This window comes from Sylvia atricapilla, chromosome 7, assembly GCF_009819655.1.
Source record: "Sylvia atricapilla isolate bSylAtr1 chromosome 7, bSylAtr1.pri, whole genome shotgun sequence".
NCBI classification, from domain to species: Eukaryota; Metazoa; Chordata; class Aves; order Passeriformes; family Sylviidae; genus Sylvia; species Sylvia atricapilla.
In genome coordinates this window covers 19,610,242-19,754,420 of record NC_089146.1, presented here as the reverse complement: position 1 = coordinate 19,754,420, position 144,179 = coordinate 19,610,242, and the positions used below count along the sequence as shown (strand labels likewise).

Here is a 144,179-nt window from a genome sequence, read left to right as displayed (position 1 = left end):
GAAGTATAAAATGCCTCAGCATCCAAGTGTTCCTTTTGTCGCTTACTCACAGGCCTCATTCTCTCCTGAAAATGCCTCTCAAGGAACTCAGAAAAGATACTCTTAAAGAGGAATTCAGTTCCCAATGCTGAGAACACAGCTCTTCCAGAGGGGGGAAGAGGCAAAGATGGGCAGGTCTTTCTTTGACTGACAGACTGCAGATACGTTGGTGGAAGAGATCAGCTTTCCCCAGCACAACCAGGAGAAAGGAAGGATGAACAAGAGTCTTGGGCCTGTTTGTAGCTACTGTTAATACAGAGATGAATCAAGGTGTGATAATGAATGAATTATACATCTCAATTACAAGACACCCCTCTTCTTGTATCACTACCTAAAATGTAAAATTGCCAGGTATTGCACGTGTAGTGGGGAGTAGACACTTTTTAACCCTCTTGCATTCTGATTTTTGTAACTCTCAATTCAAATTCCCAAACTAGTGGGAATAATCTAGATATATACAATAATTGCTCATCAAAACTACTTTAGTATTCCCTCAAGGATTAAAATGTGAAATTTAATGCATATATAAGAATATAATTTAATGTATCACTACAAATATTTATGAAATACATGACTACGCATCTTTTGCATCTAAATAAGTTACCAAATACCAGTGAGAGAGCTAATGGTGAAGAGTGCAGTGAACGAAAAGAATGCTACGTAACTGAGATCTTGTGAGAATACTGTTGAGCTACATTTATTCATTTCTGTGGAGTGTTGCCAGCATACCTTTTCCCTTTGCAGGTGTTCTATATTATCAGTGGTCTCAAAATATTGCAATTATAATATGCCTATTTCATGTATAAACAGTTCCTGTAGAGAAAGGCAGAAAACACCTGATAGATACTGGCTTTTGCATTCTATTTTTTAACCAGCAGGCTTTAACTCTTACAATCTTTTGAGGCTTACTTTAATAAAAATGTGAATGACTTATATGGCTAACCTTGCTTCCCTTTGAGCAGTTCTGCAGCTCAGCTCTTTGAGGGGCTGATGTTTGTTTCTTTTGTCCCTCAGCAGGTGACTATAGTTTCACTGAAACAGCTGATCTTGCTGTGGAACAACATCTGTGGCTTTTTGGGGTCATGCTGCCTGGAGTAATACAAATATTTCCTCCTGGGTCTGACCTTTATTTTTGTTTAAAGATACAGCACTAATTTATTGCTTGGCATAGGACATTGTGTTGGAATTTATACTGAAGGACTGTACCTCCATCTTTCACAGCTGCTAAGAAGCAGGATTTTTCAGAGCTCAGTAGAAGACAGTAAAGGCAACTGAAGTGAAGAACATTGAAAAGCTCTATTGTGTCAGACCAGTGGACCTTCATACTCAGGGTTCAGTCTCTGACAGTGACATTAAGGGGTGCTGTTTGGGACTGTACACAAACCCAGAAATTTTATGAACCTATTCTCTTGTACTCCTCTTGCATACTTGTTTGTCATATTACAGATTGTGGGTATATATATCTGCTCAGTGTTTTAGAGCCCATTTGTGGACCTGCAAACCAAGAACTTGTCTTTTTTAAACTTGCTGAAGCTTTACTATCTTCACAACCTCCCATGGCAGCAAGTTCCAGAAGATTACTATTCCCTTTGTGAAGAATCATATAATTCTTTGTAAACTAATGTTATGGTAGCTTTGTAAAAAGCCCCTTAGTTCTATTACTAAAAGATTTATCAAACAGGTTTACATTAGTTTATTTACCATCTTCATGATTTGGTTGATTGTATCTTGCTTCAGTCTTCTTTTCTAACCGAAGAGCTGCTCAAGTCTCTTTTTCTAAGGCAGGCACTCCATCCTTTTGATATTTTGTTCTCTGACTAGAGTCTGTTCTTGAGATGCAGAGACCAGAAGTGAGATGTGAATGGACTAAGGTTGTATGAATGTGCGTTATCTTCTTCTTGATGCCTTTCCTCATAATACTCAACGTTTTGCTGAGGTTTTTCGTGCTGTTGTACATAAGGATCTGTCAATAATGACTGCTGGATCTTTTCCTCCAGTTATTTGTCAGCGTAATGCATATGTGACTGAGATTATCTTCCATGAGATGTTTAAGGCTATATATATCTGCACTGATGCTCATTTGTCATCTTTTTGTCCACTCTGAGACCTGCACAGTGCTTCTGGAGCTCTTTGCCATCAAGGTGGGATTAGTTCTGTGCTCAAAGATAACTTCTTGTCTTTGTCTCAATTTTGCCAATAGTATCATCTCTTACAAGGTTTTTTGCACGTATGTCTGCAAAGAATAAAAGTGGTGTGGCATATCAGACAAGGGGATGTTTGTAGATTTAAAAAGCATTTGAATGTAACATAGGCTTTGGGTTTTTTTTTCTTTTTTTTGCACCACAGTAAACTCAGACAGGTTAATGCTGTGTCCAGAAATCCAGACCAGATAAAACAGGAAGAAAGCTCAAAAAAAAAAGCCATTCTTAGCACTTATTCCAACTGCACTGAATGGGGAAGTCAGAATGGTGGTATATGGTATTTGATCCATTTTGATTGCTGTTATAATTATTTTTAATTAAAACCAAAAAAGCTTTTAAAACTATTGGAGTACAAAGCGGTATTTACTCAAATACCTTTAATGCTTTCCTAGCCTCTCTACGGATTCAGTACACAACAGCCTTAACTCCAGTCCTATCTAATTAATTACCTTTCATTTGTGAACTACATTTCATAGTATGACGAAAATAACAACTAAAGCTTTTGTTCTCCTTCCTCCCGGTTGCATTAGAGGTTAGGCTGGAAGCCCGCCATCCATAAAGGATCTCTTCATGTTCCTTGGTCAAAGCCAGGCTAGTCATTTAGTACTCAAAGCATGTCACTTAGAAAAGCTGCTGCGTTTCCAACAGCACTGAGAGTGAGGTTTAAAGAAACATCAGAAATGTATTATTAGTGTGCTGTGTTACTACTCAGTGTTACTTAGTAGTAAATGTGGTTTCACAGCAGGGCAAGTAACTCCAGCAGCATGTCTGTGATGACCCTGTTTTCCCTTCTCCCAGCCACAGTAACATCCATCCCTTTGCAGAACTACTTCAGCACATAAGTCTGGCAGAAGACCACTCCTCTGTCCTGGCCACTGACTAAAAAAGCCAAAACAAAACAGAAATCCACTTTCTGCCAGCTGGAATCTGCTTCACAGAGGACTTTATGAAGGCTGTGCAAGGGAGGACATAGAACTATGAAGGTAAATGAAAGAGGAGAGCAAGATGGTTGAACAGCAGCAGTTACTAACTGCCTTAACCCCAGTCTGAAGTGCTGTTCTGTTTCTTGATTTATTGTTATTCAAGTACTTGGCAGAAGTACAGGACTATTTTAGTAGGTAGCCTATTGCTTTGTTGATTTAAATATTTAGCTTAAAGAATTACATTTTACTTTCTTTGAAGAAAGGCCCCAGCTGCTCTGCTACCCATTTATGAGGTCATCTGCTCTGTAAATTTGTTGTCTAAAAGACTGTTACCAGCTGTAGTTGGTTGCAGTAATAGGATTCTTCTTTCATTTTGTTTTGCACTATAATATAGTTCTTCAGAACAGATTTTTTCAAATTAGCATGTATTCAAGTACATAATAAATGTATTTCTACTACTTGATTTTTGTCATGGAGGGTTTAAAGTTATATTGAATGGATGCTGTTTGCTGGAATCTGTAGCAACCGAAACAAGGCAGTTTGCCAAAGAAAAGGGTTTTGGTGTATTCCATTTGGATGGTGTGCCTGAAACCCACCCAGAGTGACTTCATGACAAGCGTGTCCATGTGGACAAGTAGCTGCAAGGTCAAAACAGTTTCCTGTTGGCTAATGCAGCTCAAAGTTAGTTTAGTGTGGCACAGTGAGCTCATGGTAACCTGCAAGGATGTCATGGATGGACGTGAACGCTGTCAGCCTGCACAGTCTTTTTCCCCAGTACTGACAGGCCACAAGAGTGATAGTTGCTGAATCTCTGCTGAATACATTTGGCAGCAGTGATAGAACAGTGCCACTTGTGCTGCTTATCTGCCTTAAACAGACTATCATTGGAAAAAGTGGAACTTGTGTTCCATTGTTCAACTGTGACAATATCTTCTTGCATCAAAATGTGTGCAAACCATCTAACATTTTTATAAGATACTTCAGAATCATTAGCCAAATATTACTATGTTCTTCCCCAGAAAAAATACTCAGATGTAGGTATGATGGTACATATAAATGAAGCAACACCATTGTGGGCATCAAAAACTATTCTAGCAATTTAATTTCTTTTATGTATACTTTTTAAGAAGATACATTAAATCTCAATAATTCATAAGGTCTGTTTGGTAGCTAGTAAGAGTGGCATTAGTACAATGATAGCATTGTACTATAAAAATCTATTACATTAATGCTTACCTAAAGCTTTCAGCAATTGCAAGATTTTTCCGTGTAGAAGAATAATACATTTAATTTGGATTTCAGACTTTGTAGTAAAGCCACTGGTTTTTCTTTCTGTCAAGCTTTTGAGTATGCTAGACTTTTGTTAAAAGACCACAGAAAAAGCACCATAGCTCAAATATAATCATAAACCAAATTCTGTTGTATGTAGTTTATACTGTATTTGCTTAAAATAAGCTAGGCAGTAACAGAGCACTGCTAAAAGTTGGCTAAAAGATTCAAAGAGATGAGGTTTTCATCACAACTATTAAACTTCAAATGAAAGCTTCTCACCAAGTTAGTGGCAACTAGGTCATGTTGAGTCTGATGTCTCTAATTTACTTGCTCTGGATTCACCTCTACCCAGTCAGTTTGTTGAAGAGCACATTACTTCTGCTCTGAAATACTTTTACACAAATATTTTGCTGTGTTGCAGCTAATGTGAAAAAATGTTTTGTAAACCCTGACTGGCCTCCTTGCTGGAGATTTTCATGTGCAGATTTCAGATTACTGTACAAAGTCAAACATTCCCATTGCTTAATCAGACATTGAAACGGGCCAGAAAAGTATCCAGTCTGCTACTGATTCTGTAAGTTGGATCATATTAAGCATTTCACATGGAAGACATACTGCTACTGGGAAAAAGTTCTTTTATCCAGGTATTCTATCTAGTTCATGAAATTAGAAGTCAATGGGAGTAGAATTCAACACATTATGTCCTAGTTACAAGTAAGGAGGAGATACTGAATACATGTTACGGGTGTCTTATTCTGAATATTTCTCAAAATATAAACTTTTAAGAGAAAATAAAAATTCTTGATAGATGTGTGCATGAACATATAGGCATCAAACAAAATACTAGTTAAACTGTAAACAGTACGGAACTTCTACAAGTTAGCTCTTTCATAATAGTAATTATTTGTCTTTAAGATTTGGTATTGTTATCAGCTGACATCTCCTGCAAACTGACTTTGGTACTGCAGCTCACATTCTAAAATTGCTCTTTATCATCTGACACAAGCTTTAATCTTATGAACAATCATGACAAAAGCAGGTAGCAAGAGAATTTAGTAGTAAAAGCAGAGAAGCTCACCTGCAAGTTTTGTGAGAGTGAAGTCATGCATAGCATCAGCTGCCCACTTGCAGACTTTTTTTTCATTTCAGTTTTCTGAAACAAAATCCATTAATTCTTTTAAGAATGTAAAACATAAAATGACATTGCAAAACAGCTCAATAAAAATTCACAGAAAAACTGAGTCAAAAGTAATAGGCTTACCTCTGAAGGTGTTACACTTGTACTGGGTATCAGGCTATGCATCAAGTCATAGTAAAATGTGTAAATGAATGTGGATGATGCAGCAGAAGTGGTGGATCACACAACAAGCAATCTGTCACAGTAGGCTTCTGCTGGGTTTTGTTTGCCCTGCAAGGACTTGTCAGAACAAAGACAGCCCACCTGGAGATGGAAAACTTCCCTGAGCCTCTGCCTGCTGTTGCCTTTTGTCAGTGGCTTTTGACTGAGGCATCTGACTGTTGCTGGCAGGATTATTGCAGATCACTCTGGCTGGCTCTCCTGGGATCACAGGTTCACTTAGAGGCATGCACCAAGGCATAGGAGTTTGAGGCTTGGCCAGATTTTACATAATTTTATATAGCTTTAAATGATATATTACTGTAATAACCCCAAAGTCTGGGGATGTAATGTATTGGTTAACGTATCCCAGCTGTGGTCACCTGGAAATCATCTCCTTCATAATTTGAAAATGGTGAGAAAGGAAAATTTCTTTATAACCCATAAAAGTAAGCAACCTACAAGTGCTAATCAGTCTTGTAAATTACGTCCCTGTTTTCTGAGTGATCACTCAGCCAAGTTACTGCATGCTTTCCTTTCACTGCTAGAGATGACTGAGGGGATTGCTCTGTAGCGAGACCTTTGGCATGACCAAACAATTCAGTTACATCCTATGCACTTTGTATAGTCAGTGAAATGAAGACTCAGACCAGTTGTAATTTTTGTGTAAGACCTTTTGGGCTCAGGTGGTTTTGACTGCATGTGATCTAGTATTTTGGAACTATTTAGAATTATTGTTAATGCAGTTTTTTCTATCAAGATCCCAATAAAGGTTCTGTGTGTTTTTTCCGATTTTTATAGATCTACCCAAACTTCTTAAAATTAAGGGGGTTTTCCCATCTTTCAAACTATCAGTTTTTATGTTATTGGCCCAAGGTTCCACTTACACAACATGCAGTTGTTTGAAAGTAATTTTTAGTCATGGTTTTAACAACCTGACTTCAAGCAGCTATATTAAAAATACTATCTGACTTTACATTTAAAAAAGCGTCTGTAATTCTCTTATAGACAAAGCATGTGTGTCAGGTAGAACAAAGCAATTACTAAATTGTATGGTGAAAAATCCTCTGAATAAAAAGTATGATGATTACTACCAGAAATCAGGTTTGGTATCAGTTATAGTACAACTGTTTTTAGTAAAGAAACGGTCTTTGAGACTGAGTTATCTGTAGAACATGTTAAGAAGATTGTACACAGTGCAGCACACACATGGTGTCAAGTCTGGCTCGTGGATTCCCTGCTGCTGTGAACACCAGAGCAGAACACTGGCTGGATGTGGTGGATCTGTTTCAGTCACATTATGGACCTGGCCTGGCTAGAACTAGTTGGTCCCAGCCACCAGAGAAAAACTAGGAGAGCAGGATGAGATCTGCCAGGTCGGGAAGCATTTTTAGGTGCAGGGACATACATGGGTACCTGGTGCCACTTGCACTTGCCTGGGTAGGGGAAGTTCAAGGACACTGCAGCTTGGTCCCCTGGTTGAGCCTTTGCCAGTGGCACCACAGTGTGAGTGTGTGGTGTGAGGACACTACAGACTCAAGTGGCTGTTAACTGGCTTTGTGACAGCATACTCCTCTTGAAGAATGTCACACACTCAAGAGCCTGGCCTAGCAGTTCCAAAGTGATGATAAAAATGCTGATCCGAACTTTAGTTTCAGTATTTTTCAAAAATAATTAAATATGCTGTATAGATGTATTTATACATGCCTACATTGTTAATCTGTTATATTGTCTGGTGTATTACCTCACAATTCTCACAATTCTGGTGTATTACCTCACAATTCTGTAATTTCTTCCATTTTGTATATGTTGCTCTTATGCGCCATTATTCCATAACTCACTGGATGACATTTTTGCCTGATTTGTCAAAAAGGGCATGGTATTATTAATAACAGTATCTTTTTTTTTGTTATCTGATAGACTGTTTTGTTGGAGGAAAATAAATCAATTTGTTTGACTTTCATATATTTTTATTGTTGAAAAATAAAGTGTTCATCTTTTGGAGATGATGACCATGTCTTTATAAATATGTATCATATCTAAAACCATAATGATTGTTGTAATCTTAGCTTCTTTGCTATTCAGTAGCTAGATAAGAATGTTAATGTTAGATGTAGAAGTACCAGGTTATCTCATGGGATATTAAAATTTTTGAGTTGTTTTCTGTCTCAGAAGACAAAGACTGATAGTATTTTAGCAGTTCTAATAGGTGGTAATATAAAAGATAACCTAAGAGCCATGGAGATGACATGTGGAGTTTAGAAAAGAAACCCAGATTGGTTGAATTGAGGACTTAAAAATGGAAAACTGTTTCTTTCTTCACCTAGTAAAACTCAGGCTGTAAGTTTTTCAATGAAATGCAATGACATGCTTAAAGACAAATAGATTTTCTGACTCTGTAAGTAATACAGTTACACTGTAATGAAAATGCAGGAGGTGTTCCCTGCGAAGCACTGCACTAATATTTCATGTATAACCAATATGGAAGTGATTAAATTGCTTTATAAGCAAATGTTGGTAGCATGGTAACAAGAAACATTACAAGCTAAAACTGCCTCTATCTGAAGATGTATTGTTTTTGGTAATGAAATATTGTAATAACCTTGCACACCTTTAGAGAAGAACCTCAACCATAGCTCTCTGGAGTTATTCTTCAAACAGTATAATTATTCTGCTTAAATAATTTTTATGCAAAGCACAGTTACAATAAACAGAACCGTAAGAATGAAATGACCACATTAAATGTTAACAAATGCATAAAAGGTGGGCTAATATATAAGTATGCAGATAGAAAATATTTTTTTAGAAGTAAAAGCAGTTGATTGCCAAGTGGGTTTTATTAATGTCCTTATCTAAAGCCCTCTGGACTAACTAAAAGTGATCTCTAGCACCTCAGTTAAATTCAGTCAGTCTTAAGTTCCTTCCCCTCTTCCATAAGAATGTAAAGCCAGGACTTCCCTCAATTTAAGTGAATCCAGTTTTTAGGATTTAGGTAGCTTTCTGTTGAACACAGTATTGCGAAGATTTATACTTACCTTTTCCACAGAAACTGTAACCTGGGCCCTCATCAGGATAGCATCTGTACTGAATTTGCTCTTTTAGTATTTGTTTACTGTCAGGAACACCTTGCTCAGTTTTTGCACTATATTTGTTCTGGAAATAATGGGAGAGAGAAAAAAGTGAAAACTGAGTTTAGGTGAGAAATTGAAGTTGGCAATACAGTTAATATTAAAGTTGACATGCGTTTTAAGGTTTTAAAGGAGATTTGAACTAAAATGGTATGCTCTGTAGTATAAGGATGGTTTGAGCATTGCTAGAAAGCTTGTATATTATTTTTTGGTTTTCTCTAAGTGTAAAGGTTGTAAAACTTTTTTTTTTTTCCTGATCCAGCTAGATTTTGATACATAGGAATGCATGCCACATCCATATGTTCTTTGTTTCTTTAAAATACATAGCTTTTCATCATTTAGGGTGTTTGCATAACCCAGTTATTTCTTGTTATGAAGGAATTCAGAACTGAACTAAAAGCTGTTAACTACAGATTTTTGTGCCTGCTAGCTTAAAAAACAGTCTGCCCTCTCTTCTTGCTACATTGTATAGTGGTATGACAATAGTTCTTTTAATTAGGTCATTAAGACATATACAGAAGACCTGACTTGGCAGACCTAAATTACATAAATGTCACAGAAAAGTCAATAGGATGTTTGTTGATGAAATGAGAATCTCGCTAAACAAAAGACGGTACTACTACTAGTAAAACTTCACATCAAGGTTGAATTTATAACACACCACCAGCTATACTGCATTGAACTCTCTGATGGAAATTCTGTTTCAGCTCCAATGTTTACTCAATATGGAAGTGATGAATACATGGCTCTAATAGAAATGACATTTTTTGTGCAAGGTAGTTACCCAGTGACTGAAGATGGGTACTGTGGTTCAGGAATTGGGCATGTCTGTTAGCTCTATTCTAACTAGGATTTATTTCAATGGCATTTTATTAAGTATGACAATTGCTGTATGGTATTTGACTTCAAGTGGTGGTGACACAGGAGTTCTTAGAAATTGTATTTCTGCTTCACCGTGTGAGATGCTGTCCAGGGCCCTGTTCTAGGGTCATGTCAAAATTGGCATAAACTTGTATGTGAATTTTATTTACACTTTTTCAGGGTCAGTTTCACTAAACGGTACCAGGGAAGATGCTTGCAATGTAGTCACACAGCACATGCTTTGCTTTTATCAGAGCAGTATCAGTCAACAAAGCAAGGCTGGTTGTTGTCCTTCTAAACTGAAACTTCCCTTCTGAGGTCCTTAACAGTTCCCAAGACAGAATTTCCTGAAGGGAAAGGATAATGCTGTTCTGCTTTTGCTATTTTCTGTGGCTAGCTAACAGGTGCTGTTTGCTCTTCTGCCCTGGAACTGCTGTATTTAGACCACACACAGGGCTGCATGCCACTGGAGGCTGATGTACAAACCAGCAAACTAGTGTCTGCCTAAATGTGCTAACCTGACCGGCCTCATAACATCAGACTTGAAGGCTTGACTTCCACTGGGGAAGTTAACTATCTGCTGTGACACCCTTTCCCTAGCAGAGGGGAGGAAATTCCTACATGTTGGTGGAGTGTTCTGTTCATTTGTGAAGTATTATTGAGCTGTTATTATTCTGGTATTAGCTTTAAAATATTTTATAGTATGTTAAAATGAAAAACAATTTCACAGCAGCCACATCTTATTCACAAGGTGTGATGCATGAGCATGAGCATGCTTTTAAACAAGGACTAATTTCCATCTTTCCCCAGATATTAACGAAGTTCACTTAAATAGATTTTGGATGACACAAGAAGCAATAGTCTACTTAAAAGCTTGTCTTGAAAATAGTTCTTTGAAAATACTTGAAATTCCATTCAGTATGTGAGTGAAGTCCAACCAAAAGACTTTGGTGTTCCACAAAATAAATCCAGGGTCTTTACTCTTGCCAGCATGCTGGGAGTTACATTTTCCATCTAAAATGGATTTCTAGCTCATGATTATAACTCTTGTATAAATGGTTAGTTTTTATTAGGAAGATATTTCTTGGTTTGGAAAAATACTTCTTTTTCTTGGTGCTAAAATCATTGAGGTGGAAGGTTTGCAAAAGAAACTTCACTCTCAGAACCCAGATGAGGCAAAGGGCTAAAAACGCATCTTAAGGACCATTAGTCAGAACAATCTGAGGTGACAGTAGCCAAGATTGTTTTATATATGAAGTTCATCAAATAGAAAGTTGGTTTCTTTTGCTGGAAAAACTGCCTAAAGGGGTATATTTTTACTGCAGTTGCTAGGGAGCAGCTTACACTGTATCTGTGGGATGTAATGTGAGTCGTGTAAAATGCACCATGCTGATAATTTACCTCAGAGTGGTTAGAGCTGAATATTACATTCACAGAGCACATCTCACTGTACAAAAAATGAAGATGAGATGGATGTTCTTAGTAATGTTAGGTGACAGAGCCACTGTGGTGTACAAGGCACAGTACACATGTCAGTCGGCTGACAGGAGCATGTCAGTACTACATGATCCTTAGGTCTATGATTAGATGAGCAAAAAATTAATACATTGGCTAGATGGGAGGAAAGAACACAGCAGAAGAGAAGTAAAACCTGTGTTTTCATGTATTTGACAGATCTTTGGAATGAACAAAGTTCTGAGAATCCTGACTAGTGTAGTCTTTTTTTAAGACCAGCTCACTTGACTGAAGTCTGTGCTACCAGTAGTAAGTATGTTGTTTAACAAAATGAGGATGGGTAAATCAGGGGGGGATCTGAACTAGCCCTGCTCCAAAGTGAAAATGCTCCACTGCATTTGGAAACAAAACTGCTTAGCTATGAAATGTCAACATCTGTAATATAAATCTCTATAATTACTTGGTTATGGGATTTTGTAATTTTATTTCAGAATCTGTCAAATTGGAATTATTTTGGTTGAAAACACAGCTTTAACAGTTCAATATTATTAAAACTATAAATGCAGTACATAAATTATACAGCTATAACACTGGTTACTTGTTTTTATAATATTAAGCATTTCCATAAATTAGCAAAATATTGCTATAGATTTCCATTTCGATATAATAGTTAAAATCTCACCAATATTTTTCCTTACTGCATCAATGCAGTGATACTGTCTTTAAGTTAATTGCTTCACTCATTTGAACACTGGTTCAAGTTTGTCTCACATAGTGTACACAGAGATTGAGTGTGTTTTCCTCAGCAATTAGTGCATTTGTTCAAAATGTATTAGAAAATCAAAAATATTAGGAATATTCTTTAATTCGATGATTAAAGAACCCAGCAAGTACTGTGATATTCAAATAAAAAGAAAAGGTATTCTGTAGCATTTTTAGGCCATCATAGGATTCAAACACGACATGAGTTGTACTGTGCATTTAAAGTACCACAGAAAGGTGTGTCCTTTCTTGAAATACTGTATGGCATATATTTATAGTTTTTAAGCAATTTTATCTTTCCAGTCTCATCTTCCTCACCTTGAAAGACACTTTCAATAAGCAATCTCACAGTAAGCTGTCTGAAAACATGATGTTATTCCTAACAGCAATTTGAAACCCATTGGACTTGGCCTTCACAAAACTTATGTGAACAGATACTATCAAAAGGCAGCTGAAGTTAATGAAGTTATGTACATTAGCTACACTAGCCAAAGATGAAATAAAAACCCTTTCATAATCTGCTTTTGCAGATTATTGACTTGTCCAACCTTTACTAAATATTAGAGGGGTTTTTTTCCTTCTCTAATCAACCTTTAGGTATTTGACTCCTCCAACAGTTTAGCTCCTCTAAGTTTTTCATAAAGATACAACTTCTTTCCCAAAAACAACTTTTACTATTGAAGAAACATCTCAAATTGATTCCAAAGGCTCTGTTCACAGTACAGTCTTTAAGTGATAGTTACTTTTGAATAGATTTGTTCCACATGCATTGTTCTGGGAAGCCACTTGTAATTTTTGAAATGCTCCTTTTTAAATAAAATACAGGAACTTCCTTCTGTAGCTTTTATATTTTTATATAATTGATTATATTTTATAAGCTTTAGTTATTATATACATTCACATGTTATTTAGCTGTTTGAATTTGCTTTTGTGAGTGAAGAATGTAAAATTAATAATTCAAAAGAAAACAGGACAATTGTTAGATGTAATTGCCATTGTATATAGTTTTCTGCTATTCCACTTTTGTTCTACTTCACTTCTGAAATAGCATAATGCATTTCTGTAAGTAACACGAAGATATTTTTAATCAATCTATTAAAACATGAAGTACATTATTCCTTCATTCCTTCTATTCAGTTTAATTATTTGGACTTGGACAATGGGCAAGGGAAACACCAAGGCACAGTCAAATACTTTTGCTTTCCTTGGTACAGGGGAAACATTTACCTTTTCTTAAAAAAAGTCTGTTGTTCCTTATCTCCCAGAGACAATTTTTTTCAGTTGAAATGTTTGGTACTTAGAACAGGACTGTTGTGATTTTTTACCAGTAACGATCCTAATACTCATATAAACGGTTTCTAAAGTAACCTTGAAAAGTCTGTATAAAAGCTGCCTAGGACTAAGAGTTTGTTATGCATTTTTTCTGAAGCATTAGAGCACCAAGAAAATAATTAATTGTAATTGATTTTGTAGTTTGGCATTTTTCAAGTCTTTTTTCTTGCCCCGGATAATGCCTATTTTATTTGATATAGCAGATGGGAATTTGCACCTCTGCTGCAACATTTTTGTATTAGATTTATAGTTTGCTTTCCATCTAACTTAACTCTGTGGAAAGGACAGTTGTGTTGGGGATTTTTTACAAACCTGAAGCAGATTTGATGCAAAGTACTGGATCCAAATAGCTAATGTCTCATGGGAGGAAGGGGCAAAAGTTGGAAAATAAATCTAGAACTGGAATATAAATGTTTAAATGGGATGTAATTTGCCAATTCTAAAAAACAGTGCTTTCTGGATCTCTTAGCCATAAATTAAAACCTACTTTTTTCTGAAGTCCAACTCTAATTAGCACCTTTTTGTAAAACTAGACAAAATTTTGTTCTGTCTTGTTTAAAAACAACCCTTTCAATCTGCAAATGCCACCTGAGATGTCAAATATTCACAGAGACCATACTCAATCTTAAATAATCAAATAATATTTTTCTTTTATGTCTATTGTCATGGTTTAAACCCAGCCAGCAACCAAATGTCACACAGCTGCTTGCTCACCCCTTCACCAGTGGGATGGGTGAGACAATCAAAAGGGTGAAAGGGAGAGAACTCATGGGCTGAGGCAAAGGCACTTCAGTAGGTAAAGGAAAAGCAAAGCCAAACGAGGCACTCACCTGGGAACACCAGTTCCATGGGCAGTTTTCAGCCAGCTCCAGGACAGCCAGGCCTCCACCACACCTGCAGTGCCTTGGGAAGACAAATGCCATGATTCCAATTGTCTCCCCTTTCCTCCTTCCATCCCCACCTCCTATACTGGACACGATGTCAGGTGGTCTGGAATGTCCCTTTGGTCAGCTGGGGTCACCTGTCCCAGCTGTGTCCCCCAGGCACCCCCAGCCCCCTCTCTCTCCAGTGTGGCTGTACAAGGAGCTCAGAGGACCTTGGCTCAGGGTAAGCCCTGCTCAGCAATAACAAACCATCTCTGCATTATCAACCCCGTGGGCAGCACAAACCCAAACACAGCCCCCTACCAGCCACTGGGCAGAAAGTTAACTCTACCCCAGCCAAAACCAGTAGTCTCTGAAGGAAGATGTGATTTTTAAGTAAGTATCTCTCCATGAGGGTCATTCATAGAGACTGCAGCTTACTGATATTTTGCTGGAGTTACTCTTGGTAGTTCTATTCGCTGAAATCTGTAACAGCAACATAGTTCAGTTTGTGAGGCAGCCATATACTATTGCAAAATAGCATGCATTTCACTGTCATAATTCATTTTAGAGCCATTCCATCAGTATTGGTAATATTACATATAATAGTATAACCAATCATATTAATTATTATGGTATTCTTTTTTACATGTATGTAATTTGGATGCCCTTGCATAAGGCAGCATAAATATAAAAAACGACAACATCCCCTTCTCCACAGTACCTGAAGTATGCTGTTAATGATTCAGTCCACATTAGATGTATGAATTCTAGGATGTATCTGCATTTGTAATTTTTGCTGTCAAGAAAAAACATTTTTAAAGAAAGCTGTATTTTCACAGACTTTAGCTTCTAATCTGATGAGATTGTTTACAATCCTCTAATGGATTTCTTAGGTCAACTGAGAATTCAGGTTTTCATCACAAAGAAAAATTTGTAAAATCAACATGATTTATGATGTCTTGCTACTGTCTTTTCACTTTCAATACTTCTTCATTTTTAAATACCATTACAGAGGAAAACAATATAGTAATAGTAGTGAGTTGCAATTTTATCAGTCATGATACTTGTTGATTTTCTTGGAAAAAAAATTAAGTAGGCCTTGGCACTGAGCTGTTAAAGCTCAGATATTTACAGGAGGCAAAATGAACATCTGTGAACTCTCTTATTTCCAGAGCAGCAGGTGCCCAAACAGTGTAGGCTCTTATATGCAAATCCTGAGCCCTCTCAGGAAGATGTTCAGGAATTTGAGGTGTGGCATAGTGAAAATACTGGAATGCTGCTTCTGCTCCTTTAATAAATATAGATACTGTGTCTGAGCTGTCTGAATTGCTGTGTCCAAGCAGGGGCTGAATTCAGTTAGTTTGGCTGGTTTACACCACATACATACAATTCTTAAATGTCCAGAAATAGCCACTGACTAGTAGAGTAATTCAAAGCCATAATTTCAAGGTGAAATCATGACGTCTTTAGTGCCATATATTCTGTAGTCTTGATGTAACATTGTTCCTGATGAACATCTTACCTAGATAGTACCTGCATGTCTACAAAAGGCTGAATAAATTTTGGACTGCTCAAAGTTCATGGACTGTGGGAGGGACCCTCCTTCCCTGCTGTTTTATGCTGGAATTGCAAGCCAGGGCTGGAAGCTGTTTCAAGGTGACAGCACTGTAGCTACTCGAGGATGTAGCCTATGGCAGTAGACATCTACGTTGTGATTTTAGTATTTTAGGTATTTAGAGGTACATTAAAAAGTTTGTCCTTGCTGTGCAAAAGTGATCCAGAAATCCTGAACAGTAGTGAATCACCTCATTCTGTCATTACACCCTCAATTTGCACTACAGTGTTTATCCCAGCATTTCCACCCACCTCTGGGATGGCTGTAAATTGGTTATTCAAGTTGTAAGAAAAAGAAGAGGACCTAGAGCGGCGAGACAAAACAGCATGTACAGTGAATCACAGCCAAGGTCTAACAGTCCCGTTTCTCCTAATAAAGACTCCACTATTGCTGCTCAGCAAGCAAATACTAGATTTCAAACAATAGCTTTGACTCATTAAATTCCCTTAGTCCCACCCATAGCTCTATTTTCTGAAAGAAAACATGCTTCTACAGTGTAGTTCATATAAATTAGATAATCCTACCAAATGGTTTTGCAAGAGAGACCAAGTTGTCTCCAGCTGTCTGAAGATGGAGGTGAGGCTGGACAAAGCAGGTAGCTGCATTTCAGTCAATGAAGAATAATTTAAGGTGAATTGTGTTAAAGCTGACTAGTGTCAGTCTGCCCAGGTGGTTACCCCCTGTTCCTCCCTATGCACAGACCAGCTGCTCTATGTAAGAAAGCCACAGACCTATGTAAGAAGGTCTTTCAATAACTATTATACTAGGCAGACACTGACCAATAAGCAATTTCCTTCAGCTTGCTCCATTGTGGCATCAAGTTTTAAACCGTGGTTGACTCCTGTTTCCAGCTCTAAGGATTGTGAGTAAGGCAGGAATTAAGTTATGTTGCCAGGATCTCCTTAATGCAACTTTTAAATGTAAATAAAGTTGCAGGAGTTGCAGGTGAGCTTTGCTATGATACTGTCCTTTGGGAGGTGTCATGCAGTCTCCTTCTCTGGAGATACTCAAAACCTCCCTGGATGTGATCCTGTGTAACCTGCTCTAAGTGATCCTGCTTTGGCAGGGGGCTTTGACTAGGTGGACCTTCCAACCACAATGATTCTTGGATTCTGCATTCCTCTGGGAATGAAGCCGAGAACTCTGATTGGTTGGGTTTTTTAAAACTGATGAAAGTACCTAAATTAGTAACACTGTCTTCTTAATTTAGCAGTTGCTTTTAAAAGGCAAGAAGACCCACCGAGGAACTACATCTTTGGTTAGTCTTGCAGATTCTGGAGATGCTGAACAGGCCTCACATGCTCCATGTGGGTTGTGCTTGTTTAGTGCAAACTTGGTTCTGTTGTTTGTTTTTGGGGGTTTTTTAACTGCCAGCTAATCTGCAGGAAACTTGTGATCAGCATTTCCTTGATGATAAATGATGGAAGTAAACAACTAAGAGCTCCTTGTCTGCTTTTCTGAATTATGGGACCACTCAGATTGATAGCATCCACAAAACAGCAGACTCATTTGCACTTTCCTACTCTTCAGCTGCAGTGTTTGGTATCATAAGATATGGGGTTGGGATGGTATGCCAGAATTATTCATTCTTTGACGAATGAGACTTGGATGAATAGGAATGGGGGTTTTGTTCACCTTTTTTCTAAATGGAATGGGAGGCTGTACAAGGATCTTTCAATAGCACTGTATAAGGGATCTCTTCTATACCTGCATTAGAAAATCCTAAAGGTAAATGACAGATCGTTGTTCCTCTTTCCTAGAACAGAAAATTGGCATGAAATAGTGAGAGCTAGTAGTAAAAAAAAAAAAAAGCATTTGTCAGTAATGTATGGTTTGTGCCCGTGTGTCTGGCTCATTTCCCCCAAACATTACAAGGATTTTCTGTGGTCTGATCTGGTATGTTGTAGGTGTTCAAAACAAAACAGAACAATTGCCCTATGTACATATTTTGTAGTCTTTGTGAATCTGTTTGGATTCACGGCCCCCTGAAATTATGAAAAAAAGTCCATCTGATAAAGATACACCTTTCTGATAATAGCAGTTTAATTAAGCATTGTTTTCCACCAAAACTGGTGGTCCAGAAAATTACATATAATTTAAATTATAAACCAGTGTTAATACCAATTAAAATTAAGATTACTCTCTGCCACTTGCATTCTTTGTTACACATCTGATGACAGAAAAGATGGGTATGAAATACTGGTATGATGGTAAAGGCCTCCTTGGCCTTGCTGGCAATCCTTTTTTAACTCAAGTAGAAAACTTGGCAGGTGGAGTTGGGCTTCTGACCCTTTGAGAAGGGCATCTTCCTTTGACCAAAGGACCTGTTTCAAACCACAAGTCACGAAAAAGGATTAATAGGTGTGACAAGCACTGGTGTGCAGATCACAGCCAGCAGGAAAAAGGTTAAGGCAAGGTTCAGACAAACAATAAGGCAGAGAAATGAAGAAACAGCCATGGGGTATGTGGCTGTTACTATGTTTACTAGTGACCACACCTAAAACTAGTTGTCCTGTATACTGAAGGAATTAGTCATTAGGTTATTTTGGAAACCTCAAAAAAACCCCAAATCCGCAAATAACAACAACAACAACAAGCAAAACCAAACCAAAAGAAACAAACAGAAAACCAAACAAACCAAAAACCCACTAGGGAAAAGCTATTGCTTTCTACCTCTGCATTTAACATGTAAATTATTTTAATGTAAGTTTTTTTAAATTTACTCCTGAACACTGGAATACTTGGTCTAACACAGGCATCTTCATACAAAGGGCAAGAAATAGCAAGTGACACCTGGATAAATGTCTAAATTCCACTGTACAATGATATGCATTCAGGGACTGTCTGGTGTGTCCAAACCAATTTTTTGCACAGAATTTTAAGAGCCTGGTAGACAGAAACTTTAATGGCAATTGGTACCTATAAGAGTTAGAATAATGCAGGCAATAAATAATAAGAATGATCCTGTTCAAGCCAAAGGAATACTTAGCCTGACTAATTGTAGTGGGGGGAAAAGTTTCTACCATTTTCACAATTTTATTCTTCATATGTATGTCCTGGGCTATCAATCAGCTTTCTTTAACTGAAGCCAACTGGCAGGTGACACTGCAGTTTATCAACCATCAGTAAATAAAATGTTATGATCCAGAAAAATTCAATTCCCAAATCCCACCCGAAAAATCAATAAAGCTTCTCCTCCAGCTAAAGCATTTCTTATGAGCATTCATTTTTTAAATACAGCTTTTTCTTGTCACTTTTCTTTAAAGATAAGATCTAAAACCATATTGATATTAAAAGTGATGAATAATGTAGTACTAGAAAAAAAAATCTTTTTAGTTTTCATAAACACAAAATTTTTCATAAACATTTTTTATTTGGGTTAACAAATAAAGTTATTTAAAATTAGTAAGGATGAAAAGGTTTATTATATGAGTCCTTAAAAACTAAAATCATGTTTGGAATTTTGGATACTTCTACTATAATTTTACTCTCACTCTCTGAAGCTCTTGTTCCCAAGTTAATCATCACAAGACTGGCTACTCTGCTCTATGATTTTCTTGCATTAATGTATATCATAATACACCTAAATAATGTTGTGTTTGTCAGTCAGTACCCAGCTGTGGTTTAGTTCAGAATTTCAAACTATAGAGAACTAATAAAATCCAACTCAATCTTCATTAGTTTTTCATCTTTCCCTTTAAATATTTTGATGCACTCTCATTCAGGAGGTGGCAGAGAAGTATGACCAGGCCAGTCACGGAGGCACAGGGCTCTGTGTGCTTTGCAGTTGAAGTCTAATAAGCTGCCAGATTGTGCAAACACCTTTTCCACCTACCTTTGTATATCAAAGCTGTATTTAAACTTTCCTAGTGTTGTAGTTGTATAAAATTAAACCTCCTGGAATTCTTTGTGTCACCTTCAATTGCTGCCAGTGACATCTAGATTCTAGTGTGTTACAGTTTTTGCCTCAAAATAGGCTGCTGTTAACTTTTAAGATATTAACTATTTGATGCATTCCCCTTCTTCCTGATCTTTTCCAGTGGCCTCTAGAGCTCTTTACCTCAAAGAGGTTCCTACAGCTTACTCTTGGTGCAAACTGAAGTGTTCAGCCCTTCATGGAATCAGTGGAGTCTAACAATTTATCATATAAATATCCTTAAAAAGATTCTGGGGCATTCACTGATTGACACAATATGGTCAGTTGTCCATTTGCTCTGTATTCACTGTTCACTGAATCATGTTATTTCCTAATCCCATGCTCCTCTTCAGAGAAGCCTGTGCAGATCTCTGAAGAAATACCTATTTGGACCCTGTTACTTCAACCCACCTCTGTAATCAACCACCACACTTTTAAGATGAATCTGGATGGAATGTAATCAAAGTCTTACAAAAATAGAAAAATATCCATATGGAATTCTATCCATATGGAATTAATTATAATTCATATGGAATTTAGAATTCTTCTAAATTGACTTGTTAGCTTATGTTCACTAATACATGTTTTAGCTCAAAAAAAGTTATGTAATAGAAGAAGGAAAAATGGTATTTTGTTCATGATTATGCTTATTAAAAATATGCTTGAATTTGGGGGGTTGTTTGGTTTGTTTTAAACTGAGCTGTTTGCATGCTCATAGATTTCTAAATGGGAATACTTGTACTCCTACAGCTTCAAAAAGTTACAGGGCACATTTACAGTGGGAAATAATTATCATCTCCTTATCTTGAAGATAAGTCATATGGACAAATGTACTTGATCAAAAAAGAGAAATAAAAAATCTCCAAGGAAAGATTAAATTCCAAGAAACCACCATCAAATAAGACCCAGAAGTAATCTCAGATCTGTGTATTAAATTTGAGTCAATTCACTAAATTAAAAGGACTGGAATTATATTCATGTTATTTCTGACAGTTACATTTTCCATTATATACTGGTAAATTTAGTAGCATCTTATTCAATAACTAGAAATATATTGAAGCTTACATTTCTAAGAAGCATTTACAAGGAGACAGCTGCTAAAAATTCTGCCCAGTGTGTAGAACAGGCTATTTGGGGTTTTTCAGTAAGGGAAAATACAGAAAATAAGAAAGAACTTGAAAGTCAAGACAACCATTTTCCCAGTTATTTCTGCTTATCTGGCAGGAGGATTTCTTTTTCTCTCCTGAGTAAGGTTTTACAGTGACTGGGAATAAAGTACAGCATTTTTTGTGGTCCCACTCAGAAAGCCACCTTCAGTGCTGAGATAATCCAGAGTGGCCCTTTTCCCACCCAGCAGGAGTTGTGTAGCTTTGCCTTGCTCCCAGGACACAGCAGGACTCCCTGCAGCCTTTGGCTGAGTGACCTGCCCTGCCTTGAGAGCAGCAGAGACCTGTCCTTGTACACACCTGCCCATCCCCAGCCTGTCTGCTCACTATATCAGCAAATATATTTTCATGTCAAAGCCATGCCTGGTGCTGAAAGTCTTTGAATTTTAGTTGTGGTAGTTCATTGTTGGGACAATGAACTCACTGTCGGGGACAAATGATGTTCCAGCACCTCTGGAAACAACATTGTGGAACACTGCAGTGTGTTTGGGTAAATTCAGGACACCAAGCTGAAGCTCTGTCTGGTTCTAGGTAGCTTCTGATAATAAGGATTCTATAGTTCTTTAGCTTTCTAAAAAATTATTTGCCTTCATTAGAAAATAGAAAATCTACCAGGAAGACAGACGATTTTCTGGTGTGAAAGCCTATGGGAAAAGTGAAACTATTTTGTTTTGCCTTGTTATCTGGATGAAGAAATAAATCATGTCATGCCTTTAAGAAAAATAAAAATAATCACACTTCATTCTTCCCCAAATAGTAATATTGGTGTGGTGCACTGAGAAATGAGGAAAGCTGTATTGCACATGCTCTCTCCTGATACTACATTTGCTTTATCCTAATTTCCATGTAAAAGGAATTACTTGCATGTTAACAATCAGAATAAAAATCAGGACCCTTCTACCATTAGATAATCTAATGCCAAAAGCACTCCCACCACAACCTTCCTGACATTATTTATGTAGGGAAGGGAGACAGTCAACATCTATTATGTTGTTTTCCCCATCAGCCCCCACCCCGGGCATGCTGAGGTTTAGTGTCAGAGACAGGGAAGACAGTATTCACCTACATTCTTACACTGAGGTGAGAAAGTCCCGACCGAAGCCAGCACACTGAAAAAAGGGGTATTTTGTAATAAATATGAGATGGATGGTATTGACAATCTGACAGGGCAAATCCTTGTTTGCAGTGGGAATGACTTGCAGTTAGCAGATAAGGTCAGACAGAGGATGTTTTGTATCCAAGTCATCATCAGCTACAAAAAAATTTACTACTTCCCCCAGGGCAATTGGTCTTGTCATTCTCACCTGTCTTTACCATTTTTTTCCTGATACAAACCTGATTTTTTTATTCTTGAAGCCTGTATGCTAACTATACACCTGGGCAAAGAAGGTAAACGGGGAAAACACAGACTTCCATTATCTAAACCAACGTTTAAATACCTAAACAAAGCAGCCAGTTCCTTAGTTTGCTCATAAGGTATTTTGGTAATTAAATATCTTATTCTTGACTGTATTCACTGACATTCTGCCAAGGAAGGGTCTACGGTAAAATCTACAAGACTTATATATCACTCTGGAGTTTTTTCTTGGTTATTACTTTTATGCTCTTCCAGAAAATCCCATCCATCACGAATTTACTACAGGTCACTGATCCCAGGTGAAAGTCAGGCTGTGTTACACTGAGTAGGGAAGACAACTGCTTGTGTTATGCACACCCCAGGGATATTCTTCTCAGAGGAGGCATGGAAGAAGCTCACGGATTTCGTGGCAATAATTTTTAAATAAAGACATGAAGTTTTGATGCTTCTTTTCAGCTTTGAATTGTCTGGCTAAAGCAGCATGGTACTATTCAAACCTCTGTAGTATCACTTGAGATGGTCCACTCCAGATCTGCAGTAAAATGCCATAACCTCTGTGTATGTAACAACCCAGCTCTCTGTATTAATTACATAGAAATGGCAGTCTTTTTACTCTGCTCTTACCAAACCTATCACCTGATTCATGCAAAGGAAACATTTCTCTACCTTTACAGAGTTATACACTGCAGAGTGAAACATGGCAGAATTTTAATTCAGTCTACCTTTTTTCCTTTCTGAAAGCATCAATGAGCATCCAGAGAATGCAGGGAGATAGTGAAAGTTCTTACTGTACCTTTAATCTACTGTAAGAATCCTTTTTGTATTAATAATACATGTTAAAGAATGAGCTTCAATGGTTCCAGGTGCTCTAACTTTGCCTCAAATGATAACAATGAAAGCAGGGTTTTTAGAAAGAGGAGTAAGAAAAGAATGTATTTAATATGTACTTTTGGAAATAACTTTATATCCATTCATTTTATGGGCGTTAATCTAACCACACATTTTTAGTACATACTCAGTTTTTGCACTAATCTAGGATTTTGTAAAGACATACCTGTTGTGCCTTTTTCAAGCAGAATTTGAATAAAATGCATGAGTAAAATGTAGAACACACTGAGGAAAAAAATCAAACCATACAAAAACCCCAAAAAACTGCACATTATGTTGTAACAAGTATATAACCTTTTGCACCATGAACTAAAACGAAAGCTCAGTGATTTTCCAGGTACTCACTTGGCACTCAGCCTTCATCTGTGAGATCCTCATCTGTGTCACTTCCTGTAATAGTGAATTCAAATAATTAATTTTCAGTTTTCATTGTTGCTGTGCTCTCTCACCTTCTGCTTGTTTATTATTACTGTTTTTTGTGAGGAGCTCATGATTTTTGGTGAAAAACCAATGTATATTCAGCCTTCTGCTCTTTTGAAATAGGGAATAGATTACTAGAAAGAATGAGAAAATTATCAAATATAAATTGACATCACTGGAAATTAGTTCGTTCTGAGTTATTTTTGAAAAGGGCAAAATTCAAGATTTGCAAGCTGAGTCAGCATTATCACTTATTTAAATATACACTCCTAAAGATCCCCAAAATGTGGTATTAGGCTTTTAACTTTCCTGTTGTATCAATATAATCAATAACTTCAACTTTTTAGTGCCTATTTCACAATCAGCATTTCAACTGAACCAAATTGAGCCCTGCAGGCATGTAAGCAATATGGTTGACTTTCACAATACAAATGTTTTATACCTGCACACTCTTACTAATCCCTGTTTAAGGTCCTAACACTATTCATGGTAGATGTACACTTCTGGATAGTAGCTTTGTCAGCTAGAACAGATGCAACCATTGACAACCTATTCTGTCCTTTTTATGATTTGTTTCTTTAGCAAGAATATAGTAAGATCTGCTAAGGATGGAGCCTGCAGCACATTTGTCAGAGAAATAATTTGAAATGGCCGCACGGCTCTTTCAGTGGCTATATTTGCAGCACAACATAAAAACACAATTTATTATTTTGTTGGGCAGAATAAAGAACTGCAATTCAATAAATCAGAAGCTGAGCACAGGCTGAGGTAGGACACTGTACTTGTGCACTGCTGGAGAGAAGAGCAGTGGGGCCCCAAAAACATCTCCCATGCACCATGGACCTCTGAGTGATCACCAGTCCCCTCTGCCTCATGCTACCACTGCTGTATCACTGCCACACATGAGCAGGCTCTGTGCTGGTGCATTTGTGCCTTTCCCTTCTCATTCCAGGGCTGGACTATTTGCATCAGTACTGTATGAAACTTGCAAGAAATCAGTGAAGTGTACAGAACATAAAGACCTCACAACAGTGTATTAAAACAAATGACTGTATCACTAAATCCTCATTTGAGATTTTGAAGACACAGAACCCATTTATTTTTCTAAGTGTCAGGACTTTAAGAGTTAAATATATGTAATCTGACAATATGCAGCATTTGTAGAGTTGCAGCTGGCTTTTCATAGGTATTCTCCAAATAAAAACTAGTTTATGTGCTGAGAATCCTGAGATGGAGCTGTTGAAAGTAATTAGGGAAATATAACCTTCCCCAGGAGTGATATGCTTTTGGAAACAGATTTTGAATCTTTTTGTTATGAAGATAACTTACTGTTTAAAGAGAACTGTACAGTTTCTCATGTTTGCATAATTATACCTTTATCTTGCCAGCTCACTGTGGAAAGCATCATAATGGAAGATGAGAAAATGTTGTAAGGGTGATGGAAATCTTTTTATCCAGACAAATCAGAGGTCTCTGCTATTGTTTTAAAATATCTGTCAAGATGTATAGAAAAATGCTCTTGGAACTTGTAATTTTAGTTTTGTTACAGTCAGTACAATGCTTCTTTCATATTAACATAAAATTGGTACCTTAGGTGAACACTGAGGTCATGAAAGAAGGAACCACAACCATGGCAAACTTGAGTATCCTAGTAGTAGTGTTTTCCTCTATTATTCACTGATTTATCTTTGGTTCAAATGCAACATGCAGGGTTTAAAATGCATTTTCTGAACTCAGAGTTCAGAAGAATTTCCAAAGGCTTCCTGACCGCAATGTGCCTTTTTGCAGTGAAAGCAGCAAATCTGCCTACTCATTGCAAGGCTACAGAACACACAGAGATGGATGACTTTGGATCAGTGATACAAGTTTTTTTATGTTATTATTTTAGTAATGAAGCAGAGGAGGAGGAAAATCAAAATTACTTGGTGCCAACATATGACCAAATTATGCAGGCAGATTCTAAATTAATTAATTAAAAAACTGGATACATGTCAAAGGAGATTCAAGATGTTCATCCTTTAAAGATTTTAACAAGTTCACTCCTGAGAACAATCTTGAGGCAACCTATTCTCAATTACAAACCTTACTGTGGTCCATTAAAGTCATGAAAAGGACTCCCTCTGACCTGGATGATTGATCAATTAAATTTTTCTCTGCATAATGGCAGATGACTCACCTAGCAATGCTGACCTTTTTATGAGAGTCTCATGCTGGGATCGGGACAGGCTAGCCAGCAGGGAGAAACACAACAGAAGAAAAAAATAACTGGAATGTGATTCAAATTGATCATATAATTCACAGATCATAAGAGATGCTGCATCATACAGCAAACCACTAAAGGGTTGACCCATCACTCATGAGTTCTTTTTGTATCAGTGTTCTGACAGTGGAACAGTCTCATTGAGTCTCCTAACACCTTAAACCAGAATGGAAACCAATCAAGTCTGACTGAGAACTCAAATACCCACAGGAAACAGCATACAGTGCTTAATAGATTAAGATACCCATCCAGTGAAGTAAAGGTCAAGTACCACTGAGAAAAGAGAAAAAACTACTGCACACTGTGCTTGCATGAGGCTTAAATTATAACACAAACCCTTTGTCAGAAGTTTAGTCTAGTATTCTCGAAAAATAACTTAATAGTACTAAGTGTTTAGATGATTTCATTTATCATTTTAGAAATCAAAATATTTATCATACCGATCTCACTTGAAGTGAACAGATTTGGTCTAAAGATAGTTCTTTAAAGAGAGATAATATTTTATCTCTACTAGTAGTATCAGTATATGTGAAAAAGCCAAACAGTTCTGTTATGGACCGGGATGATGCTTAAGAAATGGAAAACATCTCTTCTGGCAGGTTCACTACTCATTTTTGACACCTGGCTGGTCCAGTATTAAACAGTTACATTTATAGCATGTGACAGTATGAAAAATAAGGCATTATGCTTACATACGCAAACTCTTTTGAATTCTTCACAGCTCACTTGTACAATATTTTAATTTTTACTAAACTACTTCTTCAGAAAGTTTTTTTATAAATGCTTGGTTATACAGGGATAGTCATTAATTTGTCATGTCTTTAAAAAGTGTATAAAGTCTACCTAAGAAGCCTTTGTTACAAGACTAGGTTGTTTTCGTTTTTCATTGCATTTGCTGGGTAATTTAAACTACAAATGGAAAGTTGGTTTGCTGAATGGTGTTCGTAGCAAAAAGGCTGACAATCTACTAAAGTTTTCTGGCACCGAAACTTAAAAATCAACTGTTACCAAGAAAACATTCTCCCAGGTACTGAAAGAACGGTAGAAATCTGCATTTTTCAAATGGCAGTCAGCAGATAAAACAGGTAATATCCTTCTACAACCCTACATTCATTCTCGTCTCTATATTGCAGCTGCCTTTAAAATGCTGGAAACGTACAGAATTGTTCATACAGCCCCTACTTGGAAAAAGCTTCCTTATTTACTACTTCCTTTCTCACTCACTATATAAACACACAATTGCAGAAACCCCACAACTGTGTTTGTGTCTGTTCCATAGCCTGTGTCCAGAAGTTTTGTTTTACCAGCTCTAGTGAAAACTAACCTGCATGTGTTTGTCTGTAGATTAGCAAACCTTCACCAAAATTAAATACTCAAATATTATACATAACCCATTATTTGGAAGTACGAGAGTGTTATATATGTACGTATGCATTACAAAACTGGTTGGCTTTAGTGAAATACCTTGATAATAAGAACCATACAATATTTGCATCCCCATTTAACCTTGATTCTCCTTCTAGTTGCTGAGCACTGAAAAATCAAAGCTAGTTTGTTTTTGCGTGGTTCTGTGTACCACCTTATGGGACTCACTGCAAGTTTTAGGGGGAAAAAATCTGTGTTTCAAGAAGAACTCTCACAGGAATTAAAGTAATTTGAGTAATGCCCAAGATGTTCAAAGAGATCTACAGTTCTCTAATTTCCCCTGCTTTAGAAAGGCAGAATTCACATGCTCCAGAAGCATTAATTAGCTGCTCTAATTAAGGTATTATAAAAATTTACAAATAAATCACTCTCCTTTTTTTGTATGAAGCAATCTCTTTTATACTTTGTTATGCCTACTTGTTAAAAGACCACATACACTTGCAGTGTAGGAGGATTTTAGTACCTGGTCACAGACTGAAGTGCATGACAGGCAGAAAATCTGCAGTCACATTGCAGTTTTGGCACTGGCCTCTTTTTGGTGCAGTACAGCACATGCAGCACCTTAGGGGCAAGGACTTGCTCCACTGGCAGTCCAGAAGAAAAAGTCCTGAGAAGAGTTAGAGGGGACCTTTGGCTCTTTGGGGTTCGAAATAAATGGTCAATTTAGCTGGACCATGCACTGGCTCCACTTGGTTGGATTTTTTTTCTAACAGACAAGTTTGAAAACTCTTTACAAGGTACAGGAGAACTGTACTCAATACAGTGTTCTAATGCCTGGGCAAAATTTGTAGCAATGAAGATGGGATTTGTAGATGGTCCACATTTAAGATTATTAAAAATTGTTGTGAAATCCTTCTCTTATCCATTCTGCATTTCAGATTACTCTTCAGAATGTGAAGGGAGACAATTAAAAGACAAAAAAAACGACAACTAAATTAGCTGTTTCACAAAGATTACTAAAATGTTGTAATTGCATATAATTATCTGTAACTAGATAGAAAAATATGTGCCATTGGAGATGTAACAAGAAGTTACTTCAGACAGCTGTTCTTTTCTGCCAGAACAGGCTGTGCTCAATTATGTAAAATCAGAATAATACAAAAGCATATTTTTATATTTTAAGGCTATAAATTAGTTCTTACAATTTATTGAGATATTCTCTACATGGCTACACAGTTCTGATCCCTGTGGGAGAAAGTATTTTGAAGAAACTTATAAGAACTAGATTTTTCTCAATTCCATGCTAATTCTCTCCAATCATATTTTAAGTAGGTGGTGCACAGGACCACTGCCATTTACTGTGGTGGTCTGGTGAAAATCTAGGTGGGGAGCCATGGCTGAGGAAGAAGGCAAAGCATCTCTGCTGAGACAATGGCTTAGCAGCCCATTAGCAATTTCTGCAGATGTTCCAAGGTAGTTTGTAAGAGGGTTCCTGTCTAGTTTCATTTCTTTCTCAGCTTTACATAATGTCTCTGACCTAAAGAGACCAATTGAAACCTGTAAGTCTGGACTTGACAAGGCTTGTCAGGACAGCCTGCAGGTATTTTGAACCAGTAAAACTCAAGTCTTCTTAAACACTGAGCTCACTTTTGAGAGAAAGCGTGCAAAATCTGGTTTGTTCTATGAAACCCATTGTCTCACCCTTGTTCCATATAAAATGGCAATGATGTTTCTTCCAGAGGCTTGGCATATTGACCATTGGACACTGCACTATACAGGAACATGGCATTTTTCTTTTAGAACAAGTTAAAAGTGAAATCCTAGCTCATTAATGAGGGTTTCCACATTGATTTCTGTAGCACCTGGACATTTAATAGTATGAAAAAGTTTTAAAGCCACAATAGCTACATGTTAATTACTACTGTTAGTTAATACATTCATATTTATAAAAATAGAATATGTGTAATTGATATTTTTTTTTTAAAATACTTGATGGCATTTTCTGAAGAGGAAAGCATGAATTAAGAGATAAAAGGTGAATTCAAATTAGTGCACAAGACAAGAAATACATATTTGGTACTGATGCTAAAGCTATGAGATTATCTTAAAAAACAAGTTGGAAGAATAAGGAATGAAATAAGATCTTTAACGCAAGAAGAATTAATGACAGTGAAAGGATGAAGACTTGAATATGAATCTAAACTAGGCATATGGAATGTGATAAATTTTTTATACCATGTGTGATATTTTTTCCATAGTGCCCATACAGAGCTTTCAGTAACTTGCAGTCAACCCCCATTTAAAGATCAAACATTTTGTCTCTCAAAATAAACAACCCAAAACATAGAGACTGCAGGTCTATCTTTAAGAAACACAGGTGTGAAGGTGATGTAGCCAAGTATTTTTCATACATAAAACAAATACCAAATCTCTCTAATGCAGGCAAAGAAAAAAATGTTTTTTAAAAGCTAAAACATGAGTATTCACTAGGAACCTAAATGTTGTATAAGCAAAACTTAAGGCATTTCAGAGTTTGATATCAGTCTGGTAAACTCAGGAAAGAATAATAGTAGAGAACATTTGTCTAAAATGATTCTCAGTAGCACAGAGCCACTAAGTAGTATGGCATCATTTTCAAAGATAAATGTGTTTTTCAAACAAAGTCACGATTTTCTATTATTTAATATACTTTTATGGAAAACTTTTGGGAAAAGTTCTTCATGTTTATTGTGAACTAATGATCTCATTTTGGAACTGGCAGGGTATGCACATTCAAGTGTGCTCAACATAGTACAATATAATAATATTTATAGGGTTTCCAGTAAGGGTAAATAAAAAATTCTGAAGCATTAAAATCAAGTCAAGATTCCATTATCTGTAACAAAAACAAACTAAAAGAAGCTTTCTTTCTCAGACTGAGGAGGAATTTACTGCACTGCTGAAGTTTGGTGTGCCACCTGTGTCTGTCTCCCAGGACTGCTCAGTGTGGACATTATGCAAATACATGGAGCCAGTTCAGGTGCTGCAGCTGGGTCTGCCTGACCCAGAGAGACACTTTGGAACAAGTGTGGCAGCAGGACATGAACTGGCTTCAGTTCAGCACACCACCACATAAGATTTGTCTTGATTGGCTTGTCCAGAAGCCACATTCTGGAGGACTCCAAAGCTGGTATCACCTTGCTGGACCTGAGCTGGCCTGTGCTAGCTCAATTTTTTTTTCCCTGCTCTTGGTTCCCATACCAAATGAGACTGCAGACAATGCATGGGCAATTCTTATTTACAGAGATGTTCAGCAAGTGATTTCAGGGGTATTGTCTAAAGTAAGGATTTCGTTTCTCTGAAAGGAGGCGCTTACTCGCTCATCACTGAAATAAGCTTCAGAACATGCTAAAAAAAAAAAAAAAAAAAAAAAAAAATGGAATTATGCCAGGAAGCAACACCTGAGAAAAACCACTGAGAAACTGTTGCAAAACTGAATAGCTGGAATCTTGTATCAAAAAAAGTTTAACTCCTTTGGGCCGACCTGTTAGTGTTAGGTGACACACTGAACGTGAAATAGAAAACCTTACAAAAACTAAACATACAGATAGCACCAAAAAGTCATTAAGTCGACTTAATTCTATTCTTGGTATTTTCTGGCATCACAAGGCACACACAGTTACTATTCTCTGTATTCAGGGAGGAAAAATTGTACTTAATGACATCCTTGTTAGATGAATGGAAATTTGCTACATCACTGTCTAGAGGGTAGACTAGCACTGATGTTACCTAAGAATAAATTTCTTAATTGCACAGATACTAATTTTGCTGTACTTAACATCAAGTAGCCATTTGCCTTGACTTCTGCTGGTATTTCTGATTATCACTCAAACTCAGGCTGCCTTTACAAAGCAGTTCTAGTTCTGATGTGAGTAGCATCTTTTGCAACCAGCATCATCATTTTGGATTTTTTCTTCTAACCTTCTTACTAGGTCACCATCTGTTAGAGCAGCTGCATATTTTGTGTGAAGTAGATATGCCATTCTTTTTGTGTTCAGGAGCAAGCAGCAGTGAGAACTTCATGTCTTGGCTGAGCAAGGACCTTAGGTGAGCTTGGAGCCAGGCAGGAGCCCCTGCTCCCAAACCAGTGCTCCCTGCAGCCCTGGGGTGGTTTTTGTTACTAGAAGTAATCATAAGCAATTATGAAATATTTAAAAATCAATAATTTAAACAGGCTTGTTAAACACAATGAGCATGCCAGAGTGCTTCCATTTTTGGAAGTATTAAGATTAATCAAATATGACATTTGACTCTGCATTCCTTATTAAATGCAGACTACAGATGTTTTTCCTTAAAAGTTACCATAGGATTTGTCTTGAGTCTCATAGAAGAATAAATGCATGGAATGATCTAGAAAAGTAAAAGAGTTCAGTGGCTGATGCTAATATGCAGCTTTCTGGAAAAAGCACAGGTCTAACATATTAGTTAAATACACACCCTGAAGGAATGCTTAACTTATGGAAGAATAAATTGGTGCAAAGCCTGCTGGGAAGGCAGCAGTTCTACCACTGATTCAGAATGTACTGCACATATTTTTCAGCAAGTGACTATAAGGGAGACAATAACTAATATATTCCTTGTGCAAATAAGGTGATGGGGAATTAATTGATTGCTGTTTCTTCATTATATAAAATCATGGCTTTTTTTGGAAGATAGCAGTTTGAGGTTTAATGTACAATTTAAAACTACTTTTTGCTGTCAAGGATAGCTTGTGATGCATTTAGAAGGGTTTACTTTCTTTAAATATCACAAAATTAAAACCAGCAAACCACAAAACCATCTCCTCTCCCTGTCTCTGCCCTTCTTGTAACTTGCAATGTGTGTGTAGCAGACCTCACCAGCAGTTAGCAGCCTTGATGACTTTTCTCAATGGCCTTGATCAGGTAGACACAATTACAGCTTTCTATGCTAACCATAAATATGGAGAATTAGCTATCCTTATGCAGAAGTCTGTCTCGTCTTTCTATAGACAAACAATGTGCATACATTAAATATCATATATTTTTAAAGATATATACATGAAAGTATATACTAGTATATACATTTGTATATTATGTATTACTAATAGTAGTTAACTTCTAAGCATTTCAGGAAGCCAACTCAACAACTGCAACAGATCATAATATGCCAACCTGCTTTTAATAATAGAAAAACATGTAGGCTTCCATTTGTGTACCAGTTAGGAGGACTTTGCTGCATCTGGGAGTGTTCAAGTGACCACTGTAAGGGCCATTTTCCTCGGTGTCAAACAAAGCCCATGCAGCAACAGGATTACTCCTGCTTCAGGCACCTATGGACACACTCAGTGCCCAGTCTGGACTTCCTTGTTAGCTGCATTTTTTTCATAGAAACTATCCATTCACATGAATAATTGCTTTTCATAGTGATATTCCTTTTTCCTTTTAGTAAGATCATCAGAAGAAAGCCTCTTTTTGTTTTAGCTGCTTTTTCAAATCGTTTCAATTTAGTTCATGACTCCACACAGGCTTATTTCATCTGCAGGATAACAAAAGCTTTCTTGGTCACATGAATGTAATTTTCTGTTAATGAGAACTCTTGAGATTTCTAACATTAGCAGTAAATCTACAAAAACGGTTTCTTCTTTTTAAGATTAATTTCATGGAATACTACTAAATTAGGTCAGGCATAAAACATGCAGGCTCATATCTCTAGAAAGAACATAACTGCTACCATTCACTAATAAGAATGCATTCTAATAGCACTGAGGTTAAATCTCTAGGCATCCCTATTTGCCCTATATATAACTACTACAGTATAGGTGAAATACTGACCATGTGTCTCAGATAAAACGAAGAGGGAATCCTATGATCAAACTATGCTGAATGTGATTTAAAGAAAAAAATTTCACCATGTGTTTTACAGAGCTATTAAAGAAATATAAAACAATCAATAATGAGATTTATGGTGCTTCTTAATATTATTGATTTTTTTAGTGCAAAGAGTAGGTCATATGAGACACAATATATGTTCTAGTTTAATTACTGAAAATGGCCTTTTTCTGCTTTTGAATAGTCAATGCTCCAAACAGAGAGGGAAGAAAGGGCTTTTTTTTCAAAATGTTGTTTTCCTACCACGGTTTTAATTTTCATTTAGAGTCCTGAGGAATTTGTATGATGTATCTAGTCATAAGTTTTTACATTGCACATACCTTGCTAAAATTGCAACTTTTTTCATAAAAGAAATAATAGAGGTTCATCGTTATTTGCCCACTCTGCTATGAAGATTTCAGTGCAAATGAGGTGTATATAGCAGGTCTGTTATCATAATAACTCTTCATGTTGAAGACAAGAATTATGCCTAAAAGCCCCCCAATCCTCATTTGTAATATATAACTGGTGCTAGATTGACTTTTCTCTGGTAGGATAATATTTAAAATAGGGATTACAAAATTTCATTGACCCACTGGCATTTTCTTTGCCATCCACAGGGGTGTTTCCTCCATCTTCAGGTGTAATAGAAGTGATTTTAATTAGCATTTCATTAGTATTAATAGTTTGTTCTCTATAAGATAATTGCAGGATGGCTCTTAAGATGACTGGTAAGAATTCAGATGTAAAAGTGGTGCCATTAGAGCAGAGGTGGTTTTGACTCTGCTGGAGTTTGCTGCTGCTCAGAGTGACTCTGAGCTTTCAAATTCCTCCATGGAGAAGTAGAGACTACTTTAGAAAATAAAGATTATTCTCCTGCAAGAAAGTTATTTCCCATAATTTAAAAAGCAAAGAGAAATGCCCTCCTTAGGTAGTTGTTTTTCATAAAATTTTTTAACTCTGCAATTCATTTAGACTGCTTGTAAAAAAAAGAAACAAAAACCAAACTGGGTGATGGAGAAAGGCATGTGAAAGAAAATAAGTAACAAAAGGCAAAGGTCGTGCAGAACAAATCATTAGACTTACTATGAAAAAATACTGAATTCCCTTATGCAAGTAGTTCCTCTCAAATAAACTCTCTTAAATTTGATTTTGTGGTGCTGCAGTACTGGGCTAGACTAGCCTAGAGACCACCAGGAAACCCAGTGGTAACTCTTGAAGATCACTGAGTCACAGTGTCCAACTTAAGAATACTTGGATAATATATGTCCAGTCTTTATTGTTTAAAATCCTCTGTATCAACACCAGATTTCTCAGTGCAAAAGCTGCAGCACCATTCAAGCCTAAGAAGTGGCTCTGGATTTTGTACAATTCAATTGTAAACCCTGACAGTTTAGTGCCACTTATTCAGGTTGCTGTTCTTTAGGTCTGTCCTTGTACTCATCAAAGAACATTCCAGCAGGCATTGATACAAAACAGGAAATCTCTTCCTACAGCTTTCAACTCATTAAAGGTTTTCCCAGTTGGCAATAGAGGGGTAAAAGCTCTTAGAAACGGATCGCAGGGGGATAGAAATACAAGGAGAAAACTGTTACACGGATTAATGAAGAGTTGATGAAATTAGTCAATTTTAAAGTAGTTGGCAAGCTGAATAAACTTATTTAGGTAAATATGATCTCAAGAGATAGGAGGATCAGAATACAGCACAGAACTCGTAAAACAGCTATTTAAATAATATAAATAAGGAAATGCTTGAGGAATTATAATATTAAATATATTGTCAACATTTGTGCTCCTTTTAAGACGCTAAAATAAACCATTAATGAAGTTCCTGAACATCTTGGAATTAGTTTTGTAAAAGCATGAACATAGTTCTGTGAAATATCTGAAAAATGGGGACAAAGAGAAAATGAAAGCAGCATCAACCTTTCTTCAAAATCCTAAACCTGAACAATGTAGTGCTCCCTGCCATTGTCCATACATTTGCACCAGCTGGTGGTATTATTCAGATTTGTGCTATGATTCATACACACACAAAAAACTCTGTATGACAAAGAGATTTTTCCTTCTCTTGTAGTTTCCTACTAGGAGACTCGAGGCAGGATGGCATATGTAATCAGTTAACTGTCTTTTGTCAGGGATGTCAACTGAACAAGTTGATGATTTTTTTCTGTGCTGAATTAAACAGTGTTTTTTCCACAAGTGTCTCATACATAGACAAAGGCAGAAAGTGCTGGCAACGATTTGGAACTTTGAAAATGTGATTTACAAGAAAGTTACATAGAGTGCTTTGTTGGGAAGTTCTTCATATCTTTGTTCCTCAGTCATCTGCGATAGTTATTCATTATATTTCTACTAATTCTTCTGAACTAGTTATCATCTCCTAAGAGTCCAGTGAAAGTGTGGACTTCATATCAGTAGGAAAGAACATTTGCTATTTTGGCGCTCTTTTTTTTTTATCCTTCAAGATTTTACTAGAAAATGCTTTAGATCTTTTCAGGTCAACAACAGAAAAATAATACCCCTTATTTGAATACTTCTGGCTGAGAGATGAGTAAGTGATACTTACTCCATAAAATGATCTCCACGTGGTATTCTATAATTATTAAAGCAGAGCTAAGTTCTGTGTTTATAAGCTGTAACAGGGGAGGAGAGGGAGAGGGAGAGAAGCAAGTGTCAGGGCATTAGGGTGGTTACAGACTTTCCATACCTCCAAGGAGAGTGGATTTCTTTGCTTGACCTTAGATAGAAGTATTCTCAAACTGAAAAAGGAGGTCTCACTAGACACTAAGTTGAGAATTTCAGCTCTATGTAATTTCAATTGCTTGAAACATTGTCTTATTTTAGCCTGGCTTAAAGACACTATTAACCTACAATGGCCCCAAAAGAAAGCAGTATTGTACTTCAAAGAATTCTGGAGGGTTTCATGCTGAAATCAGCTGACTTTCTATGCAAGTGGGAGACAGTAATGCTGGTTTTATTTATGTTTCCTGTAATGTATGTGAACTGATCCATCACTCAACTGTTCTCTTAAATTATTTTACATGTTAAGAACAGCATTTTAATTACATTCTTCATTTACCTAGTTTAGTTAATCACATATTAAAATATTACTATGAGTGATACTGGAAGACTATGACAGTATTAAGCATCAAATAGCACTTAATTACAAGCAAGATTTCATTTTCATACTCCTCCTGTGTCCCCCAGTAAGCAACAAAATTACTAAAGAATTAGTAACAGGAGAAGGTATTGAATCAAGTTTCATATTTTGTTTTAACATAAGGCAAATGCTACAGTTGTGCAATACCAGAAGAGGTAAAGCAAGTACAGTTTCTTCCTATTTAGATGTGGCAATCTAAATTAAATTATTTTTAGAAAAAAGTTACTTTTAGAAAGGAAATAGCATTAGAGAGAATGTCAGAAGCCTCAAGCTGACACTCACCAGCCTTTACCAGAAGGAAAGGTAATTGTAGCTTTTCTGCTTACAGTTGAAAGTTGTCAGCACCATCCAATGGCTACATGTACCATTAATACTCATAATATCCCTTAGACTCAAAAAATACCTTACTAATCTTTGCCTCTACTCTAGACTTTCAGTCTAGTAGCTGAGTTTGGGCTTTTAAGAAGTTTGGCCCCTATAATTATGTTGTTTTCATGTGAGAGTGAGTCTTGGAATCCAAATATCCCTGCCTTCTGTCTTCTGTAATGTACACGACCCAAACTGTCTCACTTCAGAAGCCTTCCTGGGGATTATTTTAGGGTCTGCCTTTACACTGCTGACACTGATTTTATATCACTGATTTGCTCTAAGAGAGCCTTAAAATACAAGTTCCTAACCCTGTAGAGATTTCTCCAGACTCTGATGATGAACAGCGTTTCTTTCATTTCCTTTACACTAGCACATAAATCTATCGAGTATAACAGTGGGAAGTTGGAATTGGCCGTCAGATTGGCTTGAGGAAGAGCAACCCTACAATACACATAGCAGTGATTTTATCAAATGCTGTATAAAAAGTAGAGCAGTGCAGTGAACACAACAGAGCAATCCATGTCAGGATGCAAATTTACTTAATTCAAAGAGAATAATTTGAAATCCATATAAAAAACCTGATGGATGTAGTAGCTCTGAAGACTTTTTTCCTGTTTCTTAACTGAGACAGCATTGGCTATCCAGACATAAAACAGCACCGTGTGTGCCAGCAAGGTACAGGATGGCTGCTAACTGAAAAATCACTCGTTCTGCAGCAAGGAAGCCAGGTGATAAGTTATATAGTATGGTATGAATTTAGCTGCTTGAAAAATGACAACTGGTTCAAGAATTTCAATGCACAGGTTTCAAGATAACCAATGAAAAAAAAATGTTGGTAGTTGCCCAGATGTCCAGTTTTAACTTGGTTTTTCTGAAAAAAAATTGTTACTGTCATAAGTGTGCCATGATTTCACTTAACAAATACAACAGAGTATTATTAAGAAATAATCTGCAGTGTTTTGGAAAAGAACAAGTCAATGAGGCCACAGAGGGAAGGATAACCCCAGGGAGAAGAGTTAATAATAGTTCCAAGTAAGTTTATACCAACCAGTCTGAAGTCTGAAATATTTGTCCATGTCATTATTCTGGGGAGAGATACAGGATGTAAAATTCAACGATTTTTTTGACATTTTGCTAACACTCAAGTATTAGATAATGTACACATAGATCTAATTGATAAATGCTGTCTTTTTGTATTGGGTTGTAGGGGTCTGAGGTTTTCTTCATGAAAATAATTGTAGAAAATCTAAAAGGCAAAAAATGGATTTAGTCTGAATTTCTTTTTGATGTAAGAGAAAGAGATGACTCATTTAAATTACACTTTCTAGAAGTAGTTCATGATAAATTGCTGTTTAGAAAACTAGCGTGCCATTTAAATATAACTGATTACTGTAATCCCTTATATTAATCCAGAGACTACATGTTTTGCAATAAACATGATACTTAAAAGTAGTGAGAATGCTAAAAAAATCTTTGCCAGTAAAATAAGAACTCATGCTCAGAATTTATCGACGGTTTTGGTGAGGTGGTAATTTTATCTAAATTTTATAGTATGTGTATTTCAGAGTGTCCTGATACATCTTAATTTTTCATGTAATTATACCTTACTTTATTTAGCACAGCCTTGCTTTGTCTGTGGACTGAAAAACAAATAAACATCACTGTAGTCCAAGATTCACCTGGCAGACATAATACTGGCAGCTTTACTACCAGTCTACTTTCCACATCTTTTATCCAAAAAATAGACTGCTGAGTATTTCTTATATGGACAAACTCCATGGTCTTAGCTGTAAAACAAGATCAAAGTCTGAAAACATTTACCTGTTCAGCTCTGTCTTTATAACAATATGCCTTCCTCTGCTTCTGTTTACTAGCAATTACTGTACTTTTGCCCCTCAAGAGAAATAATTCAAAGTCTTTATTTTTACACCCTGAGTCTTGTTTTAACCATTGGACCAGTCTCAATTCCAAAGCCAGGTGTTTATGTTCCTTTAAAATACCAAAGTTTTGTGGATTTCCATGTTTAGAGATGCTTCACAGGAGACACCAAAAATGGTACCACATCAGGCTAAAATTTCCTCAGAGGGTCAGTGCATATAGACTGCATGTCAGGATTAATTAAGGACCAAAGTAATCCTCAGTTGTGCATTGCTTGGATATGCACCAGGAGGCAGTTTGATACAGGGTGGCTCTTGGATGCCAGAGGAGGCTGTTGGAGAGCAGGTGAGAGGGGGTCACTGCCGATGGCGCTGAAGTGCACACGTGGGTACCTCTCACAGCCTCAGCACTAGAGAGGGGCTGCATTCACCAGTGTCCCTGCCAGGCTGACATCTCAAATGTTTCTGTGCCCTGCTGTCCACTAATAAATTCCTTCATGCTTGAGTATTTTGCAGAAGGAAGTTGTGAAGCTTAGGGAAATCAACCGATCTCTAATTCTGGCTTCAGCTGATATTTTGCTGTTAATGCAAAGTCCACCAGCTTCCATTTCAGAATTTCAGGTCCATTTCAGAATACTGACGCTTTCATGCCGTGGTAAGAATGTAATATGCTTGCAGATGCAAAAAAAAAAAAAAAAAAAAAAAAATTCAAGCCTCCTCAAGATTAGGCAGGGACCTAAATCCCAATTTGGGCCTAAATTATTTTTTCTAACTCCTTAACCAGTGTGATCATTGCATTAATTGAGAGGAAGCTTCTCAGCTGGTTTTTGAGAGGGTATAATACCTGTATTACACCCAGCTCAGGGGTGAATACTCAGCTGTCTTAATCCTCGGTGGAAATAGGCACTTTTCCTCAGCCTAGAATTAAGCATCAACATGCCTAGGATAGGATGGATTTAGGTCTCCATTTCCCTCCTAGAAATGCAAGAGGCTACCTGCAGACTAGTTAACTGTAGTAGTCATTTTTAAGCATCTTGCAATCCCTGTGGATACTAGAGAAAAAATTTCCTACCTATTTCAGGACTGTGATTTCCACCAGGGATAAGGTAAAAAATAAACATATGCTCTCTGAAACTTAGTCTGTTTTAGTAATACCAAAACAAGACCAAATTTAATTTCCATGTATTTTTCAGAAGATATTTCACGTGCCAGATTTTCTTTTTGTCTGTCCATCAACTCTAATACCACTATGTGAAACCGCTAAGTACAAAACAAGGAATATTTCTTGTAGACATTTAACAGGGCTGCGCAAATATTTCACACAACTAAATAATTTAATAGCTTTTAATCTCTTTCCTCGCAAAAACCTGTGAAAATAGTAATGTCCTCAAAAAATCGTTTTTATTCCTTTTTTCTACTAAGATATAGCTATACCACACAGTATAAGATGAAACTAAGGTATATTGACATTGATTTATCTGTTATATATTACCCTGTTTGATGATGAAGAGCTAAAGTAAAAAGGTTTAGGAAAAGTAATCTGCAAACGAATCAGTGGTTCAAGGTAGGAAAGTGTTCTGTGACTTTATGATATTAACAGGGCAGAAAATATCAATAACTGGAAAATAGCATTTATTTTAGTGAACATCTACTTAAGGCCTGACTGGCCAGCATGCACGTATTTGAATTATCAGGGTGAAAACCAGTACATGTGAAAAGAGCCATCCTAACTGTACAGAGTGTGGTAATGCAGGATTCCCTCTGACACAGAAACCATCCTGGAGCAGCTCACAAGGCTTGTCTCTTGTGAGAGGCAGGTAACATGGGAGATGTAGCTGAGGTCCACAGTCTGGACAGTACAGCCCGTCTTGGTGCTCAAGGTTGCAATAAGAAGTCTCTGATGGCACAGCACTACAGTGAGGATAGGGTGCCTCACAAATCATGAATTTCAGCTGGATCATGAAGTGTAAATTTCCTGCGAGCAGGAAATTCAAAAGGTAAAGACATTACAAGTGCAGTTTATGTCTGAACTATGACAGAAGTTCTGTTTAGAACTAGAAATACGCCTCAATTTTCCTTTGAATATTATCTAGGTGACAAAGGTGATGAATGAATAGCAGCATGAAGGTACACCCTCATCTCAGAATTTCCTCTTGATGGTTTCTAGGTCTGGGAATGTTTTCCTGTAATGTGAGCAGCAGGCCTGTGCATGCTGCTTGTACACACACTACAGACAAATGTAACCAAGAGGAAAAAGACAGGGAGTTGTTAACACCTGCAGCTTATACTACTTGTCAAATGCAATAGGAATTTAAATTATTTTCTAATTAATAAATGCATACTGACTCCATTAGGAGAATGTATAGGTCTTGGGTCCTAGAGAAGAATATACAGATTGTAATGACAACATAATGAACATTAAAGTCAACCTTTTGAGACTCGTTATATATAAATGAGATTGCAGTGTACTTGAGAATACCATATGTAGTTTTGACCTTTCTTTAAAATACAGAAATGGTGCTTAGCTGTGAAATTCATTATGGTCTCCAGTGTGACATAGCTATTCATTTTTAAAGTAATTAATTTTGGTTAGTATTGACTAAAGACTTCATAGGACTAAATATAGAGATACCATGGGCAAGAACACTGTATAAGCAGGAATCATCTCTCTAACTAAGCATTTACAGGTAGCCATTTTGTCAGATTTTCCATACATAAAATAACAATCACGTAGAAAGTATAAAAATTAAATTAACTCTCTAATTGCATAGATTGAACATGATTTTTAGTCTTTTTTGATGAAACATGCCTCATTAAAACACAGATATGATTGAAGAACTATAATCCTGAAGAGCAACTGGACAAATGGAATATGCAGACATCTTCAGTTTCTGAAAACTTATAAACAAAATGGCAGATATGGATTTATCTAATAAATTTCTTTTTCCTTACAAAGTTTCTTTAAAAAGTTTCCTGTAAACTTTGAAAGGCAGGGATGTCTGGGTTTGCAAAAACTGGGTCATCATTGGGAGTTACAGTCTAAATTGCAGAGTTTGGAAACTACAGGGAATGGAACAGGTTTTAATACTATAAATTAGGCATGGAATTTATATAATTTAGTGAAAACTGTGCTGTGGCTATTTTATGCCTACAGTATGAATAAATGAAGAAAAATAGTCTTTAAAGGGAACTGTATCATCACAAAGACCAAAAGTCACTACAAAATTATGCACAAAGAGAACATGTTATGGTAAGTCATTCTCTGGGCAGCAAGACTAAAATCAAATTGGATGCACTCCACTGAGAAGACACAGAGCACATTCTCACATTTGTGTGTTACTTGCTCTTGAATTTGCTGATCAATAAGGAACTGGTCTTTTTCTATACTGAGCTGTAAATCCCAAAGGATTAATGTGCATGTTGAACAGACTGGATCACCAGCATAATGACTTCTTATAGCTAATAATATCTCTAGTTCCATAGCACTATTAACTTTACTAACTGCATTTACCAAAAGATACTGAACTCTCACAAAAGCAAGTCCTGAGAGAGCTTTTCTGTCACAAACAGAAAACCACAAGAAAAAAAGAGTCTATTGTCCATTCCAGTAGGATGCTTTAAAATGATAAAGTAAAAATTACTTGCAGTTTTCTGGATGTTCTTCTTAGTTAAGTGAGATATGCAAAATATAATACATTAAAAATTTAGCTTATAATTGGTTTACCATATAGAAGAATTTAGGAACAGACAATGTGTTTATAATGTAAAACTAAGGAATAACTTCAGTTCTTAGAAAAATAATAAAAAATATTATCTCTGTAAAGTTATTACTTCATTTACACTAGGTCTCTTGGCACATCTAGAATCCAAACAGATGCCTTGAATTAATTGAATAGACAGGAGTGATAAACTTTCAAAGCTCAGCTGACCTTGCAGTAGCTATCACAAATTGCAGTACCTGAAGATCTTATTCTTTTGCTTTTATGGCTAATTTTATCTTTGACTAAAGGTCAAAATCAGTCCATTCAATAAGAAATTTAAAATTAAAAGCTCTAATACCATTTTAGTAAATTTCTATCATTCTGTTACATAAAGTGATTAAATATATGTAATTATATTATTAAATTTTCCAATTACTGGTTTTCATGTGTTAAAAGAGTCTGAAAATAGTCCTTGCCATTGTCAGAATAGTGTGTATAAGTACATTTTCTTACATAGAGTTTCTGATGCCTGTAGGTTTTGGACTGTGTTTGGTTTTAAGCAGATTATATTTCATAGACTTTACCTTAAAAAGTCTTAACTGTGATGTAATATGGTATTTGTTCTGAAAAAGAAAGATAGTTTTTAAAAATAGAAATGTTCATCTTTTCATGCATGTTGAATTCGGTTTTCTGAGTATTTCCAACAGCATAATCTACCCTACAGGGTTTATTTACAGTATACCAAGTTTATGTCATATAACCTTCCAAACACTACTTTTACAAGGTATAGATATAATATTATCAGCTCAACTGATATGTTTAAACATAAATTTACTCATAATGCTTCACAATAGGAAAGTAAAAGTAACATTTTTAAAAAGCAATTTTGTTCAGTAAGGAGAATTTTTAAAGTATGATAAGGAAATGTATCCTATTGCCAGTATGCTTGATGTATAAAACATGAAAGTAAAACCCAATTTCTGAATAGACAAAACACAAAAAATCTGCCAGATTTGTTTATATATACCTTTTCACAAGTCAAGAACAGGAATTAGAAATTACAGTTCAAAATGAATCTAATCAAATTTGATTTAAATCTAACCAGATTTGTTAGAGGACTGTGTAATGACGTTCCTTGAGTTTGAACTCATATTTGTTTCATGAGCAAACACATCCAAGTTTTACATCAGCCCAGGTTTTCCAGGGAGAGCTTAGTCCTTACTGTGTGCAGGGTCTGTGTGCAGGCAACAACTTGTGCAGAGATCCCACCACCACAACCTGGTTGTAAGGTACAAGGTAACCTGAGAGAGAAGATCAGGGAGAGTTCATGGCTTGGCTGCACTTTTACATACTCTGCCTTGTGGAGATTGTTGAATGAAGTGAATTTAGTCCTTATTTAATAAGGAATGTAATTTCCTGGGAAGTCAAATTGGAAGGAAAGCTCCATGAATCTGGACAATGGAAATTATTTTTATAAATAATGTAACACTAGAAGAAAAGGTGAACTAGAAAAACAACTCCAGGAGCAGGGAAGGGGAGGATAGAAGAAAGAAGGGTTGAGCTGTTTTATTAAAATATAGTGATAAAAGATCACAAGTAATGCTTAATGTTTTATAAGATCAGATGAATAGCTTCTTAAAACTAGAGACTTAGAGACAGTGACTGTCTCCAGTGATCCTTTATTAATACAACTGCTTAAAAAAGGAAATCTAATACATGTAAGAAAAAAAAGCCTCCTGTGTTCCCCTTTGTGGGCTTCATTTTGTGAAAAGTTACTTTCAAATCTTATGCCTAAGAGAAGGAATTACAACTCCTGCTGTACACATACAATTGCTTCAAGACCAAAGTGCCTGAATCTCCAGATTTTCTCTGTGGAATCCATTTAATCAATTGCTCAGATACAACAGACTATTGCAAGCTCGTACATGTTTAATGGTATAATATAAGCTTCTGGACAAGTTCACAGGAGACAGTGGTCCAGCCTCAAAAGAAATTGAGTTTCAGCTCTCTGTGCCTTTTCACTTGGCCTAAGCCCCTTGAAGGATTCTACAGGGAAGCACAACAGTGTATTATTACTAGAAGGGCTGAGGACACTGCTTTTGAGGCATCTGCAGTCTTCTCTAGCCCAAAGACAAGGAAGAAAACTTGGTGTTCCCTATAGTAAGCTGGAACATGAACAAAAGGGACAGCAGTACATAAAAGAAACCTTTATAACGCTGACAACATGCACAGTAAAAGCATTCAAAAGCATAATAAGGGTTAAAAAATACTGTCTGTAGGAAGCTGGGGCAAAGAAACAAAACTATCAGGCCTAAACAATGACTTCTGCCAACTCTTTTCTTTTGTTCATATATTCACTTCTGTTCAGGATTCTTTACTTTGTCCTTTACTGATGGCTGACTGCTTGGCATAAGCCCTGCCAGCACATTCAGATCTGTGAGGGAGCAACACTGAGCCTGTCAGAAATCCTGCTTCTCCAAAGCCCTAGGCAGGTCATGGGCAAGCCTGGTATCTGCCCAAGCAGGACGGGCACAGATTAATGATTACCTTCCCAAGTTTCTGGCCATTCTAGCACAGCCCTGGGCGGTTGCTGGATGCTGTCCAGTCAGCAGTTTTCCAGTTCAGAAAGCTGTGGATAGCTGAGAAGAAGCACAAATCACAACTGTCTGTCCTTGGCTAGTGCTATAATAGCCCATGGTTAAAAACCAAAGATAGAAGATACTCAGGAATTTGGCATTACTGTTTCACACTGGTGTCTGACTTCTTTGTGTTTGTAAGGGCACTTGGCTAAACTTGCTGTACATTTTGGGGATCATAGCATGGTATTTTATTCATATTAATAAGTCAGTACTATGCTGTGTGGAGATCTACTGTACAAAAAAAATTTGATCCATGTCTATTAATTAACATTATTCCAGCTACTAATTGAATGTCTGTTTTATATAATAGGCCTGAATTTTTATCTATGATTCATAATAGATCCAAACGACTTGTTATGACTGATGACATCAGAGGCTTGTTAATAGTAACAAACGAGCTGTTAGACTTGAAGCCCTCTCCTTTCATTTGCATTTTGTGGGAGGTTCTTTAAACTCAAAGTTTAAGTGGGAAAAAAAAATCTTTCCCAAAGTAATATAAAGATGGATGCAGCCAGTACAGCTCTGCACACTGTTTCCTTTTAATCTTCTTTATCACTATGCTGAATATATTTTATATATGTCAGAATATATTTAAGATCATGTAAATTCCGATCCAAGAGAATTAGATTCGTTCCATATCCAGTGAATAACTTCAGTGTTTTGGAATAGTCAAGTCCTTATCTTGTAAAATTAAGTTGCTGGCCCAGCATACCATTAGCTTCAGATTATTATTAGTGAAAAATTTAAGTACATTAGCACAATAATATAATGGAGCCTGGTCTTTTTCAAAATTCCTGGCAACTTGATAAAGAAAGCTGTCAAATAAAATGAGCCTGATAGTCACTAGTAATACTATATAGTTAAGCTTATGTGCTCCTGCACAATTTGTTCCTTATCAACTGCTGGATTGTGCAAAGTTGGTTTGAGAGAAGCAAGTTTGGCATCAGCTGCCCCAAGGAGTGCTGGCATACATCAGGATGGTAAACAAATGGCTTTGTTACCCAAACTAATAGGCTCACATTTGTGGTTTCCTATACCCTCAGAAAGGCAGGGGAGGGCACATAGGTACAAGGATTTTGTTGGGAAGAGTCTTAAGCTACTCCATCCATTTCCATTTGCTGCTCCTGCTAATGGATATTCAAGTTCCCACTGCAATGCTGTGGGGCTCACTGAGGAACTGGGAAGAAGGCCACAGAGCTTATCAGTAATGTCAGCACTGTGACAGAGCAACAGAGGATGGAAATTAAAGGAAAGGTGGCTGGGTTAAGACTTACAGTCTTCTGTGTAATTCATCTTAATCCTTACTAGTTTCCTGCCTGCTCAGCAGGAGAATTTTGGGTGTGGGGAAGAAATCTTCAAAATTTACATAAACTGCAGTTTTGAGCTGTGCCAAATACGGCATAACTTTTGCAGAGATTATTCCTAAATCTTAAAATTACTAGAGTGCTAAAACAACAAAATAAAAAATGAAAATGTTTACAGCTGATTTATATCAGATTCAAAGTGTATACCTGAAGCATGCCAGTAAAAAATATAAAAGCATCAGTTGCACAAAACTGATTTATCAGATCATTGCAGCTCAAAATTGAGAATCAAGTATGACAGACATAGGGACACATATTCTTTTTGGGGTTGTCAGGGTGAAGGAATCATTTCTAGGGTGGAGAAGTAGTATATAAACCAGTCATATAATATGCCAAGGATGCACAATCTCCAGTAGCATATTTTTCCTATATGCTGTTTTATCTGAGGTGCTAGTTGAGAGTAAAATTTAGAGATTATCCATGTTGACTAGAACTGGAACAGGATTTAGGAATTGCAAATGCTGGAAGTACAAGAGCTGAGATACTTGTACATACACATTTTTGGGACACTCAGAGCATATCTAATATCAAAATTAGTTCTGAGGTCATGCATGAGTCTGGAGATGAAGATGTTAGTGGTTTTCATGAATACAAGGTCACAATATTATAATAATCTACTACCAAGCACAGTTTGACTGCACCCAGTAATATGTAATGCACAACTCCACTGAATGCCTGTCCAATCTTGCTGACAACTTGACCAATAATACTACTATTTATAAAATGACCTGTACTAAAAGAAGTGAAATACAATAAAGCAGTTGGCTTGCTCTGACTGCTGCAATAATGCTGGACAGTTTAGATGTGATCCACATGTATCAAAAAACTGTTTTGAATTTTTTTTATCTATTCGGATTGGTGAACAGATTTATTTATATATATATATATATGCTCAATTTTCTTTTCTCACAATCCCATGTGCAGAAATAGTTGTCTCAAGTTATACTGTGCTATTGCTCAGTGTGGTGACATTTGAACAGTTTTCTCAGACAAACATACACAGCCAGGACCCAAGAGGGAGAAGATGATAGAAAAGGCAGCAGCAGCATCACACCAACCCTAACACTGAAAAGTTTGATCCTGAAGATCAATACAAAGAAGAAGAGCTTGAAAAAATATGGATACATCTCAAACATTATTCCAGATAAGGACCTAACAGTAGGTCTCCAGAGAAAAACATCTGGGTCCTGCCTTGCAATAGAGCCTCTAAATGAAGGAGCAGCTTGGTAACTTACATTAGCACTGGAGGTTTGTTATGTGTGTCAAGCACCAGACATTATAAAAGAAGTAAAAAATACTATGAATATGGAATTATTAGCAAGTTAAAGAAGACATTTATTCCCGTAAGACTCTGCAGTAACACTGCAGTCATTTAAATACCTTCCAGTCATACCTAGCAGATGTGACAGCCAGAGCACGCACTGTTCAAGAGGCATCGTAAGCTTTGGGGTGACTTTGTGTACTCTTTTTGTCCTTCATGACACAGCAAGACCCAGTAAAAGCAGCAGGTTTGATCAGAATATATGAATACAGAAGGAGAAAAATGTTTGTATTCAAAGGTGCCTTCAGCTCCAAAGTGATTTTGGGTCCTCCTAGGATCACAGTTTGATGGATACACACTCTCTGAAGGGAATCAGTTACTTACAAGACGATTCAATAGCACATGGGAAAAGAGGAAATAAAGGTATTTACTCCAACAGCAATTGTTCTTTGAGTTGGTGTGTTTAGAATGGATGCCAGAATCTGCTCCCCAATTCATTGGGATGTAGATAGTAAGGGAAACGTGGAAGATTTTGGCTTTCCAGACTCATCTTTTCATAGAAGCAGAAATTGGCATAAGGTACTTTCATATGCCGCAGTTGCTGCTCTGGGATCTCCAGGCTTGCAGAGCTAAAATGAAAACCCACAAGGACGTTTTGTGGACAACAGTAAACCCAGATTATGTCTGTCTGTTCAAAAGAAAGCTTACAGGTATGAGGTATATGAAAAATACTTTTTGAATAGTCATGAGTGCCTCTGATCTTTCATGATCAATGAAAAGATGATCAAATTCAAGATGATCAATGGACGGCTTCAGTTTCAATAAGGAGATTTAAAAGGAAAGAAGAAAAAGGAAGATGATGAACTCACTGGGGCATCTTTTAAGTGAACAGACATTTCAATATGAATTTTTTAGAGACAATTGTTAATTTTTCGTTTTATGACTACCTTCTTTCTAAAGAAGCTTACACCAGTTTTTTTACAGCTGGGAAGGATAGGATTACAGGGAAAACATTTATAGATAGAACGTTTTTTGATAGGTAACAAATTACTGCAGCATGTTATGCAAAGGTTCTTGAACTTAAATGCAAGTGCACAGACAGAACACAGGAGGACTCACAAGAACAAATCAACAAATCAAACAAAACAATAACACAGTTTAGCTTTTCTAGGTAGGATAGGCTGGATGTGCCAGCCCCCTTATATTCATGGTTAGGTATTGGATTTATTGAGGTTTGGTTCTAGATTCTCTGTCTTTTAAAGTTTTCTTTGCTCTTTTTTCTCTTTTTGGTAGGCACCTCAAAACGTTAGCATCAGCAAACAGATCAGTAAATCAGCTTTACAGAGCAAACACAGAAATACTGGAGGAAATAAACTTCAGCATAAATTCTACCCTCCTCCATTTTTCCAGTTATTACAGAAATGTGGGTTTGTGCCATATATAGATAATCTTGTTACCATGTAAGCTGCTGGAAATGGCTGTAATCATTCTGCCATTGTATAAAAGCAGGGATTTTTTTTTTTTTTTCTTTTAATTTGATGAATGGAACAGAGCTAAAATCAGGGTTTTTTTTCCACAAGATATGACTAACGCAGCTGAGGAAACAACAAGCCTTAGCCCATGAAAACTAGTATGTTTGGTTCAGAAGATGAATGACAAGACAAGGAGTCCCAAAGCTCTTCACACAGATAGCAAGAATATTTCCTAATCGCAAAACATTCTTACTTGAAGGTTTTCATTAAAAGCTCCTCTTAAGTAGTTAAAATGACCAGAATGCAATACTTCTAGGAAAACAGTGAGATCAATTCTAGACATTTTAACAAAGCACTGAAAAAGGACAAAGACCAAAAATTATTTGGATGCAATGTTTTATTCTCAGCAATATATTTAGAGAAAATACTATTATGTCAAAATTAAATACAGTATTAATTTTAACAATACAAATATATGCATAAATATACTGGCAAACAAGGGAGTCTTCTAAATTAGCTGAAGAAGTGTATCCCTTTTCAGTCACTGAGAAGAGCTCATTTCCCTACATTTCCCTGTTTTTCTAGTCTGATTGTAGGGAAATACATAATGCTACCTGCTAGTAATCTGAAAACCAAATCACATGAAATCGTTTCAATAATGGAAACTGTATGTGCATCAAACTACCAGTATGTTTAAAGGAACCTGAAAACATATTCTGAGGAGAATTTTTTATTTCTGACTATGAAAACCTGTGCAAAAAGCAAAACTGTACATAGAGCAGAAACTGTAAAATGTTCCTATGGAAGTGTTGACTTTCATTTGCTTTTCCCCCATTTATCCTAAGAAGGAGACTGCCAGGTCGAGGTGTGAAGCCAGCCCTGTCTCTTCGTGCTTTGAGAGCAGCTGGGCTTTTTCTCTTTTGTGAAATTTTAACCTGACATTTCAATCTAAATAACTTTCTCTCTAAAGTCTCTACCGTGCACAAATCCTTCAGTGTTTATAAATGACACTACATTCTGTAATAGTGGGGGAAGGGGGGGAGGGTTGCAATTATTATGGGATTTATTATATTTCTTCTATATATATTATATTTCTTTACTAGATTTCATTTTTAATATTGTATTGTCTACTATTATATTTTGCTAATACAGTATTATGTTCAAAAGATGTATGAGCAAATCCTGACATTCCCTTAATTGTAGAAGTTCTAGCAAGGATAAGTTATTGATGAATAATGTACCAAGAGTGGGAGAAAAAAATCCCCCCTATTTATAGTAGGGAATGCTTCTGAAATTTTGTCCTCAAGAAAAAATTTACACAATTTTGAATGTTTTTCTCCCCTGGAGCCTGAGCACTTGTATGGAACCTTAATCTTTGTTATGGTGAAAAATAATCCATACTGCCTAGATAATATTTGAGTTAATTTTTAACTGGCAAGAAAGCATGATGCAGTTTTATTTTCAGTGGTCCTGTTGCAACTGGGGGATCTCCATCCAGTGAACTGCATGATTCCAGCATGACTGGGAGCAGAGTCTGGCACTTGTGCTTCTGTTAATATTAATGTGTTGAAGTATTTCAATGCACACAAGAGTTTAAAAATATTAAAGAAGCATTTAATGCTTCTATTCATTATATAGGCTTGACTTACATATGTAACTAGAAAATAATACTGTAAAATATTACTAACTAACTAAAATGCTCAAATATTTTACAAGAGTAAGATTGACATCCAGAAATATTCCGTAAGATCCCACTCTGAAATTCTTTCCCCCAAACAACATTGCATTACTATTCCTTAATATTCCTCTTTTTTCCTGGTCCTTTTACCCTTCTAGTTACCTAGATATTAATCTTTTTTTCTGACTACCGATTGCTTTTTGGTTCCAAAAAACAGAATTAGTCTTTTGCTGCCGTGTCTAAGTTAAACTATTTAACCACCAGATTTAGTGTTATCTTTGCGTTTTTCTTCAAAGGAAGTGCATGATAGACTGTGTGATCCTTAGACAAGTAACCCTGTGGTATGGATGATTTAATGTCAACATTCCAAGAGGGCTAAGAAAACATCCTATCTTTGTTTGAAATGCTAATATTAGAAGTAATATAAGCCAACAGATACAAATGATGCCAAATATGCTGCAAAAGTTTCAAAGTTTCCATTGCCAAGAGTACATTTTGAACTGGCCAAGTTCAAATGGGTTGCTTTTTATTTCTGAAAGCTGAGTGTTGGAAAAGTTGTGTCCAGCTTTTTTGAAAGCATTCAGCTGAAAATCATAAAATGCTTTATTTATGATTATTTGGTTTTACTAATGCACTCCATATTGTCATCACTTAGAAGTTCTGTGGACAGTTTGGGCTACAGCAAGGATTATTTCTTGTTTGGAAGAAAATGTGTAGATAAAGTCATTGGGTATTGTGTTCTCTTTACGAACAGACTATCTAATATCAAAAGCAATGCACAGTGTACTGCTCATACTGCTGGCACGACATCCCAAGAGCCCCAGAAACAAATTAGTTTCAACCTCCAGCAGCTCATTTCCCCTCCCACGGTTTCAAGAACTCAACCAAATTCCTTCCTCCAGGTAGTTTTGCTGAAACAATTTCTTACCATGGAGTTTTGCTGAAACATTTTGTTACTGTAAGCTAAGATGAACTTAGTAGTATGTCACTTCCCGTTCTCCAACATATTAAATCTTTCAGGACAGATTTTCTTTTATATTATGCTAGAATTTCTTTGTTCACCTTAGTAAGACTGCTGAATACTTTTTTTTTAAGTGAAAAAAAAGAGCGATCTTCATAGTATTGTCTTGAAAAAGGTTTTTTGACTACTGTAATGCAAAAACCTTTTTCATGCAAGTCCAATGTTCTTGGCGCCTTCCTGATTTAACTTTGAGATACCTAAACTTGTGAAAAAGGGAGCCCTGATCTCTACCTCAAACAGTCAATAGGGTTTTTCCTTCCTATTCCCCAGGACTACTGCCTGATTGACACAATTGACACAATTGACACAATTGACACAATTCCATCGTTGCTTTACTGCAAGATATATGGGCAGCTGCTGCTAAGTGTGATTGCACTTTCTTTTCCCAGATTTGCATGGCAGTGCAGTGAGTGACTAAGCCAACTGATTTTTGCTTTTTTTTTTGATAGATTTTTTTTACCCAGATTAGTCCACGATCCAGTTCATCATCTGGCTGTACAAATGTACAAATGTGGGGTGATATAGGGTTGGCCATGAATAAGGGGAGGAGTGGGAATCACCTCCAGTGAGGGGCTGCACTCGAAACAGGTCAAGGTGACTGTTCAGCTACAGCTGTAGTACAGCCTTATGCCTTGATAGGGAAAAGGAAGAAGGGAGAATGAGATGATCTGAGGTTAACTCACCACAAAGTTAATCCCATATATTCCCCAAACACTTGGCAGTGCACAGTGAATTCAAATTATTCCTGGATGGGGTAGAATTGTAACACTATCTGTCCTGCTTCTGATGTGACAGCAACTGAATCCATTTGTTTCTTCCATTTCCCAAGTGTATGAAGTTCGATTAATGACTTGTATTAAATAAAGGAGGTAGAACAATAATGGATCAGAGTAGCAGAATTACAATGACAGAAATGCTCACATTTAGAGGAAGGCAGAAAGCAATAGTAATCTTGAGAGAGAGATAAAGGGATAGAAAATGGAAACAGCACAGCACGATCTATAAATAACTCCCAAATGAGTATGCAGTGTACGGATCATATGAAAACATCCTTACTCATGCAGGGCTCCAAACATATCCTCTAGGCAGAACAAGCACTCAGCTAACAGATACCAAATATTTCAGGTCAGGGTTTATAGTAAACTGCAGGTGACAGAGTTCTTACAATCTGTATCTCAACAGACCTTTTAAGTGGACAAAAAAAAATAAGCATCAAAAAGGAATACAGAAATCTGAAGGTATGGTTAAAAAGAACAACAAACTGATAAAAACATAATACAATCAGGCATGGACAGAAGAGCATTAAGGGAACCGTAATGGGTATAGTCCCAAAGTAAATCCATAGTATGTATGTTGTAGGATAATCTCTATTGAATTATTAATGTAAGTTATAGAGTATAACACCAATACTAAAAGGTAAAGAAAAAATACAGCACATTAAAAATACTACTTTCGCAGCCATTGAGACACAGATATTAATGTCTGTCAACAATTTTTTAACAAACTAATAATTTATTACATTTTGCATGCATATTTTAAACCCACCAGAGGATGGTTTTATCTATTTCTGTTACCTAGTAATGATTCAAAAGGCCTTATAAATATTCAGAACATTAAAAAATGTTAAATTACATTTTTAAAGTAAATATTTTTTTCATAGTGAAAGTTATTTTTTATTTTTTAATAATATATCACCAACCAGCCAAAGGAGGTGATTTTCCTGCTCTGCACTGGTGTAGCCTCATCTTGAATATTACATGCAGTTTTAGGCACCACAATATAAAAAGGACATCAGGCTATTGGAGAGCGTCCAAAGGACAACAAAGATGGTGAGGGGCCTTAAAGAGGAGCTGTATGAAGAGCAGCTGAGGTTATTTGGCCTGTTCAGCCTGGAGAACAGGAGACTGAGGGGAGACCTTATCACAGATCTACAACTTCCTTGTGATGGGAAGAGGAGGGGCAGCACTGATCTCTTCTCTGTGGTGAACAGTGACAGGACCCAAGGGAATGACCTCAGACCATGCCAGGGAAAGCTGAGGTTGGATATCAGAAAAGGTTCTTCACCCAAAGGCTGGTCATGCGCTGAAACAGGCTTCTCGTGGAAGTGGTGAACAACACCTGACAAGAGTTCAAGAAGCATTGGGACAGTGCTCTCAGGCACAGGACCAGCCCAGAGAGATGTGGTATGACTCTCTGGGTTGGTCCTGTGCAGGGCCAGGAGCTGGACTTTAATCATCCTGATGGGTCCCTTCCAACTCATCTTATTCTATGACTCAATAAATATTACTGTGTTGTAATACATGTGTTTTAGTGTAATTAATATTGATTTCATATCTCTAGCATATATCCAACACAATTTGCAGAAGTGCTGAGCATTTGTCATTCTTTTGGTAACATTTATCTTTTGAAAGGTGCAAGCCCTTGTGAGCACAGCCTATCTAACTTCACGGAATACTCCAGTGAAGATAAGCAGAAGTGAGACATGAGTAAGCCTCTAGCACTTGTCCCTTTCCTAGCTAATTCCTAACCTGGATTTGGTGCTCTTGCTAAACTGTGCTCCAGTGTGCCTTTCCAGAGTTCCTGCTATTGTCACTTCCCCATATGACAGATAAATACAAATACTAGGGTGATGTTTCTTAACTCCTCAACAAATGAAGAATGACTTAATAAGACAATAACAACAACAAAAATTAAAAGGAAGGTAATACTATTAATATTTAGAAAACTAGCAAATCTTGCTGAGCTACACAAACTTGCAGTTTTCCCATAGCCTGAAGACTCAGAGATGAGAGACATAATCTGAAGCAGTAGCAGAATCCTGCTGTTTACAGGAGACTGTTTGCTCCTTGTGCCGAGCTTATATCTTAGAACACTACTGTTTCAGTTCAACTCCCTTAAAAGCTTGAGTCTGTCTTTTATTATGATGCTGCAGCAGCAAGAACAGGGTAGAAAATATACTCTGAATTCCAGCATTACTGAAATAAGAATTTTTTCAATAAATAATATATCAAAACATGGAGGATTGGATGAAAGAGAAAACTTGAAAACATGCTGTGCAGTGTTTAAAATACCATGAGCTCATACTTGGAACACAGTTATTTTATGATTCTGTGATGGGAGGCTCTAGAGGGTGCAGCCATTCATGGAAACATGGGTCCTTCTTTGCCAATTAGTCCAACATGAAAATACTTCCCCTTTTTTAAGGGAAGAATAAATTCTAATAGGTGGCTTATTCTGTCTTCATATCAAAATAGTTTCAAGGCACTAATCACAGCAGTGTGCTGTAATTATTTGATTCAAACTACATTTAAACTATCACTATAGAGACAGAAAATGTCTAGGCAGATGCAAGTATCTCTCAGCTGGCATCATTACAGTTGTACAGAGGATTCCTGATACACTACAGACGAGTTGGTTTTCTCCTTAGCCAAACTAAGCTGTGTTTGAAGAGGCAGCTGAGAATACAGTTCAATTCTTCATTGCCTTGGTGAAGCCAAGACACAGCATTGTAAAGACACACGTGCTCAACTCTTACAGAGTTTACAATATTGCTAGGTAAATAGGAACACCAGGACATTAGGAGTATGGTGATGTTTCCTGCTATGGTAAAGTTTCCCAGAAAGTGCAACCCAGTGGTGAAACACAACCCTTCTGCCAATTCAGTACTTGAAATAAGCATTGAAAGTATACACAGCCCTTGCAGGATTTATAACTTGTTCCAAAAGTATCCAACAACTTTAATTTATTTAATTTTATTTAATTATGATAAAGTCTTGTTATTTACAGTATAAAACTGGAAAACATCATATAAATAGATAGGGTGTATTATAAATATATATATATATATATAACAGATAAAAAATTATCTATATTTGTATGTAATTCAGCAGCCTCCATTTTAAAATAAAATATCTAGTTAGGGTAAAAAACCCTCTTGTTCTGATTTTTTGTTTCCTGGAGGCAACATAAGAAAAACGGCTTCTACCAGCAGGCAGCCTGGTGTGAGCAGCCGTAAAGATGACCTGGTTAGAAGGTTGGGACACAGCCTGTCATCTCTTTGACAGTGTAACTCCAAAAAATACTTCTGATGTTGCTTTTTGGCACAGTTACTTTGCAGAGGCTGAATGGTAAAGAGATAAAGAAATGAATGATAAAGAAATTGTCCTTGTCTCAGTGAGGATGTTTTCTATCCTCTTGATAGGGACTATGAGCCTGTGACTGCTGGTCTAGCTTAGGGGTGTGTTTAGCAACATCTTAATCATTTGGGTTCTCCACAGAGCTGATTAAAGCATTGTCAACATGATTTTTCAGGAGGAAAATACATGCTCATAATAATCTGTAAAACAATAAATACTTGCAAAATACGGTTTATAAAAAACAAACTGATGCCTCGTGAGATTAGAATTTATGATTTAACTACTTCAGCTAGGAATATGCCCTAATTTGACATTTAAAAAGAAGCCAAACAAAATACTGTGCATTCTTTGTTTTGAAACAGCTTTTTGGAAAGAAATCTGTAAATAAAATATGTCATTTAAAGGGTCAAAATCCTTTTGGATTTATTGATAGAAAATGCTTTGATTAAACCAAACTGATTTTGGAAGGGATAAGGATTCATTCCATGACAAATTTCAGAACACTTTGTTTTCCACAGTGGATCTCAAAAACTCTTCATTTAAAATTTAGCTTAGTGTTAAATGCATTTAAGTTGCAGTTTAAACTGGAATTAATTACTGGCTTTAATGACTAAATATAATGCATTTGTATTGATACTTTAGACAAGAAGATAGCTGAATACATATGAAACCCACTGTTTCTGCAATTTGGGAATGAATCAGTAGGAGAACTGAACAAAGAAATATTGTACAGTGAGGTTTCACATGACAGAACAAATGGAAATTCTTATCTCTACCCGAATACTGTGCAACATGAATCATAAGAGAGAAGATAAATAAGAAAGACAAAAGAAAAGAGAGGCAGTAATACTGAGTGCTACATGTACAACTAAAGTAAAGGAAACAGAACCAAGTGTCACACCAGCGTAATGGCAGAAGACAAATTTTGCATAGAATCTGTAGAAAGATTCAAAATATACCAATAGGTTTGACTTCACTACAGAAGAAAAACCTCAGCTTTTGTTCATATTGCATAAAGTTTCCAGCACTCTGTAACATGTCTTCCACAGCCATTTGCAGACCATTGAAACTACTGTATTTTGTAATTCTAAAAATCCCCCAAATCTATGGGAATTATCAGATGTGTGTCTGTGAAAACCCAAACACAGCAATGTTTTTCTTTTCTCCCTAGTGAATTTTGTGTTCTCCAGAAGGCACTAATCTGAGAGCAGTGTGCTGTTTATAAACTGAAGGACCCAGCACACTCTACCAGCATGCTGAAAACCTGGAGCTGGAGGAATTAATTCTAATGCAAATAAGGGTAGGGTTTCCCTGCAAGAGAAGTCCTTGTTGAGTCTGCTGAGACTGACAACCTGGTTGCCATATGTCCAGCTAGAAATGTGGCAAGAGATAAGCAAGATTCAAAAAACCCCCAAACCTGTTAGCTGCCTAGCTGTTCTTCTCAATGCATTTGGAGTCTAATTACCAAGATGTGAAATGCTCTGCAGTTCAGCCAGCACAGTCATCTTTAGAAGTATGCCAGTGCTGCCTGCATTTCACTTCAGATATCAGAATGAACATGAAGAATTTTTTTTTTCAGATGAGCTTCCCAAAACATTCAATATCAGACACTTGCTGCTGCAAATGAAAGCAGTAAGAGGCTGAGCCAACAGTGCATGTGAAACTCCTGCCCCGAACATTCAGTGAGGCATAATCCCTGTTAGGGAATTTTGTGACCTTACAGACGGTTGGAATTCTCAGCTTCCTTCAATGCACTGAACTTCAGCACTGGATCTCACAACAGAATTGGGTATCTGTTAGCTTTCACCCCATGCTGGATGCAGGCATTCAGTGCCATGAATCAGAAGTGCTGTGACTGCCTTGTCACGTGAGAAAGAAGGGCTGACATCGTTAGGATTGTGCTTCTTAGCCAGGCAGCCTTTGGAGGAGTATCTGTGGCTGCAAAGTTGCACTGGCCTCTTTTCAGCCTGGAAGCTGATGTCATTGACAGAACACAAAGGAAACTGCTGACTCAGGCACGTGAGATCCTGGTGTAGGACTGGAGCTGGGCTACAACTGTATAGTCTTGGTACCTCTTCTGCAGATGGTGTGATGTAGGAATGAAAGGAGAGAGGATCATGCTCAGTCTATGAGACTTCATATAAAAAATCTCAAGAAAAGAGCAGCAATCTCTCTTTTTCTGTATTTTTTTTTATTCTTTCTCCCATTTTCTAGTTTTTTTAGGTTTTTTTCTCCTACAACCTTTTATGTTTTTTCCTGTAATATTTCTAATCTGCCATTTAACTTTCCCACAATTTTCAAAACAATAGGGATTATGAGTCAAAGAGAAGGATGCAATTAACAACTAGTTATTCTTGCTGTCCAAGAAAAATAGAATACTACACAGTTGGAACTCAGGATAATAAAAGGCCTCTCAGCTAAAATGTTTTTATTTGAAATCTAGTTGCTCTAGTGATGCATTCTTTTCCAACAGAGAAAAACGCACAGAGATGCAAAAAAATCTTTGAAAACAAAGTAACTCACCATAAGTACAATCTGAACAAAATACAATGGTTATTCTCTCACTATTGCAGTCAAAGAGACAAAAGGGAAAACTATGTGAAAAAATCAGGCAAGAGAGCTACACCAGATACTTAGGACTGAAGAGTGAGGAATTGAGTACCTGGATAACAAAATTACAATGACCTGCTCATAATCATTAGATTTCTGATATGATTCAGTATAAAGTTACATTTCAAAGGTCAAATTTGATTTCTAGTTCCAGCATTTTGTCTATTTGAGAATAGAGAGTAAAACAAAAAGGAAGACTGCAAAGGATGACCTGGATTTCATCTGGTACTGGATCAAGCTCTTAATTTTTTCCCACATTTATCAACATGAGATGGGGAATAAAAATATTGTCTATATGTGTAACTCTTCTGTGGAATTTAGGCTACTAAATGTGTTGGGGGGGGAAAGTGAATTCTCTTCTTTGCTATATTGCTTATTGGTTTTGTGGTTTTGTAGACTCCTGTAGCAGCACCCTAATCAGATTAACTTCATACTGAACTGTGGACTCTCAAGAGAGAATCCTGAAGTAAGGTTTGAAAAGATGTTAAGCTATGCTGCCACAGGAATGAAGAAAGCCACAGTGAGGTGACTGAGGTACCTGCAAAGACTACCATGGACTCAAAGCCGTGGCCAGTCTCATGACAACCTCGCATAAGAAACTCTCAGTTCTCAGTTAGCTCTTCTTTCCTATAGGGACAGCAAATAATATGGCCCTTCACAGCTGCACTTTCACATTTGGTTCTCATTTGCATTAAAGGAAATTTCTTATTCCTCTCATTGATCCATGATACAAGGATATCTTCCTATAATTAATCTTTCCTTTACTTTCAAATATAAGTTTGAGTTTTTAGCAAATATGTACTCTTAATTCAAAACATCATAGTTATCCTTACAGAAAATATTTGATGGGTCTGGTAATTCATGCTGTAAACTACCGCATTTTAAAATTAAAGTATGTGGATCTATTATGAATTATCTGTGACAAAGCAATTCCCTTGTCAGAGAGTGGTTTCATGGTAAGAAGCAAAGTGTTGAATACCATCTCAAATGTGTTGAAGGATACTTAGTACTAACAAGCTTAAAAGGAAAGGTTGTGCTGTGTAATCTCTGAGACAAATGGTGTACTTGACAGAGCGAGTTAAAAGTGCTATGTCTTACTGGCAGTGTAAAATCACAAAGAGCACTGCTTCCAAATGGATTCTTTGGCACGTGCATACAGTATTTCAAAAAGTATTATCCTTAGAACTCCTTATTCAAAATTGTGCATAAAAAAAGGCTAACTGTTCAGAGCAAAAAGTAATACCATCACATTGTTTTCACAGAATTACAGTTTACTCATGGGAAGGCATGAAATATTTTCAAAATTTTTTATGGCACTATGGAAATAGTCATTATTTATCTATGAATGGTTATTGTATTGGGGTCATTTCAATTTCCACTATTATCTTAAATACTTTCCACTACTACTTCCTACATTTTGAAGTGACATCCTTTCCAATCCTTTGAATTTTTCAAAATAGTTGTAGCACTTTCTTTAAGTTCACACAAAACTTAAAATTGAGTCTTTGTTTACAGTATATCGTAGAAACAAAATGAATGGTTTTGATAAAAATATACTGTTTCAAATGTTAAGGTAAGCAGAAATAAATAACATTTACAAAAGAGTACTTTAAGTCTCTGCCTTTGCTAGCATGAATATAGAATAGGTTTTAGTCCATCAGTAAAGAAGAGAACAGGTATTCCTTCTATTCCTGTTTGGATGTGTATACTGATAGTACAATTCTGGTTTAACTGAGTTTAGAGAGAGATGGAACTTTGTAGTGTTCCCAGGAATCAACCAGTCTTGTAGTACTTCCTTATATCAGAATAATTGTATAAATTGCTGAGGCACTGAGTCTGAAAATATTTCAGAAGTCTCATATTTTTAATTTTAGAAAGTACCCTAGGAATCAGCTAGAGATAGCAGACAAAGAAATAGCCTTTGGCAGGATGACTTAAAGTCTGAACTCTAGATAATCTGTGAATTGAACATAAAATTGAATTTTCAAAACTGAAGATCTACAGCTTGTGTTGTTTGTGCAGCTGTTAATAGCATCAAATCATGAGTTCATTACAACTTTTTGATAAATCATCTGATATATGGTACATGGAAAAAGCAGTGAAACATCATAAATAAAACTTCTTTCAACAACACAGCATGAATGGTCAATGAAGGATTACTTTCCTTCACAACTTGTGAGTAATTTGTACCTTAACAGGTTTCTGTGGGCAGGACAATATCATTCTGATAAAAAATAGAGGGGCAAAGCAGCAACTTGGCACATAATCTGATTCTGTTAGCTCCTAGATTTTGAAGTGGTAGTAAAATTTATAAGCTGCAATGAAGGTATCCGTGTCTTGGTTACCTTATTACAACTGCAGACTGCACTGATGTGGCCACACTGAATCCCATAATTTAGTGCTTCACTCTCTCTTCACAAATAGACACAACAGATTTGTGCTTTGTAAAAAAAAGGAAGTATCTGGCTGTTAAAGAAAGCTGCCACCACAACTGTTCGCTGTGTCTTTCTTGGTATACAACCACTGTCACAGAAGGAAATTTCCTTGTGGGTCACAACACTGTGGATTCAGGGAGCACAGACACAGGCAGGGGGCACAGTGGGGATGACACACAGCATGTTCCCCTTGCTTGCACTGGGTTTTTCCCGAGCCTGAGAAGTCTTGTTCAAATTTACAGGTAGAACAAAAAGAGAGAGGCAATTATGGGACAAAAGACATTGTTGAGATTATCTGCAAGAATGTCCTTGATTTTTTTCTGACTCTCTGAAATTTACAATCTCTGTGTGCTGGCAGAGAAAGGTGACACCACATAGCTTATTGATACATGTGGAATCTTAGAAAGGGCTCTTCTCTTTGTAAAATCTTCCCTTAATAAGAAAGGACTAGATCTCTGTTTTGATCTCCAAGTATTTGTATTTGTATTCCTCCAAGTAGTTATGATTATATTGTTTTAGGATTCTGAATTACCTAAAGGTGTCCTCTAAATGTTAATTTCCTTTTACTGGAATGATAGGATACATTTTGAAACAAATGATCAAAGATACAGGGTTTCTTAAGATGAACTAGCTTTGAAGATCATAACCAGACCCCTGGAAGGGAAATCTACATGGAAATTATTTAGTCAGATTAAGAGGCAGAATTTGAGATGGCTTTAATTATTTCTCGTAGGAGGATGACAAATACAGGGGCAGAGATGAGTAAGGGTTCAGAGATTTATTATATATTTATTATTTATATTCTGCATGGTTTTCCGTTTGGGTTTTTGGATTTTTTTTCACAGTAAGTTCAAAAAACTATCTTGAGTCTGATATTAAATAATACTAAATAATCTCTCACTTGGGAAAATCAGTTACACATTGCAATCTAGCTCAAATGTATTTTTTTAAAAACTAATTTCACAGAATTTTGCTTGCATTTGTCATGTTTAAATGTTTTATGTATAAATATTTAAAGGATCATTGGGAAGTGACAAAACTAAGGTAGATAATTACAGTTGAGCCTAGACATTTTCTAAACAGTTTAATCCAGGCTAAGAGAAACGCCAGGAAGCCTCTTACTTCTCTACCAGGAACTGCCGGTAACCTCTGGCAGATACAGAGTCACAGACATCCATTTTAGGCACACTTCAACACAGTTCTTTATGCAAGGCAAGTCTTAGTCTCATGAAATAAATCCTTTTGTCATTATTTCACCTGCATCCTGTCATCATAATTAAAAAAAAGGTTTTCGTAGCAATTTCAATTCAACAGTAAACAGTAGTTCCTTCCTCTTTTAAGGGGGTTCTTAGATGGTAACAAATAATACTGCTACACAGGGGAGACAGGAACTAACTCAAGTGGATGAAATCCCAGTTATTAAGAAATGAAAATTTCAAAAGTACTGAGGAAGAATGTGTTATGTACAATATTAAGGCTGACTTACTGTTTCTAACATTTTAACAGATAATTTTGACTTTTTTTTCATCTAGACAGTCCATGTTTCGAAGAATTCATTTGAAATCAAGAAAACAAATTATACCTTTGAAATTAATGGTTATAAACATTTCAATTTCATAGAGGCTTAGGAGACAAAAAAAAGTGCACAGAGGAGAAATAGTTTGGGGAAAAGAGTTGGAACTGACAAAACAATGGACAGAGAGATGAAATTGAGAATCTGAGACATGATGATAAGCAGCTTTTTAAAGATGCCCTCTGCAGCTAAAGACAGAGGCCTGGTCATCTTCCCTGCCAACCCCTTACAATGATGTGCATTATTCCTGTGCAGTTGACACCTGACTGTTGTCATCCACCTTTTTCCCCTGCAGGACTGAAGGTCTATAATATGCTTAAATCTCCACAGAAACCTAAATATCATCACTGAACATCTTAGATAATTATAAAGTGCATGCATTAAATGAGATATAAATACTTAGATTTCTGAGATAATCTGCATATGAAAGATTCTTGGAGAATTTTAAAACTAGAATTTCGACAGATTTTTTTTTTTTTTTCAGTACAGATTTGGAACATTGTCATAAAGTTAGGGCTTTTCTATCTTTCCAGACAACAAAGTTGTCTTATCATAGCAACTACAAGGTTATGAAAATGTTGGTTCACACCAAAACCTACTAATATTTTTCTCCAAATTATATCACATTCTAACGTAGAGAAATTGGTAACCACCTTTACTGCATTTTCTAACAATATTTTTAAAAGACCTACACAGTCTCTGCCAAAAAATAAGAAAGAGACTTATATCTAAACAGGTACATTATTAAAAGTAGAAAAGCAATTCAATTTCTGCTTTACTGTCAAAAATCCCACTTGGTTTCCTCTAGGAGCAACACATCATGCACTATTACCCAAGTGAGGTCTCTCCAGAGTAATACAGGGAGCTATTCTCTCTTTTAAAGGAAGAATGCCACAGAAGAAATGCAAATTATTTTAAGTTCCCTCTGCACAGGCAAAGGGAAAGAAACTGGAGAAGGGCTAGGAAAATCTAATTTGGTGCTGTATTTCTGTTCGTAGGAGGGACTGTTATATTTTCCAGTTTTCAAGAGAAGCTGAAGTAGCAAAATGTGATGAAGAAGAGGTTTCTAGAGGTGGTGGATTTGCTGCACTGGGCAAGTTGCAGCCTTTTTTATTGTAATTGCAGTCACAGAAGTGTTCTGGCTTCCCTTTTACCAAGATTTGTTTTGGTCATTCCACAGCAGTCTATTGCAAAACCACTGGTTGGTGGTGCACTGGTGCCAAGATTTGATAACTTATTTCAAACCTCTGGCTTACTTGGCTGTGTACTAGCAGCAGGATTTGATAACTCATTTCAAAGTAGCATGAAATAGTTCCATCTGGCCCTCAGCATTTCCAAGGCAAGCACAGCACATTAAGCCTGGGGAAAGCTGTAGGTCACCAATGTGCTTTACTCTTGACAAATCTTCATGGGCTGTTTTTCTGAGATTGAATTTGTACTTTTATTTCCTCCTGCAGAAGCCTACTTATTTTTCATTGATTTCCATTAAAGTAAGGAGAGCACTGATCTAGAAACAGTTCATGAATTGCATTATCCAGTTTAATTAGAGGGAACAGAAGTTTCTTCACAGACGGAATAGTCAGCATTCAGCCTAAAATGCAACTCTGGACAGTAATGGCTGCAGCTAGCAATGATCTGAAGTCACAGCCAATGCCAATTACCCCTTCCACTCATTATGCAGTACATTAAGAATGATACTATAGCATGTTCTCTGTTTTAGTATTTATTTAGTACTATATAGCAAATATGTATGTTTGAATTTCTTTTTCAATTCAAACCTATGTCAGAAACAGTTCAATAGCAAGTTTGTTTGAATTATGTATTAAATCAAATTCTTGTTTTGCTTTTTCTAGCTGTCTGTAAATCTTTCGCAACCAAGCCAATTAAATATTTGTAGTAACAAAAAGTCATGAATCTGTATACACTGTTGTTACTTTGCTGCTGCAATAATTTTATGGACAGGTTGTGAAATCTTAAAAGTTCGCTGATAAACGTGTACTTGAGAGAACATAAAGATAAGCATCAGCTGAGATCTGTGCCAGGGAAATTAAGGGAAGAAGTGTACACAGCAGCTTTCCTAGATCATGTAAGCTTAAATTCTTTCTTGTAACATGATGATACTCAAATACTTGCAAGAGATTAAATGGTATTGGGTAGAGGCATATGCAGTTCTCTGATTGTGGCAATAAATACCTTGTGTCTTATTCTCAGTACAGACACAACTTCAGAGAGGATAAGGTTTAATACAGTCAGAGCATTCCAAGAAATGTCACAGTTCAGTTTCACCAAGTTGATACTATGTTGTCATAAAATTCAAAAGAAAAATACTGAGAGATTGAAAATACATGATAAAACTTGTATTTTGGCTTGAAACAGTGGAAAACAATACTTTATGATTAGAGCATGAGGACATGGCCAAGCCAACAGTTAGGTCTTCAGAGCTATCCAAAATGTCCTATTAATTTTTTTTTTTTTACTTCTTTGGCTTGAAGGACAACTTAGCCTTAACAGAGCACACCTGGGGTATTGGGTCACACACCATACCAACTGCTGAATTACAACTAGCATTTACTAACCTTTGTTTTTTTACAGTTTGTACCTATAGAGCCCCTAAAACATACTCTGAATTCACTGCTGAAGTTTCAGTTTCTTACAGATGTAATGGAGACTTTGTTTCATGGAAAGGAATGAAATGTCAAAAAAGTCAACATGTACTTTCCCCTGGAGCTGATCGATAGACTCTGGCAGTGGGACACACAAACTAAATTCTGCTCAACAGAAGGGAGAATTTCTGACTGTTTGCTCCTCAACAAGGAGAACTAAAATAAACATAGTTGCAACTGTGGTACACCATCTTAGCTAGCTAAAAGTACCTCATTTTGCCAATATAGATTTGTACTGAGGCCACTTCCAGTTTTAGAGTATGCTTGTTTGGATTGTCTCTTCCACCTGAGAATTGAGCTGGAAAATTTTCCAGTGTTTTATCACTTTTGATAAACACATCAAAACTACTGAAAGAGCTATATCACACACTGTAAGCACAAAAAAAAAATACACAGGATTATGTAGATTCTTTCAACAGGAATTGCTACAGCATTTTAGAGCTGAAAACTACCAGTGAAGGTACCTTCTATGCCTGTGTAATGGTAGCATCTTAAGCACAAAATAAATACGACCAGGTAGATTTTCAAATACTGAGCTTTGTTGTGAAAGGTCTACTAGTTAAAAGTAAGCTGCAGATTGCATCTATTCACCCAGGGCAAGGCAGTAGTTCAGGTGAGTTCATTGTGAGCTGACCACCTGCATTATGGGCTCCCACACAGATTCTTATCCCACATAAAGTTAATTTCTACAGCAGATGCACCATCAGTGTTTGAGTTGTCAAAAATGAAGTTACTTGAGCTGCAATTCAAAGTACACACTGGACACGAGAGGTCACGGGCAGGAAAAAGTGAAATAGCTCATGCGTAGCTAGCCTTACATTATCTTAATTGTTAAATACTAAGGATGTAATTTTAAAACAATATTGGCATGGCTTAAAAGGCTATACTCAAATCCAGCACACTGATCTCTTTTGTTTTGCAAATCTGACCAGAGGAGTTAGTAACACCGTGGAATATCTCTCTGCATGGAGAGAATTCATGGTTGAAAGGCTGGTGGCACTAACAAACAGCCGGCAAAAAAACTCCCACTGAACGCAATGCTGGTGCCTCTGGTCTGTTCCAATAAACAATAAATAAACAATAAACTGCTGGCAAAACTACTTGTCCCATGTAGATCCACTACCTCCAGCATGCATGGTCCAGGATCAGGAGAGGACTTGCCCAGCAAATACAGGACATGTTACACCTAGGAGCATGGCCAAGGAACATGGAACTGGGTGGGAAGCAGAAGACTTGAGTCTGTACTAAATGAATGGACCTAGCAGGAAATCTAATCAAAGTAAAATGAAGTCAAATAGATGGAATGGATGGATGGATTAAAAAGGAAATTTATCTTAGTACATAGTCTGTATAGAAATAGTAAGAAAAAAAAAATCACAGGGTCATAAGGTATTTACTATGGCACATTAGAAAACCTTTTGTGTTCAAGAATTTACAGCAGCAGCTCCTCACAGTTTCTTCCTAAAACCCCAAAGCTTTGAACCTTTTCAAATACAAATTGTTTGCACGCAGACTATACTTAGTATATGTGCTTAGTATTCATGTAGGATTTTTGCTGGTGAATTTTTTTTTATTTTATTTTGATAACATTTTCTTAATTTGGACGTAAATCTAGCTTTGTATCTTTTCAAACAGAAAAACACAGTTTATTTATGTGATTATTCTCCCTATAAATCATTTAATATACACTGAGAATAGTCGGGGGGGGGGGGGGAAATATTCTCTCTTTTCCTTTGTGCACTATGATGTATCAGTTTCTGTGGCAATAATTTAAACTCCTAAATATTGTTAATGAAATCCTTTATTACTACAGTTCTGGGAAAAAAGATGTTTAAATATCTAGCTTCTGAAACATATGGGCTCAGGAAATGTTAAAAAATGTGGCCCTGAATTTCCTAAAGAAGCTGTATTTAAAAAGAATGTTATGTATCAATTTTGCATGTTGGATTTTTTAAAATAAATGCTCACAATATGCAGTTCTTCTCTTAACTGTGGTGGGATTCTCATAAATAAAAGGTTTCCAAAATTAGCCAGTCTTTACCATCACAAAGATGTCACGTCCTAGTTATTCAGTTGACTTTGGTACTTCCAGCACTGGCCATCTAGAGGCAGTGTAAATAAAGCAGATGTCTAGGCACAGGCAGGTGTGACAGGCCCCTGTGCATGGCCCAGACTGACACACTGCTGCTGGGGACAGAGCTGAGCCCAGGGCAGTAATGCTTTGAGGGGCTGAGGCCCTTAGGTCTGCACAAGAACATCATGGATACATGCTCAAGGTTAATCAATTATCAGAGTGAGGTGAAGAAGTTAACAGAGAATCAGACATTTTTCATTTGCATCCTTCTGCAGCAAGTACAAGTCTCTTTCTCAGTCACTTGAGCACTTCTACCAGCTAGTATCCCTTCTATTCTTTCTGTAGCACATGTCCATGTCATACAATATCTTCTGCACTTTTTCAATGCCACATCAAAGTTTTCAAGGATTAGTGTGTTTTCAGTATCTCTGAAAGTTTTTTAATAACTATCCTTACTGAGATATTTCTGTTTGATGGTGTACAGGAAAACTAAAAAGAAAGAAGACTGACTTTTCCTGGGGATTATTCTTGACAATGCCATTACTTAATTTTCTGAAGTCCAGAGAAAATTATTTTCTTTAGCCTGAGAGTCCCATGAATTACAATAATTAGCTATTCTTGTGTAATTCAGCACATAGTTGAATGAAAATCAGATCCACTATTCAATCTAGAAATGTACATATGTCAAAATCTAGGGGTTTTTTCCTAGATATTGCATTTTCTTCATCATAATTGGTTCCTTAATTTGAGGCTGTAAAGGCTGGCTCTGTCCTGATACTGGGCATAGATAAGTACCTTCTTTCAAAAGAAATTACATGTTCTGGAATTATGATGTCTCTTGTGGGGAAAGATAAAACTTCTTTGCAAATATCTAGTTTATATACAACAATTTTATGAACTGCTTCTATTTCTTTCCCTCCAAAAGATTTCCTCAGCAATGTCTAAATGTATTTCTACTTAATAATAAGCTGGCATAGTTTTTTACCAGAAAAAAAAATATGATGAGGCACACTAATAAGCACAGCTGTATGTTCCTTTCTTACATATGGCCTTTTTGCAAATGTGTTAAAGAATATGAATTCTTATTAATTTAGCATCTTAAGAAAAGTTAAAAATATCACATGTGACATTATGGGTCAAGCATGCAGAGTGTTGTAAGAACCAGCTAGTTTATTTTTCTTTTAAAAAAACCCCTGGAAACTTTATAGGAGAGCGTGAGGGTACAGAAAGAAAATTTTCTAGTGATCCAGTAAAAGTCCCTTTGTCAGATTCGTCTGTGAATTGTAAATATATTGCACATAGAGCAGAACTGGCCATTGCAAAATCTCATGTAATTTGAAAAAATCACTGTAACACCAGTAATCAATAACATTCTGAAACACTGCCTTGAAAAGCTGAAGACCAAAATTTATATCCCTGAAGCAGAGGAATGGAAGAGTAGATACATTACATATTTCTAGTTGTGTTCTGGCTGCAGTGTTGCAGCTGGTAGGCCTGGAAATTAACCTGAAAAACTCTTTTTCACCTCCATGATACAGTCACCATTAGAAAGCCCGTCTCTAGTAACTGGCAACCCAGCAGTGTTCCTACTTTGGTGTAATTGTTTTCTGAGTGGAAACACACCATCTAATCATCACACACACTCAGAACTGCATCACAAAACTACCATAACAACAGACTGGCTTCTTTTTACCAGACTTTACCATCAGTTGTCTAATGCTTCAGGAAAAAAAACAGAACAGCTGATAAACCAGAATCTGAGCAAGAAAATGCCTGACTGAATTTTAAAATTTGTTCATTGCCAGTTAGAAGCTCATACTATCTGATTCAACAGTAATGGATACTGGGCCTGGAGGGACAGTAAAGAATTAACTCATCTGAATCTAGTCAAGAATAGAGACTGGGGGTTTTTGTGTTATAGGAATTCTACTATACATGTTCTATCATATGCCAAGCATGATGGAAAATAATGGAAAAATAATATTAGTTTAAGGTTTTCTAAATATAGAAAATATATAAATTATGTTTTATCTAATATTTGAAGACACTGCTAAAGATAATGATTAACCAATGCAGGGTAGTGAGAGCAGTATAAAGTAGGTTAATCATCTAGAGCTCATGCAAACCCTGTTAGCCTCTAGTCTCGCATTTCTCTAAGGTATCAACATAATTTGAATTTCAAAAAAGAGCTTAACAGAATATAGTTCTTTTTTGTTAAATAGAGATTTGGACCATAAAAAAATCAACTTTACCTTTTCTAAACTTCTGTGTAATCATCTGATCTGAGCTAGTAGCTTAAAACTGAGCAATGTGAGTATTTCCCGTTAGCTCCAGAGTAGGCAGTGGTGAAGTTCCCACCAAGTCATTTAGTCCTTAGTCCAAGAGACTAAATACTTGGAAATTCTCATTAAGCTAGATAATCTCTGCTAGATGAGAAAGGTTTTATGCTATGCTGTGTTACATGTCTATGCTCTTCATTCCATCAGGATACAAATCCATACTCCATCACTGAAGTCAATGTAGCTAACTTATACCACCTGGGCATCTGATGCACACACAAAAAAAAACAGCTAAAAGATGATTTCCCAATGTAATATTCCTAGAAATGAAAAGCAGATCTAAGAGGAAAACCCCCATAATTCAACCCATGACCATGTATACAGAAAAGCAGCATTTGTTTTCATTATCTTTCTTTTTAATTCTAGATTTTAAAAATTCCAAAACTACCTCTTGTGCTGCTAATAAATGTGTTACCGTAGTACTGAGGAGCAGAAATTTAGTGAGACTGTATTAAATCTAATTGATTTTAGGCAGCCATCAGGGATATTTGTAACAAGAAGTGACCTTAAAAATACTGAGCTCTTGCGTTTTATTTATAGAATGCGTCATTGTTCTCTCTCAACTCCCACTCCCCAAATCTAAAAATCTAAATTTTGCATTGCTGAGAAAACTATCATCATTTAGAAATGAAAAAAGAGCCTATTTATTTAAAAAAATCTTTTAAGGTATTTTTAAGTTTAGCATGGTTGATTTTACTTAATTTTCATGGCTTCGATAATGACTGGGTTTGTAAACTTTATAGCAGTAAAGGTAACAAATTCTCATAAGTGACTAAACTTCTTGAGTAAAAAAAATTGTCTTGTAACTTCTCTTCCTCAAAATCAAACAAAAACCAGCAAAACCCCCCCACCCTAATAACAACCCAACAAGTCCCACTATTATACTCCTATTGAAAGAAAATTGCTAGAAAAAAATGCTTGCCTATTAAGTTCTTCCATCAAAACAATTAAGTTTGGGTAATGATTCAGAGGGCTCTTGATCTACTAAGTTCTAACTAATGCAAGTCATGTGTAAACAATTTACTTAGCTATTCAAAGTTCTGGATATGGACCATAAAGGACTGGGCATTTAATATAAAAGAGATGCTAGATAGGTAATTTTGTATGTATTAAAAACAGTGTTAAGAGATTTGTCATCCTTTTAAAAGGATAGAGGGAAAGTAAGGTAAAACAATCCTGACAACAAAACACCTTAACAGCACAAAGATTAGAATATCACTTACACAAATGACAGTTACTTGCTTTACAGATTTATATATATATTTTAAATGTTTTTACAAGATTCAGATCAGCATTCAGCTCCTCAGCACATGTTTTGAATTCTGCTTTTCTGAAGAATCTTACCCTAATTTTTTCACAGGATTTTATTTGATTTTTTTTCTCGCTTTTAAAGCTGAGCTTCTTTAAATGTTACATGCTACACTGTCTTAAATATGTTTTGATTTATAGTTGTGGTTTTGGAGATGATGGGGAGAAATACAGGTGACTAGAGAAGCTGACACATTTACACATTGATAGATTTGTGAAAATCTTTCTGTTTCATCCTAATCCTATTTTTCTAGGCTATTCTCTGATTGACTAAACTGACATCTTAGCAAACATTATCAAACCCATTTCTCTTTGAGCTTCACTTCCAATTTAAAAGCTCAGTCATCCATAAGGCACTTTGGACATCAAAGATGGTGAATCAGTCACACAACTGTGGCATGTGTAGCCCTGGAATTCATAATATTCTGTATATTAGATTGATATTTGCCCCATTTTCTAGAACAGTGCCAGCCCCAGATGGATGATGTTCTTCTGTTGATTGACCCTGCTTTTTTTGTTGTAGCTTAAGACATATACCTCCATACTTGACTCTTCTCACATCTGTAATTTAGAAAATAATAATTCTTTTCCCTTTGTAAGAGGAACTGTAATTGCCATATAATCTCAAGAGCCCAAAATTACTTCTTCAATCTTATTTTGTGCTTCCTTCAAATTACGCTTTTTTAAAGAAGGAAAGGAAGAGGAAAAATGAAACAAACTAATTTGGATTTTATGAATAAACCCACAAACCCCAGATTCTCAGTAGACAGATGAAAATTAATTGCTTATACAATACTTCTAAAATTAATATGGGAAGTATGCGTTTCTTTCTAGAGGTGGAATCATCTGGGACCTGATATAAATTTTGGAAGAAGGAAGATTTATTTATGCAACGTCACTAAAAATCCTCATGTTGAAAATTCCAATCATGAAGTAAATCAAGACAAAATGATGACAGTTGACCAGAAACTAGGTATTATTAATTTTCTTTTGACTGTTTAGGTACTTACGTACACCACAGCACTCTCATTCTTCCTCCTAAGAGCTGGCAATCACAGAGTCTGGGATGTATTTCTTAGCATTGCTCAGAATTTGGAAATCATGGTCTCCATTTTATAGAAGACAGAGAAAAGCCTAGAAGCCATGAAAGGAATATGAATTTCCCTGAGTCCTACTCACTAGTCTAGCTCTGTTATATTCCAGATGTAATTAACTTAATGGTTAATCATATCTTTGTCACCTTGAGACAGCAAATTCAGTTTGAAACTAACTACACACATCAACTTATTCAGTGCTATTAGGGAACATGAAAACATTATGTTTTTGATAACCAGTTATCTTCCAAATAAGGTGCAAATTTTAAAATTTTAGTGTGACCTGAATGGGTGTGATTTTTACAACAGGTCTGTTAAAAGACAAAGAATTAATCCAATAGTTCCATTTGTCAATAGTCATCACAAAGAGCTTCTGGAGATAAGAATCTCTTAATTAAGTTAAATTAAACTAAATTAAATTAAATTACACTTCTTGACAATATTTTTGGTCATCTCAGAACAAGGCCTGGTGGTTTCTGATACATGCCTGAAGGTTTGGTCTGAGCTTTTAACTCTTTTGTCCCTTGCAACTATTTGCTCTGTCCTATACTGCACTATTATAAAATAATTATAGTTTACAACTCACAGTGATAAAGATCAGTAGCATTTAGGCCAGTGTCTCTGTCAGGAGGAGGACTGGAGGCAAGAGAATAGCAGAAAGAAAGAGTATGAGATTATTAATATGCTGCAGTTCTGATTCAAAACAAACTACATATGCTAAAGGGAGAGTGCCTGATGCAGTTCTCTGGGCCCTTCTACTTTGGTAATTTGGCAGCAAACAACTTTGTCATCCTGATAAACTTGCTTTCAAACTCTGCCTTGCCTTGCTACTCACAGAAGGAGCAAGCAGAGAGTAGAAAAAAAATCTGCTTTTCCCTGTCTTCACACTCTCCAAACTCTCTCTGCACGTGCAGTTCCTCTCTGGTAACATTTACTATGGCATTCCTCTCCTAATCTCTTCCTGTGTAACACACTTCAAAACACAGTTTCTCACATGTAACCAGGGAGAGGAGATACTTTCAAAATACCGTTTTTTCTGATTTCCTTCTCCTTATGCAGAGTAAGTTTAGGACATAATGCACAAGTTTGGATGATGCACCATGTAGGACATAAGAGGACCAAAGGAACCAGGAGAGAGGGAGACTTAGGCTCAGATTACCATTCAAAGTTCATCCAGGTCAAGAGCATATACCAGCAGCAGCTGGAAATACAGTTAACTTCTTACCCTACTAATTCTCATTTTACATACTTGCTTACACATAGCCCATTTAGCCTTCAGCTGCAGAGCTGTCTGAGATTTGTAATGTGACATTTCATGGATGCATGAATATTTGAGCTGTAATTATTTTATCCAAACAGGTTTGTTCTACTTTAATCACAGTATAACTAGATTTCAAAATATATGTCTTTAGAAACCACTGAGCAGGAAAATAGGTATCAAATAAAATCTTATTAATTGTATACAAAATTAAAAAACCCAAACAGTTGTATAAAGCAGCATATGAGGGTAGGGAAAAAGGGGGAAAATCATATAAAATTATTTAAAGCACAGAGAGTAAGTACTTATAATTTTACCAGCAGACAATTAAATTAATAATAGATACTGGTAGTCTCAAATACTTGGTAATAATTAATATAATAAAAGAAATTGCAAAATAAAAATTAATCAAGGAAAGTATTTTCTATAAAAGTAAGTCAGCATAATAAGCTAAAAATTAAGAAATAAGACCCTCTAAATTTGACAGTAATTTTTAATCAGAGGCTGAAATACCAAATAATATTACTGAGATTGTTTTGCAGTTAGCAATTGATCTGCTGTATATATGAAAAAATTCCAGGGCAAAAGAAGGTATAGCCTGTCTCATTACCCTGTAATGAGCAGATTAATTAAATTAATTAAGAACTGCATTAAAGTCCATGTATAACAAGGAATTTCCCATCTCAGGCAGCTAGCTGGTATGCTCAGTTTTCATATCAAGGTACAGTATTTCTGAGGCACTGATTTTTCACCAGGATGAAATCCATAATGCTAAAAAAGTGAAGAGGCATAGAATCAGCCCTCTTTTTTAATACAAAGGATTAAAAAAGGAATTAAAAAACATGGAAATTTTAAGCAGATTTAATTGTTCAGTTGAGATAAAAGATATAAGTATTAAAAATAAGAACTCCTTTTTTTTTCAACTGACAAAGCATCAGATGTTATTTATTCTTTCACCCAGCAAATGGAGACCAGTTGTTTGGATGTCAGCTGCTGAAAAAATCATTGTGTGAAAGTTAAAATGCTCACTGGAAAAGCACAGTTCAATTAAGCATGGTCTGCACAGATCAGTCAGAGAAGGTCATGCTTTACTGACACACAGGAGTACTGTGAAGACGTTACTGCCATGACTGATGAAAGGAATTCAGTAGATTTATGATACCCTGATTTGACAATGCCCTTCCCTCAGAAATTAATGACTACAGGACAGTGCTAGGACATCAGGAGTAAACGAAACTGTTAGTTAAAAATAAGAGCTGGAAAAATACATTTGAAAGCTTCTTTGTTCTTTAATGTTTTGGGGAGGAATTATGCAGGTCTAAATCAAACTTCTATTACACCCACATTATTTGGTTTAGGACAAGGATACTGACTCCTTTTAAAGGGCAACTAAATTACAGGGAGATTACCTAAAGGAATCAGTAGATGACCAAGTTGACTCTGTTATTTAAGATGCATAATATGGACCAGCTGGACAACCATTTACCATGGAAAATAATATGTTGTCTCATGCTGAAACAGGAGATCTTTACCAAGTTTTTGGAAAAACTCAAGTATAAATTAACTGGTGTATACCTACTTTCAGCAGTTTTAAATGCCTGCCTGGAAGACACAGAAGACACAGAAGTGTAAAATTTCCTTCATGAATTTTATCAGTGCTTTTAACGGAACAAAAAACTTCTTATGTAAATATTAAGCTACCCAATACAACAAGAGCAGATCTAATACAGAATCAAGAATTTCTGACAGCACACGGAAGGTGTCATCTTCTATGAAATGCAGCAAGTTTTCAGAGTAATTGCTGAAGAGCTCTATCAGATACACATTAACTTTTTTATTCCCTGTAATTGAAACTTGTGTTTTGTAAGTGACATTTAAAAAATGATGATTTTTCTTCTAGATTAGAATTGCTATAAAGTAATCAGAATTAAAAACAAGACTGTCAAAGTGAAACTGGGCCAGAGAATCAGAAATCATGACTGCAAGTGATATATTTGAAACTTGGATAACTGAGGGCTGGATAAAACACATAATCCACAATGATGGGGTATTATCACAAGATTCTTAGAATCAACTAAAACTTCCATTTGGTTTTTTTCCCCTGAACTTTTCTTCCCCTTGACGCGGTTGGAAGGGAATTTATTTTTCATGCCCTTGAGAAAAGTGTTTTCTGCAAGTCTGCCTCTTCTGGTTCATATGTTAAAAGACACCATGGTCCTTTGGAGCTTTCAGTCCCACATGCACAGGGATCCTCCCCCAGTGAACTCAGGACTCCAGGCACCAACATGATTTTCTCAGCTTCACAGCATGTCATGTACAAACAGTAGCCTGAACGCCCTCCATCCCTGAAAACTGAGATTTCCAGGTGGCAAGCTGATCTGACTTGGTTCCTGCAATAGTGTTGTAGACACCAAAGGAACTAGAGCAGGTGGAGTGACACCCCTATCTGATTATTTTTGAGCAATGGGAAAGGTAGTTCAGGTATGGCCGAGCACTGCAGCTTATTATCATTTTAACCAAGCTATCTTTATGTAAAGGTTTTAAAACAACCAAGTTACCATGGAAACTGATTGAAGCAAAGACTTACTGTAAATTCTTTTCTAGACAATGATAACAGGACTGACAGGTGGGCTGTAAAAGGAAAACGAGTGCAATACAGAGTAAGGCATGCTGATCTGTTTTCCCTTCCTATAAGTGTTGTCATTTATAGCTCTGCTTTATCTCTACATTTTCTATAGTGATATATTGAAAATATTTTAGGAGAAGCTCCCACCAAAATGAACCTTTTATTTTGTTGTAATCATATTTGCAGGGGGATATACATGAAAAGAGCTAAAGGGCAGGGCACTCCACTTATTTTCCCAAATTATGCTGTCTTACTAGAACCATCAGGGAGGGAGAGCCATCACTCAGGAAACACATTTGCATAAAGTGCCCTTTCCCACTGATGTTTATATTTTGGTCTTAAAATAGGTACATTTACATCCTAGCACAGTGCTCCCCTTGTGCACTATGAAAAAAAGTAACAGGAATTAAGTGATTTTACTAAAGAAATACCCCCTTTCCCTTTCCCATAAATTTAAAAGTATACCTATTTCTGTAATCGTATTAAAAAAAATTTTGTCTCTGTAAATATCTTTCTTAGCCTGATAGATGATGGTAAGAATAAAAGAGATTAGAGTACCCAGCCCTCAAAACACAGTGCCAGAGTTTTAAGAAGGGAATTGGCAGAATGAACAGCAGAATTTGTACCTTTTCCACTTGGAATAGTTAGTTGTCATCACTGGAAAAGATTTCAGCATATGAATATGCAATTTTTTTAAAAAAAATTCTGTGCTGGCTGTTTCTACCTGCTGTGTTTAATTTCAGAATCTCCTGTTATCATTAGAGAAAAATAATGTCTTTTGCAATATAATATTCTACCAAAAGGAAGGCAGGAGAAGGGGGAAATTCTTGATTTTGTCCTGATACTTTTCTAGCCCAAAGTTTCTTCCTTTTGGTTCTACCTCCCGGCTGTGGTTGTACATGCCCTCCTGACACAATCCATAAAGCGATTTTCTTCTGAATATTAAGAGATTTAAGTCATCAACAGACATATATGGTCCCAGTACACTAGAACTACAACTGATAGTCACCTTTTCCAGCATGTTTGCCTTACAGCTAAAAGTAAAAACAGCAGCTGCTTTTGCTGTCAGAAGTAAATATACTTCTCACCTCCAGTCTCTGCCTTTCTCAGCACTGAGGGGGTGGGGATGTGACAGATGGTTCCTGCTAAGTAATCACAGATAAAATGGTATTTGGTGTATGGCATAAATTTCCAGGCAAATAAGAATGCTTTTCATTTAATACCATCCCCATGAAAAGCTGGATACTTAATAAAATGTGGCATGCTCTAAGGCAACACATCTTATATGTTACAGTGTATGAAGACAAGACTAGTGGCAGAACTCTGATAAATGATGCACCAGCCAAGTTTTACTTGTCATGAGTTTTGATGACTGTATTTATTAATGAGACAAAGGGAAACGTGAATCTTAATTCTACTCTTTTAAAGCTAATTAGAGCTTGTATTCTGTCCACTGTACAATATTGGGGTGCCTCCAAGGCACAGAAAGCTGCCAGTCCAGGCTCACTTGTCAGGCACTGTTGTGCAGAGGTTTGTGCAGTCCTTGAGACTGGACACTCAAGGACTCTTTGCATTAGAGATAGAACCATTCAAAGGAAGCCATTTTAAGTATTTCTATGCTTTTTGTCTTCATTCTGACACAAATCCTACTGGAAGAGGCTCAAAAAATACAGCTGCTGTCCTTCTCAAGCAAAGAAATTCCCCATGAACATAAAAATTATTTCAAAATATGGTCTTAATTCTAGAAATAGTACCCCAGTAGTCAACAGTTTAATACAATTGAAATTCCTTGGCACTGTTGTGCATTCCCAAATTTTAATTATTTTTCATATCTGGCTGTATGACAAAAATGTGTTGTTTCAAATAATCATCAGATTCCAAAAAGAGGTGTTTATCTTGAACTTAATTAAGGAAGTCAGAGGTTTAGAAATAAGAATGGTGGTAATAATAAAGGTCATGACACAGGACAGTACAATTTTAATTTACAAATTCTCACCTAAAGGCATGATTATTCAAAAGCAAAGTGAGGAAAAGATGCATAAAAGATGAAGGAGGGATTGTTAGGAACTGGAAAAAGCCAAGATATAAGTCCTGTGGGAAAAAAAAAAAAAAACACAACAAAAACGAACAAAAAACCCCACAAATCAAACAAACAAACAAACGCCCAGAACAAGAAAACAAAACATCCCACCAAAAAACCACCAAAGAATGATAAACCAAAAAACAAACAGACAGACCTTAAAAGTGCAGTTCACAAAATTGCCATTTGCAATCCTAGGATAATTCTTCCAAGCCTGATCAGAATTCTGTGAAAATCACTGAACTTTGCAGAGGTGTCTCAGACAGGCACCTTGTAAGCTTCAAGACCAGGCCTAAAAGAAATCAGGCCAGTGCTGCAAGAAAACTAGTCTGTGACACCTCTAAGCATGAGTGGTCACTCTGAACGTGCTGTTTGAGCTTCCAGAGGATAAATACCTGTATTCTGTTTCTCATCAGCATGCACTTTCTGTTGTAAGACACACATTATTTCCACATGTTTACCTTGACACATTTTATGCAAAAAAAATATATTAACAGTTTTGTGCATGGATTTACGTGGTTAGCAGTGTAAAATTATGTCAGTATTTATATCTGCAAACTTATTACTTCAGTACTTGACCCCGAGTATCTAATTGTTCTCTCTCTGTTTTCATGGAAGACAGAAAAAAAAATGAATGAAACAAGAAGTCTGTCATTTACACATATGTAACTCATGCATTTTTGTCAATGCAGGTTTTTCAATACAGAGTCCACACTGGTTTTGTATGTGATGAGGAGACAAGCAAACAGTGGAGAACAGCAGTAGATACGACGCAGATAAGCAAGAAAGAAAAATTAAGGAGAAAACGACGGAGCTGTTTCTAAAAAATCAGGTAATTCTCTATAAAGTGTAAAATGTATGAAGAATTGTGCCAAAGAGTTTATCCTGCCCTTCCTAGTACTTCTGAGAATTCCTTCTGTATGTGTCTAGGACATATATACCCACCCAATACATATACCCTACTAATCCCCACTTACACAAGGAATTTACTTTTTGAGCAGATTTGTTGTTACCCTCAGTGCAAATATTTATTATACTGTTGTCCTACATTTCTTTTAATAAAATCCACATCCTCTATTTCATTTTATTTTCTTTAAATAAACCATTGTATTAGCTGCTGCAGTAAGCCAATTGAGTAGTCTCAATCGGTCTGACAGAGGAGTGAAAGTGAGTTGTGCTGTGTGTGCTCCTCTTCCTTCTCCACAGCCCCAAGTTCTCAAACCTTATAATGTCCTGTCCTTGAACTAATCTCCTGGGTTATTACAAGCACACTGCAGAAAAGCACCACTTGCTATCACCCACCCCTCCCTTCCTACAGGTGACAGGTGAAAAGTTTGTTTAGAGCTTGGACACACTTACATTTCCTAAGCATGACCAAAGAGGAGTGGAAATATATCTGCCAAAGACCAAATCTGGATGAACAAGGCAGAACAATTCATCCTTTCCTCTTCTGCTCTCCTGTTGTGGAGAAAGTTGCTGGACCACTTGTAGTGTCACAGTGGGAACATAAACATGGTGGAGACTATATAATCTCTATTCCCTAAAACAATCTGGACACCAGGCTAACTGCATGTTACCTGATAGAACTTCTTATGACAGAAACATCCTATAAACTCCTAGCAATACTTACTTTTAGAATAGTCTGAAATTATATTTTTGCCACAAACAGAAGATGGAAAGAAAACCACAGCTAAACATTACAGATCTATCTACTTAATTGATACCTCTCCCTTCCACTCACAAAACTAATGTTAACCCAAGATGCTGGTACAGCAACACACAGTAAGAAAGAAATGGTTACTTACCGGTGTTTGCATTCCTAAACTACATCAGCTTATCACACCCATTTAGTGTATCTACAAAACAGAAAGTCCTTTAGAGTCTGGCCCTGTAGAAGTAGTTTAATTCATCTACAAAATCCTTATTTATGCTAATATTTAGTTTTTATAGAACAGGATCTAATGTTTCCAGACAGCATGTTTCAGAAGACTGACTCCAAACCTATGGTAATGCACGACTGAAAAAACACATTCTGTGAATTCCCAGGAGCTCTAAAGACATTAAAACATACAAAAACCCTTAGCCAAGCCTCAAAAATTATACAAAACTCATTATTACTGTTAACATATCAATTATGTGTTGCACAATCCATGATAATGCAGTACTCTGGTCAACTTTTTGCAGTTTGGGAGGACTGCCACACATGGAGACATTCTGCCAGTTCCTGGTGTGCTGACTGATAGCTGCTGCATGCTTGCAGAGTATCAGCAAGGATGTCTCTAATGGGAGAAGCAGCATCATACAGCCAGAGTTTCTCTGTGATATGCAATATTCATCAGCTACAAACTTGGGAATGTCATACTGTAAAAGCTATATGATAAAAGACTGCATGGTGTTACAGCTGATTCCATTTGCCATATGGCATGTTATTTTTTTGTATTACCTTGGGGAGTGCACTAAAAGTGAAAGAACAGGACACACTCAAGGCATATAGAAAAATGAGGGCAAATTGCATAGTTCTTAATTATATCAGTAAGGTCTGTAACTGAAACTAAATAAAGAGTTGAATGGGCAATACACTACTTTCCAGCCACTGAAAAGTAATAAACTCTGTCAGGAGCATTTGAAGAGGAAGAAATTGCCAGCCATGATATGTCGAGGCCTACAGACAACATTAAAACAGATTTGACTCAAAAGTCAGCAAATGCTATGTGCAATGCTACACATATTCCCAGAGTACAGTTTTACATCAGAGATAATTTTACATGGGGTAGTCTGGAGAGAACATTTGATCAGTAATCTCTAAATGAGATTCCATAGGCACAGCTATAATAAAACCAATAAATGAATTATGAATTATTAAAACAATGAAGTGGGAGGGTATTTGCTGAAAATAAAGTAAAACAATAATAATTAATTGTGTCCATTTGATATCAGGTGAGTGAGCTGACCCTATGACCTAAGAAATATCAAAACAAATAACTCCAAATTTAACAAGGCTTTCTCTTTACAATATATCAGAATTCACAAGCAGAATTTTCTGACTGAAACAAAATCCAGACAAGGTTAGATCATTCTTTGGGAACTATTATTCAGTCACCACTGAAATTCTAAATGAAAAATATTGTGAAACAAAATACCAGAAATATACAGGCCTGCTAGGTTTTGGAGCAGTTCCGCTCTAAATGCTGTAGTCTACTGAATAAGACATTATAAGATCTGTTAAAAGAACAGAATATTTTCAAATTATTCATTATAATTGTGCAGTATTTCAGATGACATATTCAAATCTGTCATCTTTCAAGTGTTCAGTTTGAGCAGCCAAAAAGTAAATTGCTCCATTTAGCCAGACCTCTAGCAGGATAAGATAAATTCTAGTAACTGCAAATATTTCCTGTCATGGGCTACACACTGTGCTTTCCTGTTAGTTTTTATCAGCTATTAGGAAGATTTTTTTAAGTCATTGAACAGTCTCACAGTCATTTGAAGAAAACAGAAGTGCACAGGAAAGTGAGTAGAGGATGGTGGCTGTATGGCCCTTGCTAGCTTGTACTCACTACCAAAACCCACTGGGTGCAGTTTACCAGTCTCAAGGTTTGCCACTACACTGGTTAGCATCTGTAAATACTTGCTGCCCAGTAATGGTAGGAGGGGCCAAGATGTAATTGCTGTGCAAATTACTGCATCCATTTTCATTTCTCAGCTAATGCTAACACCAACTCATGACACACTCTCCAGTGTCTTATCAAAATCTATGAGGTGTTCACACATTTCAGTGTGTGTGCCATTCATGCTTCTGTTCCAGCCATAAAAAAGGCTGATGGCAGAAATGATTGATGTGACTAAATGAAGGTAATTATTCAGTGAGAGATAAAGAAAGGGTGGGAAAAAGCCAGTTCTCACTACTATACTCAAAGGTGTTCTTTTTTAAGTGAGCAGGAATCTTAAATATGAGTTAACTGACAGCTCAAGTCTAAAGACATGGTGTTGTAAATAGTCTTGCTAAATTACCAAACATTTGTCTACTATGATCTTCTTTAAAGGACATCTGTTTATTACATGACAGGGTAACATTTGTATATTTGTGCTTCTAAGAATTAATTCAATTCCATATTAATGAAAGATAACTAGTGTTTGACAGAATTAGTGTTTACCTTACCCTACTATACTGAGAATTTAAAGCTACATTTTAAATACTTTGATTTCTGCTATTCTGATAAACTCTGTCACCTTGGCAACAAGCATAAATGAATGAATTAGTTATGATAAATTTTCAGTGCAGCAGTTTTAAATTGGGAATGGAAAATAATGTTTTTAAATACTTAGTAATTTCTTCTGAAAAGATAGAAATGTTTAATTAAATATGGGAAATGGAATGTCAGTATGAATTCTTCAAAATAAAATCTCATCATAGCATAGTTATTATTTCTATTACTATTTTTTACTAAATTTACAAACTATTCAAGTTTCACACTGAACAACTCAGAAAAACATCAAGAAAATTAGAAATGAGAGAGTTGGGGAGTTGAAGTCAAGGAAAGAATCATGTTCCAAAGTTTTCTCAAGATGAAGTTTTTTCTGCTAGTTCAATTCATTTGGGCACTTAATTTTTTTGATTAATTGATCATGACAGTACTATAGTATAATATTGATTATTTTAGATGTGTTCTCTTTCCATGTCTTCAGCTAGTTTAAGAAAATGCTGGTAGGCAAAGAATTTGGTGTGTTTCAGAGGAAAAACATCCAACTGCGTTCCGCAGGAAAATCAGAAATAAGGTATTTTTATCCAACCACAGCTTTTAAGTAAGCAAGGCTGATGAGTGACAGTATCTTAAGAGGATTTCAGAGGACGAAATCTTTAAGATATGACCTATTCAAGAGTACACTGAACACTATAAAACCATGCTGTCAATTACACACACATTGGTTTTGGTGAAAATGCAGTATTTGAAAATTTGGAAAACTGATTACATAAATAATAAACTGGTTTTATAAATAATAACTGGAATAATAAAATTGTTAGTACTGTCAACCTCCGACTTTCACTTCCAGAGGCACTACTATGTCCAATTTTATAGATACACCTCTATTCAAAAACTTGAAAAAATAAGCAACTGCTTTGTGCCTTAGAGGTGCCTCAGACCTAGTTAAATACAATTTGTGTATATTTTAGGGCTTCTTTTGATATATAGTTCACTTGCTAACTCTCAAATGTTTTCTTCTAAAAAGATACTCTGCTGGATATTTGCAGTTATGAACAGATGAGATGTTACACCATCTTCACTGATTTGTGTTAGAGTACTTGTATCTTTACTGGATTATAAAGTGTTGAAACCATGAGTGAACAATAATATAGTAAAGAAAATACTTAGGATTTCAGTGCTTTTTCTGAATGAAGTTATTCACAGCATATTGTGGACTGGTGCTTCCAATTCTTCCTTAGTCTTCTTCCTTATTTTGCTTCCTTATTCAGCTTCCAAAACGCTTCCTCATCCTAAATCTAAGTCTTTTTATGCCAGAAAAAGCTGACAGACTCTCAAGGTAAACAACTGGCAAAGTCTCAAGTCCTCACCACTCAGAATGATTTTCTGTAGTTCAGAAGAAACCTCAATATCATTTGAGAGTTCGGGCCACAATATGCTCTTAAAGGTCCAGCAATGTTATTTGTTATTTTTAGGGGAAATTTTCAGTAAGCAGATCCATTTTGCAAGGAAGGCCTTTTAACTGCTATGTCTATGCTGTGCCAATGGCCAATCCACTCACTAGTACTGAACAGCTCCCTATCCCCTTATTCCCAGAAATGCACATCTGTGGTTTTGAAACACTGTGTAGGTTCAAAGGAAAACACTTATTTGAAGTAAACAACAGAATCTGAGAAATGAACAAGATGACAAGTATAGAACAATGTTTTCTGAGCAAGACTCTGTCACCCTTGTTTAGGCCCTCATCTCCAAGAACACTACACCTGATCAAGCTGCATCCTAAGAGCAACATTAATTGCTTTCCTGGAAAAGACTAGTGAACTGCATGCTCAGATAATCTCTATAATTTCTTATTTTTAAAGCCAGTGACTGCAATAACACAGCAACAATTACAGTATAAATCATACGTAACTGCATAGAGATAAACCTGCATGGCACCCAAGCCGCCATCAAAATGGAATAAAATGGGAGGTATTTTTAAACTGGAAAATACTAGACTGAGCAGGACTGAAAATACCCTTTTGTAAGTCCCTGCTTATCCCAGCAAAAGACCATCTGATTTCTATAAAGTGAGTTAAAACATATGAGATATAAATTCCTTTTAGCTGTTTAGGATATTTTTTTTTTGACATTGCAGATGACAGTAAATGTGATTAATGGCTGCTGATAATAGGAGTTTCATTCCAGTGGTTATTGCTTGTCAGTAACAATTAATAGCTCCACAACCCCCCCATTCATTTCAGAATATTAAAGAATGATGGCTTGTGGGAATTATGCTAAACTAGCACATTCAATTAGATTTTGAATTTTATAGTATATTGAATAACAGTTTATGGTTTTATAATAGCAGTGATGGTTTATTGTTCCATGGTAATCGCTCTCATTACATGTATGTATATCTGGAGAATTAAAATTTCTATGCTCATTAAAATTACTCAATTACATGTTAACATTTCTTTAAAAGCACAGTGTGCTTTGGTCTTTATCAGTGAAGATGGTTTTTAATGACAGTACATTGGGTTTGTCCCAGTATTTGATGGGCAAGACACAATGTTTAATGGATGCAAAAGCAGCTTGTGCTCCTTGGTATCAAGCACCAGCTGGAATGACACCTGGGATGGCCACCCAGCTGCAAGTGTCCTGCTACAGCTGGCTGGGCTCTACACAGCAGGCAGGAACTGTCTCATCTGATCATCGCCCAGAATGGTAGGAAGAGAGGAGGGGGAGTCTTCTGTAAAGGGGAAGATGCAGGTTTTTGGAGAATCACCTCCAAATTTGAGAATTATCCTCACCTTTGGCCTTTTCTACAGTAAAAAAAAAAAACTTCCTGAAGTCTGAAGAGGGAAAATAAAAACCGCAAAACCCACATAACACTACAAGAGGAAGGGAGAAGGAATCATGACTGGCAGAGAGAAGCCCATGACAGAGAACGAGCGATGTAAAATAAAGTTGACTGAAAATGTTGTCTGCAGCAGAACAAAATGGTGCAGAGTTTGATATAAGAGACTGGAAAAGGCATAATTTTTTAATGTGACAACATAAAACTTAATGGAACAGTTTTTAAAGTTTCTTAACTGAGAACACAGCAGGCTCCAAAGTTTAATGTGCTTGTAAGATAAATCTTGAAAATCTAAGTATACTAATAAAAATTCTGCCACTCAAGAAGCCAGTGCATTTCTCACACAGACATCTATATTGTCAGGACCTATGTCACAGATCATTCAATAAAGTTTAACAAAGTGGAAAAAGGAACAAAGCAGAAAAAGAGCTTTATAAAGTTAACTTAATTAGGAAAGCATCTACTGATTTCACTTGCATAAGTGCTTCTGCCTAGGACCCTCCTTCAAGTCCTTGCCTAGGACTTCAATTTTCTGATGCAGAGAATACCAGTTGTATGAGAATACTATAAATAAATGTTTCTTCTGCTTTGTCTCTTATTTCAACATGCACTTAAAATCTACTGATAATTTTACTTTTCTAGTTTACTCTTAGGCAAATTATCTAACAGATCTTCCAAATAAAGAATATTCTACTGATCCAATCTTGTAATTTTCTTCCAAACAAGGAAGTTATCCTAGTGTTATCCTAGTTATCAAGGTAAGATGAGAACCTATCTCACAAAACAGTGAATTATTGTAGCAAATTAAATTAAGGAATGTGTCAATAGTAAAAATTACTATAATTCTAGCAAAATTCCAGGTCAAAGCTGCCACCCGTTACACATTCTATTTTATGTAATAATTCTCCATCCAGCAGTGATCATTTCCAAGTCAATGCTAAATTCAGAATTAAGTCAATGAGAGCAGGATTAAGACCTTTTTATTACTATTTGATTAGTTTGTGCAGGTTTGGAAAAGCAGAAAATTACTGCTGGTGATAGGAGAACCTCGAAGATGTACTTGCTTGTTTCATTGGAAAAATCATTATATGAAAGTCTGGTTGATTATACAGATACACGCAAAACCTCTCTGCCTTACTTTACTTGTGGCCTTCAGACCATCTGTTCAGAAATATTTTTTCTTAATGCTTTCATGATATTAATTATTTGTTGTGTATAAGCACTTCATAGTTCTAAATAGCATTTCTTCTACTATGGCAGGGACTGTATAGACCAGGTGAAACCAAGTGCAGAATAAGTGGGGACTAAAATAAAAATGTAACCAGCTTTGCAATTCCCAAAGTAAATTTTGGCTAAGTGTAGATAAGGTGGCTTTTTAGAGCAGTTCTTTTTTTATAATTTCTTTTCAATTCCCAATGTTATCTGGCAAATGAAATTTGGAAAAAAAAAAAAAAAAAAAGAAGCCATTAAATTAAATTCACAAATATGACGTAAAACATCATGACTAAGAAGAAAGAAGTACACGAGTACATGGCACATATATCAGTAATTTGATAGAAAAGGACAAGGGAGTTAAAAAAAGCAATTCAGTTCTATTCTTTGATCCAATTTAATGCAACTTTAATCTTGCTATTGTAAAACACAAATTCAGGCATTGGAATGCCTGTAGATAAATTTGTAATATCTTATTCAGACAAATCATTTTCACTGGTCAGTAGCTCTCAGGTCTGATAGTATCAACAAAGAGAATCCTATAACATGTGCCCCATATCCAACACTGAATTTATCATGTGGGCCTTCCTTATTTTATGACTTAAGAACTGGTAACATCATGTAATCCATATTGGTAATTCAATTACTACCGTCAAAATACAGTATTTTATAAACACATAAGGAACTAGGTATTTCCTTAAAGTAAACTCCAGGGTGTAGATTCCAGCTTCTGTGTGCCTTGCTCCTTCTCAAGTACCCAGCAGTTTTAATATGCCTTGGGCCATAAGATAATTCAAATATGCATATATTCAGTAGAATAAAACTCATCAGAACACATATGCAAAGATTTAGAAGCTGAAACCCGTGTTTTGTGCTCTGAAAATTTGTTTGTTCTTTTTGGGGTGTTGATTTTTTTTTGGTGTTTTTTTTGTTTGGATTTTTTGGTTTGTTGTTTTGGGGTTTTTTTTACTATGAATAGCACCTGTAAGTATTGCGCACAGCAAAGCCAAGCAGAACATAAGCTGGAAGCAGAAAAAAGGAATAGGCCACACAAATACAAAAACTTCATTGTTCAAATGAAATTGAGGTTGTCTGAGTATATTCTATATACACTCAAACAAAACATCTGCTAGAAAAGCTCTCACTAAACCATTAGCTACTCCATCTTTTCACAAGATGTTATATATTGTAGTGGCTCTGTCCAGAAAACTAAGTATATTACTGTGAAGTGAAGTGAGAATAAATTCCCCCACATGAACTGTGCTCTGGAAGACTAAAACATCAGAGATAAAGACCATCTTTAACCTTTAGTCTAAAACCTAGGCATTTTTAGAATTTGTGGTGTTTCTGCTTTTTTACTAATGATCAGTATTGTAATGAATGCAGTGCTGGAGAATTCGATCTAATACAAGAAATTAAAAACTTAACATTTTACTGCTGCTATGTTTATGCTTATAGTTTGTAGCTTCATTTCTGAACTTCAGAAGAAGCAAGATTCTTTTAGTCTACACTGCCAGTGTGAAAATTCTCCCCTATTTCTACCTATCATATGAAAAAATCCCCGAAAACCTCAAAAAGAGTTTGGCTACAATTTTCAGTAGAAGGCTTATCAGTATTTGCTATGTGTCACAGCACGAAAGACCTCACAATTATACTAAGAAGTTTTCAAACAGATGTCTGTATCACAGCTTCTATATCAACATCACTGCTATTCTTATCAGATGCATGGGTTTCACACATATGCCTTCTCTGATTTGTCTTTCTTACTTTCTATAACTTATGTTTAATAAGCAGACAAAAGCTTCTCTGAGCTATCCTAGCAGGAGGTAGTTTTCTATACTCTCTGCAGTTTTCTCTCCAGCAGTATAACATACATCAGTTGCTAATAGTTAATTAATTAGTCCACTTGCAGTTCAGTCACTTAAAGAGTGAAATTAAGTTTTGTGGCTTTAGCCTAGAAGAACATGGACTCAAAACACACACACAGCTGAACAGGCCAAATTACTTCCTTGGCACATGGGAGAGTTGCAGCCTTGACTTTTATTGCAGGTGGTACTTGACTTGATGTTCACTGATTGCATCAATGACCAGAACGATTTCTTTGCACCAAACACTGGCAGTATGTCCTCTCCTCTCATGGGAAAACTGTTTATCCACTCCTACAAGAGGTTGTACCTACGACTGTAACTGAGCCAGGAATTAACCAATCACTCATGGGGATTTTGCTCACATTTGGTTGAAACTGACAAGTCTTGGTGAGAGACAAGGAACCAGTCTTGGAGCACTGTCAGTGCTTGGAATGTAACACTTGAATTCATTCATCCTGGAAATTTATAGACTACATTGTCATCATTCACCCAGACTTAATCCAATAGCTCATATTTACATACATACACTGAAGAGAACAATTGTGTTTTCACTGTTTTTACCAGAAATACTGCTGACACCTATGTGCATTAAGCAAATTATGCCCAGATATTGTGGAAACCATGATAAACAGAACTGTTTGGAAATATTCCGGCGAACAGATTTTTTCAATATCTGTTTTGATAAACCAGAAGTATTTTCCTGAAGTGTTTTGGATTTTATGAACATTCCGGAATGGAAGTCATGTTGATACAATCACTCCTGACAGGTTGCCTCAGGAGATCCAGAAATGTTTCAGATTTTTTTAGATCTGAGCAAATACGATGTTTTGAGAAAAACTGGGATTAATTCATGCAAAATGGAAATCTTCTTTTAATAAGCTTTTTAAGTCATACTATTCCCACTTTTCACATGTGGTTCCCAAAGTAACATTGAGAATGACCTCCAAGAGATACTTTAAATTTTGGAAACTGCTGATGGCCACTTAAAGCCTTTGTAATTCTGCAGGCAACTGCAGCTATGTCATCCTACAAAAGAAAAAACCCATCCCAAACAAAAGAAGTTACAGATGCTTTTTCAGATCCAGAACTAGTGCAACTTTCAAGATGTAATTTTTGCCAGAATTTTTTGTCAGCTTTGTTAAGTTTACCTGATATGCCTATGTCAGTTACAAAGCGTTTCTACAAGAGCAGATTTTATCTCATGATTTGTATGACTATCAGTAGAGATAAGAACCCAGGGGAATAAAAGGCTTTTTTTTCCTCATGCTAGATAGGGAGCTTAATTAGCAGTAATTGAATTCTAAGAACAACTCTCACTTTGTCTTCTTTATTTCACAGAAGAGCTACTACTGAGATACACTGCCATCTTTTTCTTTATTATAGAAAAAAACGCACCTTGAGTTCTTCCTCCTCTCTTTTTTAGTACAAAGAATTTGTATTAAGTATTTATATTGTTCCAAGATTTAAAAAACAAACAAAAAACCCAAACAAAACAAAATACCACAAAAACAAACAACTCCACTTGAACCTTGTCTATAATTCATTGGGATTTGACCTTGATGAGTGTTCTTCCAGTTGAATTCACAAGGACACAAGCTGGCCCAAAATTTTTAAGGAATTTTTTAGACAGCTGGAATAAAATAGCTGATTTTTAATATTTTTCCATTTTTTTGAAGCAAAATTCTTCATCTTCTCTAATGCTCAGCTGCAAATACCAGGAGGAGAACTGCACAGTAATTTATGAGTACCTGGAAACAACTGAGTTTGCCATATTGTTCTTCTGTAGGGAGTTAGAGTTCTGAGTTTCAACTATGCAATATTTCAGAGTGAACTACATCAGTGGAAGATGTCTTACAGAGGAGATTCCCCCTCAGCTACTTTTTGCAGAAATACGCATCCTAGGCAAAGCACGTGTAAACTTTGGGCTACTGTCTGGCAGTTTAACATGACAGAATACCTGTTAAATGTGCATTACTCAGAATCACCACTTTGAAATTAGTCATTTAAGGTTGGCTCTATTCAGTTCTTTCAGCCTATAAAAAACTGACAGATGGGGAAGCTACACTACAGTTCAACAGAATAACACATTAGCTTCTAGAATTCTCCTACCTACGTGCTCTGCCTGGCATGCCACTTCCTTGGAGGCCTGAATACATTTGAATTGATACCGTATTAAAAAGGATAGCATTAAGGGCTGTCAAATTGGCTGGTGGACTCTGATTATTTCCTCTTGGAAGCAAAATTTAGAAAAGTCCTTTAATACAAACATTTACTTTCTAAGAAGGATTTCTTCATGATAAACCTCTCCCGTAAATACTATCAGATGGACCTATATTTTTTTGTATTTTTCTACTGCAGCTATTTTAGAAATGGCAGTACTCTGATTTCCTCTGCAATTTATTTCAGCCATTCTGCATGACTAAGACATTCTGTAAACTCAGAGTGTGAATATAGATTAAGGTAATGTGATAAATTATGCAGAACATAATTGATGAGGAAATGGGTAAATGGGCAAAAAAGGTGAATTTGAAAGTGAGTGAATTTGCATCAAATTCTAAACATTTTTACTGTCTATTATCATTTTGATTATCAATATAGTCACCCTTTGTTTCTTTCACTTCTTTGAAAGGAAGAAGACAGATAATATATTGCTTGGTTAAGCTTCTTTTATTTTTTATTTATAATTAGAGTCTCCAGTCTTTAAATCATGGGACTTTTCTAGTACGTTAAAGATTTCGCTTCCTAAGTACTTCAAGCTATTTGCTATAAAAAAGTCATATATTCCCACCAATAAAGAAAATTCCGATGCATGCAGACTTTGTATTGCTCTGAATTACAGCAAAGTGGCACTCAAATTTTCAGTGAAAGTAGTTGTTTTGTTTTGAGAGTAAAATTCCATCACAAAATGTTTCTGGTTAGAAATATTTCTGGCTTTCAGTGTAGAAAGGTAGCATTCGTGTTGCTAAGTCATTCTTTGGTAAGAATTTTTTCTGAGAGGAAATGAAATAAATGTACATTATCTGCTTGTCAATATTTTTTTCAAATGAGAAACAGTAACAAAGGGATATGGGCATTTTGGGTTTTTTTCAACTTTCTTTCATAATGAATTATAGTGGCAAAAGCTGTATGATGTAAGACAGTGCTTCCCCAGAAGAGGTCAGGGTGTTTAAAAGATGTGTAGATGCTCTTTGGGACAGAGTTTTTTAGTGGACTTGGCACTGCTGGTTAATGGCTAAACTTGATGATCTTAGAGGCTTTTCCAATATAAATCCATGATTCTATGATATAACCCTTGCCATAAAAAAAAATTTCAAAAGGTAACCATCAGAAATATAATGATGTCTGCAAAAGGCTTCTCTACTGGTATCGTATTTTACTTGAAAAACATTGAAATAATGTAAAATTTCAAGATACACCAGTGTCTTTAAGGTTCTTTTTTATTATAATCTGCTTTTTTATTCAGACAGAAAAGTCTTCATCAGCACATTGGTTAGCTGTATTTAACTAATAAATCTCTAGGAATTCATTATACCAATAAACTATTTATTAAATGAAATCAAGTTAAATTATTGAAAGAAAATTCTCAAATGAGGATTAAAAGCTGATTTAACCTTCTCTTTTCCAAAGGAAATCAGTTTTCAGTTTTTACCTGTTTTATGGTGTTTGTGTTTTATATATATATATATGCAGGGTTTTTGCTGCTTAAAAAAAAACTTCAAGGCTATGTGTTTCATAGATTTCTTATTGTGCCCCCATTCTGCTGTATACTTTACTTACAAATTAAATTCTCTGTGAAGGAAGTCCATAACTGTTGTTCATGAGCTCTGCAATAAAATAAGATTTGCTTTTTTTTTTCCTATGAGCCAACAATTTTCAATAGAATAGGGCCTTTATAAGGCATATTTTAACACTCCTGTAGATTAATAATGTGTCAGCAGAAAAAGACATGTTGAGCCTCGCTCAGTTATCCCTCCATCCCAATTATACTGTGACATTAAATCTTGTGACATTTAATAAGAAAGGCCATTTCACCCATGGCTGCCTCAACTGCAGACAATTTATGAAACAGCATCCCCTCCTAAGGAACTGTTCTAAAAGAAGGTGGCCTTCTCACATGCTGATATGTCTAACTGCCCATGTAAATTAAATAAGATGTAGCTAAGTATGTAAAATTGGTCATCTTACACTTACCTGATCCTTCTGACTACAGAAAGAGGGGCTAAAGAGGTGGCATACTTTTTTTTTTTTTTTTTTTGAAACTGCAATAGTGTTAATGGAACAAAATAAGAAAGAACCAGGTTACAAAATAAAGTATTTGCATGTACATACATCTTATTTTTTATAGTCTTTAATATTTTTAATACGAATTTACAGGTTTAAATATCTTCAATTTTTTCAAAAACCTGCCATTAAACAAAAACTTAGTGCCACTACTAAATAAGCCTCTGAAGTAAACCTAGTGTTGTCTTCCTCAAGGCAGAACTGAGTGACAAGATTTAGAATCAGCTGAGGATTCTTTCCAGGACAACAAGCAGACACACTCCTTATCACAGACTATAGGCACAGAAATCTCAGCTAGCTGCTCATCTGGCTCCAAAAGTGGAAGATGCATAGCTGGCTTTGAAAAAATTAGCCTTGTTGAAGAGCAACTGGCTTCAGGGTTTGGACTAAAATCTCCATGCAGGACCAAGCAAAAATATACTAATGCATCAGCTGACTTGAGGACTATCTTGAGGATTTCTGCAGCAAGTCTACTGCATGGTGGTGTAAAACAATGCTCAAACCATTTCAATTACCTTCTGCCTCTAAAATAACAAGTATATTAAGTCAGGTGTATATAAGAGTATCATTTCATCTTTTCCTGTAACTATGGAGTTACACACATCTTGAAATGGATTGGCTTTCCAAAAAAATCTGAATTCTTACAGCAATTCATTTTTACTCCTTTATGAAACAGAATTTTATGGTAACATGGCTTATCTGGTCCAGTGTTTAAGTGGCACAGATGTTTCAAATCAAGGATCCAAGCATTTAAGAGCATTTACCCGTTTGCTGCAGGTAAAACCTCTGTCAAAGTCACAAGATGTAAAGGATCACATCCTACCTATTAAGACTGGGTAGCCTAATTCAGTTTCATGCTCATGGTACAAATGTTTAGGTTTATCTCTATGGGTCTATTCTACCCCCAATAACTACTTTGCAGTTTTTCACTGATGTTACAACACAAAATACAGGAAAACAACTACCAAAATTAAATGCTTGTCAATCTTTTCAAAGGAAAATAAAAGAAGGGCTAAATTTTAAATACTGCATTCTATGAAAATCACATGCTTTTACAAATTTTTGGGTGGAGAGAACAGCATGTGCCTTTATGTATATTGGCAAAATTTAATCCAGCTACCCCAGCTTCAGGGGTGGAAGATGCAGGATGGATAAATGTATGAACTGTTGAGCTATGGTCTTCATCCTTTTTTGAAAATCACAGTTATTTTTGGTACCAAGTTACAAATTATTGTTTTTCAGTAGAAAATGCCTGTGTGGAAATAATGACTGTACAAAATAATCTAAAAATAGGCATTATAGAAAACAGTGGTTTCACTGGAGATGGCCTTGCCAGTATTGGATTTCAATGTACCTTTTTGTGCAATGTCTCTATCCGGGCCTAATACAGACAATGATACAGTGTTTTCATCTGTGGCAGAAATAGATAAAACAATAACCAGGAAAACACATTCATATAAATAAGGAAAGTTAAGGGGAAACACCAAAACATTTTAACTAAGGTCTGCCTACTAATTGTGGTAACTCTAGGGACAGGAGAGAAGGAAGAGAAACATTCCAAAGCCTATTTTGGCACTGTGTATTTTTATATCTCTACCAGATAACAGCAACTATTCCTGAGAAATATAAATGCTCACATCAAGGGGCTTCAGTTGGTGGGCTGTTGTTACTGTGGCTTTTGAACAAAGGCCAGAAAAATATTTTGGTTTTTGAATGCACATTGAGCAAGTATTGAACTACAATGAGAATTCAAGATTTAATTCTACCTCTCTATAAGGCTCTGGGAAATTTCCCTACAATATTTTATGTTTTGCAATTATAACTCTGATTTCTATTTGGGCTCCTACATGTCCAAAAGCAGTTCTTTCATTATATTCCAGAACTATAAAAGAACTCTCCAGCTGCAACATTTTTTTACATTCTGCTTTCTTTGTAAAAACTTATTCTTCCACTGTGATCATAAATGTCTTCTACACCAGGATCCTAGAATAATTTGCAAAGTTTGAAAATACAGTCTGTCATTCTTCCTGTTCTGCAAGAAAATTAATGCAACAGATTGTTTAATTTGAAAGCGTGCATAAGCATGGTGTTGATGAATTGCCTTAACTATCCACATGACTGGGAGACAGCAATAAAATGTCCTTGGTGTGTACAAATCAACAATGCAATTTTTAAAGGGATGATGATTAACTGTGGATAGAAAAGAAATTCCATCTCTATCTTGCACTGACCTGCAAATGTAAATTTTACTGTAATTTGTGCTGTAACAAAAGATTGGTACCTTTGAGGTAGGTGCTCAGAAACCTAAAGAAATCCCAAGGGCATGCACAGTGTAAAGCAAAATTACACGTCTAGGTAAGAAAATAATTCTAATTACTTGGAGTAGCCTCACAATACTCTTCACTGAAACTTAATTACTGATAAAAAAATTGAAGTAAGTCCATTTTCTCATCATTGTAGTTGAATTACATTAATAGATGTTATGGGTCTGCCCTTGCTTGGTACAAAGGCTATGGCAGCTTTCACTTGAATTCCAATCTCAAGGAAACTTCTTTCTTGATATCTAGCACAGCACCTTCTAATATATCTCTAATATTATCAATCTAATAACATGACACAGGGCACACTAAGAGAGTCAAAACACTACCCTTAGCCATAAATAAACATACAGCACTGGGACTTCCCTTACCAAACACTTGAGTTATGAATGATGTAACTGTTACATGTGAGGCGAAGTTTTAAGGCAGAAAATAAATTTATTGGACCAACTGAAACAGTTGGGGGGAAAAAAATCAACAAACCTAGAAAATATCATGTTCTCAAAAGCACATCTATTTTACCCAGCCATATCAGTTACTTTTAACAAAATATCCTCTTCCTGAAACCTCACCATCTGGATTGCCATAGACAAAACACAACCACTACAAACATTGTCAAGTAGTGGTGATGCCATGGTAGCACACATAAATACTGGGTTTTGCATGTAGTGAGGTAACATACATTTATCGAGAGAATTGAGAGAGAATATTGCGCAAGAAAAGCATTTTTGGTAAATACTAGTTCCCCTGCAAAATTTTACCATTTTCTACCACCATTCAGTAAAACTGGACATAAGTACTGTTGAGTGCTTGCAGAAAACAAACTCACTTTGACCCCATTCAACTGCTCTAGTTCTAGATGATGAACATAGTATGAGATCTTCCTGTGTGCAGGTAGCATGAACAACGCAGGGAAACAGACTGGAGAAAACTAGACTAGTATAAATCAAGGGTACGTATTTCAAGTTTTAATCTAAATTTGTAGTTTCCTTGAATACCTAGATAGTAAAACAGAGTCTTGAAAGTATTGCAGTGCAAGTCTCTATAGGCCTTTCCTACAGGTTTACTGTTTCCCTTCCTACAGCAGTAGGACTTGCCATGGGCTTACTGTTTCAATGAAGAATATGTTTTTTCACCTACAGAGGAAGGTACAAGGGACTCCTTTCCAACAGCCTTCAGCTGTGCAAAACACATTACTTTTCACATGCAGGAGGGCTTGCTTGTGTGGAACTGGCAGGCAGCTACAAGTGTTGGAAGTCCGCTGACTTTATCCTTTGAAAACATGTACCTTCAGATAAAGCTTCAGATGAAGAAACAATAATAGTAATTATCAAATGCTTCAAGATAATGCTAAACTGGGTTCTGAGGCTATGATGATACAGAAATAATTCACTATAAACATACATCCCTAATCCTAATGCCTGAAGTTGGAAAATATTTATGATATAACTAAAGTCTGATTCACTGCCATTAAAGCTAATGAGAGTTCTACCTCAACTTCCATGGTAGCAGTTCATAAAAATGTATTTACTGGGGAAGGCACTTTGGCTTTTTAAACCAAGAATTAGAAGTTTGATAGCAAACTCAAATTAACATATTATTAGGTTTATCTCAAATTGCAGCCAGATCCAATTAACCACAATTAACCTTAAAAACTGCCACCACTTCTTAGGGTGAATGGTGTTTCTGCCAGCAGCTGAACCTTCCTGCAATGGGACAGTCTCTCAAAAGTCTTTCACCAACCACAAACATCCTTCAGCCCAGAGTGACCAACTCTGCTGAGCTCCTCAACGCCAACATGGCCCAGTTAGTGTGGCTGCAGGTAATTTGTGCAAATGAAGCACAAGAACTGTTCATCTTTTATAAGAGTTTCTTGTGCTTAAATGGGCAGAGGAATTGAAGGACCAGTGAACTGTAACTTCTATGGGGCTGATTAACTCAGAGAAGAGAGGCAAGAGGTGCCAACTACTTCAATACAAAACTAGAGATAATAGAGCAGTTCTGTACCTTCGAATAGCATTAATTTTTTTGTGTCTACAAAGACAGAATTAACAAATCCAACTTCTAAAAATCCAGCAGCACAGTCAGCTGGAGGATCCTGACAGAATTTGCTGAGAACTAAATAAGAATTTACATAAATGTAGCAATAAATGTATAAAAGCTACTTGTAGATCGTAAGTAAGTCAGTAATTAATGATATCTTGGCCTCCTTACAAGCTCTAGTAGTGCAAGACAGACCTTGTACTGAAGGAAAGTAGCTATTTTAGAATTCCTTTGCATTCAAGGTCCTCCAGAATATCTCATTAAGAAAACTTTTACAGGATGCAACTGTAGTGCTATCTTGGCTTTTCTAACTGGACAGTTAGGACTGTCCTAACTGTTCAGAGAGCTGAAGAAATAATTTGTCTGTATAGATCACCTCCATTTGCTCATGGCCTGGAATTCTGCATTAAGATGTACAACTTTTTATATGTTGTTCTCAATCAGCCTGCAGCAGGTATGCAGTTATTTGAAGCTATATTCCAAACATTCAATTTAACAGAGCCACATGGTCACAAAAACCCCGTTCTGTCACTTAAACTGTCTATCCATTGAATATTTGGCCTAACCTACATCTCTGAATGCTATGCTAAATTTTCCAACTTTTATACTAAAGTACATTTCTTCAGATGCATAAAGAAACCCCTCGTTGTTCTGTAAAATCTGGGGTTTTTTATCTGAGAGTCAAATAAAATAACTGGAAGTATATGTAGGGAACAGAATGAGGAAAAGTGAATTTTTGCTATTTCTGTGTTGAGGGAAACAGATATAGTAAACAAGACTTCACCAGCTTTAAAACCATAAAGAACCTTGCTTTTGAGGTGAAAGATGGAAAATTTAAAACTTCAGAGTAATTTTTACAGACAGGAAGATTTTAAGTGCCTGAAAGCTGATGATTCTTCAACACAAAATACTGCTTCCATGATAGCTGTAGTTCCATGACTATAATTAATCAGTAGCACAACATATGCTGTTAGGCCAACTAGGATTTCTGAAAATATGTAACACATTCAAAACACCATCTAATTTCACTAATCTCTATTTTTACAATATGCTCTAGTAAGATTTAATGCTAATAGTCTTTCAAGAAACAGATTTAACTAGGGAGTCAAGACTAAAATACATTATTAATATGGATTAAAAGTTTTACATTCAGAAAGAAAAAAAAAGATAGCATATATCTGATTATTTGATAAAAGAATGTAAAAAAAAAAAACACATCAAGGTGAAGAGGAAAGTTTTGAAAGGATCTATACCCAAAAACTACAAAAAACACTGATGTGTTGCTCAGTGATCCTCAGTAAAGCTGAGCAAGAAGTTTCAGACAAATTGGAAACTTCATTCTAACTCTGCATTCACACCTGGATTGTACGGTAAAAACCATCTAATTGTTTTTGCAAGTACATCAGAATTCCTGATATATCAGCTTCATGACTGTCAACCCCCTTGCCCAGAGCTCCTCCAGAACTAACACCTATATATATCTTGGAACAGGGCAACTCACTAGTTGGATGTTAGACAAACTGTTAGAACAAGATTTCCACTTCTCTCCACTACCTTTGTTTGATCTTACCTCCTTCCTTTCCAGACATCACCTTAGCCACCACGGTAATGGCTATTTTAAAGCAGTGTCTCTCCTTTTGTTTGTTAATACTTATTTCACTTGGAAGGGGTAACTTCATGACCACTCCATATTCCAGTTCCCAGATCTGAGTCAGCCTCCGCCTTCTGCCCTCTGTGACTGTGCAATTATTTTAAAGTAAAGTGCTAAAAGAGACATGCAAGTATTTTTAAAATCCAGTCTGCCATGCCTACATACCTTCTATAACAAATACCAGTCCTATATCAAAAGTCATAATTTTCTATTTTGTTGGGAATAAAAGCATTTAATCTAAACAAGTTCCCTCTTTCAGATGTCCACTTACAGCTGTGAAAAATAATGTTTTCATATAGCTTTAGTTTTCAACTATTTCATTTTTTTTTAGCGCACAGAAAAAAAAAAAGGTGCCTTTATTTTTGTCATCTACATTTCAAATATGCCACGTAATTGTATCAGATTAAAAAACTGACCAAATCTTTGGTTTATATCATTTCTTAAAAGCTGATTTTTCAATTAGCAATTGCCAGAGCATGCTATATCCAAATATTCTACGACAAGAGACTTAATCTTGCACCAAGAGACTGAGACTTGGACACATTTCCACCTACAGAAAACATTAGCATTTTCATTCCTCCCTTCAAAGGGTGTCAAGAATGGCATTGTCACAGAACCCATTTTTTCCATTATCCCCTGGAAAAAAAAGAAAAATTATGAAATAGAAGACTGCTTCTGTGAGGTAGATGAGATTGGTAATGTAAAAAGTGACTTGTGCTACAATGACACAGAAAATGTTCATAACTGGCATTTGAGGAAGGGCAATGACACTGATTATTCTATCACAGACTAATCAGTGCCATGACGTGAAATTATGTTCCAGTGTGATAACCTGTGACTTCTAACAAAGACTGGACAGATTTGTCACAGCTGGTTACTACATGAAGCCAGTAGGTACATAATGTACTAAGTGATTGCTGTGTGGGATGCAGGGGTGTTTATAAAGCTGCACCGCTGCAGAAAGATGCAAAGCAACTGTAGCTGCCTGACAGAGCAGAAGCATTACAGTCGTATCAGTGTGGCCATGCTTCCAAAACACTGATTGAGAAACTTCTTTTTCCTTTTTCTCCTTCCTGCTTGGGCCCACCTGATGTGGAGTACAGTCACGAGTTGAACACATTACTGAGTGTGGGTAACACAAAGAAACAGAAGGTTGGGTCTCCCACAAGCAGCCTGAACTCATTCTGCCCATGTTCTAAGGGAGCTGGGTGCAAGTCTACCTTGCTTACACAATACTCTGGCTGTGCCTTGCCACATCAGCTGGAGCTCAGGCCCTTCAGGTGAGCTGCCACTAGCTCAGCTGCCTCCATGACCCAGGAATGTCTATTTTAAGAGACTAGAAGAAAATTTAAAAATCAAAGAAGGAGGAAAGGAGAAAGAACTGACAAGCAGTGAATAAGGCAGGACAGGAAAACTAAGGGAAATACAACTGTTGTAGACAGGTATGACATGGGGGTGGGGAAGGGAACTAGAAAAGAGCTTGGTCTTCAAGGAGTCAGCAAGGACACAAGTAAGAACAACAAGGAAAAAAAAAGGCTTCGGTAACAGGAGAGAAGAAAATATTATGGAAACTGTCATGTCATGACATGTCAGAAAAAATGACAAGACAGCCAGCAGCAGACCTAAAATAAAAGCTGATAGTGAAACATGAGGAAGGGCAAATAAACTTTGCTTTGCAATGTGCTGGGTTTGTGATGATGATAGGACATAGAAGAAATGCAAGGAAAATAGCTGGACAATGAACCTGAGTAAGGGATGAATGATGAAGTGTTGGAAAGCTGGATATCATTGCTCTTTATTACAGTGTTGTAACTGATGAGGATGTCAATCTCATGTGGGTAAAGCCATGTTTCCTAAAGCTGAGTTGGGCATGACACTGCCAGCGTTGTGTGGATGCTTTGTACTGTACACCACAGATAGAACATCCTGCAGCCTATGCAATCAGGGCCTTTCATTTATAGAAGCAACTCTTCTTTTAATCTGAGTCACCTTTAACAGCACTCTGCTCAATTCTCATTTCGCACTCAATCTGTGTCCTTCAAGAAGTCTTCTCTTGTTCTGCTGCTGTGACTGCAATTCACAGAACACTGGATTATGCTATAGTTCCCCATGTCTATCTGGACATGCATTTCAACGGATAGTCTGGATCTAACACCAGGTTAAATTCAGGGACATACTAACTGACTGTGAAGCACAACACAGAACAGACAGCATTCTAATGAGAGTTTGCTTGCTAACACTGCAAGCATATGAAATCCAAGAAACATTACCTCTGTTTTACACTTTGTTCCTGTCCAGGATAGACAGGCCTGACTCACGCTTTGCTGGTTGGACACCACCAGCACCATCTCATGCAGAAGAACTTGATAAGCTACAGCCATTTAGATAAAAGAGACCTCACCCATCTGTTGGAAGACCAACACGTCCCTAGTCAAGAGGCTCCCCACACATTTCCTGTTCCATGGTGCTGATACAGGGTTTTCACTTATTCATTGGTTTAGCAGCAAAGAATACTTCTTCCGTTTGCTGAGGCTTCTATGCCTCCATATGCTGCACTCAGGCTTACACCCCAGGCACACTCAGATCCCTGAAATCCTAGCCAGATACGGGGAGAAGTCATCAGACACACCGAAGAGCTCATATCATTCTCAGCTTCCCAATGGTCTGTAACTTCATCCACTGTCATCCATTGGCCAGGGAGGGGACCAAATGAGATCAGAGTGCCCCACAGCAGATTTATACAGGATGCACTCACTGCCTTTTGCTGCCATGCAGTGTGAACAGAGCACTGATCCAAGGAGTAAGAACCACCTTTCAGTAAGTGCCTTAAGAATATGTGTGAAATTTTTCCAGGAAAAACTATTGCAGTTTTGGTTCTCTAGTGACACGAGGTAAAGATAATATCAGCTAGGAAAAACAGAAGCAAAAGCAAAGATGTTCTTAATTATATACAAAATTCTAATTAAAATGTCTCGGCGAGCTCTGAAACTTATTTGCCACTGATACTGTGACATGCATACTGAATTCAATGTGCAATCAGTGCTAATATATAAGCAACACCAATGCAGACCACAAGGAGAAATACACAAATAATGAGGAAAGCTCAGAAAGTCAATTTAGAAAGTTCCTTAAATATCATCCAAAACAATAGCAAGATTACAAGAAACTCTGTGACCTCAGAAAACTGTCTAGTTCTCCTTCAGGCCTAATTGAAATCTGCACCTGGGTGCAGTACTTGTTCCTTTCAACAAGATATGTCTAGTAAGAAAAAGTGTCAACACAACTGCTGTAATTATTTCTATCTTAACAATAAAGATTCTTTGTGCCTGCCTAAAGTCCAGACCAGGACTTGTGTGTGTGTTGAAGCCTAATTCATTGTTCTACTGGAAAGGAGAACATACATATTTTAAAGGGCTTACTTTTCTTGGTCCTACTGCTTCATTTGTTCTTCATAAACAGATATATATCTACACTTTTAAGATCTCTTAGAATGCATATACTGTTTAATATGATAATTTGCTTATAATTTAATTGATGCCAAAACAGAAGCACCTAGAAACATTTTTAATGAGTCAGCTTGAGATTACTTGTTCATGTTGCTTTATTTTTAAAAATGAATCTCAATAGCTTCCTTAAGGATCGAGAGCACGGGCTGAGCAATTAGTTAATGATTTTTATCATAATTACAAGATTGAGCATCTGTCAGACCAAAACCTGTTTCTGTCAGACCAGATCTTCTATTTCCTAAAGAACAGAAGGCCTGACCTTGAATGGAAAATAAATCTCAAGTCGCAATTATGAAAATTATAATTTCTCCCTTTTCGAATAAAAGCTTGCCAAGAAAGTTAAATTAATTTCAGAAATATGTAGGGACACTGCTGTTAAATTACATGGAAACCTGAATATAAAAATTTCTTCATGATCTTCTTCCAAAGTATTCTAAAATCCAAGTCAAGCGTGTTTTAATCTTGCACTGGTACAGACCTGCTTGCTTCTCTAAAAGGCCACCAAAATGCCAGTGAAGTTAAAATGGATGAGTTAACCTTTTGAAAAGTACCCACAGCACCACAATTATTCTGACCTTTGACTGTACAATCTTTTAACTTTGCTAGCTATTCATTTAATGCCCATTTGTAATTTTTAAAATTATTACTACACGATTGAAAACAATTTTTGGCAATCCATCACCATGACATGTAGGAGTTTGCAACAATGAAGTATTTTGGTACAGGCAGTTTTAATTATTTAACCAATAATAAATAAGGCAAGGACCAATATGTCAAGGAGGCAAAAACTACAAGAGGGGTGGAAGCCCACACAAAATTGCTGTGAAATGTTTTTACAACCATATTAATGCATAAAGCTGCCTTGATGGATAGATAGGTGCTGAGATTAAAAATAAAAAAAAGTAAAAACACAAAACAAAACCCTTCCAGCCTCCCCCCCAAACAAACTGATGTGGTTATGGCTCATCCTTCAGCAGGTAGAGAAGAAAGACCCATCTCCACAGCCTTGGAGACTTCATTTCAGCTGTAAGAGGAGCAAAATGGTCTGGATTCCACTAAATCCTGTACAGCTCAGGTAGAATAGGAATTCTTACCCTGATTCTGTTCATAATAAAATGGAACTTGCACTGACTAGCACTAAAATGTTATCAAGAGTCATGAAGCAATAGTTTATACCTCGCTCCTTCTGAATCTGGAGATTTGATAAAGATTACCAGTAATCTGTTTCCTACAGTGACAACAATTCTGTTGATCTTTATCAGCAGCCTACTAGCTGAAGCACTGGTGACAGTACATTTTAGTCAGCAATGTGATCTCTTGGGCACTTGTGCATCTCCAGAATACCTTTTCTACATGGCCTCCTCTCTTACATGTAGAGAATCTAAGCTTGCAGGGCCATTTCAGAGAGACAACACCCAGTGCAGAGGGTTGACCAAGTCAGAACACACATCTGCCCAAACCCCATGTTGAAACAAATTCATAATGAGAGAGGAAACAGACTGTGATGCCAAAAGGAAAGATATAAATCAGATGTGAAATTATCAGGCTGAGCCAAGAGAAGAGCATAACAGCAGCACCAAAACAAAATTTGTATTTATTACTAAGTTCCACTGGCTTTGGGAGTGCCTTTTAACCTACTTCTCAGTAAGAACCTGTGAGTAATCAACATTAGGTCTTAGAAGTCACTTGTGCACTGATAAATATAAAGGCCAGAAGGCAAAAGCATCCATAACTCAGCAGTTCTCTCACCTACAGTTCTGTCAGCACTTCCTTATCAATGGGAAGTTTTTAAACTTCAAAACAGAAAGATGTCAGTTTAAAAAGAATGCAAATTAAACAACCTAAGCAAAGTAAGACAAAAAATGTATCATGAGCCAACTGCCAGATATTAAGTAACTCTCAACAGCTGCAATGCACCAACCCTGAAGGTAACAAATCCATTTTAAACCACATCCAGTGTATGTAGCTATGTTTAACAAAGTATTCAGACACCTTTTGATTAACAACATTATTATTTTAACTGTTTCATAGGAATCTCAGAATAACTCATTCTCTCCTTCAAGAAGCTGAATGGATACTACTTCCTATACAAAAAGAAAGCTATACTTCATTTTAAATTATTTTACTGCTACCATGTTGTTTAATGCAACTCTAATCTCTCTCCTTTATTTAACATTCTCCAGATATGCATTTAAAAGAAACCTGGAAGTCTATAGTGAATATCACTTCAGCATTGACTAATCTCTCAGCACACAAGAACTGGGACAAGTCAGTCCTACATTCAAACTTTGAAAAGATTTTTAATGACTGAAGAAGCAATGAAACTTCCAAGAAGTTCACTAGAAACATGAAAACTTATACAAGAAAAAAAAATCTGAGAAACAAGACATTTTAGTAGAAGGGAAAAAGCAGTCACTGAATTTTCTAAAGAGGTTAAGAAAATTGACACATAGGCAGCTTTAAATCACAGCAGAAATAAAGTAAATATCAAATGAGAAAAGCTGACTGCTGCATCCCAGTGGAAATGCCTTAAATTAAAGCAGAGAGATGCAAGAGCAAGAAATTTGTAACAGTAACCTTTTGAGATCAGGTCTGCATTACAAAACTATTTGCAAAGATAACTAAACCCTCGTCCTGTGTATGTGGTTCAGAATTAAAGGCTAGTACTGAGACAATTCCTTCTCTGGCTATTCTCACAGTCTGAACAGCAGGAATCTAATGCAGTCATTCATGAACATGAAGAGCTAGACTCAAAATTGATTATGTTAGGATGAAAAATGGTCCCAAGAACTTCCATTAGATATGTTATTAAATTATCAGATCAAATATATAAGGACATAGCCATAACATTAAATATAATATGTTATGAAGTCCAGCATTCTTCCTTTTAATGGAACCTTGAAAACATGTCAAATATATCCCATATATTATTCATCAAATTGACACCTTGTCTGGCTGGCAATTTTATACTATTCAGAATATGTATCTCTGACAACAGTTTAAAAAGAAAGTCTTGTCAGGTGTGCACTGATGAAAACAACTACCACCTAAATTTTTACATCTGCTTACAGCAGAGGTAGTAGAAAGCAGCACTACCTCTAGATCATGCTGTCCCTTATAAATGGATCAAAGAAAGAAAAGAGAAAGCGCACCAGAAGTTGGGGATTTTTAATGAGATTTGCCCAAAATCAAACCATTATGTAGAGAACTGAATGATTTCAATAAAATTAAAGAAGAATTCAAAAGCAGATCTTCAGTGGAAGCCAAGAGAATCAGCTTCTCACAAAGGAAGTTTCCCTGGTTTTCTGTCAGCACATTTACCCACTTAGCCAGCAATTTGCTGGAGGCTTAAACATAGAAATTAGCCCTGTCTAAAATATGCAGGTGTTCATTTACCATCTCTTCACAGAGTGTTATCAAGCATAAGACTGAATGACTTAAATGGCGTGGCATTGCAAAATGCCCAATGTGTAATATTTCCAAAATGTAGAAAGTTCTTCATTGATTTCTGACATTATCCATCAGTCTAGATTTAAGTTTAATTAGGCCACTGGAAAGCTTTTCCAAACTTAAAATTGTCATACATTATTACAGTTTCATTGGCGTAAATGGCTAAATAACGTTGGGAGCAGCATCACCATTTCACTTAGCAAATAACTACTATTAGGATCTTATGTACAGAGACATAATAACAGAAACATAGGTAATTACCTACATCTAAAATTAAGAGATCATACAGTTTTTTATAACTTTACACTTCGATATAACTTGGCATTTTGGTCTTCTGTATGGGAAACTATTTTACTTCTGATGTAGAGTAATGCTTACTATTATCTGCAAAGGTGGGTAACCTGTTCCATTTATTCAGAAACAAGGATGACTGTCTCAAAGCATAAAGCGAAACAGTTCTGTAGCTGCCAAGATCAGTGCCAAAAATTTAAGATGTTATCTTAAGATTTTCTGAAAAAACACCAACAGATATAGTTGTGGACTGAGGCAAAAATGATGTTAAGTTCATCCATCTTCCTTCTGTTTTGTGTAAGAATGTTATAGTTCAACAGTGAAAAGATCAGCATGTGGGAATTAGCAGATAAAAAGAGAAAACTTGCCAGGCACTCTAGACATCAGTTTCTGTTACCCAGAATTGAAAAGCTTTTATCTCATTCTTTGTTGCAGTCTAAAGAGATGATTACTTCTCTTGCTCCTAACAGTGGAGTGGCTCCAGGAATTTATTAAATTGAAGGCTTTTTTTTTTTTTTTTTCCCTGGTCATACATGTTTAAAAGCAGAGTTTACAGTTGCCTGTATATATCTGTGTATATCTCAGAACCTCATCTTTTAATTAACAATGCATGTACTAGGTTTTCATGCACAAGATTTTCCATTAGAAGAAAAGAATTTTGATCACAGTCCATTGCAAGAGATGAAAAATTAATGGAAGAGATTTTTTAGGGATATAATTTTAATTCACTAATAACAACATGTATCCTTCCTATTAAACACCAAATTCATCCAGCCATAGCATAACATTCACAGGCATAACAGCAGTAAGGATGCACAGTAAGATCTCAAGTAATACTGCTATTTCCTTCTTAAACACTGTAGAGACATGAAATCCCAAGATTAGACATGGAACACATGAATCTAGAAATCTAAACTGTCTTAAAAAATAGGAAGATATAAAAAGGATAAGAAAATAAACCTTTCAGAAAAGCTTTTCAAGGACTGGAATGCAATAAATGCTTCTAGAAGTTGAGAAAAAATAGTTCTCAAGGACATGTGGTAAACTATAATTTATCATTCTCTCTAAATGTGTGATATAGATGTATGGTTAATAACACATTTTACTCTCAGTGGTATTCAAACTGGGATCTGAAAGTAATACAGTCAGTTATGAAACCAGCATATCTCCTTGTACCATGTGGAAAAAAAACTATCTTCTCAAAACTACATTTTGGCTTTACTGTATATAAAAATGTGAGAAAAGCACAAAAATCTACCAGTTATTGATAATCACAGATGAATTTATGGATTCACAAACTATAAGTCCTGTGAATTTCCCAAGGAGTGTTATTTCACTATTTACACGTTTTTGTAGAACTCCAACTCCTAGGCAGTTTATTCCCGTAAGACATTTTAGAAATAATTTATACTGATAAAAGTTGTCATAGAAAAATCCTTTTTGTTTATTTATGTGCAGTGTGTGACTTAAGCAATGGAATTCTTCTACTGTTCTGCTTTAAAGTGTATTTTAGTGTAATAAATATTTTATATATATATATACTCTCCTAATTTTGAGAATGATTTCTCACAAAAACTTTATAAATAATGAGGAATCATTGCACCACAGGTGTGTGCTCATTCCACTTACAGGTAACTAATTAAAAGCCAAGAAAGCCTAAAGACACTTCATATAACACTAAAGTTCCATTTTTCCTTGAATGATCTTCAACCAATAAATATCACCATATTCACTTATGTAGCATAAAAGTAGGATTTAGCCACTTATGATGGTTAGGGATGCACCAAGAATGGTAATCCTGCAGCAGCATTCACCCCTTTGCCATGAAAGCCCAACTACACTGCAAGTAGACTTGGCACTCTTGGAAATAGCCAAAACCAGTCTGGATGTGATCAGGGCAAACAGCTCTAGGTGGCCCTGTTTGGACCAGCTGACCTCCAGACATCCCTTCCAACTTCAACTATTGTGAGATTCTGTGAAAATCAGAGCTGTAAACCCCTCTTGTTAAAGCACAGTGAAACATGCAGCTGTTACTGCCAGAAATTGCACCTCACTTTATGTGGTATTTCAAAAATGAGAACTTGGGCCATGCTCTTCTCAGTCATTACCTGTGACCACACAGTCTGTCCCAGCTACCTGTGTGCAATCCAGCCCAGCACCCAGCACACACTTGGGGCTTTGCTTACCTTCAGGTACATAAATAGTCCAACACAGTCAACCACCACTTATATATGCTTGAAGGCAAACACACCCTTTCATTTATTTTAGATAAATGCCTTTAGAGCAATATGGTGCTTAGGATTTAAGATTTACTACTCTTGTGAGCAGTATCTGCATCTTGAACTCAAAAGCTGTCAAGTTAAAATAACACAAAACCAGTAAGAAGCAACCACATACCTACACTGATTCAAAGTCAGCACATGATCTCAACAGTAAATTTGTGGAAATGATTAATAATTTACTTGCCATTCATAATTTACTTCAGATTTTGTTGCCATTTTTACTTACTAATGAAATGTCTATGAGGGAGTCAGAATTTTCTCATATTTATTATTCATTACAACTGTTTGCTGAATAATTTCTGCAAACAGTTCCTCTTTTGTAGCTCAATCCCATTGTGAATGTTTATTATTCAAAATTTAGTCTGTGAAACTAATTAAGCCATGTATTAGACTTTGTTCAGTGTTTGCCTGAACATTATTCTTATAACCAGTATGAGTTCTCCAAATACCCTCCTCTCAAGTATGAACTTAAATTGCATTCTTCCATGAACACTCCTGTGAAGTTCCTTTGCTAAACTCCTTGTTCATCAAAAGCAAACAGCATGAAACAACTGAATTTTAAAGTCTGTATAAATATTGGGGGTTATTTTGTCCTCAGGACCAACTAAGCCTACCAAGAAAAGACAGCACAATCTCAATTACTGACCTGCTAAAATGACAAACAGGATCTCCTAATCAAAATAAGGAATGCAGTAGTAGCCAAAGTAGATGCTTTTTTTTGCACATTTCTTGTACCTGGTTTTCCAAGTATTCCAAGCACTGCTTGAAGCAATATGGCAATCATTTATTTAATTGCTGCATCATAGCAGGATGACTCTGAAACTGCTAGGGTTTTACTGGGAAGGAGAAGAGGAAAAGGGAAATATACAAAATGGAAGTGTACAGTTTACATACCACACGCCTCTTCCAGAGCCCCAGCATTTTCACATAAACAACCTCCAAGTATTTGTAGGGATTCCCATCACATGCCAAAAAGTTAAAGCCTTTTCACTTTGTTTTTCTTTTTTACAGACTTTTGAGACTTGGCATACATTGGGCTCATGTCTTCAGCCTTCTTGCAGTCTGAAGGATCCAACAAATTTTTGAAAACCCTCTTTTAGCAGCTGGGACTTAAAGGTAAACACCACCATTGCACACACATATGGGATCAATACAAGAGACCTGCCATTGCTGAAAAGCAATAGGGATCCAGAGCTCCTTAAAAAATCTGAGAGGTAAAATATTTGCCTGACTGCACACAGTCACCCAGTAACACACATCAAATTACTGCTCAGGACTGTAGCACTACAAATTAGAACTGAAATAATATCAAAATGACACACAAACTCACAAAAACCTTTCTGCAGAGGGATGAATTTTACACTGACTCATCCCTTGATGGTTAATTTAATCTGAACTCAAAGACAGTAATACTATTAATACTAGCAAAGATCTAATTCAAAATTCAATGATTGCTAGAATTAATATTCCACTGGATTTTAAAGAAACCATTCAGAATTTGTCTCTTTGGGAAACAATTTTTAAAAAATGTACAAAGGAAAAATAATGTTTTAAAATTTTGCTCCATTTCCATTAGTGGATACTAAGACAACTTAGCCATACCTTCCTTTCCAGGAAAGATCTCACATTTTCTCAGGGAATTGCTATTTACCTTCTCTTACCAGTGTGCTTTCATCTTTGTGTTAGTACCACTCTTATTTACAAAATGAGAATGGTGCAGTGGGAGAAGTGGTTTATGATGAAAATGCATTTGAAGCACAATACTATTCAGAATAATGGAAAAATCTGAAGCACAATACTATTCAGAACAGTGGAAAACTACCATAATTAGAATAAATTTAAAAAAAAAAAAAAAAAAAAAAAAAAAAAAAAAAAAACCACCACAGGAGGCAAAAGCTGCTTGGGGTTGTTGTTTTGTTTTTTTTTTCTTTGTCAAAATATTTTGAGATATTTTTGTATTAATTTTGCACATTTTACATATTCTGTAGCCATTATCTCTCCCCCAATAATATGAATAATTATTCTAGTATCATCACTCCTCACATCTCATAGCAGTTAATGTTTTTTTACAGCTGGAAATCTATGCACTGGTTACATTTTTTATTATCTCGTCAGAGGTATATTGCATGTAGACAATTTTGGGGTCTTTTTCCTTCTAGGTTAGGAGCCAAGATTTTCCCTTTCTTATGTGTTATCTTGGTGTGGATGAAACTACAGACAGTAGCACACACAGCAGCCCACAGAGAACTGTAATACATTTCATGTCATTGAGCTAGCCACAGTTAAGAAACTACATGCTGCTAGTGAAAGCTACATTCTAAACTATTCCATGCACTTTGCAGCAATTTCTGAAAATTCAAAATTTTTACAGCCTTATTAAGGAAGATTCTTGTCTAACATAGGTGTCTTTAACTCAATTTTGATGTCAGCACCTGAGCAATAGCAAGGTACCACCACAGCAACTTCACTTTAGATTGTGCTGTCACTGGATTTAATGCTTAAACCACATTTTTTAGGACACTGTGAATGCCAGTGAATCTTGTAATGAATTTCCAAGATGCTATGAAGAGACACAGCACTTTCACCATGTAAGCAAAAAAACTCTTTAGTGAGTGTCTATGTAAGATGAAGAAAAACGTTTAAAGTACTTTAATACGGTTGTTCTTTAAAAGAAAAATAACCACAATGATTACAAATACAGCTGCACAAATACAGCTATTTGGTCACAAGATGTCAGACCTTTTATCTCCCTACCAAATACTTTATACACTGGGAGTACCTGATGTTCAGACTTCTTCAGGTGCATTTGCTGACCACTTTAGGTCATCAGGCAGCAGAGATAAAGTACTAAAAGCAAAATACATATCCTGGGATTTTTCCCTTTGTTCCTACTTGTAGTTCCCTTTAGAAATATAGGAGTTAGGAGGGAAAACTGCTACTTTTGAAATAAATTCTTGTGGTCCAGTGAATTGAACCTCCTTGATATGTGTTTTTCTCTTTGTTGCCAGGATAGGTTCGTCAGGACAATCTGTATCTGTCAGCAGTTCTTCAAAAACCTTTTAGGAAGCCTGCAGTAGTACCGCCATAGAGACGTAGATAAGTGACACTGATTATAGAAAGACAATTCTACCAAGCTTACTTCCAATTTCTGGTGAAGAATACACAGAGAATTAATGTGCAGGCTTCACTGGAAAAAAAAAGACTTGTATTTTATTTATTGTGAATAAATAAATATTTATTCTTTATTTATTGGGACTTTAATCTTCCAGGACAGAGTTATTTTTCTTTGGGTTATAAAAGTAGTTTTTTGCAACCAGTTATATGTTTTCAACATTGCAGACTTATTTCCTGACCATTAAAGCAAGCTCCACGAAGTTAACAAAAATTAATAATACCTAACTGGCTGACACTGCTGCAGGGCTATAATTGTGTGTCACCTTGCAACTCATACAGTGTCTAAATGATTTCTTTTTCCTTTTGGCAATCTACTGAATAATTTCAAACACGGCTGAAGGATTACTTTTAGAGAAATACTTCTTATTACAATCTTGTACAGAAAATAAAAATTCTTATTCAGATGTAGACAATATTTTGCTGAAAGACATTTAATATTAGTTTAGAACCTTCTTTCTGACAGCTGCTCAGCAGGAAAAAATCTCTTCATTTCATTAGAGTCTTCAGGCAGTCTCATGAAAGTTGTTACTGAGAAAGAGTAATTAGGGTTCTCCCTCTCTTTCACCTTCAGTAATGGGTTTATCTAAATGTGCAAGGAGGCTTACTTTTAATATTTTTAATCTACATATATATAGAGGGGGGTTAAAACTAGAGGTCTCTTTTAACCCAAACTATTCTATGATTTATGAAGGGTATAGTTATATTAATGCAAAAACTGACAAAGGATAAATACAAAACAAAACTGTGAAGTTTTACAGAACTAAGTAGTTGCATAAAATTGAAAAATAGCAGAAATTCTGAATGATAGTTTAAAAGACAACGTTAGTAAAACAGTTGCTTCAGGGTGCAGTTCAGTATGATTTGCTGACATATTATTTCGTATTGCCATCTTTATTTAGCTGTAATAAACTACAGATTATAGCACCGTGTAACGTGAGAAGGGGAGATTTCCTTTACCCTTTCCCTTACTCAGCTCTTCGCACTTTTCTGCCAGCAGCACAGCACAGCCAAGATCCTTGTGCCCACCCAGTCTGTCAGTGTCCCACGGGAGACCCTTCACTGAGCAGTCCTGCTGGACTGGAGGGAGGCTCAGTTGACTTACTCAGGGACACACCTACACCATAAGGGAAACCATTCAATGTCTTTCCACTTTATGACCCCTTAGTGAGTGTTCCTCTTTATTTGAATATGTTACCCCCTGCCAATGACTGCCAGTGCTTGTGAAGGACTCACACCAGCAGCTGACAGAATAACACTCTTTATTAGTAAGAATTGTGACAGGTTAGGATACCAGGATTCTCAATGATAATATCTGACTGCAAAACCATATTCAAACATGCACAAAATTTATTTTCTCCTTTTTATCTCATGGATCAGATTTCTTTTCAGTTCACAGCTGACTACATATTCATATTTTCCCAATGCCAAGGCATAAAAATTCTTCATTTTGTTCTTAATACTCATTTCCCTGAAGCTTAATTTAGGTCAGTATGCTATCTTGGGTATCTGGTTTTATGTCCCTTAATGTACACCTACAGCTGTTCTGTTTGAAAAAAACAAGCCAAGTAACAGCAGCAGCAACATTCTGCCTGTGGATGTATTAAATGTCTGATCTCCATCCTTTTCCATTTTATACACAAAAGCTCAGTTTTGCTGCCATAAACACAGATTCCATCTAAGTGGGTTTGGAGAAGACAAAATGTTAATCCTGACCTGAACTGACAGTATTTGTAACTAACCACATAAATAGACAGGATTTAGGATGTTAATTTGGTGTCATACTGAAATGCTTAACTCGTAATTCCACATTCAATGGACTTTTGAGAAAAGCTGGCTTAAGAAGTTCCTGCCTTTCCTTTGAAGCACTGTAAATGCTTGTGAAATTCTACTATAAACTATGTCATGAACTGATCCAGCTTAAAAATAACTCTCCGGAAAAAACACTTACACAACTTAGTCTACATAAGTCAGTATACATTTCAAGAACACAGTTGGGAGAGCTGTCCTTTGCCACATTAGGGCAGGACCACGTGGTCATGGGTCTCAGCATATCCAGACTTTTAGCCCCAGAGCATGGGTTTGTCCACTTCTCCACCTTGTAGAAGAAGATCTTGGCTCTGTATTTCAAAATTTTCAAAAGTGGGCTGCTTACATGAAAAAAAAAAAAAAAAAAAAAAAAAAAGGGGGGGGGGCAAAAAAAAAGGAGGAAAAAAAAAGGCAAAACAAAAGTCAATTTACTCAGAAATTTCTAGCTTCTATAATCAAATAATCAAATCATTTTTTTAGTAAAGATGTGTTGATATCACCAGATAAGAATTCTGGGATGTGTCATTAGGACAAGCAAGAAACACTGGTATAACTCTACAAGAGAAAATGCCATGGGCTGCTCTACATGTAGATCACAAGCATGAGCATTTGGCAAGTGACTGGAGTAAAAATGTCAATAGGGGTTTCAAGCTAAACTCCAGAACAACGATTATGAGATAGATTTCCATATTACTTAAATAAAATGGCTTCTTCTGTGGGCATAAGACTGAAAATACAACATGTCTTGCTGATTCCTGCTAATCTGTGAAATATCTAGAGTCAGCACTTTATAATTTAAAAAGAAAAATCTTGTCACTGCAGTGCACAGAAAAGATGAGATTCAGAGGATGAAAGCCAGCTGTGTGGAGAATGACCTTCATGTTTGTAATCCCACTTTCCTTTGCCACAGAAATGAATAAAGGTCTAGGTTTTATGCTAAAGAAAGCAGAGCGGAGAACTGAATTTCTTTAAGTTTTGCCACTGCTTCCTGCCACTGCAGTCAAAACTGCTGTGTATTCTGAGCACACAGTCTGGCACACAAAGGTTTAGGTCTGCAGAAGTTTTAAGAATTCATAGGTATAAGTTAATTGACTTGCTAGTATTAAAAACTCCAGCTCTGGACAAATATTAAAAATTGTGTTCTTTGAGAAATTAGGTAATCAGTATTTCACATTACTCATTCAAACTGGTCTTTACTTAGAGGATACATTATTGTGTCATAGTACCACACTTTAAAATAATAATAAATACTCATTCCACAAGAGCATTATAAAATGTAGACACTAACATTTGTAGTTTTGGTGGAGGCCATCAGTCTTATGAGAAAATCAAGCGTCATGTTCAGAGAAAGATTTGAATGCTGCAGTGAGCCAAGGGGCCACAAAGTGAATGAAGTGCATCTTTAAATGACATATTTGCAAACTGTCTGTTAAATCAATACTATCTATCTTGTGACCTGAGTGAGGCAGGCAGGGAGAGAGTTGGAGAAGAATATGCTCTCACATAATTAAAGTCTGTATCATAATACAACACATTTCAGCCCAAATACTTTTAAAGTTTGGCTAAGCTCCTAGCAACTGGATGAAAACTGTTACAATGAGAAGTTCTGGGAACTGTAAATACAGCCTTGTTTCCTGTCTCAGATCTAACATACGTTTATTACAAAAATCCTCATAAAACTAATGAAACACTTTGCCAACTAACACAAGAACAATTTCAAATAGCATTCCAATGGTGGAAGATCGGATTTTTCAAAAGGCTTTGTTTATGTTTTAAGAATTTTGAGATAGAAATTATCTTTTGAATAAGAGCTACTGAGTTATTTTGTATGCAAGATGAAAACTAGGAATGAAAAGAATTTTATACTGAAGGATCTGTTCATGATTTGAGTCTAGTATAATCACTCAGATTGTGACCTCAGAGTCAGGGTAGTTTAATTAGTATTTAAGTGCATATACTATAGCTACCTTAATTTACAATCCCAGATTCCTATCTATTATCTGATAGATGATTGCTACTCTTTGGCATTGAAACAGCTGCCAAAAAATAGGAAGCGAAAAACCTACTAAGAATAACATTTAGTGATGCAGCATGCTGTTACACAAAACAAGCCTACAGTAAATGCTAGATCTCATAATGACACACACAAACAAAAACGCAGTCACCAAAGTACTGAAGCATTAAAGCAAAAGCAGGCCCTAAACTTAGTTAGGTTTTGTGTTTTCTCTTTGTTTAGATTATGATCTCACATTTCAGTTCTACAGATTAGAAGTTTGTGTGGTAGTACCCATGAGACCCTAATATCACAGATAAATCTAAAGAATCAGGACCTTCAGATATTTGTTTCTGAGCATAAACCTGAGCACTGCATCCAGACTGATACTATACAATATACTCTACGTTGCCAGGCTTTGCAATACTCTGTTATTGCCTCCACTGGTAATATTGAAGAATGCCATTAATTCAATTGGTATCAAAAGCAGCCACAGCAATGTTAGCAATTAGAAAGTGATTCTGCAGTTGAGCTATTCTTGCCTCCGACTTCATAGGATATTGCCTAACATCTGAAAAAGGAAATGAAAAAGGACAAATATACAAGAAGTGATCCTCTAAATATTTGATTGTTATCACTTGAGGGCATGTTGATTAACCTCTCCACTGAGAATTTGTTTGTTGCCTTTTTCTCTGTCCTCTCATATGGTATAAACTGTTTTTAATGTTGACATATTTACATTTTAAAACAACCCAGAGACACATCTTTACTTATATATATTGCTAAATAAGAATAAAATTCAAACTGAAATGCATCAGTTACTTCTGCTGATACGCAAAGTACGTACTTCTTTCCTTACTTCTCTGTAACTCTTTACTTGGATTTATAAATCCTGTTACTTTTTTGGTGTAACAGATCATACTGTCACCATAATTTGCTGTTCTTAAAAATCTCACACTACTTACAAGGTATTCATCTTAGGTTTACAGATCCTTCAATCAAACATGTTTACAAGCAAGTCTTAATCGTTTTTGGTTGTAAATTAAAAGTGCACTTTTAGGTGTTACAGGGCTTACAGATTACTTTTTTAAGGCCAAAACACCCAAAGTTATAAAAATCCTGAATGATTAAGCACCATTAACAGCAACTGACAGAACAGTTTACAACACTAACCTAAAGAAAGTGTCAAATTACTTATATAGAGATTTAATCCAAGTCTCTGCTCAACTTCCTGTTTTGTTTATGAGAGATGGGAGATCTAGTTAAGATGATCTTAAGTCAAGAACTGGACAAATCACGGAATGCTACAGTATTAGAAATAGGAGTATTGCCAGTAAGGGAGCTAAGTGAAAATAACCCAGAGCAAGATTGCACTGCAAGTGGGAGCTCTGAGAGTAAGAGCAGGAAATCAGGGGCTAAAGATCAAGGATGAGATCCAAGGCACAGAGACAAGGTACAGTAACATGCAGTGTGAGTAAAACAAAAGCAACCTGCTGAGTGTCCCAGAGCAGTGAGTGCAATTTTTTCTGATGGGGAGGCAGTTATCTGTCAGTCTGACACCAGTCTTCAACCCTGGGAGACCAGTTCCAAGCACATGACCTCTGTAGTTCAGTATTTTAAGAAGACTACATGAATGTCCATCTGAACTTTATAAACACAAGACCATTTCCATGTTCAAGTATAACATGAACACTTAAAATATCTTAGATACTGCTATGCAGTAAGTGGCCTGTTTAGGTTATTGAGAGCTTTGAGTTGCCTGTCATCTCAGCTCACCATTATTTTCTAGGTTTTTAGCCTTGTCTTTATTTCAGAGACAGACTTTAGTCAGATCCTCAACTTTCTCCCTACATATAGATATATTGCTTGAAAGAAGCAGTAACTGTGTATGTGTGAAAGCAAGTACGTGGCTGTAGACAGTTTATTTTATATACCATAGCAGAGAATTGTCTGCAATGCATGTGCAAACCCATCAGCACAGAGGCAGAAGAGGTATTACACTTCCTCTGCAGCTGAAAACTCTGTCCATTGACAGAAAAGGGCAGAGGGACATGGGAAATGCAGACAGGCAATACATACAAAGAGAAAGAAGGTTAATAACAAGTATACCAGAAAAAAAGTGTATGAAATGCATTTGGTACAGGTGAAAGATGTCAGCTTATTGCTTTTTATTTATAGACCTGCACAGAAGTGTACAGTGCTTTGTCATCCAAAAATTAAATTGATGCAGGTAGCTCAAGGAGTAAGTATGTGAAATCAGAATTGACATGAGGAGTGAAGTAGAATGAGTTAAATTATTGTGGAATAGGAACTGCTTTATCCTCTGGTCATCACAATAAAAATGTAATGAATTACTCTGAAAAAATAGCCAGTGTCTTGCTAATGAGATTTGAAGTGTCATTAGACGATGTAAGGTGCTCAGAGAGGAATTAGAGATAAGCAGATAAGTCTTGGGTGGGGTGGGGGAAAGGTGCATGACAACAAAATACATAACAGCAAAATCCACACACGGACAAACCCAAGAAAGGGGTCTTTTACTCTGAGCAAAAACTAGTTCCTGGAAGGATGTCTCAGAGTTTCTGTAAAATACAGAAAAGACAAAACACAAACAGAACTTCTTGTGAACCACAGAAGAAGAACCAGTTAATGTCTGCTCCCAAAATACACCCTTAAGATATCAGAATCCAGAAACATTATCTCAGAATACATCTTTCATGTTTCTACACACTTAATTGTTCTGTATGATGCAAAAATACTTTATTTACTTCATTAATACTTGAAGTCTATATAGGAATTGAATGTTGTAAGGATTCAAAGATTCAAGAGCAGTTGAAGGGACTGACTGAGATCGAAATTTAGAATAATGCTCAGCTAGAATAGTATCTCACATTCAGACCCAAAAATTACAATTACCTACCAAGCAAGTGCTCTTTGGGTTGCCACCATCTATGATCGTTGTAGAAAGGAAGTAAGTTCTATGAAGACTGAACTAAGAGAATGAATGTCGGAATTTTCTGTTAATTATAGCAAAATTACTTTTTTGTTTTGGTTGGGTTTTTTTTTGTAAAATTATCACAAGGCTTATATAAGCATAATGGATACATGTATTGTGCCTATAAATTCTCAGTCATAAGGGATAAAGCACTACAGCAGTGCTTTGATGTTAGCGAGCCTTCTCATTTCATTACAGATAAAAATACTGAGTTCCACCTTCAATATGAAATTAACTGTTAGCGGTGTAAACAAGCTTTGAATTTAATTTCTGGTACCACAGAAGCAGCAACAGCAATTTCTTTTCATACTTTTGAGATATATAAAGATAGGCAGCAAACACTAACTCTTAAAAAATTTTGGAAAATGTTTTTTAATTACTTTTCTAAAATTTTTAATAATGAAAACTTAAGACAGTAACACATAGCAAAGATTATTTTAACTTCCAGCACTGTGAAGCAGTAATGGTATTTCACAAACAGCAAAATGATGTTTTAGATGGGATTCATAACAGAATAAATACTTTCAGAAAACAGACTACTTGAGAATATTTCTAATGGGAACACTTTCACCTGACAGAAACAATAAAATGTATTTTCCTAAAGGATAAGGACTCTTATTTTTAGTTGGTTTTCTTCTTATAGAATCATAAAACCCCCAAAACTTAAGATCATCAAGTCCAGCCATCAACCTATCACTGCCAAGTCCACCACTAAATCTTGTCCTTACATGCCGCATCTACATATTTTACATATTTCCATGGATGGTGACTCAACCACTTAAGGGGACAGCCTATTCCAGTTCTTGATAACCCTTTCAGTGAAGAATGTTTACCTCATATTCAATCTAAACCTCTCCCAGCACAACTTGAGACCATTTCCTCTTTCAATCAGCACCTATTAAATGCAAATTCTGACATTCTGCATCACACACCTTCCTCATAACTAAAGAAGTATTGAACACTTCCCATTTGCTGCTGTCATTTAACATAAAAATTTATGAAGTGTCTCTGAGAATAGCTCACTAGATCACATTTACATGGATAACTCAGTCTGCATGGGCTAAGTAGGACTGAATTAATGAATGTACTGTTGTTTTATGTACCAAAAGCATCACTAAAGGGATAATCTGCAAAGGCAGAAGCAGGGACTGGGAGACACACTGGCTGCAGTCACTGGTGACTCCCTCCTCTGCAGTGTCAAGAAGTTAATCTTGCACAGGTCAGAGTGCTTGATCCACGTTCCTGAGAATGACTCAGGACACAAGCAATAAGACAGCATGTGTCCACACTTATGGTTTTCTTTCTCCTCTCTCCCAGTCTCATTCCCAGAAGTGTTGTGATTGTGAAAGGCACAGAGTGACACGAGTGACACCATAAGAGACTTACATCTTCTCTGCACAAACAAACACAGTCTGGGTGGCAGCAATGAAGCAAAAGCTTCCCTAGGGCATACACTAGGATTATCAACAAAGGAGGACTACTTCTGGATTAAAGCTTTGGCCCACTGTCAGCTATGGCAAAACTCCCACTGAAGTCAGCACAGCCAGGATTTCACGTCTGTTTCAACAATTTTGCCTCTATGCCTGTTCAGCCTTGGGACTTCCAGCCAGCACAAAAAGGGTCTTAACAGTGCCAGATGCTTCTGTGTTATGAACTGCAGGCAGAAGTCCTGAAACCCTTCACATAAACAACCAAATACTCATCAGCCATTTAAGAAATTTAAGATACTGCCAAGCTTTAGGGGATTCAAACCTGCAGACACAAGTACGGTGTTTCATACGGGCACGTCATGCTGAAACACCCTTAGCCAGCTTAAGTGCTTTCTTTCTTTTTTTCCTTGTCATGAAAGTGTTATGGCCAAAGATTCATGTTTTGATTGAACACAGAGCAAGAAGCAAGCTAAATTATGTACTCAATACAAATCTCATGCAATAATGATGAAAGAAGCATAAAATGACTAACAAAAACAGACACTTCATGAAGTAAAGTCTCCTCTAAATTCAGTATGTGTAGGCAATACAGGGAAAACAGAAATGCGTTAAGAAAAGATGAAATTGTAAATCAGACTGACCAAAGTTCTTAATAAGACTGTAAAATATTATCTCTGTTTAAAATATACTCGGCCTTTGACACTGCATATAAAACAGAGAGAAGTTTAGCAAGATGACTTACAATTATGTTTCTGACAAGTTGGCACGGAATTACAGGGCTCAACAAACAGAAAAAGCCAGTTATAAGCCTCTGACCTGTGACAAATTTTTGCTGACTTCAGCACAAACAAAAAATAACTCAAATAATTGTAGGCTGCAGGAATAGACCTTGGTCATTATTTCATCTAAACAGAAGCACTTCAGTTTAGTGAGGATGGCATGAATTTTGCAATGAACACCTATTTAAAAAGCAGTCAAAATTCTGCTGCTGCTACTCAGTGAAGAAGTAACCACTTCATCTCAGGCAGCACACAGATGCCCTACTTACAATATGTAACAGTTATTACAAAAGAAATGGATATTTATAGCTGGATTTATTAGACTTACATTGTCATGTGAAGACACACACAATACTCTAATAGATTAGTTTAGATTAATTTAAGATGTTGGGGTTTTTTCCTAACTCTGAGGCCATATTTTAATAGATGATTTTATAAAAAAAGGTTTAAAGCTTAGAATGGGATATATTTAGAATTCCATTCAGCTTCACAAGGAGAATATTTGCTTAAAAAGCCTGTAATTCAAGATCCTCTAGGAATAAAATTTCTCCTGAAATACTTGACATTTCCAAATGGAAATACCATCAGAACAAACGAACACTTGAGATTCAATTCTAGGTTTACAGAAACAGCTACAGAAAGTAGAAACAAGAAAACATTTCATTCTAGACTTTTTAAGCATAGGCTCTTATTTTTAGTTCTTCATTAACAGCTCATCAGTCCTTAGCTTTAGCTTAGGGGTTTTTTAGCAATTATGATAGTGGTCATAACTGGTTTATGTTTGCTTAAAACACTACTGCTGAAGTTCACTGAACTACTCTGGCTTGAGGAAATGCATGGCAAAAACCAAGCATTGAAATACCTACTTTCCAACGCAAGGGCATACAATAGCATGTGATCTTCCTCCTTTCATTCTGGATGGAGTCAAGGGAATAAGGTTGCACAAATATCAGTGAAAGATAACCAGCACAAAGTAAGTCATACACTAGGCATCATCCTTTGCAGTCATAAATTCTTTAGCAAGCTGGATATCTGGAGAAAAAATGGGCTGGGGAAAATGAATGTCCCTTAAATGTGATCTTCATCGTTCTGATGAGATATTTAGTTATACATCCCTCTCCTATTGCTAAGTTGGAGGATGTCATGATAGGCATTCTGCAGAACATTCATCATCAGAAAATGAGGTTCCTTAAAAAGCCTTTTTGGCTAACACTTTTTTATTTGCATCTGTAGCCATTATTTTGTATTTGTAGGACTTTTTAAATATAATTTTTATAAGTATCCAAGGAAAAACAGCATGAGTTATTACTCTGCTAATACAGTTGTCTAAAGGCAGAAAAAAGTATTGTCAGATATTCAGAACTGAATATTTTTTGAATTATCTCATTCACAGGTGGTCTTTTACTAACCACATACAGACAACAAGGTGGTTTGACTCCTGTTTCTATCACTCCAAATTATTACCACTTGACTGTCAGAGCTAAACTCTCAAAAAAATATCTTCAGATTCTCAATCCTATTTCTCCTTCGGTGTTCTACAAAATCTTTCTGGATACAGCCCCTACATTCCCTCTCTTCACAAAAAGTGTGACATTCCATGTTTTCTGACTAGTTGCTGCAATTTTTTCATTCGATTAATTAGAAAGAAATTTTTTTTAAAAAGGTGGCGTATCATGGAATTAGAGTTTGGAACAAAAGAAGTCAGAGAGGTGTCATCTTCAGAAAACCTCTCAACCCTTTTCCACTTGATTTTTTTTCTATGTGTTCCTTTGGGGTTTTTTTTTTGCTATGCTATCTATAATAATCACTGTTCTGTCTTCAGTCTAAGTGTCTTTATATCTTCATTTACACTTTTCTTCATCATATTCCTGTTTGTCTAACTTTATTTACTATTGTATGGACCTAACCACCTCCTCTCAGCTTGTCCATACATTCACACAAGCTGAGGACAAGTGATCTAAAGTAGCTTGAGCCATGGCTTAAAAATTTCAAAACTTGCCTCAAGCCTTTATACTTCCATCTTTCCCCTCAAAGAAGTTGGAATCTCAATAATCTCTACAAGAACATTCAGAGTCAGGAGAAAAAGCACTTGCCTGGGGCCTTTTTTTGGTTTTTTTTTCAAATATTTTGGAATAAGTAGCTAAGCATAATAAGTGAGAGTCCCAGAGATAGAACAGAAATTATGTTAACACCAACAAATACATTGAACTTTTAAGTTTCATTTTTACTTAACAGTGAAATAACAAAGCAGAACCAGACTGAAGTATTTTATTTGAAAGTTTTTTCATTATCTCAAAGTGATATCTACAACTTAAATATAAAATTCAAATTTCCAATACAAAATTGAATCTGCTGTTAACTTACTAACTAGCCCCTTACTAACTAATTCACACATATTGTAAGCACATCATGTTCAGAATACATTTGTTTCAACTGTTGTATTACTTGATGAAACTCGACTTAACTACAAATCAAATGCCTGACAAAAACACAGTAAGAAACAACTCTTTGCGAAGAGTAATTCCCTGTATGGTGATTTTTCTGGACACTGAACTCCTGACAGATGCTCCAAAACCAATGAATACTGGGCATTTATTCCCATTTCTACTTGTAAGAAGATTGTGACCTTTCTTTTGCCATGTGCACCCCACAGCTTATGCTACCTTAACAAACTATAGTGTTTGGCCTCTTCCTGAGCAGAACAGTGTAACCAAACCCGTAGGGATGGCAGCTCCAGGAAACAAAACTCCAGCACACCATCTGTCATAGTGGGTAGAAACAAGACCAAGCACTTGAGTTTTGATCACTTAAGAGAGTTTTCCTCTACCGCAACTTAGATTAGCCTTAGTCCTTGGGTAACAGTCTTCAGCACATAATAGCTGAGGTCTGCCAGGAGGTCTTTAACAAAGAGTTCTCTTCTCTGCAGTACACACACATTCTTACAGTCTCTATGTCACGGCAAGAGGCCCCAGATTTCATCATTACCAAGAGCATTGTGCAAGATTGCTGTCTTTTCTAAAAGCAATCCTCCAGGGAATTCAAAATGATCAGGCAGTTTGAGAAAAGGCATTCTCAGCCAGGGCTGAATACAAATCAAATACATAAATGAGATTGCACATCACTTACACTTACTGATGTGAAGTATTGACAGCAGCATGGCCTTTTCCCTTTCCCAGGATTCTTCAAGTCTAACTTACATACACCAAAATAATTACACTGCTTTTCCAGACTGCTATCAAGATGCTCCTGACACTACACACTGCCAGATTTCAATGAGCTGAAGGGTTATCTGTTAGGGCAGACTCATTAGTGGCCATTACGTTTAACAGGGATTTAACAGTCACTACTTTGTGTGTTATGAGGACATTTGTTTTTAAAAGAATTATAAGCAGTAAATTGTAAATACAAGTCTATTTGTAAAGAAATTCTATGCTTTTAGAATGAACAAGTTATACTTCCTTTACATCTTTAAATTACAAAAATCAGAAATAGTTTCTCACTCTTTTGACCCTGGTCAAGATTTTAAACTGTCTCTTTTGGATCAATAGCTTAAAAATGCTATGTAGTTTACAGTTTATCTCTGACCTGCTTAAAGGAAATATTTCACACTTATTTGAAACTCAGACTGGAAAGTGATCGATTGGTGGGGAAGCAGAAGCGGCTCGATTACTATGGAGAGACAGAATTTTGTAAGAAGCTTCACTGAAAAAAAAATGACAACTGTGTTTATGATTCTCAACTCAAAAAAAATTTAATAAGAAACCAGTATACTTGAATCTGCATAAATAGAGCAATTCTGAAAATGGATTGAAATTGTTAATATTTCCTAATTGAAGGAAACTAACCACTGATTTCTCTTCCACTTCAGTTATGAAACCAAGGCAAACCATCTTGCACCTTACTCATGCCATCACACCCCTTCTGAACTATTTGCCCGATTCGTAGGCTACATCCCAATCCAACAGGAATTTGCTTAACAATAGGAGATGATGCATTTTGAACAGGTTTTGTTGATGGCTGAAGATGGTAACCCAGCATCAGCATGGGTAACTGCTGGCACTACAGTGCTCACCTTGAATGAGGCAATATTGGGAAGGTGATCTACAAAAAGCTAACAAGGGTAAAAGCTTCAGGGTTTACCACATTAGGCTCTAAATTGCATTAAATAGATTGAAGGCCAAAGCCTAACCAGTCTTTTTACATATGATCATAAAGTACCATATTTCAGTTATGTTTTCTTACAAAAAGTAGTGATTCTAACCCCTAATATTTTTTCAATTAGAAAATTAAGCAGTAAAAAAAATAAAATTAAAATGTATTTTTTTTAATTCAAACTATTCACAGGAAAATTTAAAAGGAACTGTGATAAACACATCACAGAAAACCAATTCCAAGATACTCAAGTTACAGACCTTTTCATACTTCTGCCTTTGCTGCACCAAAATAGTGGCAAGTTCATGCAGTGCCTCTAGGCATAAAATTCCCTGATACAAATTCAGCAAGAAAGAGAGCAATTACATATTCTGACATGAGTTTCTTCATTTCTCACATATTTCTAATACAAGGGCGATTTCCACTTGCATTTTACAATTTTCCAAGCCTGCTAATTGTGAGACATTCTAAAATAAATGTAAATTGTCTGGATGGCGACCATCCAATTTCTAATGGACAGGTGTTCATACAAAAATTCAACAGTATCAGCAACAAGCTATCAATAACTGGTGGGATGAGGGCAGGGAGAAATTACTTGTCTCTCGGCTGAACTTCCTGTTTAACCACAGGGATGATCAAACTAGGTCAAGGTCAAATATGTGACAGAGCAGCTATGCCATGCAGCAAGTAAGGGCTGCTGGTGTATCGATATATATAGTAATAGTGGTTTGATTTTCTCAAGCACCATTTCATGTCTTGCAATTCAAAGCTGCTGCAGGGGAGAGAAAGTGTCCTCGTGCACTCTTAGCCTTGATTCTGGGCGCTGTAAGTTCAGCTGCCTCAGAGGCCGCTTGAAGCCTTGGCAGAGCAGTCCCTTAGGACTCACTGCATCACTTCAGTAGACCACATCTTGTCCACAAGGAAAACATTAAAGCTGTACAACACAGTAACTAATAACCAACTAATCCTCCCACCATGGGATGAGAGATGTTTAAATCTCCCTGGCAGAACAAAATGACTGGAGTGGTAGTGACGTTCTTATCCACAGAAACTTATTCTCACATGTGGCTCATTTAGGACCTGAATTAACTACTACAAATAGATGCCTTTGACATACAGGGATTCTGGAACCTCTAGTGCTTTGGCTTAATGTATGATTTTTCCTGTTTCAGTAAATGAAAATAAATTGATTTATGGCAGCTAATGCACAGGTACTGAAAATGGCAGCTGTAGTTTTTTTTAAACCCATCTGTCCTCCTCTTACTCCATCTGTTTCCTTCACTCATTGCACTGGAATTCAGCTTCACAAAATGCAGTCCAAACTCTTTCATGTAGCACAGTGTAAGTTACCTAGTTACCCAGCTAAAAGACATTTTCAAAATAAATCACTCTCCTTGTACTCTGTAGAAGGCAACAGACATGGATTTTGTGGTTAATAAATGTCTGAATGGGTTTTTTCCAACAAAATATACAACTGTCAGTAAATTTCCTCTGATTTCAGATTGTGCACTTGAAAATAATACCATAAAGGCTCATTATTTGAAACAATTATTGATTACACCCTGGGGATTTTTCACCGATTCCACTGGATGCTGCTTTTAAAATGGTAAGTACCTACATAATTCTATGATTTATAGACTGCTTAGATTTTATAGATAATGGTAAAAATGCACACTAATATATGTCATTTGATTATATGGCTTTTATTAAACTGTGTTGACTGACATTTTTATTCTTCAACAGTTCCTTGGCCTGTTAATGATTAAAGAATCAAATTTTGCTCTTTACAGTAAATGTAACTGTTTAACAGGAAAAGAAAACCAAAGAAAGCACTCCCTCCTAACAATCCAAAATGGAAGATAAAATATAAAGGCTGAAATTAATTTACTGGAAATTCTGCATAGCACAAACACAAAAGCTACTACTAAACCCCATTTGTTCTGCAGGAACTATAAGCAAAGGCTATTTCCATTATTATCCCATCTTTAAGGCAGTGTGGTACACGAGGTCAATCGAAGGTCAAGAATGGAGGTTGCTGTTACTCCGTAAAAGGGCTCAGACTTTAAAAATAAGTATCTCAGTGTTCATGGTGTCTTTCATTTCTACACTAACAGGGTACCTTGAATACCCACATGCCTTAAATACTTTGTTTATGCATTTATCACTTCGTTATTGGCATCACATTTAAAGGGAGTAGTTACATTTTATCTGCACTGCAAAGGTCTTTTAACTGATACTGAGTTTATACAGAATAGAATATTCAATAGTAGCACACAGAATACACTGCAGAGGAACACACATATAAACACACAACTTTGTGATCTGGTGACAGTGACTTTTTTTTTTTTTTTTTAATTCCCCACATTATTTTACTAAAAAATTCAGCAGTACAACTGCCTGAAAGAATGCTTTTGAGTCAAAAGCAATGAACTACATTATCTCAAGAGATACAGAAGTGTTTATAATATAAGGAAGCTTAAAAATATGTAGTAAGAATTTAGGCTGGGAATAGAATGTTTTTTCTAGTTGAAAAACAGAAACAAATGCTGGTAATAGCACTTTCTAAAATAGAACTTTCATATAACAGATCCATTATCATGATTTAAGTGACTGAAAAATGAGGATTTCTATTCTTTTAATCTTTATGTGTATCTAAATATATTAAAGCAAATTTTTCCTTTCTATGGCAGAGTTTGAAGTACTCACAAATGAAAGCAAAGAACTAAACTGCTGGTATTAAGCATACAGAAAAGAAATAGTCTGTTTACCTCCTGTGTTCCTTTAAAAAGCATTAATAGTTAAGCATTTGCATAAAGATAAAGCAAGAAAACACATGCAAAAACATGTATCTTTTAGACATCTGCAAGGTACTTATCTTGAGCTGTTCCATAAATAGAAACTAATTATGGAGAGACTGAAACCAAGATAATGCCCTAGAAAATAAGAGGCAACCTTTTTTAAATATACTCAAAATAGTGTGAGTTAATCTGTATCATACAGATTCATATTTCATAGTTCTTTTTTGGTCTAATCTTCCTCCTTTTACATGCAATGGTTAAACTTCTACTAATTCCATTAAAAGCAGAATGATCCTTGATGTATTCTTCTCTAGTAAAATTTCCTGCCCTGCAGAGTATCAATATTAACTGTGAATCGTAGAATTTTAAAGGCTCTAGTGAAAAAAAAGCATTCAGCCCTCTAAATTAATGCCTGAGCTCTGACTTTTTAGTGAAGACAGAGATTAGCAAGTCAGTTGCTGCTCATATTGCTTTCTTATTCATAACTGAAAAACTGAAAATGAGGTTTGGGGAACACTTAGCAACCTAATCCATTCTTTCCCAGGAATTTTATATAAGTTTTGTTTTAATATAATTTTATTCTCCTGCTTTCTTCTCCTGTTATAAATAAAATTTCAGAAACAAGTTTGATCCAAGGCTAAATTTCAAACGCCAAAACTGACACAATATAGGGGTCAGCAGCGAGGTGGAAATTTCAAATATGCTGAGTCAATCCTGCCAAGGTGGGTATTAGGGCTTCTGAGCTTCAAAGCATACCTCAGCTGCTGTATTTGGACAGTAATGCTCCCCAGAGTCACTGCAGAAGTGCATATCAAGCTGTTTCTCAGAGCAAACAGCAACTCTTTATATATCAGCAAAAGGAGGCTGGCAAAGGACAAAATAGAAGACCCTTCAGCTACTCAGAGCTGGAAAGCAGCCTTGGAAGGACTGCAACAGACCTGAGTCAGAAAAATTATTTTCTTTGAGAGCTGGGATGAAGAGGTGGTTGGATGGATCCATGGAAGTCAGACAAGTTAAAAGTTGCATGCTGGATTTCATAAAATTAAGCACAATCATGGACTTTATTTTTAGACACCCATACTAAAGGAAGGGAGGTTAAGATGCCTGAAATGATTATTCTTCACCGGCTGGGTCACACAGGAATCTGATCTGTATGACTGCAGACATTTATGAACATTGATTCACTGGGATACAGCACTGAGCTATAATTCACATGGTTTTAGTGCTGCACAGCAACTCACCAGTAAAAAACCATGTCCCGTTAGAACAGTGTACAAAGTGACAATTTGCTGTACTGCTTTACAAAAGTCATAATGGGAAGAAATACCTTTAGGATTGCATTAAACTACCATCTGTCCACAGAAAAAGGCAAAATACATTAATTTACATACTACATTTTGTCAGCCAGTAGCAGGAGTAAACATTATCCCTTGCCCCTAGCCTTCACCTTAAAAGGGACTATTCTAAATCCCTTCAGTTTTGGCATATACATTTTCTGCTTACAAAAATAAACTGAAGCAACTGAATATGTAATGATGTGCAAAAAAAGCACAGCCTAGGGTGGAATACACAACCCAGGGCACATGCTCTGTTTGCTATATACTGCTACCTTGAAGTGTAGAATATTTGCACATATACAGGGAACCTTCATGGCAGCAAGAGGTGTCACTTGCAGCCTAGGATCAGTCCTAGTCTGTGCCTTCAGAGACCAATTTCACACCAGCTGGACTTTAGCCTAAATAGCATTTACCTGAGTTTCAAATAAATCACTCAATCCAAACTTGCTGATTCAGTGCAACAGCACTATCACTTTGGTCTACCTTAAAGCAAGGGCAAAATTAATCATGTAATTAAGTCTAAGTGGATGCACTGGCTAAAGGAGAAATGCATATGATCATTTAAAACTAAAGCTTTAAAATTAGATCACAGAAAATGCATTTAAATAGTTACAGCAACAATTAGTTAATTTTCAACTACTCAACATTATGAGACCATAACCTGAAAATTTATTCTATGACTTTTGACTTGTAGACAGGTGTTAAACTACCAGATTTCAGCTTTCTTTGGTTAATGGATCAGAACACGCTTTCATTCATTCTTGATTTTCAAACTTAATTGTTAATGCAGAAAACCTGCATAATACAGAAAGCCAAGATTCAAATAGATAGAACTTAATCTCAAAGTAGCAGGGTTTGTTGCAGTTTTTTGTATTTTTCTAGTATTTAATTAACTTCACTTCAAAATTTTAGTTCAGTGACAAATAACTTCATTACACAGTGATTGTGGTTCATGTTCTTCTAGAAGGCTGATTTCAAAACCTACAAACCTTGGAGAGGGGGAGTGGCAAGAAGAAAAGAAACTGAAACAACCATAGCTTACATTACCAAAAGCAAAATTCCCTGTTCAAATTCAAACTAAATAGCATCTTGGCGATGAGACCAGAAGAGTAATCATAATCACATAAAGCAAATTGTGTGAATGATGACTTGGAGAACCTGGCAAAGGGGAGAATCCTCAAGGCAGGAGATGCAACAAATGAACTACTTGCATTAATTTAAAGAAAAAATGGAAAATGTTGATGTGCAGCCTTTTGAAAGATGGGAATATAAATTGGAAGGATTAAATAGGATTTATCAGTCATAAGAGAGATGTCTTTCTATTTTTTTCTTGCCAACTTCTGCACCATCAAGTCCAACATTATCAGTAGGTTATTTTGTACCTTCTCAAAGTTATAAACAGCAGTCCAGATGCCACAAGCATGGCAAAAGTTGGCTGTGCCTGGTCTCTCTGCTACTGAATAATCTATTATAATCAAGGTATTAAAGAATAAATCAAATACATTTTTCATGATGGCAACTTGAGGAGCTATACTAAAATTCCAGTTATGTATATATATGTTTGGGTTAGCCCTCTGCAGAGGGCCACAGGTCTGGCATGAAATTGCTCTTCAGCTTGCTAGGCAAACAAACTGCACTGATCTTCAGTTCAATATAATGGTGATGCCTCCACTGAAAAGCAAAGAGGTCTTAACTTTACTAGAGTGTTGTAACTCCTGGAAAGAAACTGCATTTCCTTGGTTTATTTATAAAAGTTCAGAGGATACTGACATCCATCCATACAAAACGAGCACTGGATGATGTTATACGTTAAGGAAAACTGCAGAAATGTGCAAGACAGAACCATAGATAGGCCCAGTTCTCAGTAATGTCAAGGCTGTGTATTCTTCCATGATAACCACTGGTGGTACACTGAAATACACCATGGTAATGGCCAGTCTGTTCCTTTCCTTATTGTGCCAAAGCATTTACAGGTAATGTACAACTGCTTAGTAGCTCACATGGGAACTTTTTATCTCTTCTGGTCAGGCTAGTACTGCAACCTATTTTGGATTAATTCTTTGTCTGTTGACTTTGTCCTTTCCTTTCAGACACTGTTTGGGTTTGGCTGGGACACAGCCAGTTTTCTTCATAGCAGTTTGTATTCTGAACTTGTGGCCAGAGCACTGTTGATAGTATAAGGCTATCTCTGTTCCTATATCAGAATTTCATTGCATATATGTGGATGACTTGGACAATCCATTTGCAAAAAAAAAAGAAGGCTTAGGACCTAGAGGGTACATTTTCAAAGCTTAAAACAAGAGGTACACTCAATAATCCTTTCAATGAATTATAGGATAGGTATACACATAATTTACAAGTGAATTTCAAAAGGTTCCATGTTTAGAATAAACTTAGGAAACAGATGAGACAAAATTTTAAAATTTTAAAATAAAAAAAAGTTAAACCCCAGCAGCATGTTAACCAGTGATTACTCCTTTCTATTTATATACATACAGCATTTTGTCGGCCAGCAGCAGCCATTAAACATCACCCCTTTCCTCTATCCTTCAACTTATAAGGGACTATTCTGTATCCCTATCTAGTCATGTATAAGCTGCTCAACAGTACTTTTATGTCTTTGCTGGAATTACTGCTGTTGGAAAGTGGTAATTCTAGGGTAGATTTTATTGTTTTGGCTACTAATGTAAAAAAGTTCCTGTCCTGCTGAATCTTCTATTTCTTCTTCCCATGTTGTAAAAAGCACCTGATATCTCTATAAAAGATAGAACACAGCATAACTGTGTCCTCTGCATTAAAGACAGGATAGTGAAACGTAGCATCAGCATTTCTCTGACAGTGCCTGCACATCTTCTGGTTGCCAAGGTACAAAATACATTCCAATTTTTGGGATTTTCATATACAAAAACATCTTTTGGGGAAAATATCCAAACAAACATCTGTGGATGACAGATTTTCTTTGTTTACAGAACAGACACCACATCATGAGGATCAAACTTACCCACTTCATCTCTCACTGGTAATCTAAAAAACTCCGCATGTTTAGCGGTTCCCTGAGGATTTGCCTTTCTTATCTCTTTAATCTTGACAAAAGGACCATAAAATGTGTCAGGTAAAGGCAGCTTTCACAGTTACTAACCTAGACCTCCTTATTAGGAAACAAATCAAAAGCACAAGTTTATTCCACACAAGCTGTATAAAAGTTTCCATACAAAATTGATTTTGGCCTAAGTAAAGTGACACTAAAGGAAGATTATGTTAAAAAGAAGTCCAGGATGCATCAGCTCAGATACAAACCAGCTGACATTCCTTCCAGGTGTATTGTGTATCCATCACACCCACATGAATATTTTTAGGCTGTGTTCAACTACTGTTTTCACTTAGGAGAATATGCATCAACAATATATGATAAAGCATTTGAAACAAAGTAGTGGAAGCAAAAACTGGACACGTGACTAATTTACTCTTTACTTCATCTTGAATCAAATACCACAGTGAAATTATTCACACAGGGAATCCTGCTGCTGTTATTTTTCAGCAAGTAGTAAGCATTTCTACTACCACCAGTAAATATTTCAAAATCCAAACATAAGGAAAACCAAATATGTCCTTACACAGATAACAGAAATTCTGTTTAGAGAAAAATTCTAGAAAAAAAACAAAAAAAGAAAATTCAAACCAATTCAACACTGACACACAAAGACATTCTAGATGTAGTAATAACTGCACATCCTTCAACTTTTTCAGTATTATGGATAAAAGTGCAACTGAATGTTTTTAATTCTGTGCAGATGGTTATTTTTATTCTAGTAAAGCTAGCACAAAAATGTTCCAACAGAACTTGGATCTTTACTTCATTGCATAATTTTCTGTGCATTGCAAAGGCACAAGACCATAACTTAGGAATATTCATGACAGGTATGGAATGAACCTTAATCACAGTGTTCTCAGTCTCCTACTATGTAAGCTCAAAGCTGAAGTCTAAAGCCTAAGTATTTTGGAAAGTGCAAGACAATGATCCTGAAACACAAAAATAAATTGCATTTAGATTAATACCTACCCACTTACATGACAATCTTGATGAAATACCATTAAAATATATATCCCAGAGTATCAACAAATGCTCCAGATAATTGAAAAGTGTCTAATAAAAAAAAAAAGATTTTGACAATTCCATTTTAATTCTTGGTGCATCTGGTGTAATTCTGAATGAATAGCATATCTACAGCATTTCTGGATGAAATAACCCAAGAGCAGAACAGTGACAAACCCTGCTTCAAACTCCCACCCAGGCAGCAAACAGTGTAGAGTAGACAAGGACAGGCATTAACATTCACCAATTATACCCTCAGTTTCAAGCTCCCTTTAATTAATAATTAAGTAATATGCCATGCACAAACATTTCGCATTCCCAGTTTGCTGTGAGAGTTATGTTGTTTCAACCACTATTCAAAGCACTGGAGCTACTAAGCACTTCAGATCCCATGAGTCTGCTATTGTATGGAAATGGCCTAAACACATATCCCAGGTTTAATATTTTGGAAGAAGAAAACAGATTCTGACATATTAGTTTTAAAGGGACTGAATCTAACTATAGAACTAAAATTACATCAGGGCATGATGGGCAAGGAAAGAAAATATTTCCCACTACTGTGACTGAACATGCTGACAGTGGTGCTGAGACACTTTTGTGAGCAGTGAGATTAGGAATGGGGAGCATTTAACATCTTTCATGTGTCTTGACTTGCCTGATTACATTGATATAAAATTTTTCATTAGCTATTTCTAATTTCAAAATTGCAATGCTACTTCATGTCTCCATAGAGCCAAAATTCCTGGTTTGCATAGATGGATTGTTAATTGTTCAAAAAGGTGTTGGAAACTTTAAGGTCCGCACAGGCTCCTTGACCCAAAAAGTCAAGTTAATATCACACAAGTCACTAATTGACACAGAACAAAAGTATTGATTAAAACCACTTGATGACAATGTGGTTAACCATAACATATATATGTCCTACCTCAGGATAGATTCTGACAGATGCATGTTTACCGGAAAGGTTTCATTTTTTTCACATTTAGGTATATTTCTATTTTTGCAAACACACTAGGAAAAGAGATGACGGGAATTTCTTTTTAAATCTAAGGGAACATAAACCAACTAGAATTGTAGAATACATTCAGAAGAATGTTATCTGCAAGTCGTTTAAATGCACACTAGTCAATACCTGCAATGACATAACCATCTTTTCATTTACTTCAGATCTATGTCAACATTAGGTTTCATTTTACTGCACATGTATGTAGTTAAAAATATCAGGCTATACATTATTTTCATTTCATATGTAGTATCAAGGTATTAATTCAAAAGCTCTGTTTGTCTAAAGAAGGCAGCTGGAGCCTTATATTGTCATTATAATATCATCCCATAGCACATCTGTTGTACCTCTAGCTACATGTTAGTGCATAACTAGGTCATGCAAATCAGTGGTTCCACGGATCAAACTTTGCTCACTGCATGAGAGGATTATGTCAGTCAAAGTGCTAAGAATCAGCCATTATCTATCTATTCTATAAAATGTAGACCACACAGAACTTCAACTTTCTGTGTGTTTCAGAAGCAACATAGCATTTAGAAGAATTAAAGAATAAGCAAAAGGTACCAACGCAAGTGACTGTATGTTTAGGCTGCTCAACAGGCTGGAATTTCTGTGTATTTCCTACTTTTATTAGTCATCAAGTTTGTCTAAATGTACACAGATTAGAAATTTCATTACTTAAAAATCTGCACCACTGAACCACAAAGGCATTTGCTCCTTCATCAAAGAACACAGAAGGTATTTGAAAAAGACTATTAGCTGACCTAGCAAACATGACAAGGGCATGGTAAGGTTACAGAGTAGCTGGTCAAGACCATTTAACTCCATATTAGAGGATGGACCAAAATTCAAAGATCTGGATAAAAGGATGGAGGAGGCAGTATTGTCTGGTGACTAGTTAACATTATTGTCTTTCTATATACACAATCTGAATATATACCCATGTATCTGTAATCTGAATGAATACAAAATATTTGCAAACTTAGTTTGCATTTTCCTTGTGCAAATATTTCAGCATTGATTCAGCATTCCCCAAATTTGTCACCTCTGCTGTCTTTTATAGAACAATTGAGTGACATAACCCTCAGAATTTTAGTAATCCCACAACTAAAAAAGCTGTAGCATTCATAAAATCTTAGTATTTTATAATCCCATTCAGGTATATAACTGCTGATTGTTTTACTATAATGAAAATATGGAGTGACAGATACTTCTACAGGTAATAAGAATGAATAATCTCTGAATAAGATTTCCAACACATTCAGACTTTGCATTTGGTAATGCTTAGCCTAAAAAATAATCAACAAAATATTAATCCATACCTAAGTGTCATTGGGAATTTCAGAGAAGCCTTTGTAGATCAAAAGCACAATCTACCTTTTGCACCTGAAATCGCAGGCAGGGTTGGAAAAAAATAACACAAGAGTGTATTTTTCATCTTTCTGTGAAAGCACCAGCACATTTAAAACATCACTCATAACAGTAAATCAAAATCTCAGCAATGCTTGTTGAAACTGGCCTTTAAGATAGAGAGTGAACAAAAAGACCTTTTAAAATAAGTTTTAGGGAATATATAAATTGCCTGAACACTGCCACGGACAATCAGTTTTAACAGCATATGTCCAACAGCCTAGTATAGTTACTTGATGTTCTGGGAGCCTGCCAAAGAAAGAGATCCATCCAGAAATTATGACAGAAAAAAACGCAAGTGAAAATGGGTAACGTATAACTTACATACATCTCTAGCTATTCTAAAGCTTTTCATTCAGCATCCATCATCATAAAATCAGTGTTCCTGACCCATCTTCATTTTAATAGAGAAATACTTTTTCTAAAAAGCCTGGAGTTCCCTATTGACAAACAATACAGTAACACATACAAGATTTATCCTACTGTGCAACTTTCCCAAGGAGCATCTGAGAATTATTAATGACATAAGCATCACTGAACAACTGAATGATGTAAGACCACCTAAGTTTTGTAGACAGAGAAGAGCAGAGGCCATAAACCAAATCAGCAGGAAACCTTACAGCACAATTAATATCTCCTAAAATATATTCTTGTTTTAGCTTCTAGGAAATGTTTCACTGAAGATAATATTTATTAAAGCAGCAGCTGTCTGCATTTTTAGATTATTATTTCTGACAGATACTGGCAACTCTGGTTACCAAGGGTTTCGTCTACTGGTTAATAAAGACCTTTTGTGAAACCAGCATCTATCAGGATTCCTTTTAAATAAAGCTGTGTCTGTCCTGAGAAAGCCTGGAATGGATGTGAGCTAATGAGCAGGGTTTTGGTTCAGCCACTGCGGGAAAACCTTCAATACCTAACAACAGCAGGCCACAACACTACTTAAGATGCTGAACACCCAGGGCCCACAAACCCCGCCGGGCCGGCAGACAACTCTGCCGTAGTGTCTCTCCCAAGGCGGTCCGTTCCGCTGCTCACGGACGGCAGGCTCCCGGCCTGTCCCCGGGGCGGCCGCTGGGGCCCCGGCAGCACGGGGCAGCAGCTCCGGCCGGGCCGCCCGCCGCCTCCGCCGCTCCGCACCGCCCGGCCAGACACCGCGCCCGGCCGCCGGGGGCTAACCCTGCTCCGCAAGCGTCTTCTGCTTCTCTACAGCCACCCTAAACCCACGCCTGTCTCCAGTACCACATGGTATCACAGCGCCCACTGCCCAGTTAAAATCCTTGCACCTTCCGGAGAAATTTATGGATATGAAACAAAGTGAAGAGGAGTTTTGTAAACCATGAGCTCTGTCGTCTAAGACCAGGGAGTTCTACTTTTTACTTTCAGGACTATTTATTTCTTTTACATTTAGAATAGAAAGGATTAGATTAATATCTTAACTTGGAAGGGCTCAAACGCAGAACAGATATGAGATCTGCAGCTTTCCTCCGGTGCAGTGTCTCCTGTGTCAGACAGACCATGACCATCACTGTGACTCACCACTGAGTTCAGTACATGAGCCTGATGATGGCAATTTGGGATACCACACTGCACAGCAATAGACTGAGGCCCTCTTCTTTGGTAGCTGACTGCACCTCTTGACTGAATCTGTGTGTCTAAGCCAGAACTGCAATTAAAGCTGAGACTGAAGAATCCTCCGAGGTTCTTGGAAAAGGACAGTTTATCAAGAAATTTTAGAATTGATTTTGATCTATTGTGTAACAGAAATTAGGTTGCCTTTGGCAGGACCTAAACATTTAAGACTTTCTTCTTCCTTGACTATTTTAATGGACTATTTTTTTTTTTGGTCGTTTTAATTTCTGTCTACATAAATTAAACATTTCCAGGAATGTCAAATGGCAAGTTCTAAACTTCTACTTCCTTTGACATAATACTTCTAGTACTGTAAGCTGTGTTTTTCCTACCAGACCTGATTTACACAACTCTTTTCACACTTTCAGTGGTGGCAGTCATCTAAAGATTGCATAGGAAAGGCATTGCCAGCAAAAATCAGAAAATACTGAAGTGCTACTTAAAAATAACATTAATTTCTGGACAGATGTGACATTAGTCCATGTAAGCCTACATAACCTCCCAACAATCCAATCTAAAATACATGCATTGTGCATCACTGCATACTCATTTGACAAAAGGTTTGAAAACATGCTTTCGTTTACTATGGATGACTGAAATTCTAAAACTAGCAAACTATGTGCTGCAACAAGCTCACAGAAATATAGAATTTAAGGTGAGATTTGACAAATGCTTAGTACTTTTCTGAGAGCTTTTATACCACAGGGGATAGTGCAGTGAATATGAGTGGTAAAATGCCTGCTGAATTTAATAAATTCTTAGTCATAAAAATAATGGCTGCACTGAATCTCCAGCCCTTACAAGGTGCTAGCCTCTCCAAATACTGTCATTTTCCAGTATTCTCTGCACTTCCAGTTGCAAGAATCCCAATAAAATGAAATGTTTATATTTTAATTTTCATAAGTTATGCTTTCGCCAGTCCAGCTACTCAAGTCTACATTAATTGTGCTCTGTTTTTATGTAGCAGATTGTCCAATGGGAGTGACTTCTCAGTCTGCCTAATGTCTCCCCTCCAACCAGAGGTTTATTTATAACTGTCCAGTATCACACGCTTTAGAGCCAAGCAGACTGAATAGAGGCACACCTCTCTAAAGAAGTGATAAAATACCTCAATAAATGAAAGAAATTACTGTGAACTTCCAGGGAACAGCAGACATTTTCCATCTGCTCAAAGTGCTACTGTTGCTATTTATAGAAGCTACCTTGACATTAAGGACTTCTCAAGGCTGATACAGTCCCGTTTAGAAGAAGGATGTGCGCTTCAGGCAGAGTTTGGAATCTGGCCCTAAGTTACAAAGAAGCTGAAATGAATCAGAGCTTCACAGTTTATATTTAATAGAACAATGACATGATGCAATATTAATAATAATAAAGTTTGCAATATTTGTAATAATAATAAAAATATCTTAAAATCACATAAGTCTCTACAACTACCAAACCACAAAACTCTAGGAAAATCATAGACATCTCTATGCTATCTCTGCATCTCTTATTCTCCCTGACTAGCATAAGTAATATGAATTACAAAATACCTGGCTGAATACAGCAATATTTCCTTTTTGCCATGACTGTCCAGTGTTAAAGCTGAATATAAAACATTTCATTACTTTAACACTTACTTTAGGCTTCAAAAACCTGTGCATTTAAAATAAAACTTTGCTGAAAGCTGTATTCCATGTCTCAGCAGTAACAAAGTCTATTACAATAACATGCATGAGATCTAGAGGTTCAGCAGAAAGATGATTGTATCTTTTATATCCACAGCAGGGAGATGTCTATTTCCTCTCCTGTCAGGATGATTTATTCAGTAAATGGAAAAAACATAAATTTTAAAATGCATTGATTTTTTTCCCCTGTATCTCAAGAAACAGCAGAAATCTTAGGAAATTAAGAAAATTAACTCCACTATAGATATTACAACACCAGGCATTTTGGAACAATGAACTGAATCTCTTGAACAAAGAATATTACAAAATCTTCCATACTTTGGATGGTTAAATCAAGGAAGTCTGGCCTCTCTCTTGCCTATGACTTTCCCCTATGATGCTCCTTCCCCATCTTTTGTTTTTATCCATCTTCCTTTTACAGAGAAGTTTACAAATTGTTCAGTATAGGATTCATGCAGTTTATACCCACAGACAAACTCAATCTACTTTTGGTACATTAATTAGCAGAAAAAAATTATCTAATGGAAATATTAAAAGCTGAAGTTTAAGCAGAAGGGGTTGAAAGAACAAAGTACCAGGTATAAAGAAAGAAAAAGGGTTAAAAAAATAATCAAGTCATTCTCTGTATTATGCTTTTCCATAAGCCATAGTGAACACTACAAGCAGTACCACCAATAGAACAGGTTCTGTCTATAAGGGCAGACATCCATGATTTCAGAACCTAATTCTTTGGTTTTCATTTCCATCTGACACCTTATCTGAATCACTTTCTCCGTCTCTTGAGTATATTTCCCTAAATTATAACAGGAAGAGTGGAGGTAAGGTAAAATTTAGCATGAAATCTTACATTTTCCCAAGAAGCTTGATGGTCTTAATTTCAGAAAAAGCTATTGCAGCAGGAAAGGAACAGAAAAGAAAAATGGAGCTTAGTCTGTAGCAGCTTTATAGAGCCAATGGTACTGTGGTGACTAATACTGACACTGAATACTTTCAGGAGGTTCTCATTCACTGAAAATCTTTGCCGCAATACTGCAAAACAGCAAACAGTGACACGAGAGGTCACAGTAACTACATGGTCTCTAATGAAGTTTTGGTTCACGGAATAAACTCAGAAAATCTAGCAAAGCAAAATTCACATAAATGATCACTATGGTCACTAACTCTCACATTTGTTCCCTTCTGAATTGTATTTTTTTTAAAAAGACTTTGACAGCATCAAGAAAAATGACACTGTAGTGAAATCCATAACACAGACTGTGAACAGATGTCATGACAAGATGAGAACAGAGCCTTACAACAAAACAAAGTGACCACAAACAGTGATAGCTTGTGAGGATGAACCAAGCATCCCTAACAATAAAGAACAATGAAAGCATGAAATTTCTATTTTCTCATCCAAATTTCTCAATTGCTTCATTCAAAACCCCTTCTAATAAGCTAGTAATTAGGAACATTTTAATTATACAACTTAGGATGAAGGCAACCACGATAATAAAAAGCACCAGGCCATGCTTAGATGATGTAGGCTCTACTAACATGGGGTGTATTTACTTGCTGATTTTAAACAGCTCTTTTTGCATTACCCTAATCCAATGTGGATTTAAGATCTCCATAACCAAATTTAGCACAGGACTGCGTGCAAAGCAATAAAAGCAGTTCTTCCGTAGGGTTTGACACTTTTTTATTTGGTGTTTAGATCAACTTTACGGAACTACACATAAGTATATTTAAATGCACATTCTCTACATTGTTTGAAAGGCTAGCATATGTCCTCACTTTTCCCCCTCTCTATATGTATATTTGTCTTATGATCCATGCCCAGTGTTTCTGTGAACATAAACAGATGTGTGAATTCAGTCATCTTCCAGCAGCTATATTTATTCTTTGTCATCAAAGAAGAGGCTTCTAGTCCCTACAACTAACAGCTCAATACTCTTCTTCCACTATCATTTATCATTACATGCAGGCAATGAACATGCATGTTTAGTTACTGAGCTTAGGCATGATCCTATAAGTTACAAATACATTCTGGGGAGCTGTTAAAAGGAAATCAGAAAGGTGCATTACCCAATAAAGTGAGATCATAAAACCATACACTTTAGTCACTTCAAAGAAATTAATGTATTTCCCTAGACTCCTTTTGTAAAATCCCAATCATCCAAATAAATGACCTGTGAAATAAGCCTTTATCTAAATTAGTCCATAACCTTCAAGTCTTTCCCCCACCAAAATCTCTCAAGTCTTTAACACAACCACATTCCTCTCATAAAGCAATCTCTAAGTTTCATACATTCACTCCTCAAGGAACATATTACAAAGGAACACTATAACTTCCCCTCCATTTACTTTAGGTTTAGGAAAAATAACACAGGAATGTCCAAAGCACCATTAGGCTATGGAGAACTGGTTACCATTGCAAAATGCTGCAGTCTGATACTGAAAGCATCCTCTCAACAAAATGCTTCTCCCACCCAACACATAACTACTGAATTGGCTTATCCCCAAACAGAGCTATGAAAGCCATGAAACTGCAGTCAGTATCCATAATAACTTGCATGACTAAAGGCCCTGATGTACAGTGTTCAGTGTGGAAAACATGAAGTAGAAAAAAGCACCACTTGCGCACTACTTCTCATATGCCATTTCTTTATAACATCACATATTGCTATTCCAGATACACATTTAACTACTCATAAAAAATTCTTCTGTAGTTTACAAGGAGAGGAACCCACACAGTGCTGGAACATGTATCTGAAAGAGGAGCATTTTGATTTTGCACCACAGACATAAGTCACTTGCTAATTGGATTCTTACATTTGGACATCAGCCTTTAATCTCATGCCTCATTGCCCAGGAAACAGTTGCATTTGTTCTTGGCTTTCTAATTGTGCTATATATATATATATGATAGTATAACAGTCGTTCGTTCAGACTCACCTGATGCCTTAGATTTTCCCATTTGAAGTGGGGCCTGAGGACATGAAAGGTGTTTTGTCCGTGAAGTGACCTCCTTGCTGTGTCCTTTAGATGATGCTCACAGAAAAAGTAGGACGTCAGTGATCACTCTGTCCCATGGCTCCAAGTGAGACAGGTATAAGCAAAGCTACATGAGTGGAAAAAAAAGTTAATTCCTTAAATTTTTGCATAGTAAATAAATATTTTATGGAATATTTATGCAAGAATCAGAAACTTCTAAAACTGATTGGTTTAAAACCACAGGGTAGAATCCCACAAGGAGACACCTATAGGTGCACCTATAAGCCATCACAGTTCCAAATTTCCCAGCAAATCCAAACCCATTTCAAGCTATTTTCAAGCATCAATGCAAAATCCACTTATATGATGGTCCTCTGCAAAAAAACCCCACATTTCTATCTGAAATAACAGATATCTCAACATATATTAAATAACAGATATTTCTATAGTATAGGTTATAATAGTATGTTTTTATTATTTTCATCTCAGATTTAGTTGAAGATTTCCAAATAAAGACAAAACCCCCAACCTGATTTTACTCCAGCAACTGCTAAATAATTGGTCTCATATTGTAAACTTGTTCAAGTTTATAAAGGACCGTTCAGAGATCTCACTGGTAAATTAGATAATTAGAGAAGAACATATGAAAATCCTTCACTAAAAAGAAGAAAAATCCAGAAAAGGTAAAAGGACTAAGAGTAGTAGAATCACCCCTGTACTCAATAGAATAATTATAACAAATGCAAAAAATGCATTCCATACTCTGTTCAGTTTCTAAGGGTTACAGTAATTGATTCTTTCACCAAGTCACATTTTCTGAATTCTTTTCAGAATTTCTTCCCTTTTAATACTAATTAGGAGATAACTAAGTAAAAGTTTAGCCTCCAATATTATGTTTATTACTCCATTTTTTCCCCTGTAATTTCTCCCAAAAACTACCAATTCCTTATTTCAGAGTCTAAATCACCTTTTTGATTTTCTGCAATCTACTTAGCATTTTCTTTTTAGAATATTCGGGTACTTTTTGGCACAAACAGAAGAAAAATTTCAAAAGTGAATGTATGAAAATTCATAGAATGAAAACAGTATATTCAGACACACAAACAACACAAATTTAACCAGTGATTAAAATAAAGGACTACTCTTTTGTTTATCCAAACAGGCACAATTAAGTAGTACTGCACAATATTTTTTTAAAATAGCAGTTCTTCTTTGAGATAAAAACTCAGAAAATATTTTGGCAAATAAACATGAACACTTAAGAAATCATGACCTAAATATTGATATTGCACAAACAGAAAAAAGACTACATTAATCAGATAAATTATTCATTCCACAAAAGTTATAGGGTGGTACATATCCAGGAATTTCACTTTATTAATTTTTATGCAAACTAAAATGTCAGATTTAGCATTTATATGCAATTCCACGTATTGCTATGACTCACAAATCTTTACAACTTTAAAAGTAGTCACCACTACTAAAAAGGGAGAATTTGCTAGCAGTTAGCATCTCAAAGTTAACACGATAACAGGGAGCAAATCCATTAATAATTTAGAAAGTAATATGTTGCTAAATATCAGCTTTTACGTGGCATCAATCTCTCTTTAAAAAAATGTGATATGGAAGCAAAAGTGCCTGTCCTTAGTTATGCAGTCCCTGCAGCAAGTCAGTACCTGAACTGGTTTACTTTTGATCTTAAAACTTCATTTGAGTTGCTTCATCTCTACCAGTCACGAGGCTCACAAAATAAATAAAAAGCCACAGAGATCCATTTCAAAAAGGAGACCATAGCAACACTGACTTTCCAACTAGCTGAAAGCGGTCCTAGGCCTCCTGAGGCACTAGGCAAGTGCACACCTCACACAGACCCTGAGCACAGCATGGGACTGTTTGTTATCCATGTGGGATCACCCTGCCAAGCAGAACCCCTGGGCAGGGCAGCACTGACCATGGCTCTCGCTCTGTCTCACGTGTCCAGCCACAGGTTCACTGTGCCAGGGCTCACCAGCTGAGAAGGTGGGGGTGGGGGGAAAGGGAAGGATGCTTTTCCGCAGTAAAGTCATGGGTTGAGGATGGTGCATCATTACTTCAGAATAATCTGGTTTTCCCTGCCCTAAAATAGCCCTAAAGTCTATCTCCTCACCTGCTCTTTGGCACTGGCTCTGTCCCGCCCCTGTCCTCAGCCCTGGGTAGCTCTGCAAGAAGGGGAAGACAGCAGTGCCCCATAACCTGTATTTAGGCAAATCCCTGATCACAGACTTCCATTCAGAGATGACTTTTTTATATAGGAGTGCAATTTGAAAATATAAACCTTCTGATCTCCTCCATAAATACATAAGAATTACTTAAATGGAGCAACAAAAACTATCAGCTGAAGTCCAGTCGTGGAACTCCAACAGGGTTTGTAGGATTAAATTCAGTGTCTTTTTAAAGTCTCACTACCATGTAATTCTTTACTTTTTAAGCCTCTTTTTCACCATCTTTTGGTCCCAGAAGCTCCCTCAAATCATGCAAATACATTTTTGAAACCCAGATTATGTCTCTCATGTTTAATAAAAAGTCTACTAAAATTATTTCTCAGCTTTGTTACAAATGAATGTTGTCAAGTCTTTCAATGAACTGAACATATCTCTATTCTGTACAAACAAATCCACTCCAATATTAACATTTTAACGATTTATGTAAAATACTACCAATACACATATTACATATCCAGTGGTTGTCCCATGGTAGCAAAGCGAAACAGAATCTTTTGGATCTTTTGGTATATCCCCTGCTGTATTGCAAGTCAGAATCATACTTCAGTTCCTTCATTCTGTTTTGCATAACATTATCCATAACACTTTCACCATTTATTTTTCAGGATTATTACAGTCAGACCTTACTCAAATCTACAATCAACCTGTATCACACCACAACTTCTCTCCCTATAGAAAGGGCTGAATAACTCAAAGGACCCTAAACCTCATTTTCATTCCCAAACTTGCATCACAAATTTGGAAACCATTTCAAAAAGTGACTTACTTTATAAACCTCTATAATTTGATTTAACCCTGTGAGATGGGGCTCACACTGTGCTGGTGACCAACTAAAGTCACTTGAGCACCAGCATTGGGCTGGGCCCCCAAGAAGGGAGCAGCACCTTCCTCCTCCCTGGTGGTGGCCTGACAGAGCTCCAGAGAGGTGACAGGCACAGGCAAAGCTCCCAGCAGAGGGGCAGG

General features: G+C 36.3%; 2 long non-coding RNA genes across 2 annotated transcripts; one reads left to right on the top strand and one right to left on the bottom strand.

Annotated features, from left to right (window-relative positions):
• The first annotated feature begins 24,963 nt into the window (after positions 1-24,963).
• LOC136363850 (uncharacterized) lies at positions 24,964-125,647 on the top strand. Its single transcript, XR_010744068.1, has 3 exons — positions 24,964-25,006; positions 78,463-78,602; positions 125,541-125,647. It is a non-coding gene; the product is annotated as an uncharacterized lncRNA (long non-coding RNA).
• Positions 125,648-133,215: 7,568 nt separating this feature from the next.
• On the bottom strand, positions 133,216-141,077 carry LOC136363849 (uncharacterized). The gene is made up of 3 exons (XR_010744067.1): positions 140,917-141,077; positions 134,593-134,656; positions 133,216-133,278 (listed from the first exon to the last, which is right to left on the bottom strand). It is a non-coding gene; the product is annotated as an uncharacterized lncRNA (long non-coding RNA).
• Between the last annotated feature and the right edge of the window lie 3,102 nt (positions 141,078-144,179).